This window comes from Triticum aestivum, chromosome 4D (genome assembly GCF_018294505.1).
Source record: "Triticum aestivum cultivar Chinese Spring chromosome 4D, IWGSC CS RefSeq v2.1, whole genome shotgun sequence".
Taxonomy (NCBI): domain Eukaryota; kingdom Viridiplantae; phylum Streptophyta; class Magnoliopsida; order Poales; family Poaceae; genus Triticum; species Triticum aestivum.
Window position 1 is genome coordinate 20157564 of NC_057805.1, and position 144179 is coordinate 20301742.

The 144179-nt window shown below is 43.1% G+C and overlaps 3 protein-coding genes, 1 non-coding gene and 2 pseudogenes across 4 annotated transcripts in view; 3 read left to right on the forward strand and 3 right to left on the reverse strand.

The window, feature by feature from the left end:
* The window catches only part of LOC123099464 (wall-associated receptor kinase 4), a 3979-nt gene extending 1301 nt beyond the window's left edge, over positions 1-2678 (reverse strand). The window contains exons 1-2 of the mRNA XM_044521616.1: positions 1592-2678; positions 398-562 (exon numbers count right to left, since the gene is read on the reverse strand). Coding sequence (XP_044377551.1) covers positions 398-562; positions 1592-2567 — 1141 coding nt within the window. The 5' untranslated portion in view covers positions 2568-2678. The remainder of the gene's footprint in view (positions 1-397; positions 563-1591) is intronic.
* A 17346-nt stretch (positions 2679-20024) lies between these two features.
* On the forward strand, positions 20025-30404 carry LOC123099465 (wall-associated receptor kinase 2). The gene is made up of 5 exons (XM_044521617.1): positions 20025-20899; positions 23823-23824; positions 27393-27536; positions 28563-28727; positions 29273-30404. Exons 1-5 carry the CDS (start codon positions 20070-20072, stop codon positions 30259-30261), a joined length of 2130 nt encoding a protein of 709 aa, XP_044377552.1. The 5' UTR covers positions 20025-20069; the 3' UTR covers positions 30262-30404.
* Positions 30405-54523: 24119 nt separating this feature from the next.
* LOC123096585 (wall-associated receptor kinase 3-like) lies at positions 54524-113831 on the reverse strand (annotated as a pseudogene).
* A 7917-nt stretch (positions 113832-121748) lies between these two features.
* TRNAC-GCA (transfer RNA cysteine (anticodon GCA)) lies at positions 121749-121819 on the reverse strand. Its single transcript has one exon. It is a non-coding gene; the product is annotated as a tRNA-Cys (tRNA).
* Positions 121820-128432: 6613 nt separating this feature from the next.
* Positions 128433-132856, forward strand: LOC123099466 (DNA-directed RNA polymerase subunit beta''-like; annotated as a pseudogene).
* A 1533-nt stretch (positions 132857-134389) lies between these two features.
* Positions 134390-135049, forward strand: LOC123099467 (ATP synthase subunit a, chloroplastic-like). Its single transcript, XM_044521618.1, has one exon. It carries the CDS (start codon positions 134390-134392, stop codon positions 135047-135049), a length of 660 nt encoding a protein of 219 aa, XP_044377553.1.
* The last annotated feature ends 9130 nt before the right edge of the window (positions 135050-144179 follow it).

A 144179-nucleotide genomic window follows, 5' to 3' on the forward strand; every position in this document is an offset into this window, starting at 1 on the left:
GAAATCTCAATCAAGACCGTCAAGGGGCTGAAACTCGACTGCCGAATCTGAATCCATAGAACAACTTCAAGGAAATTGAGCTCTTAAAAGACAAGGAAATCATGTAGGTCGTAAATTACAGCCAGGCCATTTATAGAAATTAAGCAGCATATATATACAACTGAATGATTGAAATCCTTTGAAGCAATCATATGGCCTGCATCCATCAAGAGATGTACAAGCAGTTGGCATGTCATACATGTGTTTCTTTGTTGATGAATTAGATTGGCAACATGAGGGTTTGTGTGGTGATAGATTCTACTGGAACAGATCTCACCCAGCGTGATGTGTACTAATGTTCGTTGCACTATGAGCTATGAACAAAAATACCCACAGTGGAGTGCAGTAGAGTACTTACAGACTGCCACCTTTGCTGCTAGAGGGAAATGATCTATGCAGGTTCCCCCTTTGGCGTGGCCTTTCAATCTAAATTTGCATGGACAGTCATAGCCTCCCAACCTGTTTCTGCAGACTCCGCCATTTGTGCAGCGATACAGATGAGGGAGCTTGCATTCATCAATGTCTGAAAAATTAACACTTGAGGATGTTAACGAATTGGTAATGACAGTTTCTCCAACACGTTTTCAACTACCATTTCATCTAGTTTAAAGCAAGCGTTGGAACACAGAATCAAAGCAAAGCATTTGAGTACCTTGAAAGGATGGATTAGTGCACATCTATGATTCTAACACTTTGAGAACCAGATCCACTAGATAATCACATGTTCCCAAGAAAAGGAGAATTGGTTGAGCCCAACTCTCACTTTATTTCTTTGTTGTTTCTTTTCTTGTTGTAAATAGTGTCTTGCAAAGCATTCCTCAATGTCTGAAGAATTAACACTTGGCGAAGTTAACTAGTTGGTAATGAATGTTTCTTGTGTAGTATATATAAAGATTGCTCTAACACGTTTTTAACTACCATTGCATCTACTTTAAAGCAAGGGTTCAAACACAGAATCAAAGCACAGCATTTGATTACCTTGATAGGATGGATTAGTGCACATGAATGAGAACCAGATCCACCAGATAATCTCATGTTCCCAATTCCAAGAGCAGGTATTGGTTGAGCCCAACTTTCAGTTTATTTCTTTGCGGTTTCTTTGCTGGTCGTAAATATTGTAGTTTGTTGATGTATTAATCCAAAAATACTGTAGAACAATTGTTCTTTGGTTTCAGGTTAGAAAGAACATCAAGGCAAGCACATCACACTTTTGCAAGATAAAAAGTGACAAAAGACATCTTACGAAATTAAGGTTCTTCCACTAAGTTAATCTTGCTTAATTATGTAATACATCTTACTTTTTGTATCGTTCAGATGCCGAGGCCGGGGGCAAAGCCCAACTCTTTATCTTTTAATAATATGGCTGCATGCATCGTTCAGATGCAGAGGCCGGGGGCACGCTTCCTTTTCCAAAAAAAAAAAATCTTACTTTTTGTAAATAAGAAGTCCAGACTACGATGTTGATAATAAATAGTACTCCAAATGATGGATGCATCCAAAGTGCCAAACCCTGGAGTAGTAAATTGATGGATGGATAAGCAGTTTTACGTACCTTTGCATCCATGCTCCGGATCTTGCAGGTAAGGATTACCATGGAAACCTTTGGAACAGTTGCAGATGTAGCCTGGTCCATTGAGCGAGTTGAAGCACTCGCTGTTGTTGCTGACGCACGCGTAGGACCCAGGCTTCTTGCGGGCTACGTCGCACGTCTCGTTCCTGATGGCCCAATCCATGACGAACGGCGCCTGGCCACCGTTGTTGTTAATGAACGCCGGCGAGGTCGCATAGGTCGTCGAGAAGGTGAAGTTGGACGAGTCCATGAGCACCGCGTAGCTGCAGCGGCTGACGTTGTGGATCTCGGTCGTGTTGAAGCCAGGTTCGAACTCCACGTAGTAGTACTGCAGCCCCTTGGGGATGGCGGTCTGGCAGCACCCTATCCCGGAGCAGGAGCCGTTGCTCAGGGTCGACCTCACATCGTCTCCCCGGCACATGGCCACACACCCACTCATGTACTTGTCGCCGCCATCGCCATAGTCGCCATCGTCGCCGTTGATGTACGCCAGGGTTTGGCAACCGATGACCGTGAACTTGTTGGTGGTGTCAGAGAACATGTAGGGTGTGCCCGCGAAGTCCAGCGACCACTCGTCGCGGACCATCTCCCGAGTGGTGGTGTTGTAGCAATAATAGGAGATATTATTCAGCATCCGGGCCTGACCTTGCTGCAGCGAGATGCCGACGACCTCCACGTTGCCAGCTGCAAATGGCCTGTGGCGCCCACCATTAATCCCTGTCTCGTTGCAGGTCAGGCCAAAGCCGTTCATGGCGCAGTGGCCGTCGTCGTCGCCTTCGTCGTCGTCGGGTGAATGGACGATCCCGAATGGGTAAGGGATGTCTACGCTGCCGCATTTTCTTTGGCACTTACTGCTAGGTTGTGGCGATGCTGCTCCAAGCAGTGGGAACCTTGCGGCAAGCACTGAGACGAGCCATAATAGTAGTACAGGTACAGCAGCTAATCTGTTGAACGGCATGGATGGTGTTGGGGACGGCGTGGTCTGGGTTGGGAACGGCGTGGGCTTGCTTTGCTTCGTTGGGGACGGCGTGGTCTGGGTTGCTTTATAATCATCCCAACCAAGAATCGACGCCAGAACGTTCATGATAACTACTCCCATATGCACTATGACACCATACATGATACCAAGACTTGGCATGGTATTCTACAGTTTTTCTTGCGTGGAAATGTGCTATTCTACAGAGTATAACTCAAATAAACAACTTGGATTGGCAAAAGAATCTAGTACAACTTGTCGAACTAAAAAATAGCAACTTGCTTTTGTTGCATAAGAAATAACCCAAGATGAGTCAGCATCTACTAGCTAGAAGCTGTATTGAATGGTTTATCTCATGTAAGTCAGCTGTCGCCCCGTATTATTGGCTTGGCATCTAGGAAGGACTGACTGCATGTGGCATATATATATACCTACTATTACGTACTCCCTCCGTTTCTAAATATAAGTCTTTATAGATTGACTGGTTTATCTTATGTAAGTCAGCTGTCACCCCGTATTATTGGCTCCATTATTGGCATCTAGGAAGGACTGACTGCATGTGGCATATATATATACCTACTATTATGTGGCATATATATATTTAGAAACGGAGGGAGTACGTAATAGTAGCGTACTCCCTCCGTTTCTAAATATATATATGCCACATAATAGTAGGTATATATATATGCCACATGCAGTCAGTCCTTTCTAGATTCCAATAATGGAGCCAATAATATGGGGTGACAGTTGACTTACATAAGTTAAACCAGTCAATACAGCTTCTAGCTAGTAGATGCTGACTCATCTTGGGTTATTTTTTATGCAACAGAAGCAAGTTGCTATTTTTTAGTTCGACAAGTTGTACTAGATTCTTTTGCCAATCCAAGTTGTTTATTTGAGTTATACTCTGTAGAATAGCACATTTCCACGCAAGAAAAACTGTAGAATACCATGCCAAGTCTTGGTATCATGTATGGTGTCATAGTGCATATGCCGACTTGTCTTCATTCAGCTTTTTTGGCGATTGGTATGCAAGTTTCTTTTATTTGCATTTATTAGAGATCCATATACGTACGCAAACCTTGATATTTCTTTTCGTAGAGACTTATTATGGCATCAACCATATCGTGCAATGAATTTCTCACACGTCTAGAGCCCATTCAACTGTCAAACGAACCGAATGAGTTTCGATGGAACTTGCATCTGAACGGCAGATTTTCTATCAAGTCCTCATATGAGGAGCTTTCCCATAGTGATGTTCCTATTGATACTAAAAATAATTGGAAGCTCAAACTACCACTTCGAGTGAAGTATTCCTTTGGTTACTATTTACAGATATGTGATCTTTACTAGAGATAACCTGGTGCGCCGCGATTTGCAAAATAAGCAAGCCAAAATGACAAACCTATTGAACACGTATTTTGAGTGTAAGCTTGCTCCTTGGGAGTAGACCATGGTTCAAGTAGCTTCAAAGCATTACCCCACGTAGTGCGTGTAATATGCTCGGTAATTGGTTGCGAGCTATCGACAAATAACTCTCACTAGTAGGAAAATGGGCTTTTATCCCGGTTTGTAAGGGCCTTTTGTCCCGGTTTTTGAACCAGGACTAAAGGGTCGTTACTAAAGCCCTAAAGGGTCCTTACACGAACCGGGACAGAAGGTCCTCCACGTGGCCGCTGCTGCCAGCCCAGGCAGGGGGCCTTTGGTCCCGGTTGGTGCCAACAACCGGGACTAATAGGCAGGGCCTTTGGTCCCGGTTGGTGTCACCAACCGGGACCAATAGGCAGGGCCTTTTGTCCCGGTTGGTGTCACCAACTGGGACCAATAGGCATCCACGCGTCAGCATTTCAGGGGCTCGGGTTTTTGTTTTTGTTTTGAAAGGGGGGGGGGGGTTGGGGGATTTTGGGGGGTTAATTTAGGTGTTTCATATATTGTGTTAGCTAGCTAATTAATAGAGAGAAGTGTCCTCTCTTATCTCCGTGCTTGGTCGACGCTACGTGCTATATACGTATGGAGAGGACTAGACACGCTAGCTAGTAAGCAAATGAAGGAAACAGAAGATCATCATGAACGTATGCATGCAGAGAGAAGTGATATCGACCACCTCTCCTTCTCCGAGAGATTGGTCGAACAACAAATTCTCGTATATCTATCTAACACTACCGGCTACATATATACAATAATTATCTCTTACAATATAATCTCCTAATTAAATTGTAAGAACACAGGGTCCACATAGTATTCTCCGTTTTCAGCGATCACGTGGTCAAGGAAGAATGCCGCCAATTCCTCTTGAATTCCTCGCATACGATCTGGTGCTAGGAGTTGATCACGCATCTGAAAGATCTAATTTGAAGAAGGGGGTCAATACATATATATATGAATAAATGAAACTCGACACAAATGATGGTAATAAAATAAAATTATGAATATTATTGCTTACGCACTTCATATTGTTCGTCAGAGTAGCCCCGCTCACAGGTCGTGTAGCGGATGGACTCGCAAACGTAGTATCCACAGTAATTATTCCCGGGTTCCTGCCACAACCACTTTACAAGAAATAGAGGTCAATCAAACTGATAAGTAAGCATGGTAAATGGTATTGATGAAACTAGCGCTTGAATCACTAGGAGATGCGCGGAACATGCTACTATAGTACTTACTTTTGGGTGTTTAAATTGCAGCTTCTTCGGCAGTCCCGGAGCTTTTGTGGTGAATTTTCTCCAAACCCTGCCAGACAAAGAAAACAATTACTTGATATCAGGAAATGAACAAAGTTGCTGTTATGGTGGATAATGATCGATTTAACTTACTTCTCGAGCATTTGAGTCATGTTCGCGTAGTCCTGGGGATCTTTTCGTCTCAAGTCTAAGACGGTTACTACTCCCTGCTCAAGCTTAATCTCTAGGAGAATATAGTGGAAGCTGCGCATGCATGCATAAGTCATCAATTACATTACCATAACCTGGACTAATAAGGGAAACCGAATATGCACAAGACAGTAACACTCACTTGAAGTTGTAAGGAAAGAGTATTATATCTTTGTTTTGATTTAATACCAACGATCGTAGCAAGTTGGCCTCGGCTTCTTTGGGATGTTTTTCAACCGTATATGCATCTATGAGATTTGTGTTAATGAACCCAATATCACCGATTTGTCTTTTCTTCAATTCGGCGATCTTCAATCTGCATAATATAGTGAGGATAATTATAAATACATGCAATGAAAGAGCTGACCTATATAGAGAGACTTAATGACAGAAGTAGTACTACTTACAGACAGTAGCAAGTGATCGTTGTTTTATCGAGGGCCTTTTGATTGTAAAACTGGAAGAAATCCTCAAATGGAACATTCAGCAGTTCAATTCCAACGAGGTCATGCTCCGGTTTAACTCTCAGCGTCAAAGTATTCATCCCATCAGACTCTCTGCAGGTTTTCATGTACCAATCATGTAATCTTCGCATCATCGTTGTTAGAGATCTTTCATCTTTGACGAGAGGCTTCCCGTAATGGTATTTGTGTTCGTCCACCTCCATGATTTCATAATGTACATCGTCGGGCAGGTAATCTCCAAGATTGCTATAACCGGCCACCATCCTCGGATCATTAGCGACGATGTCTTTTGACACCTTGAGCGGGGGGCACGATTGGTTCGCTTGTTCGCCGAGCTGGGCAATTTTTTTCCCAGCTCGTCGTTCTTTTAACCTTTGATCACTGACAGTACTTCCCGACCGCTCCGCTTCGGCATATGTCTTTGCAAGAATGCGCTCATAGTTGCCTCTCGGCGGAGACTTTGGTGGTTTTGTCAGGGCAGCCAGAGTGCGCTTTGCTTTCACCGGATCTACCTTCTCCTCCGGAGGTGGATGTTTCTTTGCTTTCACCCCTTCAAAGAAGTTTGTCACTTCGGCTCGCACGATCTCCCTGGTTTCCTCCTCGGTCCTCTCGTATGGTAACTTCTCTGGAGTCTTCAGAGAAGGACCGAATCTGTATTGCCTCCCGCCTCTGGCAGCTGTACTGCTAGACGCCGGCAGAGCAGACGGAGCGGCTGCGGCTGTCTTCTTTCCTTGCTTACGAGGCGGAGGAGAAGGACTACGACGCGCCGGAGCAGCCGGAGCGGCGGCGGGTCTCTTCCGCCCTTGCTGACGAGGCGGAGAAGGAGGAGGCTGGCTGCTCTGGCGCGCCGGCGCAGGCGGAGAAGGAGGCGGAGTGCCGCCACGCGCCGGAGAAGGAGGCTGAGTGCCCTGATCACTCGCCGGAGGAGGAGGCGGAGGAGGAGGCGGAGTGCCGCCACGCGCCGGAGAAGGAGGCTGAGTGCCCTGATCACTCGCCGGAGGAGGAGGCGGAGGAGGAGGCGGAGTGCCCTTACTCGCCGGAGCCGTCCAGTTCGGAAGGTTGATGAGCTCCTTCCGCCATAGGCATGGAGTCTTCAGAGCAGAACCCAGCCGAGTCTCCCCTTCACCGGTAGGGTGGTCAAGCTGGAGGTCCTCAAATCCCTCCGTTATTTCATCCACCATCACCCTAGCATATCCTTCTGGAATCGGCCGGCAGTGGTAGGTTGCGCCGGGTTCAGGAGGTAAAACAGAGCCAACAGCCGCCTTGACTTTGAAGTTCTGCCATTGCGCCATAAGGTGGCAATGTTGAGACTCCGTGATAGCATCCACGGGGTAGCTAGCAGGAGCCGTCAAGACATGCTCCGGCTGAAGCAGCTCGGTGGAAGCCACGCTGCTTCTCCGCTGAGATGGCGGTGTAGCTTCGGGGGTAGTTTCGGCATGTCGATTGCCGTCTCGTTCCTCTAGCGCTTGAACCCTTTCGTGCAGCTTCTGAATTTGGATCTGCTCCACTTTTTTCCTCCTCTCCTGGCTTTTGTAACCGCCCGCGTCCGGAAAACCAGCCTTCCACGGAACGGAGCCTGGCGTGCCTCGTGTCCGTCCAGGGTGCTCAGGATTCCCGAGGGCCATTGTGAGCTCGTCGTTCTCTCTGTCTGGAACGAACGTCCCTTCCTGCGCTGCATCGATATATTGCTGAATCTTCTTGACTGGTATTCTCAAAAGCTCGTTCGTCCAAACGCACCTCCCTGATACAGGGTCCAAGGTTCCGCCAGCCCCGAAGAACCAAGTCCGGCAACGGTCTGTCCAGTTCATTGTCTGTGGTTCGATCCCTTTTTCAAGCAGATCATTCTCAGCCTTGGCCCACTTAGGCCGGGCTTTGAGGTAGCCACCTGACCCCGTGCGATGGTGAAGCTTCTTCTTCGCAGCATTCTTCTTGTTTGTCGCTGACATCTTCTTACTCTTTTCCGATGTCTTGTGGGCCACAAATGCGGGCCAGTGATCTCTGATCTTCTCATACCGGCCGATGAATTCTGGTGTCTCTTCTTTGTCGACAAACGTTTTCAGCTCATTCTTCCACCTCCTGAATAGGTCTGCCATCTTCTTAAGAGCATGAGACTTGATTAATTGCTCTTTAACTGGCTTCTCCGGATCCTCCTCTGGCGGTAGGGTGAAATTTGCCTTCAGCTCAGTCCAAAGATCATCTTTCTGCATATCATTGACATAAGACACCTCAGGGTCTTCCTTCTTAGGCTTATACCATTGCTGGATGCTGATCGGGATCTTGTCCCTAACTAGAACCCCGCACTGAGCAGCAAATGCATCCTTTGTCCGGATGGGTTCAATCGGTTGGCCGTCGCGCGCGATTGCTGTGATCTCAAACCTTTCATCCGAGCGCAACTTTCTCTTCGGGCCTCGTCTCTTTACCGAAGTTGTGCTCGATCCGGAGGGCTAGAAAAAAGAAGAAAGACGAGTGTTAATTAATATGTGTACATACCAAAACAATGAATGCATCAATTAGCTAGTCAGCACAGGCTTAACTAATATATTTACCTGGCCGGACTCTGTTCGGTCACCGGAGCCGTCACCACGGGCTCCTTCTTGCACCAGCATTGGGTCACCGGAGCCATCATAATCATGTCTTTCCTCCTCCACTCTTCGATCACCGTAGCCTGCTTCTTCACCCTGTTCTTCCAGACCATCATTGTCGTTAAGATACGACAAGATATCACCTCCGGCTAAGATTATGTCCCCCAACACCTCTTCTGCTTGCTCGTCTCGTCCGTGCTCCATTGTTTCTGCAAATATTACAACATGGCAATTATTACACAAACATGACAGCAGGTGGATATATTAGTGCAAACGTAGACCTAGCTTATTCCGGGTTTGGGGTGGCCTCGGCAACGCTTCAAGGGTAGGGGCGCGGCGGGAGGGGGTAGGAGACCGACATCGTTTTTTTCTAGGGTTTGGGTGTCCTCGAGAGTTTTGGTCGAGCGAGAGGGCCGGGGGGGGTGCTCCCGTGGTATAAGTTATCACGGTCGAGAGGGGGTATAAATATCGACCGTCCATCATGTCGAAGTTATCTGGGAGGGAGTTATATATATCGACAACGACGACATACATACATGGGAAAATAATGTTATCGGGGAGGGGGTATATCGACCCCCCCCACGTGTTGAAGTTATCGGGAGGGGGTTATATCGACAACGACGACATACGTACATGGGAAAATAATATTATCGGGGAGGGGGTATATCGACCCCCCCTCGTGTTGAAGTTATCGGGAGAGGGGTATATCGACGACGACAGACCCGATAAAACATAAGAAAACGAAGAAGAAATAAAAAGAGGAGAAGAAGAAAAGGAATAGAGGAGAAGATCGAAGAAAAAAAGAAGAAAAAAAAGAGGAGAAGAAGAAAGGAATAGAGGAGAGAAGAAGAAAAAATAGAATTTTTTCTATTTTTTCTTCTTCTTCTCTTCCTTTCTTCTTCTCCTCTTCTTTTTCTTCTTTTTTCCTCTTCTTATTTATTTCTCCTCTTCTTCCTCTCCTCTTCTTCTCCTTTCTTCCTATTTCATCATTGTTCATATTTCATTGTTCATATTTCATCATGTTCATATTTCGAAAAAAGTAAAGGTTTTGCCTAATGCATTGTTCATATTTCATCATGTTCTATGAACAAAAAAACATCATATTTCATCCACATCCATGCATACATCATATATGTGATCATCTATGAAAAAAACATCATATTCTATAAAAAAATCATTACATATATATATGAACAAAAACAATTGTGATAACAAGCATATATATCATCATATATATTAAAAAATAAGCATATATATATGAAAAAAAACAAGAAAAATGCTAGGGAGGGCGCCGGCCGGACCAAGGTGAGGAGGACCGCGGGGTCGGCGGCGAGGATGGCGACGGGGCAGTGGGCGCGCGCTCGGGGTAGGGGGCGACGGCGGCGAAGGGCGGGGCAGGGCGACGGCGACGACGGGGACGGGCCGGGGCGGCGCGCGTCGGGGTAGGGGCGCGGCTGACGGCGAGGGCGCGGGCAACGGCGATGGCGACGATGGGCACGGGCGACGGCGACGGCGACGGCAGGGGCGGCGGGCGGCGTCGGGGCAGCCTGGCGGCGTCGGGGCGGCGGGCGGCGTCGGGGCAGCCTGGCGGCTTCGCCGTCGTCGGGGCAAACTGCAGATGAACTCTAAAAAATTTCCTAAGTGTTTGCTTATATAGCAAAGCCTTTAGTCCCGGTTCGTGGCACGAACCGGGACTAAAGGTGGGCATTAGTCCCGGTTGGTGCCACCAACCGGGACCAAAGGCCTCTTTTCAGCAGCCCAAAGGGCGGGAAGCGGCGGCCTTTGGTCCCGGTTGGTGGCACCAACCGGGACTAAAGGGGGGGCATTGGTCCCGGTTGGTGCTAGGAACCGGTACCAATGCACCCCTTTAGTCCCGGTTGGTGGCACCAACCGGGACCAAAGGCCTCTTGCTGCCCGCGTCGCGGCCAAAAGTTTAGTCCCACCTCGCTAGCCGAGGGGCGCCCGTACCAGTTTAAAAGCCCCGGCGCGGCTGCTGTCTCGAACTCCTCTAGAAGGCTTCTGGGCCTAACTTTGGCGCGCTGCCCGTTGAGCCCTCTAGCCCTTCTGGGCCTGTATTTGCAAACCCGAGGGTTGGAGGGCCCAGCGGGCAGCGCCCCAACAATTTTTTTGCTGTATTTAGTTTTTTGTTTTCTTTTTTGCTTTATTTATTTTGTTTTGTTTCTACTTACAACAAACACTTATTCATTTTATTTTATTTTGTTTCTAATTACTTATTTATTTTACTTTATGATAATTCTTTTTGCTATTAAAGTTTCTATCAAAAAAGTTCTTTATGAAAATTCTTTTTGCTGTATTTAGTTTTTTTGTTTTCTTTTTTGCTTTATTTATTTTGTTTTGTTTCTACTTACAACAAAAAACTTATTTATTTTATTTTATTTTGTTTCTAATTACTTATTTATTTTACTTTATGATAATTCTTTTTGCTATTAAAGTTTCTATCAAAAAAAGTTCTTTATGAAAATTCTTTTTGCTTTTAATGATTTTGAACAGAAAATACTTCGATAATTTTAGTTGCATCAATTTTATATGATTTTAGTTTCAATAATACTAGAGGTTTCTTATAATGTTTTGAACAGAAAATACTTTGTTAATTTTAGTTTCATAAATTTTATTAAAGTTTATTTTATTTTGTCGTAACACAAGAAGTCCGGAGTTGTAATAAGTTATTAAAAATAAAAAAGAGGCGCAATGCTCGTTGATTAGCTTCAAGCCTTTCGGAATAGTGTAGACTGCACTGCACATAGCTCCATGCAGTCTACCTTATTCCTCAAGGCTTGAAGCTAAGCAACGTGAAGGTGAGCATTGCGCCTCTTCTTCATCGTCTCTGCACTCAGGGCTTATAAACCGCTCCTAGTGCCTCTCAGCTAGCGAGGTGGGACTAAAAAACTGCTTAGTAAGAAACTCTAGTACCGGTTCGTGCCACGAACCGGTACTAAAGGTGCTCGTGGGGCCACAGCCTCATTAGTACCGGTTCGTGGCACCAACCGGGACCAAAGGGTGGAATTGGTCCCGGTTCGTGCCACCAACCGGGACCAATGGCCTTGCACAGCGGCGTGGTGGTGGGAGTTTAGTCCCACCTCGCTAGCTGAGAGAGAGCCGCACCTGTTTATAAGGTGCGGTGCGCCTGAGCTGTCGAGCTCCTCTCTAAAGCAGGCTTACGGGCCTAACCTCTCTGTACATGCCTGTGGGCCTACTGGGCCTTCTGCGGGCCTGAATCCTGGCCCATGGATGGGTTTCTAATCGTATTCAGGCCGTGGTGGCCCAGTAGGTGGCATAATTTTTAATTTTTGGCCTGTTATTTTTCATGCATTTACTAATTATTTTGAGCTATAAGACCCTAAAATTGAAAAGCATTTCAAATGAACTCTGAAAAGGTTGAAAGTTGGCATGGTATCATCATTTCATCCACATAGCATGTGCAAGAAAGTTGAGAGGGTTACGGCAAAAACTGGATGCACTTCGTGTACAAAACGGACAATGGTATCATACTCGTCTGTTACAAAGTTGGCATGGTATCATCATAATAGTTGCGGGAGAAAGTCTTCACTTTTTCTTCGCTTGTGTCATTTGCTTATTGCGCCGTAACCATGGATAATCTTCATCGTTTATCAGGATGCTTGGGTCAGCCTTGACTTTGAAGGGAGGAATTTCATGAAACTTTTCATAATCTTCAGACATGTCTGTCTTGCCCTCCACTCCCACAATGTCCCTTTTTCCTGAAAGAACTATGTGGCGCTTTGGCTCATCGTATGATGTATTCGCTTCCTTATCTTTTCTTTTTCTCGGTCTGGTAGACATGTCCTTCACATAGATAACCTGTGCCACATCATTGGCTAGGACGAACGGTTCGTCAGTGTACCCAAGATTGTTCAGATCCACTGTTGTCATTCCGTACTGTGGGTCTACCTGTACCCCGCCTCCTGACAGATTGACCCATTTGCACTTAAACAAAGGGACCTTAAAATCATGTCCGTAGTCAAGTTCCCATATGTCCATTATGTAACCATAATATGTGTCCTTTCCCCTCTCGGTTGCTGCATCAAAGCGGACACCGCTGTTTTGGTTGGTGCTCTTTTGATCTTGGGCGATCGTGTAAAATGTATTCCCATTTATCTCGTATCCTTTGTAAATCAATACAGTCGAAGATGGTCCCCTGGACAACGAGTACAACTCATCACAAACAGTGGTGTCACCTCTGAGACGTGTTTCCAACCAACTGCTGAAAGTCCTGATGTGTTCACATGTAATCCAGTCGTCACACTGCTCCGGGTGTTTGGAGCGCAGACTGTTCTTGTGTTCATCGACATACGGGGTCACCAAGGTAGAGTTCTGTAGAACTGTGTAGTGTGCTTGAGACCAAGAATATCCGTCCCTGCATATTATTGAGTCCCCTCCAAGCGTGCCTTTTCCAGTCAGTCTCCCCTCATACCGCGATTTAGGGAGACCTATCTTCTTAAGGCCAGGAATGAAGTCAACACAAAACCCAATGACATCCTCTGTTTGATGGCCCATGGAGATGCTTCCTTCTGGCCTAGCGCGGTTACGGACATATTTCTTTAGGACTCCCATGAACCTCTCAAAGGGGAACATATTGTGTAGAAATACGGGCCCCAGAATGACAATCTCGTCGACTAGATGAACTAGGACGTGCGTCATGATATTGAAGAAGGATGGTGGGAACACCAGCTCGAAACTGACAAGACATTGCGCCACATCACTCCTTAGCCTTGGTATGATTTCTGGATCGATCACCTTCTGAGAGATTGCATTGAGGAATGCACATAGCTTCACAATGGCTAATCGGACGTTTTCCGGTAGAAGCCCCCTCAATGCAACCGGAAGCAGTTGCGTCATAATCACGTGGCAGTCATGAGACTTTAGGTTCTGGAACTTTTTCTCTGGCATATTTATTATTCCCTTTATATTCGACGAGAAGCCAGTCGGGACCTTCATACTGAGCAGGCATTCAAAGAAGATTTCTTTCTCTTCTTTCGTAAGAGCGTAGCTGGCAGGACCTTCATACTGCTTCGGAGGCATGCCGTCTTTTTCGTGCAAACGTTGCAGGTCCTCCCGTGCCTCAGGTGTATCTTTTGTCTTCCCATACACGCCCAAGAAGCCTAGCAGGTTCACGCAAAGGTTCTTCGTCACGTGCATCACGTCGATTGAAGAGCGGACCTCTAGCTCTTTCCAGTAGGGTAGGTCCCAAAATATAGATTTCTTCTTCCACATGGGTGCGTGTCCCTCAGCGTCATTCGGAACAGCTAGTCCGCCGGGACCCTTTCCAAAGATTACGTGTAAATCATTGACCATAGCAAGTACGTGATCACCGGTACGCATGGCGGGCTTCTTCCGGTGATCTGCCTCGCCTTTGAAATGCTTGCCTTTCTTTCGACATTGATGGTTGGTCGGAAGAAATCGACGATGGCCCAGGTACACATTCTTCCTGCATTTGTCCAGGTATATACTTTCAGTGTCATCTAAACAGTGCGTGCATGCGTGGTATCCCTTGTTTGTCTGTCCTGAAAGGTTACTGAGAGCGGGCCAATCGTTGATGGTTACAAACAGCAACGCGTGCAGGTTAAATTCCTCCTGTTTGTGCTCATCCCACGTACGTACACCGTTTCCATTCCACAGCTGTAAAAGTTCTTCAACTAATGGCCTTAGGTACACATCAATGTCGTTGCCGGGTTGCTTAGGGCCTTGGATGAGAACTGGCATCATAATGAACTTCCGCTTCATGCACATCCAAGGAGGAAGGTTATACATACATAGAGTCACGGGCCAGGTGCTGTGATTGCTGCTCTGCTCCCCGAAAGGATTAATGCCATCCGCGCTTAAACCAAACCATACGTTCCTTGGGTCAGCTGCAAACTCAGCCCAGTACTTTCTCTCGATTTTTCTCCACTGCGACCCGTCAGCGGGTGCTCTCAACTTCCCGTCTTTCTTACGGTCCTCACTGTGCCATCGCATCAACTTGGCATGCTCTTCGTTTCTGAACAGACGTTTCAACCGTGGTATTATAGGAGCATACCACATCACCTTCGCAGGAACCCTCTTCCTGGGGGGCTCGCCGTCAACATCACCAGGGTCATCTCGTCTGATCTTATACCGCAATGCACCGCATACCGGGCATGCGTTCAGATCCTTGTACGCACCGCGGTAGAGGATGCAGTCATTAGGGCATGCATGTATCTTCTGCACCTCCAATCCTAGAGGGCATACGACCTTCTTTGCTGCGTATGTACTGTCGGGCAATTCGTTATCCTTTGGAAGCTTCTTCTTCAATATTTTCAATAGCTTCTCAAATCCTTTGTCAGGCACAGCATTCTCTGCCTTCCACTGCAGCAATTCCAGTACGGTACCGAGCTTTGTGTTGCCATCTTCGCAATTGGGGTACAACCCTTTTTTGTGATCCTCTAACATGCGATCGAACTTCAGCTTCTCCTTTTGACTTTCGCATTGCGTCCTTGCATCGACAATGACCCGGCGGAGATCATCATCATCGGGCACTGGTTCCTCTTGATCTTCAGCAGCTTCCCCCCTTGCAGCATCATTGGGCACATCGTCTGGTTCCTCTTGATCTTCAGCAGCTTCCCCCGTTGCAGCATCACCGTATTCAGGGGGCACATAGTTGTCATCGTCCTCTTCTTCTTCGCCGTCTTCCATCATAACCCCTATTTCTCCGTGCCTCGTCCAAACATTATAGTGTGGCATGAAACCCTTGTAAAGCAGGTGGGTGTGAAGGATTTTCCGGTCAGAGTAAGACTTCGTATTCCCACATATAGGGCATGGACAACACATAAAACCATTCTGCTTGTTTGCCTCAGCCACTTCGAGAAAATCATGCACGCCCTTAATGTACTCGGAGGTGTGTCTGTCACCGTACATCCATTGCCGGTTCATCTGCGTGCATTATATATAATTAAGTGTGTCAAAAACCATTACAGAACATCATGAATAGATAATTAAGTGACCAAATTAATAGAAGTTCATCATCACATTAAAACCAAAGTACATACATAGTTCTCATCTAACAACATATATATAGCTCTCCAGAGCATCTAATTAATTAAACCATACATTGAAACTATGTAAAACATTTCAATGCGAAAACAAATGCGATCATAATCGCAACCAAGGTAACAATTGATCCAACGGCATAATGATACCAAGCCTCGGTATGAATGGCATATTTTCTAATCTTTCTAATCTTCAAGCGCATTGCATCCATCTTGATCTTGTGATCATCGACGACATCCGCAACATGCAACTCCAATATCATCTTCTCCTCCTCAATTTTTTTATTTTTTCCTTCAAGTAATTGTTTTCTTCTTCAACTAAATTTAACCTCTCGACAATAGGGTCGGTTAGAATTTCCGGTTCAACCACCTCCTAGATAAATAAAATCTATGTCACGTTGGTCGGTATATTTGTCATAAACAATAAATGAACCAAATAGTTATAAAAAGATAATATATACCACATCCGAATCATAGACAGGACGAGGGCCGACGGGGGCGGATACCAAAACCATCGCACTATGTAATAAGAAGGAATAATAAAAGTAACAAAATTAGACAAGTATCTATCTAAAGTAAGAATTTTTTCCTTTCAGAAAGAAGATAAGAACAAGAGGCTCACCACGGTGGTGCTGGCGACGAGATCGGCGCGGGCGATCGACGGCGGTGAAGACGGGGACGGGACGTGACGGACCGCTAAACCTAGACAAATCTCGGGGAAAATGGAGCTCGGAGGTCGAGTTTCGAGAGGAGAAAGATTAACTAGTGTGGCTCAGACATTTCATCGAACACCTCATGTGCATAGGAGGTGAGCTAGAGCACCCAAATGCCCTCCCCTCGCCGGCCAGAAAAAACAGAGCACTGTGGAGTGCTCTGCTGTGGCGATGGGGTATATATAGGGAACTCATTGGTCCCGGTTCGTGGCACCAACCGGGACTAAAGGCCTTTGGTCCCGGTTGGTGCCACGAACCGGGACCAATGCCCCCTTTAGTCCCGGTTGGTGGCACCAACCGGGACCAAAGGCCTTGTGCTGCCCCGCGTCAAAAGTTTAGTCCCACCTCGCTAGTTGAGAGGGCTCGAGAGTGGTTTATAAGCGCTGCTGCGCCCACCCTCTCGAGCTCCTCTCAACTGCAGGCTTTCGGGCCTAACCGTTCTCTTTGCCTGTGGGGCCTACTGGGCCTTCTGCGGGCCTGAATCCTGGCCCATGGATGGGTTTCAAGTCGTATTCAGGCCGTGGTGGCCCAGTAGGTGGCATAATTTTTTTCTCTGTTTTTTGTTTTCTCTTTTGCTTTATTTGTTTTGTTTTGTTTCTACTTACAACAAAAAACTTATTTATTTTATTTCTAATTACTTATGTATTTTACTTTAATTATTTTATTTTTATTTATTTTACTGCTGCTATTTTTATTTAATTTATTAAGGTTTATTTATTTTAGTTACTATAGTTTATTTTATTTTATTAAGGTTTATTTATTTTTATTTTATTAAGGTTTATTTATTTATTTACTATAAAAAAATGAACATAGATGCGCCTATAGAGAAAATTCAACCTAAATTCATAAAAAAAATTCTATGAAATTCATAGAAATTTACTGTGAATTTAGGTCAAATTCTCTGTATAAGGGCATCTATTTTCACTTTGAGAGGAGCTCCACCAGGCAGAGAGGGACGGGTTTATAAACCGGTGTGAGCGCCCTTCGGTTGGCGAGGTGGGACTAAACACTGGCCGCAACTAGGACCAGCCCTTTAGTCCCGGTTTGTGGTATGAACCGGGACTAAAGGGTGGTGGGCCAGGAGTGTGGCCTATTGGTCCCGGTTTGTCCCACCAACCGGGACCAAAGGGTCCGGACGAACCGGGACCAATGCCCCCACGAGGCCTGGTAGGCCCCTGGCCGCACGAACCAGGACCAATGCTCACATTAGTCCCGGTTCGTGACTGAACCGGGACTAATTTGAATATTGCCCTGTGACCAAAGCCCAGTTTTGTACTAGTGTCTTTGCACATATTTTTGTGGGGACGACAATATTATGGTGTGCTCTATAGCTTATCAAGAATGATGCGGTTTTTGAGAAAACAAATGTGTTTCATATCCTGTTAGTATTATTCATGCATGTACATGATCACTCTGTAATTGGTCGATCCTGCAGAGGCCATGGAAAGAGACATTTTTAGATGGCATCTACCCACCTAGAGGATGAACCAATAAGGTTTTGTCCCATTTTGGATGGCCAGGTAAATTTTGGATTGGAACCATTGCATCTTAAGCCGAGCTTTCTTAACTTTGATGTAAAACAACGTTTTATTCTTGGTTTTGTTGGATGTGTGCATCGCATTATGCAGAGGCCAAATATTTTCTCGCTAGGGTTGTATCACCTCGACATATTGGTTGAATGAAAATGTTATTCATTGAATACACGTAAGCATGCCATCACACGCATGCGTAACATTGGAGTCATCCCTTGTTGTCCCCGTTCTTTATCACGAAAAGAATAATCCACCTCAATCAGCTGGCTGGTGTTCTCATTCATTGGTCATGTTCTTCTGCATCAACCTGCATTTCTTGGAGACACAATATAGCAAAAAAAAAATATTCAGTGCAACGTTCGGAGTACTATCGATGTACCATATATTCACATCCCATGAAGCTCCACTTCCCCACCCACCCCTTGCTGCGGTGGTGTTTACTTTTGCAGCCACCATTGCTAGAAGGGTGTGTCTAGGTCTCAGTCATCAAGTCTCAGTCAAGTGATATCGTATGAAAGAAGAAAAAGAAAAAACTGAAAAGATTTTTTTGTACGAATCTCCATGCAAGATCAAAGGAATATAGCATCAACTGAGACATAATGAAGTCTCAATCGACTGAGACTTAGCAAAACTGTTGGTAGAAACCGCCAGAATGTACCTTGAAATAAGAAAGTAAAACTAAAGGCAACCACACCATTTGAGCGTTTATTTATGTGTAGCCTCTAGTCAAACTCCTAACTGAAATAAATATGATATCTTATTTAGCAAACACACTCATTATTCTCAAAGAATATTTTTCTTGCCCCAAGTATGGATCTTGATACTGCTCACCGTGGTCACACTCTCGTCCTACGAGGAATGAATAGAGCTGCAGCCTACAACTTCATCAATGACAAGTTTAAGGCTAAACTCAACTGCAAGTAGACTCACTCTTATCCCGAACCAGGTTTGGAAAAGCAAAACCATGACCCCTAGGGTCACCTTTTTTGATTGGAACCTAATTAGGAGGGTTAGCTACATGATTAAGAGCTTGCAGGTACTCCAAACATATCGAGAAAGATAGTTGCAGGTGTGGTCAAATAGAATCAGATCTGCACCTGTTCTTCGAATGTAGTTTTTCTAGACCAATTTGGTTCACCTTTGGATCCAAATTTGATAGCTAAATTCTAGTCTATATCTTGCGAATGACACTCAAAAGGTCTTGACCACATAGCACTCAGAACTAAAGGTAGACACTTTTCACAATTCTATCAAATATATAGAAAGCAGAAATGATATTCTTGTCAATTAAAAAATAGAGTAGTATGGAGGTTATCCATGCCGCAAAAGCAATGCTTAATGAAGGTTTAGTGGAGGAGAAAGATGAAGGAAATAAGCCCCCTGATGATAACTACTCCAATTCTTCTCCAATTACAATCTTGCATACTCAACGTGCAGGTCTCTTAGCCTATGTTGATGCCGAATACAACCCTGTGGTGGCAACTGATGAAGCATCTCTTGGAGAGTTTCTGAGAAATGAGCAAAGTGTACATTCAAATTTCATACAAGCAACATCTGCGAATGTCCATTCAAGTTTTTTCTATTTGGCAGTCTAATTAATATGATTAATGGCAGTCTAATTGATTGAACTAATTAGTGCTTCATTTTCTGAAACTGTTCATTTTCACCCTCCAAAAGTTTATTTTTTTTTCAAAAAAGAGTGTATTTATTAACTCATAATAATATATTAGAATGGTATGACATCTGGTTGGACTTGCCAACATTAGTGCATGAGTGGTGATTCCTTTTTGAAGGCGTTTGAAGGCGTTGCCTTGGAGCCTTGCGTCCTTTGTCTGCTAATATATCATTGTGGTTGGTGGTTTGATTTGGAGATACTGTCGTGAGGCTTCTCTTATGTGTATGGCCTCAAGGTTTTCCCCCTCTATGTAAGACAATTTATTTGGCATTATCAATAACTAACACTAATATATATGGTTGTGCGTCACTCGATGCGCAGGCCGAGAGGGTGTTCTCTCCTCTTTAAAAAAAATTAAACTAATAATGAAGCATCAAGGGGATACAAAACTACTCCCTCTGTAAAGAAATATAAGAGTGTTTACATCACTAAGGCAGTGATCTAAACGCTCTCATAATTTCTTTACCGAGGGAGTAGTTATCATGAACGTTCTGGCGTCGATTCTTGGTTGGGATGATTATAAAGCAACCCAGACCACGCCGTCCCCAACGAAGCAAAGCAAGCCCACGCCGTTCCCAACCCAGACCACGCCGTCCCCAACACCATCCATGCCGTTCAACAGATTAGCTGCTGTACCTGTACTACTATTATGGCTCGTCTCAGTGCTTGCCGCAAGGTTCCCACTGCTTGGAGCAGCATCGCCACAACCTAGCAGTAAGTGCCAAAGAAAATGCGGCAGCGTAGACATCCCTTACCCATTCGGGATCGTCCATTCACCCGACGACGACGAAGGCGACGACGACGGCCACTGCGCCATGAACGGCTTTGGCCTGACCTGCAACGAGACAGGGACTAATGGTGGGCGCCACAGGCCATTTGCAGCTGGCAACGTGGAGGTCGTCGGCGTCTCGCTGCAGCAAGGTCAGGCCCGGATGCTGAATGATATCTCCGATTATTGCTACAACACCACCACTCGGGAGATGGTCCGCGACGAGTGGTCGCTGGACTTCGCGGGCACACCCTACATGTTCTCTGACACCACCAACAAGTTCACGGTCATCGGTTGCCAAACCCTGGCGTACATCAACGGCGACGATGGCGACTATGGCGATGGCGGCGACAAGTACATGAGTGGGTGTGTGGCCATGTGCCGGGGAGACGATGTGAGGACGACCCTGAGCAACGGCTCCTGCTCCGGGATAGGGTGCTGCCAGACCGCCATCCCCAAGGGGCTGCAGTACTACTACGTGGAGTTCGACTCTGGCTTCAACACGACCGAGATCCACAACGTCAGCCGCTGCAGCTACGCGGTGCTCATGGACTCGTCCAACTTCACCTTCTCGACGACCTATGCGACCTCGCCGGCGTTCATTAACAACAACGGTGGCCAGGCGCCGTTCGTCATGGATTGGGCCATCGGGAACGAGACGTGCGACGTGTTAGACTGATGATTACCAGTTTGAAAAAGGACCTTTAGTCGCGGTTCGTGACACGAACCGCGACTAAAGGCTCTTTCCGCGCGGGAACGAAAACGGCGCGAAAAAACCTTTAGTCGCGAGTCGTGACACCAACCGCGACTAAAGGTACCCCTTACCCCGCGGTTGGTGTCCCCAACCGGGACTAAAGGCTTGCCTTATATATTCTCCGCGGCCCTCGTCTTCTCCGCGCTAACCACCAAACGCATCCAGGACCTCGTCTTCTCCGCGCCGCCGCCCTCGTCTTCTCCGCGCCGCCCTCGTCTCCGATAGGTGCCCGCCGCCGCCTGCCGTCCTCCTCGCGTGCCTAGAAGAAGAGGGGACCGCCGCCGTCGTCTACTCGCCCGCCTTCTCGCCCGCCGCCGCCTGCCGTCCTCCTCGTCGCCGCGTACTGGATGCGCGCCTTGCCAGCCTCGCGCGCGTGCGGAAACGGCGCCGCCGTGCGTGCCCGTGCTGGTGGTCACCCGTCAGCGAGCGAGAGAGAGAGCAGAGAGAGAAATATACACAATGTTCAGTGAAACTTGAATTCTGTTAACTCAAATTCTGTTAACCCGTGCGGAAACTTGAATTCTGTTAACTCAAATTGAGCAAACTTGAGCTCTAAAATTTTGTCTTAACAAAATATACACAATGGTATTTTATTTGGGAATAATTGTATAAATTTGACCAAAAAAACATCAATTTTCTGTTCTGGTCATAAAAGAAAAGGAAAAAGAAAATGGCATAACTAATTAAATAATTATCCAAAAAATATGTTTAATACCTCAAAATGTTCAGTGAAACATTTGGCACATGTTTTCAACCTTATACATGCAGTTTGACATCTAAAGTATTTCTATTTTTGTTGTTTTCCAAAAATGGCTGAAATGAAAGCAAAACTTAATAGCTCTTAATCATTCAACCGTCGCTGCTCCTCCTCTATGTCCCCTTAATCTTATTTTTTAATTCAACAGTTTGACATGATGTTGGGTTCATTGACCCACATATCGTTAATGGACATGTGTTACAAAATCACCCCGAAGACGTGGAGAAAGACTTGTACAAGTTTCTTAGAAAGCATCAACTCAAAAGTCATATTCTATTTCCTTACCATTTTGGGTGAGTGTTTCTCTCTTGTGCCCATTCTCTTTTGTTTACTCCATGCATGGTATGTCTAATCGATGAATTATGCATGACTGTGCATGTAACGTGTCCGCAGGTTCCACTGGATTCTGCTAAATATTGAACTTCACACCTCCAGAGTTCTAATCATGGACTCTATGGATTCGGATTCAAAGCGTTGGGCCGACATGAGAAAAATGCTGCAAAAGTAATTATTTTCAATCATTTGAGCTCTATATCGATCGGTCTCTTTCGTTCATTTCCTAATATCAAGTAACTAATAACTCCCTTGTTCATTTAATTTTCTTTGCCCTGTAGGATTTGGAGACGGTTCTCAGAAGAAATTGTCGGTGAATTCAAACATGAGCTAGATTTTAGAAGGTTAGTTAATGTGGATAAGCAGCCACCGGGGACCAATCTATGTGGATACTATGTTTGTGAGAATATCCGGAGACACACCTCTGAGCGGAAGGCATCGGATAGCGTGCGGAAGGCGACGGATAACTTGCGGAGGAGGCTTAGTCCAGAAGCTCGCTTCCGACCAATTCAAGATGAATTAGCAGGATTTTTCATGAGGGAAGTCATCAATCCTAAAGGAGAACACTATACCGAGGACGAAGAAATTTATATGCATACCCAAGATTGAAACTTGTTCGAAGTTGTATATGGTCATCCATCCTAATTGTGTATGGAAACTTGTTCGAAGTTGTATATGGTCACCCGAGATTGAATATATATTATATATTCCTCTTGAATTCTTCTTGTTTGAAATTTCATATGCATGTATAGTAGCGTAGAATATGTGTACTGAAACTTCATCAAAATTAAAATAAAACATAAAATAAAATATAAAAGAAATAAAACACTACAAATTAAAAAGAAACCAGGTTTAGGGGGGCTAAAACCCTAAACCTGTGGAGGAGGCCTTTAGTCCCGGTTAGCCACGAGAACCGGGACTAAAGGTCCTCCGCCCCGACGGACTCCTGGCGCCCACGTGGACGGGCCTTTAGTCATGGTTCGTAAGAGGCGCGACTAAAGGGGGGGGCCTTTAGTCACGCATATTTAGTCCCGGTTGCACAGCTGGAATTAATGGCCTTTGCGAACCGGGACTAAAAGCCTATTTTCTACCGGTGAGCTAGTCTTGCGACAGGAGCGTCGCTAGTCTTGCGCCACGGGCGCCACCGCCTCTGCATGCGCCATGCATGCAGTAGAGACGGTATTATCCGCTGCTGACTCTCCACGAGATTAGGATCGATGGTTAGCTTGGCTAGCGTGTGCGTGTGTATTCTCTCTCCCTCTCTCTCCCTGATGTACTGCTATATATCTTTGTATTCCTGTGAGAGATGAATACAACTTGAATATTGAGCTCATACTTATAGTTTAACATGGTATCAGTTTTGTGATCCTCCTTTCTCGCTTCCGCCATGGCCGAGGAAACCTCCGACGCCGCGGCCGCCGCCGCCCTGGGCGCTCCTCAGGCTTCCTCCTCGCCTGCCCCTCCCCCACCGGCCACCTCCCCTCTGCAGGTCGCCCCCTCCCCTCTGCCGTTCCTTGCCGCCCCTACCCTCCCCCACTTCAAGACGGCGGCGCAGCTCCATGCCGAGCGCGTCGAAGGCGCCAACATCTTCCACCGCGTCCGCATCGTCCTCGCCATGCAGGGGAAGAACTACTCCATCTGGCGTGGGCTGATGGAAGAGGCCTTCGATCAGTTCGACGTGAACGCCCACGTCTCGCCCGACTTCTCCGATCATCAGCACGACCCGACGTGGACCATCATCAACAAAGCGGTAAAAACCTGGTTCTACAACACCATATGTCCTGAACTTCTCGGGTTTGTTCAGGACCGGAAAGCCACGGCCTTTGAGCTTTGGTCCAAGCTGGAAGCGCTCTTCCTCAACAACCAGCGCTCCCGGCAGTTCCATCTCCAGACGGAGCTCTACGCCGTGAAGCAGGGCGACTCCACCATCCCGGTCTTCTGCGCCCGGCTCAAGTGCGTCGCGGACGCCCTCCGCAACGTCAATAAGCCCGTCGACGACGATGAGCTGGTGATCCAGCTTCTTCGGGGCGTCAACCGAGATCGCCACGGGATGACGGCTGCCATCATCGAGAACTCGACAAACCCCGTGCCCTTCGAGCAGGCCGTCGGCATGTTTCTCCACGACGAGATGACGTCCGGCGGCGCCTTCCCGGCCGGTTCCCACACCGCTCTTGCGGCTCACGGCCGTCCCCCTGCTCCATCTCCGGGGGGCGTCTCCGGCAGCGTCACCAAGCAGCAGGGCGGTGGCAGCAAGCCCGGCACCCCCTCGCCGAACCAAGGCGCCAACAAGCGGCGGCACTACACCAACAACGGGGGGGTACCAGGGTGCGTCCTCCGGCCCCAATCCCTGGACTGGGCATGTGTACGCCTACCCGATGCCTCTCCCGCCGCCGCCCCGGGCACTCCCGGGCCTCCTCGGCTCTCGTCCTCAGGCGCACGCCGCGTTCGGCGGCCCTCCGCAGCCGCTCCAGCCAGCGTACGGGTACACCTACGGCGACCCTCATCTGCAGCCTGCACCCATGCCGGCGTTCCCTCCGCAGCAGCAGTACCTCCATCACCACCACCAGCAGCAGGCGTACCTTCCGGCCCCGCCACAGCAGCAGTTCCTGCCTCCGCCGCCCGCCACGGCCTCTGATTCACACGGCGTCGACCACGCCGCCTTGATGGGCGCTCTTCACAACCTGTCCCTACAGTCTCCGAGCGGCGGCTGGGTCGCGGACTCCGGCGCCTCCGCTCACATCACCTCGGATCCTGGTAAGCTTTCCTCCGTCGTCCCTGTATCAGGTTATCCCCCAGTTTATGTCGGTAATGGTAGTTCCCTGCACATTAGTCACGTTGGTTCTGCTGCTCTTCCAAACCCACATCGGCCTCTCTATCTCAATAACGTCCTTGTTGCACCTGATCTCATCAAAGATTTATTGTCTGTTCGTCGTTTAACTACTGATAACAACTGTTCCGTTGAATTTGATCCCCGTGGCCTCTCTGTGAAGGATTTTGCAACCAAGGCGGAGGTCCTCCGGTGCAACAGTAGCGGCGAACTGTACGACATTTTTCCACCGGCTGCCCCCACTGCCTACGTCGCCACCGTCTCACGCCTTACAGATCTTTGGCACCGGCGTTTGGGTCACCCCGGCGATGCCACTTTTCGCACCAATAAAAATTTAGATCATTGTAATAAAAGTGTTTCTGATGGGCGCTTGTGCCATGCTTGCCAGACTGGAAAACATGTTCGTTTACCTTTCAGTTCCTCTCTTAGTTCCACCACTGGTCCATTTGAATTACTCCATTGTGATCTTTGGACTGCCCCTTTATCTAGTGTCTCTGGCAACAAATATTATCTCTTAGTCATTGATGATTTCTCGTGCTACCGATGGACTTTTCCTCTCAAACAGAAATCCGATGTCCCTGCCGTGTTTCGTTACTTTCATGCCTAAGTCCGCACGCATTTCGGTCGTACCATCCGTACTCTCCAATGCGACAACGGACGTGAGTTTGACAGTACCCAAAACCGCGACTTTCTACTTCCCTTTGGCATGGTGATGCGCTTCTCCTGCCCTTACACGTCCCCCCAGAACGGGAAAGCCGAGCGTGCTATTCGTTCGACGAACGATGTGGTCCGCACGCTCTTACTTCAAGCATCCATGCCTCCTCGCTACTGGGCCGATGCTCTCACCACCGCCACCCTCCTTCTAAACCTTCGTCCCACCAAAAAGTTGTCCCTCACCACGCCTCACGAAACCCTTCATCACACACCACCCTCTTATTCTCACCTGCGTGTTTTTGGGTGCTTATGCTACCCCAACACCGAGGCCACCGCACCACACAAACTAGCCGCCCGCTCCGTCGCGTGTGTCTTCATCGGCTACCCTCTCGATCACAAGGGCTATCGCTGCCTCGACCGCTCCACCAACAAAGTGTACACATCCCGGCACATTGTCTTTGATGAGTTTGTTTTCCCCTTTTCTAGCACCCCGGCGGCCTCACCACCGATGGACTTTTCCCACCCAGCCTCGTACGACGGCCCAGCCCTCTCCTCCGCTCCTGTGATCACACCGCCTATCTTCTTCTTTACGTCGACGACATCATTCTTACGGCCTCATCAACCTCTTTTCTTCACTACATCATCTCTCTCCTTCGTGGCGAATTCTCTATGACTGACCTCGGTACACTCTCTCATTTCCTTGGCATTGCCGTGACTCACTCACCCACAGGGCTCCATCTTTCTCAACGGCAGTATGCCTTGGATATCATAGAGCGTGCTGGCATGGCCGATTGTCATCCCATCCGCACTCCCATCGACTCTGGCGCCAAACTCTCCATCACTGACAGTGATCTCCTCGATAACCCTACTATCTATCGTAGTCTAACCGGCGCCCTCCAATACATGACTATCACTCGTCCTGACCTGTCCTATGCCGTTCAGCAGGCATGTCTCTTCATGCATGCCCCACGTTCCTCCCACTATAATCTTGTCAAACGCATCATTCGTTATCTCAAAGGCACCCTGGACTACGGTCTCCACATTTATCCATCCTCACCGTCCACTCTCTTAGCATATTCCGATGCGGATTGGGCAGGCTGCCCCGACACACGACGCTCCACCTCTGGTTTTTGCGTTTTTCTCGGGGATAACTTGATATCTTGGTCGTCGAAGCGACAACTTACTGTTTCCAGGTCGAACGCTGAGGCGGAGTACCGGGCTGTTGCCCACGTCGTTGCCGAGACCGCTTGGCTCCGCCAGTTGTTGCAAGAGCTCCACCAGCCTATCGCCAAGTCTACGGTTGTGTATTGTGATAATGTCTCTGCTGTGTACATGTCAGCAAACCCAGTGCAGCATCGACGCACCAAACACATTGAGATTGACATTCACTTCGTCCGTAACAAGGTTTCACTCGGTGAGGTCCGAGTGCTTCATGTCCCTACATCATCTCAGTACGCGGATATCTTCACCAAGGGTCTTCCCACTGCTACATTCGTGCAGTTCCGGACCAGTCTCAACATTCGGCAAGCCCACGATGAGACTGCGGGGGGCTGTTAGATTGATGATTACCAGCTTGAGCTGGTCTTGCGACAGGAGCGTCGCGAGTCTTGCGCCACGGGCGCCACCGCCTCTGCATGCGCCATGCATGCAGTAGAGCCGGTATTATCCGCTGCTGACTCTCCACGAGATTAGGATCGATGGTTAGCTTGGCTAGCGTGTGCGTGTGTATTCTCTCTCCCTCTCTCTCCCTGATGTACTGCTATATATCTTTGTACTCCTGTGAGAGATGAATACAACTTGAATATTGAGCTCATACTTATAGTTTAACACGACGTAGCCCGCAAGAAGCCTGTGTCCTACGCGTGCGTCAGCAACAACAGCGAGTGCTTCAACTCGCTCAATGGACCAGGCTACATCTGCAACTGTTCCAAAGGTTTCCATGGTAATCCTTACCTGCAAGATCCGGAGCACGGATGCAAAGGTACGTAAAACTGCTTATCCATCCATCAATTTACTACTCCAGGGTTTGGCACTTTGGATGCATCCATCATTTGGAGTACTATTTATTATCAACATCGTAGTCTGGACTTCTTATTTACAAAAAGTAAGATTTTTTTTTGGAAAAGGAAGCGTGCCCCCGGCCTCTGCATCTGAACGATGCATGCAGCCATATTATTAAAAGACAAAGAGTTGGGCTTTGCCCCCGGCCTCTGCATCTGAACGATACAAAAAGTAAGATGTATTACATAATTAAGCAAGATTAACTTAGTGGAAGAACCTTAATTTCGTAAGATGTCTTTCGTCACTTTTTATCTTGCAAAAGTGTGATGTGCTTGCCTTGATGTTCTTTCTAACCTGAAACCAAAGAACAATTGTTCTACAGTATTTTTGGATTAATACATCAACAAACTACAATATTTACGACCAGCAAAGAAACCGCAAAGAAATAAACTGAAAGTTGGGCTCAACCAATACCTGCTCTTGGAATTGGGAACATGAGATTATCTGGTGGATCTGGTTCTCATTCATGTGCACTAATCCATCCTATCAAGGTAATCAAATGCTGTGCTTTGATTCTGTGTTTGAACCCTTGCTTTAAAGTAGATGCAATGGTAGTGAAAAACGTGTTAGAGCAATCTTTATATATACTACACAAGAAACATTCATTACCAACTAGTTAACTTCGCCAAGTGTTAATTCTTCAGACATTGAGGAATGCTTTGCAAGACACTATTTACAACAAGAAAAGAAACAGCAAAGAAATAAAGTGAGAGTTGGGCTCAACCAATTCTCCTTTTCTTGGGAACATGTGATTATCTAGTGGATCTGGTTCTCAAAGTGTTAGAATCATAGATGTGCACTAATCCATCCTTTCAAGGTACTCAAATGCTTTGCTTTGATTCTGTGTTCCAACGCTTGCTTTAAACTAGATGAAATGGTAGTTGAAAACGTGTTGGAGAAACTGTCATTACCAATTCGTTAACATCCTCAAGTGTTAATTTTTCAGACATTGATGAATGCAAGCTCCCTCATCTGTATCGCTGCACAAATGGCGGAGTCTGCAGAAACAGGTTGGGAGGCTATGACTGTCCATGCAAATTTAGATTGAAAGGCCACGCCAAAGGGGGAACCTGCATAGATCATTTCCCTCTAGCAGCAAAGGTGGCAGTCTGTAAGTACTCTACTGCACTCCACTGTGGGTATTTTTGTTCATAGCTCATAGTGCAACGAACATTAGTACACATCACGCTGGGTGAGATCTGTTCCAGTAGAATCTATCACCACACAAACCCTCATGTTGCCAATCTAATTCATCAACAAAGAAACACATGTATGACATGCCAACTGCTTGTACATCTCTTGATGGATGCAGGCCATATGATTGCTTCAAAGGATTTCAATCATTCAGTTGTATATATATGCTGCTTAATTTCTATAAATGGCCTGGCTGTAATTTACGACCTACATGATTTCCTTGTCTTTTAAGAGCTCAATTTCCTTGAAGTTGTTCTATGGATTCAGATTCGGCAGTCGAGTTTCAGCCCCTTGACGGTCTTGATTGAGATTTCTTTTCCTTCTTGTAATTCTAGTGGTAATTTGTTTTAGATTCCGAGTAGATGAGCAAAGGAAACTATTAAGTTCTTATACTAAATATTTCTGCTAGAATTGTAACTACGATTTTAATTATATAAAGTAATTTGTTTTATGTCTGTCTAGGTACAATAGGTGGCATTCTTCTCATGGTGATTATATCGTTTCTTGTTATTCTTCACAAAGAGAAAAAGAAGACGGAAGAATTCTTCAAAAAGAATGGTGGCCCTACATTAGAGAAGGCAATTGTCATTAAACTTTTCAAAAAGGACGAGCTCAAGCCTATTTTGAAGAAGAGCAACTTTATTGGAAAAGGTTGCTTTGGTGAAGTTTACAAGGGCATTCTTGACAATAAACTAGTTGCAGTAAAGAAGCCGATTAATGGTTCTGTGCTAGAGAGTGACCAATTTGCAAATGAAGTCATCATTCAATCTCAAGTCATCCACAAGAACATTGTTAGGCTCATTGGTTGTTGCCTTGAAGTCGATGCCCCCATGCTGGTCTACGAGTTTATCTCCCAAGGTAGCCTCCATGACATTCTTCACAACAGCAATAACAAGGTGGCTCTCAACTTGGATGCCCGTCTAAGTATTGCTGCACATTCAGCCGATGGTCTAGCTTATATGCACTCAAAAACAAATACTAGAATTCTACACGGTGATGTGAAAACAGCTAATATACTTTTGGATGATAACTTCATACCCAAGATTTCAGATTTCGGCATATCTAGGCTGATTGCATGTGACAAGGAACACACTGCATCAATCATTGGCGACAGGAATTATATGGATCCGGTGTATCTACAAGAAGGCTTACTCACTGAAAAAAGTGATGTCTACAGTTTTGGAGTTGTGATCCTGGAACTTATTAGCAGGGAGAGGGCAATGCATTCTGATAATAATAAGTTGGTAAAGAATTTTCTTGAAGCCCATAAGAAACAAAAGAAAGCAACCCAGTTTTTCGACAAGGAAATTGCAATAACAAATGATTTGGAGATCCTTGAAAATTTAGCAAGTATAGCTGTGGAATGCCTTAGCCTTGACGTGGATCAAAGGCCAACAATGATGGAGGTAGCTGAGAGGCTACTCATACTAAGCCGATCTTGTAAGTTGTAAGATGTTTGTCACTAAGTTATTTTTAAATAATGGGCAGCAGAGTTCTCCTACAATATTCGTAAACGTGTCTCTAGGGAGGCTGAATTTATGTACGCTCCATCTGTAACCGTGTTCTGAAGAAGTGCTTTTTTACCAAAGGCGAAGTATCGAGTAATTTTTTTGAGCTAATTTTTCTTATTATTAGAACTGGGTTTAGATTATTAGATTTTGCTTTTGAGTCATGCATGTAGTTGAATGGTAGAACTTGAGGCTGCGGGCAGTGTGTGCACATATACAAGTCAATAGTCTTAGTTAGTTGAGTCAGTCTTCGAAGGAAAGTGGATGCATGTGTGGGCGTCGTTAGGTGAGTAGCATGCACGTACTGCATGGATAACATTAGTTGTTACTTGTTAGAACGGCTTAGTTGTGGACCTGGTAATCAGCAGCGTCGTGCGTTTTTAGGAGCGAGGAGACCGGCCGAAACCTAGTGGCCAGATACACTAGTAGAAAAAGGGCCTAATGTTCAGCTCATTAGTTCCGGTTTGCAATTGAACCGGCACTAATGTGACCATTAGTGCCGGATCCAACGGCTAGGCGGGCGGCTGTCATTAGTCCCGGTTCTTGGCGAATCTTTAGTACCGGTACGTGTGAAAGTCTAAATATTCTGCCTTGGTCCATCGGTTATATAATGAACGGCACGTGTAGTGTGTAGAGTTTCAAAGCACTTTACAAGCTGTATGAAAAATCATGACTTCCTTTTCGCCCTCACTTTTCCGCCCCCACTTTCGCATTAGTTGTGTTCAAGCGAAACCTCACGTTGTTATTCCTTTTCTGGATTTTTCTTTTTTTGAATGGTTATCTGGGGAAGTGAATCTCCACCCGAATATATTCAATTGAATTTGCTTAGAAGCCTTGCAGATCCATACAAGATGGGTTCAAGCGAAACGTGTCGAAGAAAAGCACTCAGGGAGCAGCAGGCAGGTGCCGCGCCCAGGCACAGCCACCGGCCAACGTGTCGCAACTAATGACAGTAAGAGTATAGGTAGTAGATAACAAACCAGGGCAGCAGTACCTTACTGTGACTGGGCTGGGCTGCAAGGCTAAGATGGGGATGGGAACTTGGTGGTGGACCTGGAGAGGGGAGGAAACGGCAGAGAAGAGTGGCTGTGCTACAAGGCTAATAACTGGTATGGTTTGCCCCTTGCTGTGACACTTGCTCCTCGATAGCCTGCTCTTTCTTTTTATGGCTATTAAAATTTGGAAGATCGGAACATATGCACAACATACAAAATAGTACAACTAGTAACCAGAAATAGTTAGAAGGTTATAAAGATGCATTATTAAGGGACTACATTGATATAGGCAATACTTGTTAGTCATCTCTTTGTGTCTAGAATATAATGGATCTTGTTAACATGACTTGTCGTGAGGATTTCTAAGAAAAGACTATACACATAAGTAGACTGATCTTGTCTTCTCCAGTTGTTGACATACATACAGTTTAAAGGTACCTAATGTAGTTTGAGAGACGAGTTGACCATACAGATAAAAAAGTATATTAGCTAGAGCAGGCCAGCAAGGAGGAGCAAGGTTGAGCACCCAGCGGAACAGCCACAAGATATATTAGGGCTGGGATGAGAGGATGATTGGGTTGGGATGCTGCGGCCGTGCGCGCCGGCACAGTGAGGCTATTTTTCAGAGGGAAAAGCAGGGGACGTCGGTACCTTGCGTCGGCGCAGCGACCGGCCAGCTTAGTCGGAGGTGAAGCAGGATAGGCCAGCGGATTCGGAGGTGAGGAAGGTCGATGCGTCGGAGTGGCCAGGGACCCCGGTCGCCAGAGATCCCTCGGACGGCGGCGGGTGAAGACAGAGAAAAAGAACTTGTTGTGTGACAAAAAATAAGGTGGTACAAAAACCTTTACACACAAAAAAAGAAACTTAAGAAGCTGCTATAAAATTCATATGTTGTTTCTCAATTTTTTCCTGACATTTTAAAATGTTAGATTATGTCTTCTTGGTCTCGACTTAACAAGTAAAAAAATCCCTTCCTCACAGCATCCATGCCGTCAACAATCGCCGGCCACCCATGACTCCATGCTCGCCCCTAGGCTGCCTGTGCTCTTCAGCCGCCCACGCCACCCCGCTCGTCCTCCGCCCCGTGCTCGCCGGCAACCCGCTTCCTACTGTCGCCGGTTGCATCACAGCAGTGCCAGTTGTAGCAAACACAGAGTAGCTGTGGCGATCATGTGTTTTTTTTGTCGTATCTATGATGACGTCGCTATTGCAAGAGATCGCCACTTCCGCGTAGCTTATTGTGTTTGATAGGATGGAAGCAGAGTGTGCTTCTTTGTGTGTTTTCTTTTCATCTTTCTTTTGTATTCTACATATTAATTTGTCCATAAAATTTAAGTTTATTATTTTTCCTCACAAATAGTATATATATAATGGGAGTTCATGTGAAAAGATTGCATTTTTTGAAATTGTATTCTTTTTCTTTCAATTTTCCAAACTTGTGGCAAGGGGTTGAATCTCTTAAAACTCTGAGTGGATCTCAGTACAGGGTGTTGGAAATATGCCCTAGAGGCAATAATAAATGGTTATTATTATATTTCTTTGTTCATGGTAATTGTCTATTATTCATGCTATAATTGTATTGTCCGGAAATCGTAATACATGTGTGAATACATAGACCACAACCTGTCCCTAGTAAGCCTCTAGTTGACTAGCTCGTTGATCAACAGATAGTCATGGTTTCCTGACTATGGACATTGGATGTCATTGATAACGGGATCACATCATTAGGAGAATGATGTGATGGACAAGACCCAACTTAAGCATAGCATAAAAGATCGTGTAGTTTCGTTTGCTAGAGCTTTTCCAATGTCAAGTATCTTTTCCTTAGACCATGAGATCGTGCAACTCCCGGATACCGTAGGAGTGCTTTGGGTGTGCCAAACGTCACAACGTAACTGGGTGACTATAAAGGTGCATTACGGGTATCTCCGAAAGTGTCTGTTGGGTTGGCACGGATCGAGACTGGGATTTGTCACTCCGTGTGACGGAGAGGTATCTCTGGGCCCACTCGGTAATGCATCATCATAATGAGCTCAATGTGACTAAGGCGTTAGTCACGGGATCATGCATTGCGGTACGAGTAAAGAGACTTGCCGGTAACGAGATTGAACAAGGTATTGGGATACCGACGATCGAATCTCGGGCAAGTAACATACCGATTGACAAAGGGAATTGCATACGGATTGATTGAATCCTCGACACCGTGGTTCATCCGATGATATCATCGTGGAACATGTGGGAGCCAACATGGGTATCCAGATCCCGCTGTTGGTTATTGACCGGAGAGGCGTCTCGGTCATGTCTGCATGTCTCCCGAACCCGTAGGGTCTACACACTTAAGGTCCGGTGACGCTAGGGTTGTAGAGATATATGTATGCGGAAACCCGAAAGTTGTTCGGAGTCCCGGATGAGATCCCGGACGTCACGAGAGGTTCCGGAATGGTCCGGAGGTAAAGATTTATATATGGGAAGTCTTATTTTGGTCGCCGGAAAAGTTTCGCACTTTATCGGTATTGTACCGGGAGTGCCGAAAGGGGTCCGGGGGTCCACCAAGGGGGTCCACCAGCCCCGGGGGGCCACATGGGCTGTAAGGGGTGCGCCTTGGCCTATATGGGCCAAGGGCACCAGCCCCAAGAGGCCCATGCGCAAGAGATAAGAAAAAGGGAGAGTCCTAAAGGGGGAAGGCACCTCCGAGGTGCCTTGGGGGGGAAGGACTCCCCCCTGGCCGCACCCTTCCTTGGAGGAAGGGGCAAGGCTGCGCCCCCCCTCTCCCTTGGCCCTATATATAGTGGGGGGAAGGGAGGGCAGCAACATCTAAGCCTTGGGCGCCTCCCTCCTCCCCTGCAACACCTCTCTCTCTCTCGCAGAAGCTTGCGAAGCCCTGCCGGAGAGCCGCTACATCCACCACCACGCCGTCGTGCTGTTGGATCTCCATCAACCTCTCCTTCCCCCTTGCTGGATCAAGAAGGAGGAGACGTCGCTGCACCGTACGTGTGTTGAACGCGGAGGTGCCGTCCGTTCGGCACTCGGTCATCGGTGATTTGGATCACGGCGAGTACGACTCCGTCATCCACGTTCATTGGAACGCTTCCGCTCGCGATCTACAAGGGTATGTAGATCCACTCCTTTCCCCTCGTTGCTAGTAGACTCCATAGATGCATCTTGGTGAGCGTAGGAAAATTTTTAAATTATGCTACGATTCCCAACAGTGGCATCATGAGCCAGGTCTATGCGTAGTTACTATGCACGAGTAGAACACAAAGTAGTTGTGGGCGTTGAGTTTGCCAATTCTTCTTGCCGCTACTAGTCTTTTCTTGTTTCGGCGGCATTGTAGGATGAAGCGGCCCGGACCGACCTTACACGTACTCTTACGTGAGACAGGTTCCACCGACTGACATGCACTAGATGCATAAGGTGGCTAGCGGGTGTCTGTCTCTCCTACTTTAGTCGGAACGGATTCGATGAAAAGGGTCCTTATGAAGGGTAAATAGAAATTGGCAAATCACGTTGTGGTCATACGTAGGTAAGAAACGTTCTTGCTAGAAACCTACAAACCACGTAAAAACTTGCAACAACAATTAGAGGACGTCTAACTTGTTTTTGCAGCAAGTGCTATGTGATGTGATATGGCCAGAAGATGTGATGAATGATATATGTGATGTATGAGATTGATCATATTCTTGTAATAGGAATCACGACTTGCATGTCGATGAGTATGACAACCGGCAGGAGCCATAGGAGTTGTCTTTATTATTTTGTATGACCTGCGTGTCATTGAATAACGCCATGTAAATTACTTTACTTTGTTGCTAAACGAGTTAGCCATAGAAGTAGAAGTAATCGTTGGCGTGACGACTTCATGAAGACACAATGATGGAGATCATGATGATGGAGATCATGGTGTCATGCCGGTGACAAAGATGATCATGGTGCCCCGAAGATGGAGATCAAAGGAGCATAATGATATTGGCCATATCATGTCACTATTTGATTGCATGTGATGTTTATCATGTTTTTGCATCTTATTTGCTTAGAACGACGGTAGCAAGTAGGATGATCCCTTATAATAATTTCAAGAAAGTGTTCACCCTAACTGTGCACCGTTGCGAAGGTTCGTCGTTTCGAAGCACCACGTGATGATCGGGTGTGATAGATTCTTACGTTCGAATACAACGGGTGTTGACGAGCCTAGCATGTACAGACATGGCCTCGGAACACACGCAATACACTTAGGTTGACTTGACGAGCCTAGCATGTACAGACATGGCCTCGGAACACGGAGGACCGAAAGGTCGAGCATGAGTCGTATAGAAGATACGATCAACATGGAGATGTTCACCGATCTTGACTAGTCCGTCTCACGTGATGATCGGACACGGCCTAGTTAAACTCGGATCATGTTTCACTTAGATGACTAGAGGGATGTCTATCTGAGTGGGAGTTCATAATCAGATGAACTTCATTATCATGAACATAGTCAAAAAGGTATTTGCAAATTATGTCATAGCTTGCGCTTTAGTTCTACTGGTTAAGATATGTTCCTAGAGAAAATTTAGTTGAAAGTTGGTAGTAGCAATTATGCGGACTGGGTCCGTAAACTGAGGATTGTCCTCATTGCTGCACAGAAGGCTTATGTCCTTAATGCACCGCTCGGTGTGCTGAACCTCAGCGTCGTCTGTAGATGTTACGAAACATCTGACATACACGTTTTGATGACTACGTGATAGTTCAGTGCGGTTTAGAATTGTGGCACCAAAGACGTTTTTGAAACGTCGCAGAACATGTGAGATGTTCCGAAGACTGAAATTGGGATTTCAGACTAGTGCCCACGTCAAGAGGTATGAGACCTCTGACAAGTTTCTTAAGCCTGCAAACTAAGGGAGAAAAGCTCAATCGTTGAGCGTGTGCTCAGATTGTCTGAGTGCCACAATCGCTTGAATCGAGTGGGAGTTAATCTCCCAGATGAGATAGTGATAGTTCTCCATAGTCACTGCCACCAAGCTAGTAGAGCTTCGTGATGAACTATAACATATCAAGGATAGTTATGATGATCCTTGAGCTATTCGCGATGTTTGACACCGCGAGAGTAGAAATCAAGAAGGAGCATCAATTGTTGATGGTTAGTAAAACCACTAGTTTAAGAAGGGCAAGGGCAAAAGGGATACTTCATGAAACAGCAAGTCGTTTGCTGCTCTAGTGAAGAATCCCAAGGTTGAACCCAAACCCGAGACTAAGTGCTTCTGTAATGAGAGGAACGGTCACTGAAGCAGTACTACCCTAGATACTTGGTAGATGAGAAGGCAGGCAAGGTCGACAGAAGTATATTGGATATACGTTATATGAATGTGTACTTTACTAGTACTCCTAGCAGCACCAGGGTATTAGATACTGGTTCGGTTGCTAAGTGTTAGTAACTCGAAATAAAAGCTGCGGAATAAATGGAGACTAGCTAAAGGTGAGATGACGATATGTGTTGGAAGTGTTTCCAAGGTTGATGTGATCAAGCATCGCATGCTCCCTCTACCATCGAGATTTGGTGTTTGCGTTGAACATGATTGGATTATGTTTACCGCAAAACGGTTATTCATTTAAGGAGAATAATGGTTACTCTGTTTATTTGAATAATACCTTCAATGGTCTTGCACCTAAAATGAATCTCGATCGTAGTGATACACATGTTCATGCCAAAAGATATAAGATAGTAATGATAGTACCACATACTTGTGGCACTGCCACTTGAGTCATATTGGTGTAGAACGCATGAAGAAGCTCCATGTAGATGGATCTTTGGACTCACTCGTTTTTGAAAAGATTGAGACATGCGAACCATGTCTATTGGTATATATGCATGAAGAAACTCCATGCAGATGGATCGTTTGGACTCACTTGATTTTGAATCACTTGAGACATGCAAATCATACCACATGGGCAAGATGACTGAAAGGCCTCGTTTTCAGTAAGATGGAACAAGAGAGCAACTTATTGGAAGTAATACATTTTGATGTATGCAGTCCAATGAGTGCTGAGGCATGCAGTGGATATCGTTATGTTCTTACTTCACAGATGATTTGAGTAGATGCTGAGTGTATTTACTTGATGAAACACTAGTCTGAATTATTGAAAGGTTCAAGTAATTTCAGAGTGAAGTTGAAGATCGTCGTGACAAGAGGATAAAATGTCTGTGATATGATCATAGAGATGAGTATCTGAGATACGAGTTTGGCACACAATTGAGACATTGTGGAAAGTGTTTCACAATTAATACCGCCTGGAACACCATAGTGTGATGGTGTGTCCGAACATCATAACTGCACCCTATTGGATATGGTGCATACCATGATGTTTCTTATCAAATTACCACTATCGTTTATGGGTTAGGCATTAGAGACAACCGCATTCACTTTAAAAGGGGCACCACGCAATTCCGTTGAGACGACACCGTTTATAGAAACCTAAGTTGTCGTTTCTTAAAAGTTTGGGGCTGCGATGCTTATGTGAAAAAGTTTCAGGTGATAAGCTCGAACCCAAAGCGGATAAATGCATCTTCATAGAATACCCAAAAACAGTTGGGTATACCTCCTATTTCAGATCTGGAAGCAAAAGTAATTGCTTCTAGAAACGAGTCCTTTCTCGAGGAAAAGTTTCTCTCGAAAGAATTGAGTGGGAGGATGGTGGAGACTTGATAAGGTTATTGAACCGTCGCTTCAACTAGTGTGTAGCAGGGCACAGGAAGTTGTTCCTGTGGCACCTACACCAATTGAAGTGGAAGCTTATGATAGTGATCATGAAACTTCGGATCAAGTCACTACCAAACCTCGTAGGACGACGAGGATGCGCACTACTTCAGAGTAATGCGTGATCCTGTCTTGGAAGTCATGTTGCTAGACAACAATGAACCTACGAGCTATGGAGAAGCGATGGTGGGCCCATATTCCGACGAATGGCTCGAGGCCATGAAATCCGAGATAGAATCCATGTATCAGAACAAAGCATGGACTTTGGTGAACTTGCCCGATGATCGGCAAGCCATTGAGATAAATGGATCTTTAAGAAGAAGACGGACATGGACGGTAATGTTACCGTCTATGAAGCTCGACTTGTGGCAAAGAGTATTTTCACAAGTTCAAGGAGTTGACTACGATGAGTTTTTCTCATCCGTAGCGATGCTTAGGTCCGTCGGAATCATGTTAGCATTAGCTACATTTATGAAATCTGGCAGATGGATGTCAAAACAAGTTTCCTTACCAGTTTTCGTAAGGAAAGGTTGTATGTGATACAATCAGAAAGGTTTTGTCGATCCTAAGGATGCTAAAAGGTATGCTAGCTCCAGCGATCCTTCCATGGATTAGAGCAAGCATCTCGGAGTCAGAATATACGCTTTGATGGGGTGATCAAAGTTTTTGGGTTTATACAAAGTTTGTTAGAAACTTGTATTTACAATAAAGTGAGTGGGAGCGCTACAACATTTCTGATAAGTATATGTGAATGACATATTGTTGATCCGAAATGATGTAAAATTTCTGGAAAGCATAAAGGGTTGTTTGAAAGGAGTTTTTCAAAGGAAGACCTGGATAAAGCTACTTACATATTGGGCATCAAGATCCATAGAGATAGATCAAGACGCCTGATGATACTTTCAAAAGACAGCACACCTTGACATGATTTTGAAAGAGTTCAAAATAGATCAGCAAAGAAGGAGTTCTTGGCTGTGTTACAAGGTGTGAGTATTGAGTGAGACTCAAGACCTGACCACAGCAGAAGATAGAGAAAGGACGAAGGTCGTCCCCTATGCTTTAGACATAGGCTCTATAGTATGCTATGCTGTGTACCGCACATGTAGTGTGCCTTGCCATGAGTTGGTCAAGAGGGTACAATGGTGATCCGGGAAAGGATCTCATGACAGCGGTCGAACTTATCCTTAGCACCTAGTGGATTAAGGAATTTTCTCGATTATGGAGGTGGAAAGGAGTTCGTCGTAAAGGGTTACGTCGATGCGAACTTTGACACTAATCCGGATGACTCTGAGTAGTAAACCGGATTCGTATAGTAGAGCAATTATTTGAAATGGCTCCAAATAGCGCGTGGTAGCATCCACAAGATGACATAGATATTCGTAAAGCACACGGTTCTGAAAGGTTCAGACCCGTTGACTAATAACCTCTCTCACAAGCATAACATGACCAAACCAGAACACATTGAGTGATAATCACATAGTGATGTGAACTAGATTGTTGACTCTAGTAAACTCTTTAGATGTTGGTCACATGGTGATGTGACCAGTGAGTGTTAATCACATGGTGATGTGAACTAGATTATTGACTCTAGTGCAAGTGGGAGACTGTTGGAAATATGCCCTAGAGGCAATAATAAATGGTTATTATTATATTTCTTTGTTCATGGTAATTGTCTATTATTCATGCTATAATTGTATTGTCCGGAAATCGTAATACATGTGTGAATACATAGACCACAACCTGTCCCTAGTAAGCCTCTAGTTGACTAGCTCGTTGATCAACAGATAGTCATGGTTTCCTGACTATGGACATTGGATGTCATTGATAACGGGATCACATCATTAGGAGAATGATGTGATGGACAAGACCCAACTTAAGCATAGCATAAAAGATCGTGTAGTTTCGTTTGCTAGAGCTTTTCCAATGTCAAGTATCTTTTCCTTAGACCATGAGATCGTGCAACTCCCGGATACCGTAGGAGTGCTTTGGGTGTGCCAAACGTCACAACGTAACTGGGTGACTATAAAGGTGCATTACGGGTATCTCCGAAAGTGTCTGTTGGGTTGGCACGGATCGAGACTGGGATTTGTCACTCCGTGTGACGGAGAGGTATCTCTGGGCCCACTCGGTAATGCATCATCATAATGAGCTCAATGTGACTAAGGCGTTAGTCACGGGATCATGCATTGCGGTACGAGTAAAGAGACTTGCCGGTAACGAGATTGAACAAGGTATTGGGATACCGACGATCGAATCTCGGGCAAGTAACATACCGATTGACAAAGGGAATTGCATACGGATTGATTGAATCCTCGACACCGTGGTTCATCCGATGATATCATCGTGGAACATGTGGGAGCCAACATGGGTATCCAGATCCCGCTGTTGGTTATTGACCGGAGAGGCGTCTCGGTCATGTCTGCATGTCTCCCGAACCCGTAGGGTCTACACACTTAAGGTCCGGTGACGCTAGGGTTGTAGAGATATATGTATGCGGAAACCCGAAAGTTGTTCGGAGTCCCGGATGAGATCCCGGACGTCACGAGAGGTTCCGGAATGGTCCGGAGGTAAAGATTTATATATGGGAAGTCTTATTTTGGTCGCCGGAAAAGTTTCGCACTTTATCGGTATTGTACCGGGAGTGCCGAAAGGGGTCCGGGGGTCCACCAAGGGGGTCCACCAGCCCCGGGGGGCCACATGGGCTGTAAGGGGTGCGCCTTGGCCTATATGGGCCAAGGGCACCAGCCCCAAGAGGCCCATGCGCAAGAGATAAGAAAAAAGGGAGAGTCCTAAATGGGGAAGGCACCTCCGAGGTGCCTTGGGGGGGAAGGACTCCCCCTGGCCGCACCCTTCCTTGGAGGAAGGGGCAAGGCTGCGCCCCCCCCTCTCCCTTGGCCCTATATATAGTGGTGGGAAGGGAGGGCAGCAACATCTAAGCCTTGGGCGCCTCCCTCCTACCCTGCAACACCTCTCTCTCTCTCGCAGAAGCTTGCGAAGCCCTGCCGGAGAGCCGCTACATCCACCACCACGCCGTCGTGCTGTTGGATCTCCATCAACCTCTCCTTCCCCCTTGCTGAATCAAGAAGGAGGAGACGTCGCTGCACCGTACGTGTGTTGAACGCGGAGGTGCCGTCCGTTCGGCACTCGGTCATCGGTGATTTGGATCACGGCGAGTACAACTCCGTCATCCACGTTCATTGGAACGCTTCCGCTCGCAATCTACAAGGGTATGTAGATCCACTCCTTTCCCCTCGTTGCTAGTATACTCCATAGATGCATCTTGGTGAGCGTAGGAAATTTTTTAAAATTATGCTACGATTCCCAACACTGTTGGGGAACGTAGCAGAAATTCAAAATTTTCTACTCATCACCAAGAACAATCTATGGAGTCATCTAGCAACGAGAGAGAGGAGTGCATCTACATACCCTTGTAGATCGCGAGCGGAAGCGTTCAAGAGAACGGGGTTGATGGAGTCATACTCGTCGTGATCCAAATCACCGATGATCCTAGCGCCGAACGGACGGCACCTCCGCGTTCAACACACGTACGAAGCAGCGACGTCTCCTCCTTCTTGATCCAGCAAGGGGGGAGGAGAGGTTGATGGAGATCCAGCAGCACGACGGCGTGGTGGTGGAAGTAGCGGGATTCCAACAGGGCTTCGCCAAGCGCTGCGGGAGGAGGGAGATGTGTCACGGGAGGGAGAGGGAGGCGCCAGGGCTTAGGTTTTGCTGCCCTCCCTCCCCCCACTATATATAGGGCCAAGGGAGAGGGGGGGCGCAGCCTTGGCCCTTCCTCCAAGGAAGGGTGCGGCCAGGGAGGAGTCCATCCTCCCCAAGGCACCTCGGAGGTGCCTTCCCACTTTAGGACTCTCCCTTTATCTTATCTCTTGGCGCATGGGCCTCTTGGGGCTGGTTCCCTTGGCCCATATAGGCCAAGGCGCACCCCCCACAGCCCATGTGGCCCCCCCGGGGCTGGTGGACCCCTTGGTGGACCCCCAGACCCCTTTCGGCACTCCCGGTACAATACCGATAAAGTGCGACACTTTTTCGGCGACCAAAATAAGACTTCCCATATATAAATCTTTACCTCCGGAACTCCTCGTGACGTCCGGGATCTCATCCGGGACTCCGAACAACTTTCGGGTTACCGCATACTAATATCTCTACAACCCTAGCGTCATCGAACCTTAAGTGTGTAGACCCTACGGGTTCGGGAGACACGCAGACATGACCGAGACGACTCTCCGGTCAATAACCAACAGCGGGATCTGGATACCCATGTTGGCTCCCACATGCTCCTCGATGATCTCATCGGATGAACCACGATGTCGAGGATTCAATCAATCCTGTATACAATTCCCTTTGTCTATCGGTATGTTACTTGCCCGAGATTCGATCGTCGGTATCCCGATACCTTGTTCAATCTCGTTACCGGCAAGTCTCTTTACTCGTTCTGTAACACATCATCCCGTGATCAACTCCTTGGTCACATTGTGCACATTATGATGATGTCCTACCGAGTGGGCCCAGAGATACCTCTCCGTTTACACGGAGTGACAAATCCCAGTCTCGATTCGTGCCAACCCAACAGACACTTTCGGAGATACCTGTAGTGCACCTTTATAGCCACCCAGTTACGTTGTGACGTTTGGTACACCCAAAGCATTCCTACGGTATCTGGGAGTTGCACAATCTCATGGTCTAAGGAAATGATACTTGACATTAGAAAAGCTCTTAGCAAACGAACTACACGATCTTGTGCTAGGCTTAGGATTGGGTCTTGTCCATCACATCATTCTCCTAATGATGTGATCCCGTTATCAACGACATCCAATGTCCATGGTCAGGAAACCGTAACCATCTATTGATCAACGAGCTAGTCAACTAGAGGCTTACTAGGGACATGGTGTCGTCTATGTATCCACACATGTATCTGAGTTTCCTATCAATACAATTCTAGCATGGATAATAAACGATTATCATGAACAAGGAAATATAATAATAACCAATTTATTATTGCCTCTAGGGCATATTTCCAACAGTCTCCCACTTGCACTAGAGTCAATAATCCAGTTCACATCACCATGTGATTAACACTCACAGGTCACATCACCATGTGACCAACATCCAAAGAGTTTACTAGAGTCAACAATCTAGTTTACATCACTATGTGATTAACACTCAATGAGTTCTGGTTTGATCATGTTATGCTTGTGAGAGAGGTTATTAGTCAACAGGTCTGAACCTTTCAGATCCGTGTGTGCTTTACGAATATCTATGTCATCTTGTGGATGCTACCACGCGCTACTTGGAGCCATTTCAAATAACTGCTCTACTATACGAATCCGGTCTACTACTCAGAGTCATCCGGATTAGTGTCAAAGTTTGCATCGATGTAACCCTTTACGACGAACTCCTTTTCACCTCCATAATCGAGAAAATTCCTTAGTCCACTAGATACTAAGGATAAGTTCGACCGCTGTCATGTGATCCTTTCCCGGATCACTATTGTACCCTCTTGACCAACTCATGGCAAGGCACACTTCATGTGCGGTACACAGCATAGCATACTGTAGAGCCTACGTCTGAAGCATAGGGGACGACCTTCGTCCTTTCTCTCTCTTCTGCTGTGGTGAGGTCTTGAGTCTTACTCAATACTCACACCTTGTAACACAGCCAAGCACTCCTTCTTTGCTGATCTATTTTGAACTCTTTCAAAATCATGTCAAGGTGTGCGTTCTTTGAAAGTATCATCAGGCGTCTTGATCTATCTCTATAGATCTTGATGCCCAATATGTAAGCAGCTTTATCCAGGTCTTCCTTTGAAAAACTCCTTTCAAACAACCCTTTATGCTTTCCAGAAATTTTACATCATTTCGGATCAACAATATGTCATTCACATATACTTATCAGAAATGTTGTAGCGCTCCCACTCACTTTATTGTAAATACAAGTTTCTAACAAACTTTGTATAAACCCAAAAACTTTGATCACTCCATCAAAGCGTATATTCTGACTCCGAGATGCTTGCTCTAGTCCATGGAAGGATCGCTAGAGCTAGCATACCTTTTAGCATCCTTAGGATCGACAAAACCTTTCTGATTGTATCACATACAACCTTTCCTTACGAAAACTGGTAAGGAAACTTGTTTTGACATCCATCTGCCAGATTTCATAAATGCAGCTAATGCTAACATGATTCGGACGGACTTAAGCATCGCTACGGATGAGAAAATCTCATCGTAGTCAACTCCTTGAACTTGTGGAAATACTCCTTGCCACAAGTCGAGCTTCATAGACGGTAACATTACCGTCCACGTCCGTCTTCTTCTCAAAGATCCATTTATCTCGGATTTCATGGCTTCTAACCATTTGTCGGAATATGGGCCCACCATCGCTTCTCCATAGCCCGTAGGTTCAGTATTGTCCAACAACATGATATCTCAGACAGGATCACGTACCACTCTGAAGTAGCACGCATCCTCGTCGTCCTACGAGGTTTGGTGGTGACTTGATCCGAAGTTTCATGATCACTATCATAAGCTTCCACTTCAATTGGTATAGGTGCCACAGGAACAACTTCCTATGCCCTGCTACACACTAGTTGAAGTGACGGTTCAATAACCTTATCAAGTCTCCACCATCCTCCCACTCAATTCTTTCGAGAGAAACTTTTCCTCGAGAAAGGACTCATTTCTAGAGGCAATTACTTTTGCTTCCAGATCTGAAATAGGAGGTATACCCAACTGTTTTGGGTTTTCTATGAAGATGCATTTATCCGCTTTGGGTTCGAGCTTATCAGCCTGAAACTTTTCCACATAAGCTTCGTAGCCCCAAACTTTTAAGAAACGACAACTTAGGTTTCTCTAAACGGTGTCGTCTCAACGGAATTGCGTGGTGCCCTACTTAAAATGAATGCGGTTGTCTCTAATGCCTAACCCATAAACGATAGTGGTAATTCGATAAGAGACATCATGGCATGCACCATATCCAATAGGGTGCAGTTATGATGTTCGGACACACCATCACACTATGGTGTTCCAGGCGGTATTAATTGTGAAACACTTTCCACAATGTCTTAATTGTGTGCCAAACTCGTAACTCAGATACTCATCTCTATGATCATATCACAGACATTTTATCCTCTTGTCACGACGATCTTCAACTTCACTCTGAAATTACTTGAACCTTTCAATAATTCAGACTTGTGTTTCATCAAGTAAATACACTCAGCATCTACTCAAATCATCTGTGAAGTAAGAACATAACGATATCCACTGCATGCCTCAGCACTCATTGGACTGCATACATCAAAATGTATTACTTCCAACAAGTTGCTCTCTTGTTCCATCTTACTGAAAACGAGGCCTTTCAGTCATCTTGCCCATGTGGTATGATTTGCATGTCTCAAGTGATTCAAAATCAAGTGAGTCCAAACGATCCATCTGCATGGAGTTTCTTCATGCATATATACCAATAGACATGGTTCACATGTCTCAATCTTTTCAAAAACGAGTGAGTCCAAAGATCCATCAACATGGAGCTTCTTCATGCGTTTTATACCAATATGACTCAAGTGGCAGTGCCACAAGTATGTGGTGCTATCATTACTATCTTATATCTTTTGGCACGAACATGTGTATCACTGCGATCGAGATTCATTTTAGGTGCAAGACCATTGAAGGTATTATTCAAATAAACAGAGTAACCATTATTCTCCTTAAATGAATAACCGTATTGCGATAAACATAATCCAATCATGTTCAACGCAAACACCAAATCTCGATAGTAGAGGGAGCATGCGATGCTTGATCACATCAACCTTGGAAACACTTCCAACACATATCGTCATCTCACCTTTCGCTAGTCTCCGTTTATTCCGCAGCTTTTATTTCGAGTTACTAACACTTAGCAACCGAACCGGTATCTAATACCCTGGTGCTGCTAGGAGTACTAGTAAAGTACACATTCATATAATGTATATCCAATATACTTCTGTCGACCTTGCCTGCCTTCTCATCTACCAAGTATCTAGGGTAGTACTGCTTCAGTGACCGTTCCCCTTATTACAGAAGCACTTAGTCTCGGGTTTGGGTTCAACCTTGGGATTCTTCACTAGAGCAGCAAACGATTTGTTGTTTCATGAAGTATCCCTTTTGCCCTTGCCCTTCTAGAAACTAGTGGTTTTACTAACCATCAACAATTGATGCTCCTTCTTGATTTCTACTTTCGCGGTGTCAAACATCGCGAGTTGCTCAAGGATCATCATCTATCCTTGATATTTATAGTTCATCACGAAGCTCTAATAGCTTGGTGGCAGTGATTATGGAGAACCATCACTATCTCATCTGGAAGATTAACTCCCACTCGATTCAAGCGATTGTAGTACTCAGACAATCTGAGCACATGCTCAACGATTGAGCTTTTCTCCCTTAGTTTGCAGGCTTAAGAAACTTGTCAGAGTTCTCATACCTCTTGATGTGCGCACTAGTCTGAAATCCCAATTTCAGTCTTCGGAACATCTCATATGTTCTGCGACGTTTCAAAACCGTCTTTGGTGCCACAATTCTAAACCGTTAGCAATACGCACTGAACTATCACGTAGTCATCAAAAACGTGTATGTCAGATGTTTCATAACATCTACAGACGACGCTGAGGTTCAGCACACCGAGCGGTGCATTAAGGACATAAGCCTTCTGTGCAGCAATGAGGACAATCCTCAGTTTACGGACCCAGTCCGCATAATTGCTACTACCAACTTTCAACTAAATTTTCTCTAGGAACATATCTTAAACAGTAGAACTAAAGCGTATGACATAATTTGTAAAGACCTTTGACTATGTTCATGATAATGAAGTTCATCTGATTATTTAATGAACTCCCACTCAGATAGACATCCCTCTAGTCATCTAAGTAATACATGATCCGAGTCAAACTAGGCCGTGTCCGATCATCACGTGAGACGGACTAGTCATCATCGGTGAACATCTCCATGTTGATCGTATCTACTATACGACTCATGTTCGACCTTTCAGTCTCTTGTGTTCCGAGGCCATGTCTGTACATGCTAGGCTCGTCAAGTCAACCTAAGTGTTTCGCATGTGTTCCGAGGCCATGTCTGTACATGCTAGGCTCGTCAACACCCGTTGTATTCGAACGTTAGAATCTATCACACCCGATCATCACGTGGTGCTTCGAAACAACGAACCTTCGCAACGGTGCACAGTTAGGGGGAACACGTCTCTTGAAATTTTAGTGAGGAATCATCTTATTTATGCTACCATCGTTCTAAGCAAATAAGATGCATAACATGATAAACATCACATGCAATCAAATAGTGACATGATATGGCCAATATCATTTTTGCTCCTTTGATCTCCATCTTCGGGGCACCATGATCATCTTTTTCACCGGCATGACACCATGATCTCCATCATCATGATCTCCATCATTGTGTCTTCATGAAGTTGTCACGCCAACGATTACTTCCATTTCTATGGCTAACTCGTTTAGCAACAAAGTAAAGTAATTTACATGGCGTTATTCAATGACACGCAGCTCATACAAAATAATAAAGACAACTCCTATGGCTCCTGCCGGTTGTCATTCTCATCGACATGCAAGTCGTGATTCCTATTACAAGAATATGATCAATCTCATACATCACATATATCATTCATCACATCTTCTGGCCATATCACATCACATAGCACATGCTGCAAAAACAAGTTAGATGTCCTCTAATTGTTGTTGCAAGTTTTTTTTCGTGGCTTGTATAGGTTTCTAGCAAGAACGTTTCTTACCTACGTAAAACCACAACGTGATATGCCAATTTATATTTACCCTTCATAAGGACCCTTTTCATCGAATCCGTTCCGACTAAAGTGGGAGAAACAGACACCCGCTAGCCACCTTATGCAACTAGTGCATGTCAGTCGGTGGAACCTGTCTCACGTAAGCGTACGTGTAAGGTCGGTCCGGGCCGCTTCATCCCACAATGCCGCCGAAATAAGATAAGACTAGTAGCGGCAAGAAGAATTGGCAACATCGACGCCCACAACTACTTTGTGTTCTACTCGTGCATAGAAACTACGCATAGACCTAGCTCATGATGCCACTGTTGGGGAACGTAGCAAAAATTCAAGCCGTCCACTAAAAGTCCATATAAAATTACATTCATGCGCAAAATACACAGAAGAATGCATCCTTCCTTTTGCGTGTAACTACACTGACATACGGCAAGTCAATGGAGCCTATTTAAAATTTGCCGTTATCCTCTCCATTATCTCTGCCGGTTTCATGCCCTTGAACCCGGTCCTATTGCACGTGAAACTGACACTATGCCCGTACCCTTGAATATATTAGCCCTTGCCACTACACATTTAGGATCTTTGTTTCACTCCAGCGTCCCATACTTGACTAAGAAGAAAATAAATGATCCGACGGCATGTTACAGACCTGTCAATCTTTAGCTAGCTAGGTTTTCCATTTATACTGGGATTTTGCAGCTAGATCACACCATTTTGGTCACGTGCTCATGCACATATCGTTTGGACATGTACATCCCATTTTGTGCTATTTTTTGGTTTCACCTAACAGGCACCAAGCGCCATCCCTCTTATGTGAAGTAAACATGTAAAAGAGGTGTGGGCGGCGCTTTCTACGCCAAGGTCGTACACGCTCTATGATACTCCCTCAATTCCAAAATATAATGCGTCCGTGCTTTTCAAGGTCCAACTTTGATCATAAATTTAACCAACGAGACCGACTGCGGCGGGAGAAAAAATTATATAATTGAAAACTTCTTTTGAATACGAATTCACTCGTATAAGTTTTGCTCCCGCCGTAATCGGTCTCGTTAGTTAAATTTATTGTCAAAGTTGAAGCACGGGAATAGAGGAAGCACTATATTTTGGAACGGAGGGAGTATATGATATGGCACATACCAAGCAAAAACATGTTATAACATAGGGCACAAAAATTATTGATCTTCTATGAATACTAGTAAGATACACGCGCATTGCACACATGAGATTTGGCAACCAAACTATGAATAAGTACCACACTATAGCATATAAGCTTTGAGTCATATATGCATTGTAAATGTTCGTTTAATTCTTATAGTTCATCTCATTCAAAATCAATCACTTTTTATAAAAACAAATATCTATTTTAAGATTCATGGAATTGTGTGTTGTAAAGCATAAAGTAAAAACAAATAATGGCAATTCATCTAGAAAAGAAATTAGGCAATTATGATATGGAAGATTCTAGAACAAAGGAGAAGTGCTTCTATTTTGAGGTTTGTGCATTATGCTTAAGTTCAACCATGGAGTGTTCTGGATTGTACATGTGGCAGAATCTAGTGGAATGTTGATGATATCCTCGGATTTGCCATCTCTGCACCGTCGGATTGGCTTCATCCAACGACCATCTTTTAAAGTTATTCGCACACTATATAGGGGTATAGAAACAAAATAAGAGACATTGGTTATTGTTTATGAAATATGATTGAAACATTGAAATTGAAATTGAAATTGTTTCTGAAGCAATTTCCAAAATCGTATAATACTAGAAGGGTTGGGCGCGCTTTATTGCGCCGTTGATATTATTGTATTTCATAATTTATTTACTCCATCTATTTCAAATTATAAGTTGTACTAGTTTTTTGAAAAGTCAAACCTCTTTAAGTTTGACCACATTTATGTAGAAATATATTAATATCCATAATATCAAATCTGGTGTTTGGATTCATTATGAAATGAATTTTCATATTTTTTATCTAATATTGTGGATGTCGATATTTTTGGCTCTGAACTTGGTGAAAGTTAAAGAAATTTGACTTTTCAATAAACTAATACACCTTATATTTTGGAACAAGGCGAGTATTTGGTTTGGTTAGTGGGGAAGATAATGGAGTGTCATCTCTTTATTATTCATATAACGCGGTGTTTTATAGTAGGCTTTTCGCGGTGTAATTTTGTGTTGTTTGCTAATCAACTCATATTTATGAAGGAAAATTTTATGCGGTGGTGACTGCATGTACTATAATGGTTTTAAAATATTACATGTTGAGTCTTCTTTTGCTAGGTGATGAGAGGGTGCGCGGGGTTGATATGTTTTTATAGGACGGCTGCTTCGGATTGATTTGAAAAATTATTGACCCAGTCAAAATCATGAGCCAAATCTAATAGAATTTCTCAATGCAACGAGAGAGCTCCAAAATTAGAGAGCATAGTAAATTAAAAGAATTGAGTGAGAGATTGTTGATCCGGTCAAAATTGATGACCAAATTCTAAATTGGTGGCCTCAATTGAATGAGAGGTCTCCATTCCTATGGAGCTTAGTGATATAGTATATTTTGGTAATCTTTTTATCATTTAGCAATCCTTGTTTTCAATCATTTCGGTTGTATTATTCCCTGAGGACGGCAAAGAGTTGGTGGACTTCAGCTTCAGCCCGCTGGCCTGCCAATCGATGTCGTGGTGAAGCTCATTTTGACGGCACGATGCAGGTCGGGGAACGTCGGCCTCCTATACCAGAGCATGGACAACATCGGATCCTCCTATCTATACCTCTATACCTTATTATATATTATATTATATATATATATAAAGTATTAAAAGACATAGACTTTCATAGTTCTCTATATGTCGTTTCTTTATATCCGTTGATTTTATGTTATGCATAAAGATTGATGGTTCAGATCTAAATAAATTAAATTTTGGATATCTTCTTTGCTCCACAGCCCACGTACCAAAATAATATGGGCCTACATGATGTATTGGGCCTCGCACTGGGAGACACACTTTATGAGAAAATAACGTACGAGAGCGCAGGCACGGGCATATCCCCTTCTCCTGAACGTACGAGAGCACAGGCACAGGTACGGCCATCGCCATGAATCGCACCTCCACGCGGCCGCTGCCCAGCTCTTGGGCTTGGGTGGATGGAGCACGACACGGCGCCGGTCCGCCCGCGCTCATTCCCATGACGACGCTGACACGCACGACTGGGCGCGCGACGATGTGAAGCCCTCCCTACGGCGTACCGGCGCAGTACCCCTAGGCCGCAGATCCTCCTCCTTGCCGGCGTCTCCGCGAACGCGTCTCGGCCGCCGCCTCTGTGCAGCTTCTTGTGCGCTTAACACTACCCTCCCCTATGAGTGTGCGTGCCCTTCAACCCTGACGCAGACACAACTATCAATTAATTACAGCCTGATGCATTTACTAGCTACTTGCCGTTGCGACTATGCGGTGAACACCTTAGAGGAGAAGCGAGAAGCTTAAGAGGTGAGAAGTACCTACTTGCTGCATGCTTCACCATTGCAGGGCACAGAAAAGAGATAAGGAGAGATTAAATCAAGGGGTGTCAGAATATACGGTGCTGCATGTTGCCATTGTGCTACCGCGTCGCAATAACCAACCAGGGAAGAAAATAGAGGAGAGAGGTAACAAAAAGTTGGAAAGAGGAAAATTAGTAGTTGCTGTTGCATTTTGGGCAAGCTTCGTCATATTCATCATCCACGCTTCAAAGGTAACCTTTTTATGTAGTCCTAATAGATTGTTCGGGTGATTGGAAAATGCAGGGGTTTAAATTTGAATCAGGTCTTCTCAACTATTTTGGATTAAAAAAAAGATAACGCTAAAATCCCTGGTTTTTGCACTTCATTTGTTTATCTGAAGTTCCGAACTGGCTTGTGTACTTCGCTATCAAATTGGTGTTGAGCACGAGGCACTTTTCACTTTCTACAACTGAATGTGTTCCAATTGTTTGGAAGCTGGAATGGTATGTTGTCTAATCTCAATTTATTTTCACAATACTCAGTTTGATGCTTTTTGGAATATTAGAATAAAAAATAAATTCAAGGCCTGAAGTTTTATTTCAAGTAAATTCAAGGCCTCAATTAGCTGTAATATTCATTGAGTAAGAAGTGTTATTAATACTGTAGGAACTTGAGAAAATGAAGGGAACTGTGAATTAGATGAAGAGTCCTCATGTATATATGGGGAAGAGTGGGAGGATGCAAAAGTACAATAGAGTAGACAAAGGCACACCTTGCACTTACCGTTTCCTGAGTTCCAATGAACGATTCACTAAAATTAACGACTTTATTCATGGTGAGGTAATAACAAGTGTTAGAATGTAAGCCTTCTGCTTTATGTGAACTGCTTTTGTGCTTAATTTAATAAATCCTAATTGCAAATTATGTGAGGCACACAGTGATATGCATACACGGCCACAGATAGTTCTATGCGGTGTAATAGAAAGTACCGTTTTTGTAATTTGTGCAATAATTTTTAGAAACAATTATGTTTTAATTTTAGTGATTATATAACATATCCTATGTATGAACTAAGTTATATTCTCGCGCTCTCATTTTGTTCGCTGTGGCTCCTTATATTTATTCACCTCCAAATAGATATTAGCTTTCATAATTGAGTCTCCCACTAAGAAAGGAGAGCTTGATTCTCTCGTCTTGAGGATTTTCTCTTTTAGTAGAAAGTTGCAAGAGTATTTTTTTCTCCCGTTACAACGCACGGGCATATTTGCTAGTCCTATCTAAAGCCCAACAAGGACTAGCCCGAGCTGCTCCATCCCAAGGTGCTGCACCCGGACCACCGGGACGTGCTGCTTCTGCAGGGCGCCGGCCAGGGGTAGTCCCCGTCGTCGCCCTAGCCAGATTCAAGATGTACGTACACTTGCTCCGGGTACTGGGCATCTGGACCACCGCCACCATGGTGGCCAAGGCGACGTGGCCGCAGTGCAAGCAGGTGATGGCGACTGAGGTGATGTTCATGCTTCCATCGGCCACGCCCAAGACCTCGTCCATGGCGGCTGTGAGAGGTCGGTGCCGGTGATGATAGCGCCGGGTACCTGCAAGGCGACGAACAGGCTAGAGGTGACCCCATGTCGAAATTCGTTAGAATGCGTGAACCAGCCACGAACACATATTCTAGTGGTCCCCACATAGACCGGGTAATCTGGTCTTGGTCACCAAAAGGCATCACATCACATCACTTCTCTTCTTCCTCCGTCTCGTTGCTGGCCAGCCGGCCTCCAATGGCCATGGAGGCGTCCTGTGACCTCCGCCTCCCCAGCCTCTAAAATCAACCAGATTTCCTGCCCCCTCTTGTCCACTGTCTCCACCTGGTCTAGAAAATGCAGCGGCAACTTTGTCAAACATTGGCGCGAAGACCACTAGATATTTACATCGTTCATCATTTGACTCTAGTGGATCATATTGGCAGCACACGACAGGTTCATACGTATCTTTGCCACTTGCTTCCACATGCACATTACTATTGGACATATACCAGTGCTGAGAGTTATTATCAACTGGTTATTGTCATGCTACTCTTGGTTTGGTTGCCAGGTTAGCATGCAGTTGCATGTTCCATATAAACTTTCTTACCCTGGTATGCTTGATTCATCTGTACATGCTGCAGCCGCTATGATAATATTCCAACAATCGATATTTATGTCCCTTCACTGTCATCTCCCAGAAACTTTGGGCTCTTCTTGACGACATGGAAATAAATGACCAGATCCCAAACTAGATGCAGACTTTTCCACAGGCGTCAACAATAATTCGCTGGCACTGGCTGGTAAATTGGAGAGTGTCGATCAGCAGCAACACGGCAAATTGACGATAACCATTGAAATCATGCAGAATTTTCCATCGAGAATGTCACCATATCTTCATTTGCAAAGGTTGTCAGCATCCCGGTATATATGGCATTTGTTCAGCTGCTGCACTGAATTTCTGTGGCTTAAACATTTAGAAGCAATCCTTTTTTATGCCTTGAAACGACTGAACCGATAAAAAAGTGGTGTTGGAGCTCTCATACAAGCAGGCCAAAAAGAAAATCAACATTTCAGAGAGCATCAAATGCTACGAACTCAAACCCAAACAAGATTACAGAAGACACCATACACGACAAGAAACCACACATTGCCCCCTCGCTCTAGGAGTGGAACCCAGATCTTGCAATTCGACAACGAGGACCAAGAACTGTGTCTAAGGCGACACATGTGCATGATAAGAGACGTCCGAGTACACCCCATGCTCTGAATTCGAAGTCATTTACAGTGTTAATATATGAAATAACACGAACTACTTCTAAATTGGCCATCAGTCAGATCTTATTGGAGCCTCAACACTGAAAAGATGAAATTGATTGAAAACACTGAAAATATGTTTTTCTCCACCATAGCAACTCAAGTACCAGGATGTACCTTAAGTTATTCATTGCAAGCATATTCGTTGCAAATAATTGTAATGTAAGAGTGGTAATATAATTGTACACAATTGACATGAGCTACAAATAATTTTTGCAATTATACAGAAGCGAAACTACGTGACATAATCTCGTCTAAAGTGAACTATGTAACATAATATAAATCTACAGAAAACAAATGGGAATTCAAATGAATACTAGGAAGGACGCGATTGTAGTATTGCACATGTGTACTTAGCGTGGCCAAGTGACCAACGATGAAAGTTCTTGCTCTAGACTGTAGCAACTAGAGGTGCCTTTTGATTTTGAATTACCAGCATTGGCAACATTCGCTGGTGCATCAGAATTACCAACCTTTGGGCATAAAAAAGGCTCAATCTCTTCATCATTAGCTGGGAGAATTTTGCATTTTCTTAGCCTCTTAGTTCTCATGAATTGCAACCTCATATCTACTTCTTTCATAGTAGGTCTGTCTCTTCCTTTGAGTCTCAAGCATGCTTCCGCAAGTGAGCAAATATCATCAATCTCTTCCTGGTTTGCCTCGTTGACAACCTGATGATCCATTATTTCCATGATATCTCCCTCTTGCAATCCTTCCACGAAATAATGGGACAAGTTTTGTTTTGCACCTAGATCATTGATAAAAATTGGCTTTCTTCTTGTGAAAAGTTCCACAAGTATTACTCCAAAACTATACACATCACTCTTTTCAGTTAGCTGCCCGGTATGGTAATACTCTGGATCTAGGTAACCAAATGTTCCTTGGACAATAGTCACCACATGAGTCTCATCGAGGGAAAGAGACCTTGAAGCACCAAAGTCAGAAACCTTTGTAGCGAAGCTTCTATCCATTAGTATGTTAGACGATTTTACGTCTCTATGGAAAATTGGTATTGCAGCAGCCGAGTGCAGATAAGCAAGTGCCCCTGCTGCTTCTACTGCAATCCTAATGCGATGATCCCATGACAGCAAGCATTTGGCAGTAACATCAATGTGAAGAAGGTCATGCAATGTACCGTTAGATATAAACTCGTACACCAGGAAAGGCACCTCAGATTCGAGGCAACAACCAAATAGCTTTACCACATTGTGATGAATGATTTGAGATAAGATAGCAACCTCATTGATAAACTGGTCTATCTCAGTCTGCTCCACAATTTTGGATTTTTTAATAGCCACCACCCGTTGGTCAGATAGAATGCCTTTGTAAATTGTATACCGTGTCCTCCACGACCAAGAATACGAGTGGCATCAAAGTTGTTGGTTGACTTCTCTAGTTCCTCCAAGGAGAATATCTTTGCTTTGTTTGTGGCGCTTTCATCTGAGATCAACTGCTGCAAGAGTAGGCCTTGATTTTTCTTGAAGTGTGCTTGTCGGATTCTATTCTGGATGCCTTTCTTCCACTTGTTGGCGAATACAACTACACATACTGCAATAATTATGGATCCAAGGCCACATCCAGTTCCAGTTGCAATACCTACATTTAGTCATCGCTCTCTGAGTCACTCTGCATTTGGTTAATTATAATTTCAATGAGGAGATATTGGTAGCTATGACTTACCCAAAATAATATTGTGTTGCTTCGCTGATGTAACACATTTCCTTTTTATCAGATCAAACTCTTTTCTATGTGGGCAACTTGAGCATGTGTAGCTTCCGAAAGAATTTTGACAGGTCCCATTGCAGTAGTTTGGTAGTGAGCATTCATCAATATATGTAGAAAACTCTCATTAGTTATATATTGGTGGCTAATGTATTACTACCTGCTAAAAAAAAGGTCAGATTAAATTCGTATGATCTCAATGCATAAACTGAACCCCGTTTAGGTTTGCGTGATGTTTTCATAATTTTTCAATTGAAAAGCATATTTTTCATCACACAGCTCTTCTGAAAATATAGAAATGGTCCGTCAATTCCTAAAGCTGCAAACCTTACTCGTTGAACTTCTAAAACTGGATAAGTTTAGTCCACTATACTACTTCAGATGGTTTTTGACCGACGTGGACACAGTTTGACCAGAAATTGACACATAGCCCGGCTTTGACCACCATGTCACTTAAGTACCCCCCCTTCTCTCCCCTAACCATAGGGCGGCAACGACTACTGAGGCACATGCCTACGATGACGGCGGAGGTCTGGCCCAGTTGAGATTCAGGAGCGACCATGGCTGCTCCGTAGTTAAGCATGACAGCTGCAATGGGGCCACGACCTGTGGCTGCACTGACAACCTAGCAACGAGGAGCTCCTTGCTACCAGAGGTATTTTTTGCTCTTGGGTACTTGCAATCTGCCACTTAGGAGTAGGTGAATTTCTCACGTTCAGTTTGTCTCTCTCTCTCTTGTATGAATATAGGGAGGGGTGTGCCGGTCCGGATGCGTCCGCTCCCCCACCTCCCCCTTTCCCCGTCCGTGTGCGGGTTGTCGCAGCTCCGACGACGTTCAAGGCAGGGCGTGTGCTATGGTTCGTTGGTCGGGGGTGTCCCTGTGGCTCAAAGTTAATCTCTTTGGATGGTCTTGGGGGTGTCTTGTGAAGGAAATATGCCCTAGAGGCAATAGTAAAGTTATTATTTTATTTCCTTATATCATGATAAATGTTTATTATTCATGCTAGAATTGTATTAACCGAAAACTTAGTACATGTGCGAATACATAGACAAACAGAGTGTCCCTAGTATGCCTCTACTTGACTAGCTCGTTAATCAAAGATGGTTAAGTTTCCTAGCCATAGACATGTGTTGTCATTAGATCAACGGGATCATATCATTAGAGAATGATGTGATGGACAAGACCCATCCGTTAGCTTAGCACTACGATCGTTTAAGTTTATTGCTATTGCTTTCTTCATGACTTATACATGTTCCTCTGACTATGAGACTATGCAACTCCCGAATACCGGCGGAACACCTTGTGTGCTATCAAACGTCACAATGTAACTGGATGATTATAAAGATGCTCTATAGGTGTCTCCGAAGGTGTTTGTTGGGTTGGCATAGATCAAGATTAGGATTTGTCACTCCGTGTATCAGAGAGGTATCTCTGGGCCCTCTCGGTAATGCACATCACTATAAGCCTTGCAAGCATTGTGACTAATGAGTTAGTTGCGGGATGATGCATTACGGAACGAGTAAATATACTTCCCGGTAACGAGATTGAACTAGGTATGATGATACCGACGGCCGAATCTCGGGCAAGTAACATACCGATGACAAAGGGAACAACGTATGTTGTTATGCAGTTTGACCGATAAAGATCTTCATAGAATATGTAGGAGCCAATATGAGCATCCAGGTTCCGCTATTGGTTATTGACCGGAGATGTGTCTCGGTCATTTCTACATAGTTCTCGAACTCGTAGGGTCCGCACGCTTAACATTCGATGACGATTTGTATTATGAGTTATGTGATTTGATGACCGAAGGTTGTTCGGAGTCCCGGATGAGATCACGGATATGACGAGGAGTCTCAATATGGTCGAGAGGTAAAGATTCATATATTGGAAGGTTGCATTTGGACATCGGAATGGTTCCGAGTGATTCGGACATTTTTCCGGAGTACCGGGATGTTACCGGAAACCCCTGGGAGAAGTTATCGGCCATATGGGCCATAAGAGGGAAGCACAGCAGCCCACAAGGGGCTGGTGCGCCCCCTTGGGTAGGAGGCCGAATTGGACAAGGAGAAGGGGGCCGGGCCCCCTTTCCTTCTCTCTTTCCCTTCCCCCTTTCCTACTCCGTGTGAGAGGTGGAATCATACTAGGACTAAGGAGTCCTAGTAGGACTCCACACCTTGGCACGCCCCCTTAGGCCGGCTGCCTCTCCCTCTCCCTCCTGTATATACGGAGGCAAGGGGCACCCCAAAGGCACAACAAGCCTTCTCATAGCCGTGTGCGGTGCCCCCCTCCACAGTTACACACCTCGGTCATATCGTCATAGCGCTTAGGCAAAGCCCTATGCCGGTAACTGCATCATCATCGTCACCACGCCGTCGTGCTGACGGAACTCTCCCTCGACTTCAACTGGATCAAGAGTATGAGGGACGTCATCAAGCTGAACGTGTGCTGAACACGGAGGTGCCATACGGTCGGTGCTGGGATCAGTTGGATCGCGAAGACGTTCGACTACATCAACCGCGTTACTAAACGCTTCCGCTTTCGGTCTACGAGGGTACATGAACACACTCTCCCCTCTCGTTGCTATGCATCTCCTAGATAGATCTGGCATCCGAGCTAGGTCTATGCGTAGATGTTTTATGCACGATTAGAACACAATGAGTTGTGGGCGATAATAGTCATACTGCTTACCAGCATGTCATACTTTGATCCGACGGTATTGTTGGATGAAGCGGTCTGAAATACAACTATGTCTACGAGTGCCGCGAATGAACCTTTGGTTCTTCCCAGCTCAGAGGATTAGAGCACGTGGCTACGAACCACGGTGTCGGGGGTTCGAATCCCTCCTCGCCCACAGCCTTCCAAAGGGGGAAGGGCATGGCTCCTCGCAGTTCTCCCTTTAACACCAGCGCCTTGGCCCTATTTTCTTCTTCGTCTATTGGGGAAGAAGAAGAGGTGGAGTAGCAGGCGAATCTCATCCCTCCTGTGGACTCCCCCGTACTCAAAGTGTCTCTGAGAGATTGCGCTTCTCTACTAATCACATTCTGTTCAAGAATCACTGTTTTCATGATCGAATGACGAAATAGATATACGAACTGTATAGGATCATTCGCTGGGATGGGATAAGTGATTCTTTTATAGGATTCCCATGGGATCGTCGCCTCTCGACATCTTGTTTGGTAAGCGGAATTTTGACCCAGGCGCCCACGACTTTGACAGCCTTTCCTTCACACAAGGTTTTTAATCCATCTCCCCCGCTTAGGGCAGTAAGGGGAAGTAGCGATATTCCGATTCCTTCGTGGGGAATCAACAAAGGCAGCCGCTCTAGCAGCTTTAGTACTTAAGTTAACGCCCCAGCCCTTATCCCGCGATGAGAAGGTAGATGCGGTAAGCCAACTCCTATCCTTCTTGCGGAAAGGACATTCAATGCCATCTTCATTCCCTTCCTTGCTTCGAGGAGCAGGTCGAATAGTCAAAGAAGGGGATGGCTAATTCCAGGAATAGAGTAGCATTCTCAAGGCTTTTTATTTGGTGGGTAACATCGATGAAGCTAGCATGAAAGCTATAACCTTAGAAGAGGAGAACAAATCGAAGAAATGAAATTAAATCTCGAAGATCCACTGCGTAAGCCGTAGCGCGCGTACTCTTCTTTACTGAGCGAGAAAGACTCTATCCAGATCTATGGATCTCCCCCCAAACCGACATTACATGACCGTGTTCATGAGACTGGTTCTATCGCCGTGCTTCGCACACAGGTGGCTAGTGGGTGTCTGTTTCTCCAAATTTAGTTGAATCAAGTGTGGCTACGCCCGGTCCTTGTTGAAGGTTAAAACAACACACTTGATGAAAAATCATTGTGGTTTTGATGCGTAGGTAAGAACGGTTCTTGCTAAGCCCATAGCAGCCACGTAAAACTTGCAACAACAAAGTAGAGGAAGTCTAACTTGCTTTTGCAGGGCATGTTCTGATGTGATATGGTCAGGACGTGATGACATATAAATTGTTGTATGAGATGATCATGTTTTGTAAAAGTTATCGGCAACTGGCAGGAGCCTTATGGTTGTCGCTTTATTGTATGAAATGCAATCGCCATGTAATTGCTTTACTTTATCATTAAGCGGTAGCGATAGTCGTAGAAGCAATAGTTAGCGAGACGACAATGATGCTTCGATGGATATCAAGGTGTCAAGCCGGTGACGATGGTGATCATGACGGTGCTTTGGAGATGGAGATCAAAGGCACAAGATGATGATGGCCATATCATATCACTTGTATTGATTGCATGTGATGTTTATCTTTTGTGCATCTTATTTTGCTTAGTACGGCGGTAGCATTATAAGATGATCCCTTACTAAAATTTCAAGGTATAAGTGTTCTCCTTAAGTATGCACCGTTGCTACAGTTCTTCGTGCTGAGACACCAAGTGATGATCGGGTGTGATAAGCTCTACGTTCACATACAACGTGTGCAAGCCAGTTTTGCACACGCAGAATACTCGAGTTAAACTTGACGAGCCTAGCATATGCAGATATGGCCTCGGAACACTGAGATCGAATGATCGAGCGTGAATCATATAGTAGATATGATCAACATAGTGATGTTCACCATTGAAAACTACTTCATCTCATGTGATGATCGGACATGGTTTAGTTGATTTGAATCACGTGATCACTTAGATGATAGAGGGATGTCTATCTAAGTGGGAGTTCTTAAGTAATATGATTAATTGAACTTTAATTTATCATGAACTTAGTCTTGATAGTATTTGCAAATTATGTTGTAGATCAATAGCTCGCGATTTATCTCCTCGTTTATTTTTGATATGTTCCTAGAGAAAAGTTGAAAGATGACAGTAGCAATGATGCAGACTGGGTCCGTTATCTGAGGATTATCCTTGTTGCTGCACAGAAGAATTATGTCCTTGATGCACCACTAGGTGACAGACCTATTACAGGAGCTAATGCAGACATTATGAACTTCTGACAAGCTCGGTATGATGACTAGTTGATAGTTTAGTGCAGCATGCTTTACGGCTTAGAACCGGGACTTCAAAAATGTTTGGAACGCCATGGAGCATATAAGATGTTTGAGCTGAAATTGGTATTTCAGACTCATGCCCGTGTCGAGAGGTATGAAACCTCTGACAAGTACTTTGCCTACAAGATGGAGGAGAATAGCTCAACTAGTAAGCATGTGCTCAGAATGTCTGAGTACAACAATCGCTTGAATCAAGTGGGAGTTAATCTTCTAGATAAGATAGTGATTGACAGAGTTCTCTAGTCACTATCACCAAGTTGCTGGAACTTCATGATGAACTATAATATGCAAGGGATGATGAAAACGTTTACCGAGCTCTTCGCGATGTTGAAATCAGCGACAGGAAGAAATCAAGAAAGAGCATCAAGTGTTGATGGTTAACAAGACCACTAGTTTCAAGAAAAAAGGCAAAGAGAAAGAAATGGAACTTCAAGAAGAATAGCAAGCAAGTTTCTACTCCCGTGAAGAAGCCCAAAGCTGGACCTAAGCCTGAAACTGATGTTGGGGAACGTAGTAATTTCAAAAAAATTCCTACACACATGCAGATCATGGTGATGCATAGCAACGAGAGGGGAGAGTGTCATCCACATAGCCTCGTAGACCGTAAGTGGAAGCGTTATGACAACGCGGTTGATGTAGTCGTACGTCTTCACGATCGACCGATCCTAGTACCGAACGTACGGCACCTCCGCGATCTGCACACGTTCAGCTCGGTGACGTCCCACAAACTCACGATCCAGTAGAGCTTCGAGGGAGAGTTCCGTCAGCACGACGGTGTGATGACGGTGATGATGAAGTTACCGATGCAAGGCTTCGCCTAAGCACCGCTACGATATGACCGAGGTGGAATATGGTGGAGGGGGGCACCGCACACGGCTAAGGAGCAATCAACTTGTGTGTCCAAGGGGTGTCCCCCTCCTCCGTATATAAAGGAGGGGAGGAGGAGGTGGCCGGCCAAGGAGTGGCGCACCAAGAGGGGGAGTCCTACTCCCACCGGGAGTAGCATTCCCCCCCTTCCAAGTAGGAGTAGGAGAAGAGGGAAAGAGGAGGGAGAGAGAAAGGAAAGCGGGGCCGCCCCCCTCACCCAATTCGGATTGGGCTTGGGGGGCGCGCCCCCTCCTAGGCTGCCTCCTCCTCTTTTCCACTAAGGCCCATTAAGGCCCATATAGCTCCCGGGGGGTTCCGGTAACCTCCCCGTACTCCGGTAATTGCCCGATATCATTCAGAACCATTCCGATATCCAAATATAGGCTTCCAATATATCGATCTGTATGTCTCGACTATTTCAAGACTCCTCATCATGTCCGTGATCATATCCGGGACTCCGAACTACCTTCGGTACATCAAAACACATAAACTTATAATACCAATCGTCACCGAACGTTAAGTGTGCGGACCCTACAGGTTCAAGAACTATGTAGACATGATCGAGACCCATCTCCGGTCAATAACCAATAGCGGAACCTCGATGCTCATATCGGTTCCCACATATTCTATGAAGATCTTTATCAGTCAAACCGCATAGCACTATACGTTGTTCCCTTTGTCATCAGTATGTTACTTGCCCGAGATTCGATGTGCATTACCGAGAGGGCCCAGAGATACCTCTTCGATACACGGAGTGACAAATCCTAATCTCGATCTATGCCAACCCAACAAACACCATCGGAGACGCCTGTAGAGCACCTTTATAATCACCCAGTTACATTGTGACGTTTGGTAGCACACAAAGTGTTCCTCCGGTATTCGGGAGTTGCATAATCTCATAGTCATAGGAACATGTATAAGTCATGAAGAAAGCAATAGCAACAAACTATACGATCATAGTGCTAAGCTAACGGATGGGTCTTGTCCATCACATCATTATCCTACTGGTGTGATCTCGTTCATCAAATGACAACACATGTCTATTGTTAGGAAACATAACCATCTTTGATAAACAAGCTAGTCAAGTAGAGGCATACTAGGGACACTCCGTTTGTCTATGTATTCACACATGTATCAAATTTCCGGTTAATATAATTCTAGCATGAATAATAAACATTTATCATGATATAAGGAAATAAATAATAACATTATTATTTCCTCTAGGGCAAATTTCCTTCAACTGAGTGCTTCTACTGCAGAGGGAATGGTCACTAGAAGCGGAACTACCCCAAATATTTGGCAGATAAGAAGGATGGCAAAGTGAACAAAGGTATATTTGATATACATGTTATTGATGTGTACTTTACTAGTGTTCATAGTAACCCCAGGGTATTTGATACCGATTTTTAGTTGCTATGATTAGTAACTCAAAACAGGAGTTGCAAAATGAACAGAGACTAGTTAAGGGCAAGGTAACGATGTGTGTTGGAAGTGGTTCCAAGGTTGATAAGATCACCATCGCATACTCCCTCTACCTTCGGGATTAGTGTTGAACCTAAATAAATGTTATTTGGTGTTTGCGTTGAGCATGAATATGATTGGATCATGTTCATTGCAATACGGTTATTCTTTTAAGTCAGAGAATAATTGTTATTCTGTTTACATGAATAAAACCTTCTTAGGTCATGCACGGAAGTGGTTTATTGAATCTCGATCATAGTGATACACATATTCATAATATTGATGCCAAAAGATGCAAAGTTGATAATGATAGTGCAACTTATTTGTGGCACTGCCGTTTAGGTCATATTGGTGTAAAGCGCATGAAGAAAGTATATGTAGATGGACTTTTGGAATCACTTGATACTTGCGAACCATGCCTCATGGGCAAGATGACTAAGACTCCGTTCTTCGGAACAATGGAGCGAGCCAATGACTTATTGGAAATAATACATACCCATGTATGCGGTCCGATGAGTGTTGAGGCTCGCGGCGGGCATCCTTATTTTCTAACCATCACAGATGATTTGAGCAGATATCGGTATATCTACTTAATGAAACACAAGTCTGAAACATTTGAAAAGTTCAAAGAATTTTAGAGTGAAGTGGAGAATCATCGTAACAAGAAAATAAACTTTCTACGATCTGATCGCGGAGGCAAATATTTGAGTTATGAGTTTGGCGTTCATTTAAAACAATGTGGAATAGTTTCACAACTCACGCCATGCTACCTCTTGAGCATGCGTTGGTTTTCCCTTGAAGAGGAAAGGGTGATGCAGCAAAGTAGCATAAGTATTTCCCTCAGTTTTTGAGAACCAATGCATCAATCCAGTAGGAGACACACACAAGTCACCTAGTACCTGCACAAACAATCAAGAACCTTGCAACCAACACGATAAAGGGGTTGTCAATCCCTTCACGGCCAATCACAAAAGTGAGATCTGATAAAGATAGTAAGATAATATTTTTGGTATTTTTGTTGTATAGATTGGAAAGTAAAGATTGTAGAATAAAATAAAAGGAAACTAAGATTGTAGATTAGAAACTTATATGATGGAAAATAGACCCGAGGGCCATAGGTTTCACTAGTGGCTTCTCTCAAGATAGCATCTATTATGGTGGGTCAACAAATTACTGTCGAGCAATTGATAGAAAAGCGCATAATTATGAGAATATCTAGGCATGATCATGAACATAGGCATCACGTCCGTGTCAAGTCGACCAAAACGATTCTGCATCTACTACTATTACTCCACACATCGACCGCTATCCAGCATGCATCTGGAGTATTAAGTTCATAAGAACAGAGTAACGCATTAGGCAAGATTACATGATGTAGAGGGATAAACTCAAGAAATATGATATAAACCCCATCTTTTTATCCTCGATGGCAACAATACAATACGTGCCTTGCTGCCCCTACTGTCACCGGGAAAGGACAACGCAAGATTGAACCCAAAGCCATGCACTCCTCCCATTGCAAGAAAGATCAATCTAGTAGGCCAAACTAAACCGATAATTCGAAGAGACTTGCAAAGATATCAAATCATACATATAAGAATTTAGAGAAGAACCAAATATTATTCATAGATAAACTTGATCAGAAATCCACAATTCATCGGATCTCGACAAACACACCGCAAAAGAATATTACATCGAATATATCTCCAAGAACATCGAGGAGAACTTGGTATTGAGAATCAAAGAGAGAGAAGAAGCCATCTATCTAATAACTATGGACCTGAAGGTCTGAGGTAAACTACTCATGCTTCATCGGAGAGGCTATGGTGTTGATGTAGAAGACCTCCGTGATCGATTCCCCCTCCGGCGGAGTGCCGGAAAAGGCCCCAAGAAGGGATTTCACGTGTGCAGAGAGTTGCGGTGGTGGAATATTGGTTTCGTCTCTCTGTATGATGGTTTTAGGGTATAAGGGTATATATAGGCGGAAGAAATAGGTCGGTGGAGTGCCGTGGGGCCCACAAGGGTCGGGGGGCATGCCTACCCCCCTGGGCGCGCCCTCCTGCCTCATGGCCGCCTTACAGCGCTCAAGAATTCAACTCCAAGTCTTCTGGATTCCTTCTGGTCCAAGAAAGATCCTCACAGAAGTTTCATTCCATTTGGACTCTGTTTGATTTCCTTATCTCCAAAACACTGAAATAGGCAAAAAAACAGAAACTGGCACTGCGCCTCCGGTTAATAGGTTAGTCCCAAAAATAATATCAATAGCATATTAGAGCCCATTAAACATCCAAAACATATAATATAATAGCATGGAACAATAAAAAATTATAGATACGTTTGAGACGTATCAAGCATCCCCAAGCTTAATTCCTGCTCCTCCTCGAGTAGGTAAATGATCAAAACAGAATTTTTGATGTGGAATGCTACCCAACATAATTTTCAATGTAATTCTTCTTATTGTGGCATGAATGTTCAGATCCGTAAGATAAAAGTTTAATATTGACATAAAAACAATAATACTTCAAGCATACTAACAAAGCAATTATGTCTTCTCAAAATAACATGGCCAAAAAAGTTCATCCCTACAAAATCATATAGTTTGGTTATGCTTCATCTCCGTCACACAAAAATGTTCAAATCATGCACAACCCCGATGACAAGCCAAGCAATTGTTTCATACTTTAGTATTCTCAGACTTTTTCAACTTTCACGCAATACATGAGCGTGAGCCATGGACATAGCACTATAGGTCGAATAGAATATGATGGTGGGGGTTGTGTGGAGAAGACAAAAAAAGATAAGGTCTCACATCAACGTGGCTAATCAACATGCTATGGAGATGCCCATTATTTGATGTAAATGTGAGGAGTAGGGATTGCCATGCAACGGATGCACTAGAACTATAAATGTATGAAAGCTCAACAAAAGAAACTAGTGGGTGTGCATCCAACTTGCTTGCTCACGAAGACCTACGGCATTTGAGGAAGCCCATTGTTGGAATATACAGGCCAAGTTCTATAACGAAAATTCCCACTAGTATATGAAAGTGACAAAATAAGAAACTCTCTATCATGAAGATCATGGTGCTACTTTGAAGCACACGTGTGGTAAAAGGATAGTAGCATTGTCCCTTCTCTCTTTTTTTATATATTTTTTTATTTGGCCTCTCTCTTTTTTTTCCTCACATGGGACAATGCTCTAATAATGATAATCATCACACTTTTATTTATTTACAACTCAAGAATTACAACTCGATACTAGAACAAGATATGACTCTATGTGAATGCCTCCGGTGGTGTACCTGTTGGGTATCGTAGCAGAAATTAAATTTTTTCTACGCATCACCAAGATCAATCTATGGAGTCATCTAGCAACGAGAGAGAGGAGTGCATCTACATACCCTTGTAGATCGCGAGCGGAAGCGTTCAAGTGAACGGGGTTGATGGAGTCGTACTCGTCGTGATCCAAATCACCGATGATCCTAGCGCCGTACGGACGGCACCTCTGCGTTCAACACATGTACGGTTGGGAGAGACGTCTCCTCCTTCTTGATCCAGCAAGGGGGAGGGAGAGGTTGATGGAGATCCAGCAGCACGACGGCGTGGTGGTGGAATCAGCGGGGATCTCGGCAGGGCTTCGCCAAGCTCAGCGAGAGGGAGAGGTATTACGGGAGGGAGAGGGAGGCGCCAGGGCTTGGGTGCTGCTGCCCTCCCTCCCCCTCTTTATATAGGGCCCCTGGGGGGGCGCCGGCCCTAGGATATCTAATCTCCAAGGGGGGGGGGCGGCCAAGGGGGTGGCTTGCCCCCCAAGCCAAGTGGGGCGCCCCCCACCCCTAGGGTTTCCAACCCTAGGCGCAGGGGAGGCCCAAGGGGGGCGCACCAGCCCACCAGGGGCTGGTTCCCTTCCCCACTTGAGCCCATGGGGCCCTCCGGGATAGGTGGCCCCACTCGGTGGACCCCCGGGACCCTTCCGGTGGCCCCGGTACAATACCGGTGACCCCCGAAACTTTCCCGGTGGCCGAAACTGGACTTCCTATATATAATTCTTCACCTCCGGACCATTCCGGAACTCCTCGTGATGTCCGGGATCTCATCCGGGACTCGGAACAACTTTCGGATTTCCGCATACTAATATCTCTACAACCCTAGCGTCACCGAACCTTAAGTGTGTAGACCCTACGGATTCGGGAGACATGCAGACATGACAAAGACGACTCTCCGGTCAATAACCAACAGCGGGATCTGGATACCCGTGTTGGCTCCCACATGTTCCACGATGATATCATCGGATGAACCACGATGTCGAGGGTTAGATCAATCCCGTATACAATTCCCTTTGTCAATCGGTACGTTACTTGCCCGAGATTCGATCGTCGGTATCCCAATACCTTGTTCAATCTCGTTACCGGCAAGTCACTTTACTCGTACCGTAATGCATGATCCCGTGACCAAACACTTGGTCACATTGAGCTCATTATGATGATGCATTACCGAGTGGGCCCAGAGATACCTCTCCGTCATACGGAGTGACAAATCCCAGTCTCGATTCGTGCCAACCCAACAGACACTTTCGGAGATACCCGTAGTGCACCTTTATAGCCACCCAGTTACGTTGTGACGTTTGGCACACCCGAAGCACTCCTATGGTATCCGGGAGTTGCACAATCTCATGGTCTAAGGAAATGATACTTGACATTTGGAAAAGCTCTAGCAAACGAACTACACGATCTTGTGCTATGCTTAGGATTGGGTCTTGTCCATCACATCATTCTCCTATTGATGTGATCCCGTTATCAATGACATCCAATGTCCATAGTCAGGAAACCATGACTATCTGTTGATCAATGAGCTAGCCAACTAGAGGCTCACTAGGGACATGTTGTGGTCTATGTATTCACACATGTATTATGATTTCCGGATAACACAATTATAGCATGAACAATAGAAATTATCATGAACAAGGAAATATAATAATAACCATTTTATTATTGCCTCTAGGGCATATTTCCAACAGTCTCCCACTTGCACTATAGTCAATAATCTAGTTACATTGTGATGAATCGAACACCCATAGAGTTCTGGTGTTGATCATGTTTTGCTCTAGGGAGAGGTTTAGTCAACGGATCTACTACATTCAGGTCCGTATGTACTTTACAAATATCTATGTCTCCATTTTGAACATTTTCACGAATGGAGTTGAAGCGACACTTGATATGCCTGGTCTTCCTGTGAAACCTGGGCTCCTTGGCAAGGGCAATAGCTCCAGTGTTGTCACAGAAGAGAGTCATCGGGCCCGACGCATTGGGAATAACTCCTAGGTCGGTAATGAACTCCTTCATCCAGATTGCTTCTTGTGCTGCCTCTGAGGCCGCCATGTATTCCGCTTCACATGTAGATCCTGCCACAATGCTTTGCTTGCAACTGCACCAGCTTACTGCCCCACCATTCAAAATATACACGTATCCGGTTTGTGACTTAGAGTCATCCAGATCTGTGTCGAAGCTAGCATCGACTAACCCTTTACGACGAGCTCTTCGTCACCTCCATAAACGAGAAACATATCCGTAGTCCTCTTCAGGTACTTCAGGATATTCTTTACCGCTGTCTAGTGTTCCATGCCGGGATTACTTTGGTATCTTCCTACCAAACTCACGGCAAGGTTTACATCAGGTCTGGTACACAGCATGGCATACATAATAGACCCTATGGCCGAGGCATAGGGGACGACACTCATCTTTTCTCTATCTTCTGCCGTGGTCGGGCATTGAGCCGTGCTCAATTGCACACCTTGCAATACAGGCAAGAACCCCTTCTTGGACTGATCCATATTGAACTTCTTCAATATCTTGTCAAGGTACGTACTTTGTGAAAGACCAATGAGGCGTCTTGATCTATCTCTATAGCTCTTGATGCCTAATATATAAGCAGCTTCTCCAAGGTCCTTCATTGAAAAACACTTGTTCAAGTAGGCCTTTATGCTTCCCAAGAATTCTATATCATTTCCCATCAACAGTATGTCATCCACATATAATATGAGAAATGCTACAGAGCTCCCACTCACTTTCTTGTAAACACAGGCTTCTCCATAAGTCTGTGTAAACCCAAACGCTTTGATCATCTCATCAAATCGAATGTTCCAACTCCGAGATGCTTGCACCAGCCCATAGATGGAGCGCTGGAGCTTGCATACCTTGTTAGCATTCTTAGGATCGACAAAACCTCCCGGCTGCATCATATACAATTCTTCCTTAAGAAAGCCGTTAAGGAATGCCGTTTTGACGTCCATTTGCCATATCTCATAATCATAGAATGCAGCAATTGCTAACATGATTCGGACGGACTTCAGCTTCGCTACGGGTGAGAAAGTCTCATCGTAGTCAACCCCTTGAACTTGTCGATAACCCTTAGCGACAAGTCGAGCCTTATAGATGGTCACATTACCATCCGCGTCTGTCTTCTTCTTAAAGATCCATTTATTTTCTATGGCTTGCCGATCATCGGGCAAGTCAGTCAAAGTCCATACTTCGTTTTCATACATGGATCCTATCTCAGATTTCATGGCTTCTAGCCATTTGTCGGAATCTAGGCCCGCCATTGCTTCTTCATAGTTCGAAGGTTCACCGTTGTCCAACAACATGATTTCCAAGACAGGGTTGCTGTACCACTCTGGCACGGAACGTGTCCTTGTGGACCTACGAAGTTCAGTAGGAGCTTGATCCGAAATACCTTGATCATCATCATCATTAACTTCCTCTCTAGTCGGTGCATGCACCACAGGAACATTTTCCTGAGCTGCGCTACTTTCCGCTTCAAGAGGCAGTACTTCATCAAGCTCTACCTTCCTCCCACTTACTTCTTTCGAGAGAAACTCTTTCTCTAGAAAGGATCCATTCTTAGCAACAAAGATCTTGCCTTCAGATCTGAGGTAGAAGGTATACCCAATGGTTTCCTTAGGGTATCCTATGAAGACGCATTTCTCCGACTTGGGTTCGAGCTTTTCAGGTTGAAGTTTCTTGACATAAGCATCGCAGCCCCAAACTTTTAGAAACGACAGCTTAGGTTTCTTTCCAAACCATAATTCATACGGTGTCGTCTCAGCGGATTTCGACGGAGCCCTATTTAAAGTGAATGCGGCAGTCTCTAAAGCATAGCCCCAAAATGAGAGCGGTATATCGGTAAGAGACATCATAGATCGCACCATATCCAATAGAGTGCGATTACGACGTTCGGACACACCATTTCGCTGAGGTGTTCCAGGCGGCGTGAGTTGTGAAACTATTCCACATTTTCTTAAGTGTGTGCCAAATTCGTGACTCAAATATTCCCCTCCACGATCTGATCGTAAGAACTTTATTTTCCTGCCACGTTGATTCTCAACCTCACTCTGAAATTCCTTGAACTTTTCAAAGGTCTCAGACTTGTGTTTCATTAGGTAGACATACCCATATCTACTCAAGTCATCAGTGAGAGTGAGAACATAATGATAGCCACCGCGAGCCTCAACACTCATTGGACCGCACACATCAGTATGTATGATTTCCAATAAGTTGGTTGCTCGCTCCATTGTTCCGGAGAACGGAGTCTTGGTCATCTTACCCATGAGGCATGGTTCGCACGTGTCAAATGATTCGTAATCAAGAGACTCCAAAAGTCCATCTGCATGGAGCTTCTTCATGCGTTTGACACCAATGTGACCAAGACAGCAGTGCCACAAGTATGTGGGACTATCATTATCAACCTTACATCTTTTGGTATTCACACTATGAATATGTGTAACACTACGTTCGAGATTCATTAAGAATAAACCATTAACCAGCGGGGCATGACCATAAAACATATGTCTCATATAAATAGAACAACCATTATTCTCGGATTTAAATGAGTAGCCATCTCGAATTAAATGAGATCCTGATACAATGTTCATGCTCAAAGCTGGCACTAAATAACAATTATTGAGGTTTAAAACTAATCCCGTAGGTAAATGTAGAGGTAGCGTGCCGACGGCGATCACATCGACCTTGGAACCATTCCCGACGCGCATCGTCACCTCGTCCTTTGCCAGTCTCCGTTTATTCCGCAGCTCCTGCTTTGAGTTACAAATATGAGCAACCGCACCGGTATCAAATACCCAGGAGCTACTACGAGTACTGGTAAGGTACACATCAATAACATGTATATCACATATACCTTTCGTGTTGTCGGCTTCTTGTCCGCCAAGTACTTGGGGCAGTTCCGCTTCCAGTGACCACTTCCCTTGCAATAAAAGCACTCAGTCTCAGGCTTGGGTCCATTCTTTGGCTTCTTCCCGGCAACTGGCTTACCGGGCGCGGAAACTCCCTTGCCGTCCTTCTTGAAGTTCTTCTTACCCTTGCCTTTCTTGAACTTAGTGGTTTTATTCACCATCAACACTTGATGTTCCTTTTTGATCTCTACCTCCGCTGATTTCAGCATTGAATATACCTCAGGAATGGTCTTTTCCATCCCCTGCATATTGAAGTTCATCACAAAGCTCTTGTAGCTCGGTGGAAGCGACTGAAGGATTCTGTCAATGACCGCGTCATCCGGGAGATTAACTCCCATCTGAGTCAAGCGGTTGTGTAACCCAGACATTTTGAGTATGTGCTCACTGACAGAACTATTTTCCTCCATCTTACAACTGAAGAACTTGTCAGAGACTTCATATCTCTTGACCCGGGCATGAGCTTGGAAAACCATTTTCAGCTCTTCGAACATCTCATATGCTCCGTGTTGCTCAAAACGCTTTTGGAGCCCCGGTTCTAAGCTGTAAAGCATGCCACACTGAACGAGGGAGTAATCATCAACACGCTGCTGCCAAGCGTTCATAACGTCTTGGTTCTCTGGGATGGGTGCGTCACCTAGCGGTGCTTCTAGGACATAATCTTTCTTGGCAGCTATGAGGATGATCCTCGGGTTTCGGACCCAGTCCGTATAGTTGCTGCCATCATCTTTCAGCTTGGTTTTCTCTAGGAACGCGTTGAAGTTGAGGGCAACATTAGCGTGGGCCATTTGATCTACAAGACATATTGTAAAGATTTTAGACTAAGTTCATGATAATTAAGTTCATCTAATCAAATTATTCAATGAACTCCCACTCAGATAGACATCCCTCTAGTCATCTAAGTGAAACATGATCCGAGTCAACTAGGCCGTGTCCGATCATCACGTGAGACGGACTAGTCAACATGGGTGAACATCTTCATGTTGATCGTATCTTCTATACGACTCATGCTCGACCTTTCGGTCTTCGGTGTTCTGAGGCCATGTCTGTACATGCTAGGCTCGTCAAGTCAACCTAAGTGTATTGCGTGTGTAAATCTGGCTTACACCCGTTGTATTAGAACGTTAGAATCTATCACACCCGATCATCACGTGGTGCTTCGAAACAACGAACCTTCGCAACGGTGCACAGTTAGGGGGAACACTTTCTTGAAATTATTGCGAGGGATCATCTTATTTAAGCTACTGTCGTTCTAAGCAAATAAGATGTAAAACATGATAAACATCACATGCAATCAAATAGTGACATGATATGGCCAATATCATATTGCTCCTTTTGATCTCCATCTTCGGGGCGCCATGATCATTGTCGTCACCGGCATGACACCATGATCTCCATCATCGTGTCTTCATGAAGTTGTCTCGTCATTTATTACTTCTACTACTATGGCTAACGGTTTAACAATAAAGTAAAGTAATTACATGACGTTATATGTTGATACGCAGGTCATAAATGAATTAAGACAACTCCTATGGCTCCTGCCGGTTGTCATACTCATCGACATGCAAGTCGTGATTCCTATTACAAGAACATGATCAATCTCATACATCACATATATCATTCATCACATCCTTTTGGCCATATCACATCACACGGCATATGCTGCAAAAACAAGTTAGATGTCCTCTAATTGTTGTTGCAAATTTTTACGTGGCTGCTATAGGTTTCTTAGCAAGAACGTTTCTTACCTACGCCAAAACCACAAAGTGATATGCCAATTTCTATTTACCCTTCATAAGGACCCTTTTCATCAAATCCGATCCGACTAAAGTGGGAGAGACAGACACCCGCTAGCCACCTTATGCAACTAGTGCATGTCAGTTGGTGGAACCTGTCTCACGTTAGCGTACGTGTAAGGTCGGTCCGGGACGCTTCATCCCACGATGCCGCCGAATCAAGATAAGACTAGTAACGGCAAGTAAATTGACAATATCGACGCCCACAACTGCTTTGTGTTATACTCGTGCATAGAAACTACGCATAGACCTAGCTCATGATGCCACTGTTGGGTATCGTAGCAGAAATTAAAAATTTTCTACGCATCACCAAGATCAATCTATGGAGTCATCTAGCAACGAGAGAGAGGAGTGCATCTACATACCCTTGTAGATCGCGAGCGGAAGCGTTCAAGTGAACGGGGTTGATGGAGTCGTACTCGTCGTGATCCAAATCACCGATGATCCTAGTGCCGTACGGACGGCACCTCCGCGTTCAACACACGTACGGTTGGGAGAGACGTCTCCTCCTTCTTGATCCAGCAAGGGGGAGGGAGAGGTTGATGGAGATCCAGCAGCACGACGGCGTGGTGGTGGAAGCAGCGGGGATCTCGGCAGGGCTTCGCCAAGCTCAGCGAGAGGGAGAGGTGTTACGGGAGGGAGAGGGAGGCGCCAGGGCTTGGGTGCTGCTGCCCTCCCTCCCCCCTCTTTATATAGGGCCCCTGGGGAGGGCGCCGGCCCTAGGAGATCTAATCTCCAAGGGGGGGCGGCGGCCAAGGGGGTGGCTTGCCCCCCAAGCCAAGTGGGGCGCCCCCCCATCCCTAGGGTTTCCAACCCTAGGCGCAGGGGAGGCCCAAGGGGGGCGCACCAGCCCACCAGGGGCTGGTTCCCTTCCCCACTTGAGCCCATGGGGCCCTCCGGGATAGGTGGCCCCACCCGGTGGACCCCCGGGACCCTTCCGGTGGCCCCGGTACAATACCGGTGACCCCCGAAACTTTCCCGGTGGCCGAAACTAGACTTCCTATATATAATTCTTCACCTCCGGACCATTCCGGAACTCCTCGTGATGTCCGGGATCTCATCCGAGACTCCGAACAACTTTCGGATTTCCGCGTACTAATATCTCTACAACCCTAGCATCACCGAACCTTAAGTGTGTAGACCCTACAGGTTCGGGAGACATGCAGACATGACAGAGACGACTCTCCGGTCAATAACCAACAGCGGGATCTGGATACCCATGTTGGCTCCCACATGTTCCACGATGATCTCATCGGATGAACCACGATGTTGAGGATTCAATCAATCCCGTATACAATTCCCTTTGTCAATCGGTGCGTTACTTGCCCGAGATTCGATCGTCGGTATCCCAATACCTTGTTCAATCTCGTTACCGGCAAGTCACTTTACTCGTACCGTAATGCATGATCCCGTCACCAAACACTTGGTCACATTGAGCTCATTATGATGATGCATTACCGAGTGGGCCCAGAGATACCTCTCCGTCATACGGAGTGACAAATCCCAGTCTCGATTCGTGCCAACCCAACAGACACTTTCGGAGATACCCGTAGTGCACCTTTATAGCCACCCAGTTACGTTGTGACGTTTGGCACACCCAAAGCACTCCTATGGTATCTGGGAGTTGCACAATCTCATGGTCTAAGGAAATGATACTTGACATTTGGAAAAGCTCTAGCAAACGAACTAGACGATCTTGTGCTATGCTTAGGATTGTGTCTTGTCCATCACATCATTCTCCTAATGATGTGATCCCGTTATCAATGACATCCAATGTCCATAGTCAGGAAACCATGACTATCTGTTGATCAACGAGCTAGTCAACTAGAGGCTCACTAGGGACATGTTGTGGTCTATGTATTCACACATGTATTACGATTTCCGGATAACACAATTATAGCATGAACAATAGACAATTATCATGAACAAGGAAATATAATAATAACCATTTTATTATTGCCTCTAGGGCATATTTCCAACAGTACCGGGATGTGAAATGAATCAAGAGTGACATGTATGAAAGAATTATGAATGGTGGCTTTGCCACAAATACGATGTCAACTACATGATCATGCATAGCAATATGACAATGATGAAGTGTGACATAATAAACGAAACGGTGAAAAGTTGCATGGGAATATACCTCGGAATGGCTCTGAAAATGCCATGATAGGTAGGTATGGTGGCTGTTTTTAGGAAGATAAAAGGAGGCTTATGTGTGATAGAGCGTATCGTATCACGGCGTTTGGATGCACCGGCGAAGTTTGCACCAACTCTCAAGGTGAGAAAGGGCAATGCACGGTACCGAAGAGGCTAGCAATGATGGAAAGGTGAGAGTGTGTATAACCCATGGACTCAACATTAGTCATAAAGAACTCACATACTTATTGCAAAAATCTACAAGTCATCAAAAACCAAGCACTACGCGCACTCCTAGGGGGATAGATTGGTAGGAAAAGACCATCGCTCGTCCCCGACTGCCACTCATAAGGAAGACAATCAAATAAACATCTCATGCTTCAAATTTTTTACACAACGGTTACCATACGTGCATGCTATGGGACATGCAAACCACAACACAAGTATCACACAATTTTTTGAAATACTGTGTTCCCCACTAGTGGCACCCGAGCCAGGTCTATGCGTAGATGTTATATGCACGAGTAGAACACAATAATTTGTGGGCGATAATAGTCATACTGCTTACCACCAACGTCTTACTTTGATTCGGCGGTATTGTTGGATGAAGCGGCCCGGACCGACATTACATGACCGCGTTCATGAGACTGGTTCTACCGACATGCTTCGCACACAGGTGGCTAGCGGGTGTCACTTTCTCCAACTTTAATTGAATCGAGTTTGACTACGGCCGGTCCTTGTTGAAGGTTAAAATAGCACACTTGACGAAAAATTGTTGTGCTTTTGATGCGTAGGGAAGAACGGTTCTGACTAGAAGCCCGTAGCAGCCACGTAAAACTTGTAACAACAAAGTAGAGGACGTCTAACTTGTTTTTGCAGGGCATGTTGTGATGTGATATGGTCAAGACGTGATGAGAGATAAATTGTTGTATGAGATGATCATGTTTTGTAACCGTTATCGGCAACTGACAGGAGCCTTATGGTTGTTGCTTTATTGTATGAAATGCAATCGCCATGTAATTGCTGTACTTTATCACTAAGCGGTAGCGATAGTCGTAGACGCAATAGTTGGCGAGATGGCACCGATGCTACGATGGAGATCAAGGTGTCTGATACGTCCATTTTGCATCATGTTTTTATATCGATATTTATTGCATTATGGGATGTTATTACATATTATGTTATAATACTTATGCCTTTTCTCTCTTATTTTACAAGGTTTACATGCAGAGGGAGAATGCCGGCAGTTGGAATTCTGGGCTGGTAAAGGAGCAAATATTAGAGACCTATTCTGCACAACTCTAGAAGTCCTGAAACTCCACGGAAGTTATTTTTGGAATATATTAAAAATATTGGGCGAAGAAAGCACCAGAGGGGGGCCACACCCTGTCCACGAGGGTGGGGGGCGCGCCTTACCCCCTGGGCGCGCCCCCTGCCTCGTGGGCCCCCTGACTGGCCTCCGGTGCCCATCTTTGGCTATATGAAGTGTTTTTCACTTGAAAACATAAAGAGGAAAGCTTTCGGGATGAAGCGCTGCCGTCTCGAGGCGGAGCTTGAGCAGAACCAATATAGGGCTCCGGGGGAGCTGTTCTGCCGGGGAAACATCCCTCCGGGAGGGGGAAATCGTCACCATCGTCATCACTAATCGATCCTCTCAGTGGGAGGGGGTCAATATCCACAACATCTTCACCAGCACCATCTCCTCTCAAACCCTAGTTCATCTCTTGTATCCAATCTTTGTCTCATAGCCTCAGATTGGTACATGTGGGTTGCTAGTAGTGTTGATTACTCCTTGTAGTTGATGCTAGTTGGTTTATTAGGTGGAAGATCATATGTTCAGATCCATTATGCATATTAATACCCCTCTGATTATGAACATGAGCATGATTTGTGACTAGTTACGTTTGTTCCTGAGGACATGGGAGAAGTCTTGCTATAAGTAGTCATGTGAATTTGGTATTCGTTCGATATTTTGATGAGATGTATGTTGTCTTTCCTCTAGTGGTGTTATGTGAACGCCGACTACATGACACTTCACCATTGTTTGGGCCTAGAGGAAGGCATTGGGAAGTAATAAGTAGATAATGGGTTGCTAGAGTGACAGAAGCTTAAACCCTAGTTTATGCGTCGCTTCGTAAGGGGCTGATTTGGATCCACATGTTTCATGCTATGGTTAGGTTTACCTTAATACTTCTTTTGTAGGTGCGGATGCTTGCAATAGGGGTTAATCATAAGTGGGATGCTTGTCCAAGGAAGGGCAGCACCCAAGCACCGGTCCACCCACATATCAAATTATCAAAGTAAAGAACGCGAATCATATGAGCGTGATGTAAACTAGCTTGACGATAATTCCCATGTGTCCTCGGGAGCGTTTTCCTTCATATAAGAGTTTGTCCAGGCTTTTCCTTTGCTAGAAAAAGGATTGGGCCACCTTGCTGCACTTTATTTACACTTGTTACTTGTTACCCGTTACAACTTATCCCATCACAAAACTATCTGTTACCGATAATTTCAGTGCTTGCAGGGAATACCTTACTGAAAACCGCTTGTCATTTCCTTCTACTCTTCGTTGGGTTCCACACTCTTACTTATCGAAAGGACTACGATAGATACCCTATACTTGTGGGCATCAAGACTCTTTTCTGGCGCCGTTGCCGGGGAGTGAAGCGCCTTTGGTAAGTGGAATTTGGTAAGGAAAAATTTATATAGTGTCCTGAAATTTACTGTCACTTGTTACTATGGAAAGTAATCCTTTGAGGGGCTTGTTCGGGGTATCTTCACCCCGACCAGTAGAGCAAAGAGTCGCTCCTCAACCTACTGAACCTACTGAATTTTTTTACTTTCAAATTCCTTCGGGTATGATAGATAAACTGCTAGCTAATCCTTTTACAGGAGATGGGACATTACATCCCGATTTGCACCTAATCTATGTGGATGAAGTTTGTGGATTATTTAAGCTTGCAGGTATGCCCGAGGATGTTATCAAGAAGAAGGTCTTCCCTTTATCTTTGAAGGGAAAGGCATTGACATGGTTTAGGCTATGTGATGATATGGGATCATGGAACTACAACCGATTGAAATTGGAATTTTATCAGGAGTTTTATCCTATGCATCTTGTTCATCGTGATCGTAATTATATATATAATTTTTGGCCTCGCGAAAGAGAAAGCATCACTCAAGCTTGGGGGAGGCTTAAGTCAATGTTATATTCATGCCCCAATCATGAGCTCTCAAGAGAAATTATTGTTCAAAATTTTTATGCTCGGCTTTCCCTCAATAATCGCTCCATGCTCGATACTGTACTGGTTCTTTTATGATGAAGACTATTGAATTCAAATAGGATTTATTGGAAAGAATTAAACGCAACTCTGAAGATTGGGATCTCTACGAAGGTCAGGAGTCAGGTATAACACCTAAGTTTGATTGTGTTAAATCTTTTGTGGATATCGATGTTTTTCGTGAATTTAGCACTAAATATGGACTTGACTCTGAGATAGTAGCTTCTTTCTGTGAATCCTTTGCTACTCATGTTGATCTCCCTAAGGAGAAGTGGTTTAAATATCATCCTCCCACTGAAGTAAAAGTAGTTGAGCCTATTAAAGTAGAAGAAAAGACTATTACTTATAATGTTGATCCTATTGTTCCTACCGCTTATATTGAGAAACCAACTTTTCCTGTTAGAATAAAGGATCATGCTAAAGCTTCAACTGTGGTCAACAAAAGTTGAACCTAGTATTGCTATGGTTAAAGATCTCTTGGTTGATAATATTGATGTGCATGTTATTTATTTCTGTGATGAAGCTGCTAGAATTGCTAAACCCGATGCTAGAGATAAACATAGACCTGTTGTTGGCATGCCTGTTGTTTCTGTTAAAATAGGAGATCACTGTTATGATGGCTTATGTGATATGGGTGCCAGTGTCAGTGCAATACCTTACACCCAATATAAAGAAATTATGCATGATATTGCACCTGCTGAGATAGAAGATATTGATGTTACTATTAAGCTTGCCAATAGAGATACTGTCTCACCGGTTGGAATTGTTAGAGATGTAGAAGCCTTATGTGGGAAAATTAAATATCCTACTGATTTTCTTGTTCTTGCTTCCCCACAAGATAAATTTTGTCCCATTAAATTTGGTAGACCCTTGTTGAATATTGTTAATGCTATTGTTACTGTTGGATTAGGGGATATGTCTCCTGATTTTAATTTTGCTAAATTCCGTAGACAACCCAATGATAAAGAATTGCCTAGTAAAGATGAAATTATTTGTCTTGCTTCTATTGCCATGCCTCCTAATGATTGTTTAGAACAATATTTTCTAGACCATGAAAATGATATGTTTATGAATGAAAGAAGGGAAATAGATGAAATATTCTTTAAACAGGGAGCCATTTTGAAACACAACTTGCCTGTTGAAATCCTAGGGGATCCTCCTCCACCCAAGGGTGATCCCGTGTTTGAACTTAAACCATTACCAGATACTCTTAAATATGCTTATCTTGATGAAAAGAAGATATATCCTGTTATTATTAGTGCTAATTAACCTTTCAGAGCAGGAAGAGGAGAAATTATTGAAAACTCTGAAGAAGCACTGTGCTGCTATTGGATATACTCTTGATGATCTTAAGGGCATTAGTCCCACTCTATGCCAACACAAAATTAAATTGGAGAAAGACGCTAAACCGGTTGTTGATCACCAACGACGGTTAAATCCTCAGATGAAAAAGTGGTATGAAATGAAATACTAAAGCTCCTGGAGGCAGGCATAATTTATCCTGTTGCTGATAGTCAGTGGGTAAGTCTTGTCCATTGTGTCCCTAAGTAGCGAGGTATTACCGTTGTTCCTAACGATAAAGATGAATTGATCCCACAAAGAATTGTTACTGGTTATAGGATGGTAATTGATTTCTGCAAATTAAATAAGGCCACTAAAAAGCACCATTACCCCATACCTTTTATTGATCAAATGCTAGAAATATTATCCAAACATACACATTTTTGCTTTGTAGATGGTTATTCTGGTTTCTCTCAAATACCTGTGTCAAAAGAGGACCAAGAAAAGACCAGTTTTACTTGCCCTTTCGGTACCTTTGCTTATAGACGTATGCCTTTTGGTTTATGCAATGCACCTGCTACCTTTCAAAGATGCATGATGGCTATATTCTCTGATTTTTGTGAAAAGATTGTTGAGGTTTTCATGGATGATTTCTCCGTATACGGAACTTCTTTTGATGATTGCTTGAGCAACCTTGATCGAGTTTTGCAGAGATGTGAAGAAACTAGTCTTGTCTTGAATTGGGAGAAGTGCCACTTTATGGTTAATGAAGGTATTGTCTCGGGGCATAAAGTCTCTGAAAGTGGTATTGAAGTTGATAAAGCTAAAGTTGATGCTATATATTGAAAAGATGTCGTGTCCCAAGGACATCAAAGGTATAAGAAGTTTCCTTGGTCATGTCGGTTTTTATAGGAGGTTCATTAAAGAGTTCTCAAAAATTTCTAGGCCTCTGACTAATATCTTACAAAAAGATGTTCCTTTTGTCTTGGATGATGATTGTGTAGAAGCATTTTAAATCCTTAAGAAAGCTTTGATTTCTGCACCTATTGTTCAGCCACCTGATTGGAATTTACCATTTGAAATTATGTGTGATGCTAGTGATTATGCTATAGGTGCTGTTCTAGGACAAAGAGTTGATAATAAATTAAATGTTATTCAATATGCTAGTAAAATTCTAGACAGTGTCCAGAGAAATTATGCTACTATTGAAAAAGAATTTTTAGCAGTCGTATTTGCTTGTGATAAGTTTAGACCTTATATTGTTGATTCTAAAGTAACTGTTCACACCGATCATGCTGCTATTAAATATCTCATGGAAAAGAAAGATGCTAAACCTAGACTTATTAGATGGGTTCTCTTGCTACAAGAATTTGATTTGCATTTTATTGATAGAAAGGGAGCTGAGAACCCCATTGCAGACAACTTGTCTAGGTTAGAGAATGTTCTTGATGACCCACTACCTATAAATGATAGTTTTCCTGATGAACAATTAGCTTTCATAAATGCTTCTGGTACTGCTCCATGGTATGCTGATTATGCTAATTACATTGTTGCTAAATTTATACCACCTAGCTTTACATATCAGCAAAAGAAAAAGTTTTTCTATGATTTAAGAAATTACTTCTGGGATGACCCACACCTTTATAAAGGAGTGGATGGTGTTATTAGACATTGTGTACCTGAGCATGAACATGAACAGATCCTACGCAAGTGTCACTCCGAGGCTTATGGAGGACACCACGCTGGAGATAGAACTGCACGCAAGGTATTACAATCCGGTTTTCATTGGCCTACTCTCTTCAAAGATGCCCGTATGTTTGTCTTGTCTTGTGATGAATGTCAAAGAATTGGTAATATTAGTAGACGTCAAGAAATGCCTATGAATTATTCACTTGTTATTGAACCATTTGATGTTTGTGGCTTTGATTATATGGACCGTTTCCTTCCTCTAACGGGTATAAAAATATTTTAGTTGTTGTTGATTACGTTACTAAGTGGGTAGAAGCTATTCCAACTAGTACTGCTGATCATAACACTTCTATTAAGATGCTTAAAGAAGTTATTTTTCCGAGGTTTGGAGTCCCTACATATTTAATGACTGATGGTGGTTCACATTTTATTTATGGTGCTTTTCGTAAAATGCTTGCTAAGTATGACGTTAATCATAGAATTGCATCTCCATACCACCCGCAGTCTAGTGGTCAAGTAGAATTGAGTAATAGAGCGATTAAACTAATTTTGCACAAGACTGTTAATAGATCTAGAAAGAATTGGTCCAAGAAACTTGATGATGCATTATGGGCCTATAGAACTGCATAAGATGGTTTATCGAAAAGCATGTCACTTACCTCTCGAACTAGAACATAAGGCATACTGGGCCATTAAAGAGCTCAATTATGATTTCAAACTTGCCGGTGAAAAGAGATTAGACATTAACTCACTTGATGAATGGAGAACCCAAGCCTATGAGAATGCCAAGCTGTTTAAAGAAAAAGTTAAAAGATGGCATGACAAAAGGATACAAAAGCGTGAGTTTAATATAGGTGATTATGTGTTGCTATACAACTCTCCTTTAAAATTTTTTGAAGGAAAACTTCTCTCTAAATGGGAAGGTCCTTACGTTATCGAGGAGGTCTATCATTCCGGTGCCATAAAAATCAACAACTTCGAAAGCAAAAATCCGAAGGTGGTGAACGGTCAAAGAATCAAGCATTATATCTCAGGTAATCCCATAAATGTTGAAACTAATGTTATTGAAACCGGAACTCCGGAGGAGTGCATAAGGGACACTTTCCAGAATGTTTCAGACTCCGAAAAGGAATAGGTATGTGGTACGGTAAGTAAACCGACTCCAAAACAGTTCTAATAGCAATTTTTCTCCGTTTTGGAATATTTAAGAAAATAGGAAAATAAGAAGTAGTCCGAGAAGGACACAGGGCATCCACGAGGGTGGAGGGCGCGCCCCCTGCCTCGTGGGCACCCTGTGCACTCTCCGGACTCCGTTTTCTTGCACGATACTTCTTTTGGTCGGTAAAAATTCATTATATAATCTCCTGGAGGTTTTGACCACCGTATCGTGGAAAAAGCCTCTGTTCTTGTTTCGAGCTATTTTCTGCCAGAGTTGTCAAGGCCAGGTATCATGTCGTCACCCTCCTCCAACAATGAGGGCAACGATGCGTGGCTAATGAAGATAGATCTGAAGAGAGAAGAACCCCGGGAGATCAACAAGGATGATAGGATCAAGAGGGCAATGGAGGATCAAGCTCCGGCAGCAGAAGAAGAAGACATCCTTCAACCCCATCACAATATTCTCACCCCAACTGACATTGAAGCTTTCAAGATGATTGAGTTAGCTCGCAAACAAAACAAGTATCTCACATGTGAAAATATTTTGTTGAAGGAGCATATCACCGCACTCAAGGGCATTATCCGCAAATTGGAGGATCTCCTACGCTCGATGTGCGATTATCCATCATCACCACCATCTTCTTCACCAGCAAAGGAGAATTGAGTACATGGGTATGGGCACTCCCCTTGGCAACTGCCAAGCTTGGGGGAGGTGCCCCGGTATCGTATCACCATCACACTTCCATCTTTATCATTTTTCTTAGTTCAATCTTTTGGCATTATCTTGATCTAGTAGAACAAAGTTTTAGTATGATTTAGTTTTGAGTTTTGCTTTAGGATCCTTCTATGTAATCGAGTCCGTGAGCTATATACACTAGTGCAGAACTGGGCTTTAGTCCCGGTTCGTAATGGCCTTTAGTGTCGGTTCCGTAACCGGCACTAAAGGGTGGGGACTAAAGGTCCCCTCCCTTTAGTACCGGTTCGGCACGAACCGGCGCTAAAGTGCCACCACGTGGCACGAGCCAGGCCCGGGTCCAGGTAGACCATTAGTACCGGTTGGTAACACCAATCGGTACTAAATGTTTGGGGGGGGGGTTTGGTTTTATTTTTTATTTTTCCTTTCATTTTGTGTTTTCAATTTAATTTAGTGAATGTTTTACATTATAATGAGTTGTTAAATCATTAGGTGAAAGTACCGCAGATTAGTTTCGACTGGATGCATGTGGATCCTAGCTAAGTGATCAAGTATATGCCATATCTATATTACTTGAGGTGATCAAGTAATATGGATATGGCATATACATGATCACTTAGCTAGAATCCATCGAGTTGAAACTGATCTGCGGTTTCTTTTATAAATGATATAATAACTCATCATCATCATTATCATCATCATCATCATATTAACATAAAAACTCTTGCATCATATCATCACCAACAACAGTATACTAGCTAGCTAAAAATCATCATAGTCGTCATTACCACTATTTAATCATCATAGTCATTACCGCTGTCTAATCACCACCAGCACTAGCTTAAAGAAGAAACATTTACTTGTACCAGAAGCAAAGATATCATCGAGTTCAACATGGTCATGATATTATATGCGTTCATAACACCACAAAAGAAATCACTCTTTGAGATTAAGTTCAGGACGAAGGACACGGACATGAGAGGACAAGTACTAAGAGCATGAACTAGCTAATCACTCATGCTGCTCTCTCTCAAGTAAAATAGCATAGAACATGTATAGCTCCCCTGATTCATCATATTGGAGCATGCAGATGAACCTGTCTCCTAATCGTGGGCTGCGCTTTTGATTGCTGCCCCCTAGTACTTCTCTGCGATCGTTAACAATTTTGCTCCAATCTTCCACTGTTAAGCATTCATCGCTTTTAGAAATCCTTAATGCACTCATGTGCAATGTAGGAAGTCTTGGCCGTAAGCTAACCATTGACATGCGACCTTTAGTCTCGATCCATTGAGGCACAACTGTCATCGGGAGTCCCTGTTGAAGAACATCATATAGTAATTAATATACTTAGCAATGAAAGTTTAGCTTGAAAAATAATGTATGCAAAAGATGCACTGAGGACAATAGTAAAACTCTTACTATCCTTCCTAAATAGATGTGATCGTAGTTTAATACGATCACTATTGGTCGCACGTTTTGAGTACTAAGATTTTCAAATTCAGGAAAATAATTTCTCTTGACAGCATCAAGATCCTCAAGCCATGAAACATAATGACTTATCTCCTCGCAGTTTAGTTCAGCCCCGGGACAGTGGACGGTCCTGTCTACCAAGCGCCGAACATGTTTGCTTGAATGGAAATAAGCTGTCAATAGAAATTAGTTGTCAACTATTTTTGAATAAACAATATCGAAGACATAAATATGGTTGAGAAACTCACATAATGGTAGAACTGGAGGCGTCTGCACATTGACCCAGATGTCTCTATTACCTTCAATATCATCTTCCGGAGGAATATCAAAGGTGATAACCATATGAGGCTCAAATGCATAAGCCTTGCATAGTGCTTGCCAAGTTCTGCATTCAAAATAGGTGTATGTGTCTGCATTGTATAATTTGACGTTGAAAGTATAACCATGCTTGGTCTTCAGGTAAACTCTCTTTACCTCCATAGTTTCCATAGCACTGAAACCTATCTTATCCAAGACAAATATTCTTGCATGGCAGGGGATGCGCTAGTAGAATAGTGAAAATTTAAAATTATAAGTTGAAGCAAATGAAGCATAAGTCATGCTTAATTACGAAAAAAGACATGTCGTTGTGACTTACTGTATTCACTTCGAAGGTCTCATCCAACTTGATGCTGAAACGCCTATCATCAACAAGGAAATTTCTGTCGCACAGGCCGCGCTGGTCTTCACAGTATTCGCCCATAATGAAATCTTTTTCTTCTTCAGATGACATTTCCTATGTTCATATAGGTGAAACATTAAACACTTACTAGTTCTATTAATTGAACTAATTGAACTAGTTCTATTAATTCAACTAATTCAACTAAGCATTTACTAAAAATAAACTAGTTCTATTAATTTTCTTACTAAAATAAAGTAGCTAGTTCCATATAGTAATATTTTAATTAGATCATCAAATCTCAGATACCTAAATTTTCTTACTAAAAATAAACTAGTTCTATTAATTTTCTTACTAAAAATAAACTAGTTATATATATTAATTCAACTAGTTCAAATCTAATTCGATCTAACATTCTAACATTCTAACATTCTTATCTAGGTAATTCATCTAATTCGATCATCTAATTAATAATTTGACATGCATTAATCTAAAAAATAGAAAACAGAAAATAAGTAAAAAAATGTGTGTGTAGGAGCGGGGGTGGCGGCGTACGGGGCAACGGCGACGACGGGGACAGCGACGACGGGCGGCGGGGGCGGCGAGGGCGAGACAGCGCGCGATGGGCGACGGCGCGGCGGCGGCGGCGACGTCGCGAAGCAGTTGGAGAAGAAGTGGGTAGATGAAACTGAATTTTTCGTAAGTGCTATATATATAGGAGGGGCCTTTAGTACCGGTTGGAGCCACCAACCGGTACTAAAGGCCAATTTTGGCCAGGCCAAGCGGCGGGAAGCGGCCCCCTTTAGTACCGATTGGAGCCACGACCCGGTACTAAAGGGTTGCACGCTGCCAGGCGAGGGACGCAGATGTTTAGTCCCACCTCGCTAGCCGAGGGGAGCTCGAACCAGCTTATAAGCGCCGTTGCCGCTGCTGTCTCGAGCTCCTCTCTAAAGCAGGCCTTCTGGGCCTATCTCTGCTGCGATGCCCTGTTGGGCCTATTGGGCTAGCGGGCCTGCATCCTGGCCCAACTAGAATTTGGGTTTGTAGTCGTATGCAGGCCGCTGTGGCCAAGTAGGTGGGCTTTTTTCATTTAGTTTTTTTCATTTTTTTTCCTTTTCTGCTTTATTTATTTTGTTTTATTTATTTTTAGTTGTTTTTTGCTGTATTTAGAGTTTCTTTGTGAATATTTTTGCTTTAGGTACAAAAAATTACAAACTTTCTGATAGTGCCGGTAGTTTTCAAATTTGAATAGTTTAAATTTTGAATTATTTGAAATTTGTGTGAATCACTAGTTTGTGAATAACTTAACTTTAAAGATATATTTTTCAGTGATTCTTTTTCTTATGTTTAATATTAGTGTGTTTTATCATTATATTCAATTTGGTAATACTTAGGTTATTTAAAAAATGAAATGCCTTTGTAACAAATGAGTTTTCGTCCGAAACCCTGATACTTCGAAAGAGATTGTCCATTTTGTACACGAAGTGCATCCAGTTTTTGCCGTAACCTTCTCTACTTTTTTGCACATGCTATGTGGGTGAAATTATGATACCATGCCAACTTTCAACCTTTTCGGAGTTCATTTGAAGTGTTTTTCAATTTCAGGGTCATTTAGCTCAAAACAAATTAGTAAATGCAATAAAATAGCAAATTATGTCACAAAGGGTTGAAAGTTGATGACGTGGGTTTGAATTGTGCATGCTGAACGCAAAAAAGTCCGGAGTTGTAATAAGTTATTAAAATTTTGAAGTGCCGGTGTAACAGATCAGTTTTCGTCCGAAAGCCTGATACTTCGAAAGAGATTGTCCAGTTTGTACACGAAGTGCATCCAGTTTTTGCCGTAACCCTCTCTACTTTTTTGCACACGCTATGCGGGTGAAATGATGATACCATGCCAAGTTTCAATCTTTTCAGAGTTCATTTGTAGTGCTTTTCAATTTCAGGGCCATTTAGCTCAAAACAAATCAGTAAATGCATTAAAAATAGCAAATTATGTCAGAAAGGGTTGAAGGTTGATGATGTGGCATTGAATTATGCATGCTGAACGCAAAAAAGTCCATAGTTGTAATAAGTTATTAAAATTTTGAAGTGCCGGTGTTAGAGATGAGTTTTCATCCGAAACCCTGATACTTTGAAAGAGATTGTCCCGTTTGTACATGAAGTGCATCCAGTTTTTTCCGTAACCCTCTCTACTTTTTTGCACATGCTATGTGGGTGAAATGATGATACCATGCCAAGTTTCAACCTTTTCTGAGTTCATTTGTAGTGCTTTTCAATTTCAGGGTCATTTAGCTAAAAAACAAATCTGTAAAAGCATGAAAAATAGCAAATGAAGGCACAAAGGGTTGAAACTTGATGACGTGGCATTGAATGGTACACAATGACCGCAAAAAAAGTCTGGAGGTGTAATGAGTTTTAAAAAATAAGTGCCTTTGTAACAGATGAGGTTTCGTCCGCAACCCTGATACTTCGAAAGAGAGTGTGCAGTTTGTACACGAAGTGCATCCAGTTTTGGTCGTAACCCTCTGTACTTTTTTGCACATGCTATGTGGGTGAAATTATGATACCATGCCAAGTTTCAACATTTTCAGGGTTCATTTGTAGTGCTTTTCCATTTCAGGGTCATTTAGCTCGAAACAAATCAGTAAATGCATGAAAAATAGAAAATGAAGGCACAAAATGTCCGGAGTTAATATAAGTTATTAAAAGGCGTAATGCTCACCTGCATGTTGCTTATCTTCAGGCCTTGAGGAAGTAGTGTAGACTGCACGGAGCAAACTACAGCAGTTTGCTCCGTGCAGTTTGCTCCGTGCAGTCTACACTACTTCCTCAAGGCCTGAAGCTAAACAACGTGCAGGTGAGCATTGCGCTTCTCCTTCATCGTCTATGCACTCAGGACTTATAAACCACTGGGAGTGCCTCTTGCTTGGCGATGTGGGACTAAAAAACAGCTGGAAAAGGAATCAACTAAAAAACCCTAGTACCGGTTCATGCCACGAATCGGTACTGAAGGTGCTGGTGGGGCCACAACCTCTTTAGTATCGGTTCGTGGCACCAACCGGTACTAATGGTTAGACACGAACCGGTACTAATGAGCTCCGCCCGCCTAGCTGTTGGAACCGACACTAATGGTAACATTTGTGCCGGTTTTGTTACAAACCGGGAGTAATGTGCTTCACATTTGACCCCTTTTCCACTAGTGATATAATAAAGATTAGTTTTGAGTCAAGGGCTTCATTATTTTTCTATGATCTAGAGGTAATAAAAAGAAAAAGTAAAAAGAAATAAAAAGGATCATATTGATCTTATGGAGAGTGATGACTTCACATATAAAGAGTATGATGAATAAACGTTGTTGAGAGTTGACAAACATAGTTTTGGTCATCATTGCAATTAATAGGAAGTAATAAAGAAAGAGAGGTCTTCACATATAGATACACTATCTTGGACATCTTCTATGATTGTGAACACTCATTAAAATATGATATGCTAAAGAGTTGATGTTGGACAAGGAAGACAATGTAATGGGTTATGCTTTCTTATATCCGAAATAAAGTATATTGTCATGGATCATCCAACATGTTGAGCTTGCCTATCCCTCTCATGCTATCCAAATTCTTTGCACCAAGTAGAGATACTACTTGTGCTTCCAAATATCCTTAAACACAGTTTTGCCATGAGAGTCCACCATATATCTACCTATGGATTGAGTAAGATCCTTCAAGCAAGTTGTCATTATTGCAAATCGCTCTTAAAATATGTATGATCTATTAGTTTGGAGAAAATAAGCTTTATACGATCTTGTGATATGGAAGAAATAAAAGCGACGGACCGCATAATAAAGGTCCCTATCACAAGTGGCATTATAAAGTGACATTCTTTCACATTAAGATTTTGTGCATCCAACCATAAAAGCACATGACAACCTCTGCTTCCCTTTGCGAAGGGCCTATCTTTTATTTTTCTTATACCTCGTACAAGAGTCATGGTGATCTTTACCTTTCCTTTTTGCATTTTATCATTTGGCAAGCACGATGTGTTGGAAGGATCCTGATATATATATATATATATATATATATATATATCCAATTGGATGTGGGTTTTCATAAAGCATTATTGTTGACATTACCCTTGAGCTAAAAGGCTGGGAGGCGAAACTATAAGCCCCTATCTTTCTCTGTGTCCGATTTAAACTTCATACCCATAAGTATTGCGTGAGTATTAGCAATTGTGAAATACTAAATGATAGTTGAAATATGTGGACTTGCTGAAAAGCTCTTATATTGACTCTTTCCGATGTTATGATAAATTGCAATTGCTTCAATGACTGAGATCATGGTTTGTTAGTTCTCAATGAAGTTTCTGATTCGTACTTTACATTGTGAATAGATTGTTACTTCAACATAAGAAATCATATGACAATATTCATATATGTTGTTGTTCTAAGAATAATCATGATTCCCTCATGTCCGTATTTTGTTTTATCGACACCTCTATCTTTAAACATGTGGACATATTTTTCGATATCGGCTTCCGCTTGAGGACAAGCGAGGTCTAAGCTTGGGGGAGTTGATACGTCCATTTTGCATCATGCTTTTATATCGATATTTATTGCATTATGGGCTGTTATTACATATTATGTTACAATACTTATGCCTTTTCTCTCTTATTTTACAAGGTTTACATGAAGAGGGAGAATGTCGGCAGCTGGAATTCTAGGCTGGTAAAGGAGCAAATATTATAGACCTATTCTGCACAACTCCAAAAGTCCTGAAACTCCACGGAAGTTATTTTTGGAATATATTAAAAATATTGGGCAAAGAAAACACCAGAGGGGGGCCACACCCTGTCCACGAGGATGGGGGGCGCGCCCTACCCCCCTGGGCGCGCCCCCTGCCTCGTGGGCCCCCTGACTAGCCTCCGGTGCCCATCTTTGGCTATATGAAGTGTTTTTCCCTAGAAAAAATAAAGAGGAAGCTTTCGGGATGAAGCACTGCCATCTCGAGGCGGAGCTTGAGCAGAACCAATATAGGGCTCCGGCGGAGCTGTTCTGCTGGGGAAACATCCCTCCGGGAGGGGGAAATCGTCACCATCTTCATCACCATCGATCCTCTCAGCGGGAGGGGGTCAATCTCCATCGACATCTTCACCTGCACCATCTCCTCTCAAACACTACTTCATCTGTTGTATCCAATCTTTGTCTCATAGCCTCAGATTGGTACCTGTGGGTTGCTAGTAGTGTTGATTACTCCTTGTAGTTGATGCTAGTTGGTTTATTAGGTGGGAGATCATATGTTCAGATCCATTATGCATATTAATACCCCTCTGATTATGAACATGGGCATGATTTGTGAGTAGTTACGTTTGTTCCTGAGGACATGGGAGAAGTCTTTCTATAAGTAGTCATGTGAATTTGGTATTTGTTCGATATTTTGATGAGATGTAGGCTGTCTTTCCTCTAGTGGTGTTATGTGAACGTCGACTACATGACACTTCACCATTGTTTGGGCATAGAGGAAGGCATTGGGAAGTAATAAGTAGATGATGGATTGCTAGAGTGACAGATGCTTAAACCCTAGTTTATGCGTTGCTTCGTAAGGGGCTGATTTGGATCCATATGTTTTATGCTATGGTTAGGTTTACCTTAATACTTCTTTTGTAGTTGCGAATGCTTGCAATAGGGGTTAATAATAAGTGGGACGATGCTTGTCCAAGGAAGGGTAGCACCCAAGCACCGGTCCACCCACATATCAAATTATGAAAGTAACGAACGCGAATCATATGAGCATGATGAAAACTAGCTTGACGATAATTCCCATGTGTCCTCGGGAGCGTTTTCCTTCATATAAGAGTTTGTCCAGGCTTGTTCTTTGCTTCAAAAAGGATTGGCCACCTGGCTGCACTTTATTTACAGTTGTTACTTGTTACCCGTTACAACTAATCCTATCACAAAACTATCTCTTACCGATAATTTCAGTGCTTGCAGAGAATACCTTACTAAAATCCGCTTGTCATTTCCTTCTGCTCCTCGTTGGGTTCGACACTCTTACTTATCGAAAGGACTACGATAGATCCCCTATACTTTTGGTTCATCAGTGTCAAGCCGGTGACGATGGAGATCATGATGGTGCTTTGGAGATGGAGATCAAAGGCACAAGATGATGATGGCCATATCATGTCACTTATTTTGATTGCATGTGATGTTTATCCTTTATGCTTCTTATGTTGCTTAGTACGACGGTAGCATTATAAGATGATCCCTCACTAAATTTCAAGGTATAAGTGTTCTCCCTGAGTATGCACCGTTACTACAGTTCGTCATACCGAGACACCACATGATGATCGGGTGTGATAAGCTCTACGTTCACATACAACGGGTGCAAGCCAGTTTTGCACACGCAGAATACTCAGGTTAAACTTGACGAGCCTAGCATATGCAGATATGGCCTCAGAACACTGAGATCGAAAGATCGAACGTGAATCGTATTGTAGATATCATCAACATAGTGATGTTCACCATTGAAAACTACTTCATCTCACGCGATGATCGGACATGGTTTAGTTGATATGGATCCCGTGATCATTTAGATGACTCGAGGGATGTCTATCTAAGTGGGAGTTCTTAAGTAATATGATTGAATGAACTTTAATTTATCATGAATAGTACCTGGTAGTTTTTGCATGTCTATGTTGTTGTAGATCAATGGCCCGTGCTACCGTTCCTTTGAATTTTAATGCGTTCCTAGAGAAACTTTAGTTGAAAGATGATGGTAGCAACTACACGGACTGGGTCCATAACTTGAGGATTATCCTCATTGCTGCACAGAAGAATTACATCCTGGAAGCACCGCTAGGTGCAAGACCCGTTGCAGGAGCAACTCCAGACGTTATGAACGTCTCGCAAAGCAAAGCTGATGACTACTCGATAGTTCAGTGTGCCATGCTTTACGCCTTAGAATCGGGATTTGAACGACGTTTTAAACGTCATGGAGCATATGAGATGTTCCAGGAGTTGAAATTATTATTTCAAGCAAACTCCCGAAGTGAGAGATATGAAGTCCCCAATAAGTTCTATAACTGCAAGATGGAGGAGAATAGTTCTGCCAGTGAACATATACTCAGAATGTCTGGGTACCACAACCATTTGACTCAACTGGGAGTTAATATTCTTGATGATAGTGTCATTGACAGAGTTCTTCAATCACTGCCACCAAGCTACAAAAGCTTTGTGATGAACTATAATATGCAAGGGATGGATAAGACAATTCCCGAGCTCTTCGCGATGCTAAAGGCTGCGGAGGTAGAAATCAAGAAAGAGCATCAAGTTTTGATGGTTAACAAGACCACTAGTTTCAAGAAAAAGGGCAAAGAGAAGAAGGGGAACTTCAAGAAGAACGGCAAGCAAGTTGCTGCTCAAGTGAAGAAACCCAAGTCTGGACCTAAGCCTGAGACTGAGTGCTTCTACTGCAAAGGGACTGGCCACTCGAAGCGGAACTGCCCCAAGTATTTGGCGGATAAGAAGGATGGCAAAGTGAAAGGTATATTTGATATACATGTTATTGATGTGTACCTTACTAATGCTCGTAGTAGTGCCTGGTTATTTGATACTTGTTCTGTTGCTCATATTTGCAACTCGAAACAGGGGCTACGGATTAAACGAAGATTGGATAAGTACGAGGTGACGATGCGCGTGGTAAATGGTTCCAAAGTCGATCTGATCGCCGTCGGCACGCTACCTCTACATCTATCTTCGGGATTAGTTTTAGACCGGAATAATTGTTATTTGGTGCCAGCGTTAAGCATGAACATTATATCTGGATCTTGTTTGATGCGAGACGGTTATTCATTTAAATCTGAGAATAATTGTTGTTCTATTTATATGAGTAATATATTTTATGGTGATGCATCCTTGATGAGTGGTCTATTTTTGTTGAATCTCGATAGTAGTGATACACATATTCATAATATTGAAGCCAAAAGATGCAAAGTTAATAATGATAGTGCAACTTATTTGTGGCACTGTGCTACCTCTTGAGCTTGTGTTGGTTTTTCCCTTGAAGAGGAAGGGTGATGCAACATAGTAGCGTAAGTATTTCCCTCAGTTTTGAGAACCAAGGTATCAATCCAGTAGGGGACCATACGCAAGTCGCCTCGTACCTACACAAACAAATAAGAACCTTGCAACCAACGCGATAAAGGGGCTGCCAGTCCCTTCACGGCCACTTGCAAGAGTGAGATCTGATAGAGATAATATAAATATTTTGGGTATTTTTATGATATAGATTGGAAAATGAAGATTGCAAAATAAAATAGATTGGAAACTTATATGATGGAAAATAGACTCGGGGGCCATAGGTTTCACTAGTGGCTTCTCTCAAAATAGCATAATTTACGGTGGGTGAACGAATTACTGTCGAGCAATTGATAGAAAAGCGAATAATTATGAGAATATCTAGGCATGATCATGTATATAGGCATCCCGTCCGCGACAAGTAGACCGACTCCTGCCTGCATCTACTACTATTACTCCACACATCGACCGCTATCCAGCATGCACCTAGAGTATTAAGTTCATAAGAACAGAGTAACGCATTAAGCAAGATGACATGATGTAGAGGGATAAACTCAAGCAATATGATTTAAACCCCATCTTTTTATCCTCGATGGCAAAAATACAATACGTGCTTTGCTGCCCCTACTGTCACTGGGAAAGGACACCACAAGATTGAACCCAAAGCTAAGCACTTCTCCCGTTGCAAAAAAGATCAATCTAGTAGGCCAAACCAAACTGATAATTCAAAGAGACTTGCAAAGATATTAAATCATACATATAAGAATTCAGAGGAGAATCAAATATTGTTCATAGATAAACTTGATCATAAACCCACAATTCATCGGATCTCGACAAACACACCGCAAAAGAAGATTACATCGAATAGATCTCCAAGAGAATCGAGGAGAACTTTGTATTGAGATCCAAAGAGAGAGAAGAAGCCATCTAGCTAATAACTATGGACCCGAAGGTCTGAGGTAAACTACTCACACATCATCGGAGAGGCTATGGTGTTGATGTAGGGGCCCTCCGTGATCGATGCCCCCTCTGGCGTAGCGCCGGAAAAGGCCCGAAGATGGGATCTCACGGGTACAGAGAGTTGCGGCGGTGGAAATAGGGTTTTGTGGTGCTCCTCGATGTTTTCACGAGATATGAGTATATATAGGCGAAAGAAGTCGGTCAGGAGAGCCCCAAGGGGCCAATGAGGGTGGGGGGCGCGCCTCCCTACCTCATGGCTTCCTCGTTTGTTTCTTGACGTCCACTCCAAGTCCTCTGGATCACGTTTGTTCCAAAAATCACAATCCCGAAGTTTTCATTTCGTTTGGATTCCATTTGATATTCCTTTTCTGCGAAACACTGAAATAGGCAAAAAAACAGCAATTTTGGCTGGGCCTCCGGTTAGTAGGTTAGTCCCAAAAATAATATAAAAGTGTATAATAAAGCCCATTAAACATCCAAAACAGATAATATAATAGCATGGAACAATCAAAAATTATAAATACGTTGGAGACGTATCAGCATCCCCAAGCTTAATTCCTGCTCGTCCTTGAGTAGGTAAATGATAAAAACAGAGTTTTTGATGTGGAATGCTACCTAGCATATTTTCCAATGTAATTCTCTTTATTGTGGCATGAATATTCAGACCCGACAGATTCAAGACAAAAGTTTAATATTGACATAAAAATAGTAATACTTGAAGCATGCTAACCAAGCAATTACGTCTTATCAAAATAACATAGCCAAAGAAAGCTTATCCCTACAAAATCATATAGTTAGGCCATGCTTCATTTTCGTCACACAAAATGTTCTCATCATGCATAACCCCGATGACAAGCCGAGCAATTGGTTCATACTTTTTAATGCGCTTCAGCCTTTTCAACCCTCACGCAGTACATGAGCGCAAGCCATGGATATAGCATTATGTATGGAATAGAGTATGATGATAGGGGTTATGTGAGAAGACAAAAAAGTAGAAAGTCTTACAATGATGCGGCTAATTAACGGGCTATGGGGATGCCCATCAATTGATTTCAATGTAAGGAGTAGGGACTGTCATGCAACGGATGCACTAGAGCTATAAATATATGAAAGCTCAACAAAAGAAACTAAGTGGGTGTGCATCCAACTTGCTTGCTCACGAAGACCTAGAGCATTTTGAGGAAGCCCATCATTGGAATATACAAGCAAGTTATATAATGAAAAATTCCCACTAGTATATGAAAGTGACAAAATAAGAGACTCTCTATCATGAAGATCATGGTGCTACTTTGAAGTACAAGTGTGGAAAAAGGATAGTAACATTGTACCTTCTATCTTTTTCTCTCATATTTTTTTCTCTTTTTTCCCCTTTTTTTTGGGCCTTCTCTCTTTTTTATGGCCTTTCTTTTCTATTTTTTTCCTTTTTTAGTTTTCATCCGGAGTCTCATCCCGACTTGTGGGGGAATCATGGTCTCCATCATCCTTTCCTCACGTGGGACAATGCTCTAATAATGAAAATCATCACACTTTTATTTACTCACAACTCATGAATTAGAACTCGATACTTAGAACAAAATATGACTCTATATGAATGCCTCCGGCGGTGTACCGGGATGTGCAATGAATCAAGAGCGACATGTATGAAAGAATTACGAATGGTGGCTTTGCCACAAATACAATGTCAACTACATGATCATGCAAGCAATATGACAATGATGGAGCGTGTCATAATAAACGGGACGGTGGAAAGTTGCATGACAATATATCTCGGAATGGCTATGGAAATGCCATAATAGGTAGGTATGGTGGCTGTTTGGAGGAAGATATAAGGAGGTTTATGTGTGATAGAGCGTATCATATCACGGGGTTTGGATGCACCGGCGAAGTTTGCACCAACTCTCAAGGTGAGAAAGGGCAATGCACGGTACCGTAGAGGCTAGCAAATTGCGGAAGCGTAAGAGTGCGTATAATCCATGGACTCACATTAGTCATAAAGAACTCATATACTTATTGCAAAAGTTTATTAGCCCTCGAAGCAAAGTACTACTACGCATGCCCCTAGAGGGATAGATTGGTAGGAAAAGACCATCGCTCGTCCCCAACCGCCACTCATAAGTAAAAGAACACCTTATGCTTCAAATTTGTCACACAACGTTTACCATACGTGCATGCTACGGAACTCGCAAACCTCAACACAAGTATTTCTAAATTTCAAAATTACTCAACTAGCAGAACTCTAATATTACCACCTTTATATCTCAAAACAATTATCAAGTATCAAACTTCTCATGATATTCAATGAACTTAATATGGAAGTTTTTATTATACCCATCTTGGATACATATCATATTAGGACAAATATCATAATTAAAGCAAATTACCATGTTGTTTAAGACTCTCAAAATAATATAAGTGAAGCATGAGAGATCAATAATTTCTATAAAATAAAACCACCACCGTGCTCTAAAAAGATATAAGTGAAGCACTAGAGCAAATTTTAACGAGCTCAAAAGATATAAGTGAAGCACATAGAGTATTCTAATAAATTCCGATTCATGAGTGTCTCTCAAGAAAGTGTATTCAGCAAGGATGATTGTGGTAAACTAAAAAGCAAAGACTCAAATCATACAAGATGCTCCAAGCAAAACACATATCATGTGGTGAATAAAAATATAGCCTCAAGTAAAGTTACCGATGGACGAAGATGAAAGAGGGGATGCCTTCCGGGGCATCCCCAAGCTTAGGCTTTTGGTTGTCCTTGAATTTTACATTGGGGTGCCTTGGGCATCCCCAAGCTCAGGCTCTTGCCATTCCTTATTCCATAATCCATCAAATCTTACCCAAAAACTTGAAAACTTCACAACACAAAACTCAAACAGAAGATCTCATGAGCTCCTTTAGTATAAGAAAACAAACCACCACTTTAAGTTACTGTATTGAACTCATTCTTTATTTATATTGTTGTTAAACTTTCTGTATTCCAACTTCTCTATGGTTCATAACTTCCGATACTACTCATAGGTTCATCAAAATAAGCAAACAACACATGAAAAACAGAATCTGTCAAAAAGAGAAAAGTCTGTAGTAATCTGTAACTTTCGAATACTTCTGTAACTCTAAAAATTCTGAAATAAATTGGTGGACGTGAGGAATTTGTCTAGTAATCAGGTGCAAAAATAATCAACTAAAAAGCACTCTCTGGTTACAAGTGGCAGCTATGCTCGTGAGCGCAAAAGTTTCTGTTTTTACAGCATGATCATATAAACTTTACCCATGTCTTCCCAACGGTTCTACTTGGCACAAACACTAATTAAAACATAAAAACACATCTAATCAGAGACTAATAAATTATTTATTACTAAACAGGGGCAAAAAGCAAGAAACAAAAATAAAATTGGGGTGCCTCCCAACAAGAGCTATCGTTTAACGCCCCTAGCTAGGCATAAAAACAAGGATAGATCTAAGTATTATCATCTTTGGTATGCAATTCATCAATAGAACACTTATAACCCTTAGGAGTTTCCTTCTTTTTGATAATGATCAAACTCCTAGGCAAGGAATAAAGAAATTCATTTGTAGCAAAAGGTTCCTTAATGATAGCGAAAAAGTTGGGGTGAACACTTATGGATTTGAGATCCACATTTTCCTTACTAGAAGTTTCACCCTTATTTTTAGGAACATACATTAATTTGGCAACTTTGGTATTAGGAAGATTTGGAGTATTTTTTATGGAAGAAAAGGCAGACCCTAAGTTGGTAATAATATTCTCCAGTTTATCAATTCTTGTGGAATCTTGATCTATTTTTTCGTTAACTATGGGTTCCTTTGCTTTAAAAAAATTCAGAATTATTCCTACCTTGGATCCTTATTGGTAATTTGGTTGTGGATCTTTTTATCCAAATTCTCAGTTGACTCTATAGTGGAAGCTTTATTTTCAATAATTTCGAGCCTTTGCATCACATGTTCCAAAGTTAAAGTAGTTCCATTAACCAAAGAGGTGGTGGGCCAAACAAATCTATCATGGCATTATGAGAATCAAAAGTATGGCTACCCAAGAAATTTCCCTGCGGTAATGGTGTCAAGAATATATCTATTCCAAGGAGTGATGCCAACATAAAAACTGCGAAGAAGAACGGAAGTGGATTGCTTCCTAGTGGATTTGTTTTGAGCATTGCAAATTCTATACCAAGCATCTTTTAAGTTTTCTCCTTCCCTTTGTTTAAAATTAAGAACTTCATGATCGGGAGTACTAACAATGATAGAAGGACTAGCCATAGCGGCTAAGTAAACGATCTAACACACAGGCACACAAGAAGCAAGCGAAAGAGGCAGGAGGGAGGCGAATAAAACGACAAAGGTGAAGTGGGGGTGAGGAAAACGAGAGGCAAATGGCGAATAATGTAATGCGAGGGATAAGAGTTTTGATGGGTACTTGGTATTGACTTGATGTAGATCTCCTCGGCAACGGTGCCAGAAATCCTTCTTGCTACCTCTTGAGCTTGTGTTGGTTTTTCCCTTGAAGAGGAAAGGGTGATGCAACACAGTAGCGTAAGTATTTCCCTCAATTTTGAGAACCAAGGTATCAATCCAGTACGGGACCACACGCAAGTCGCCTCGTACCTACACAAACAAATAAGAACCTTGCAACCAACGTGATAAAGGGGTTGTCAATCCCTTCACGGCCACTTGCAAGAGTGAGATCTGATAGAGATAACATAAATATTTTTGGTATTTTTATGATATAGATTGGAAAATAAAGATTGCAAAATAAAATAGATTGGAAACTTATATGATGGAAAATAGACTCGGGGGCCATAGGTTTCACTAGTGGCTTCTCTCAAGATAGCATAATTTACGGTGGGTGAACGAATTACTGTCGAGCGATTGATAGAAAAGCGAATAATTATGAGAATATCTAGGCATGATCATGTATATAGGCATCACGTTCGTGACAAGTAGACCGACTCCTGCCTGCATCTACTACTATTACTCCACACATCGACCGCTATCAAGCATGCATCTAGAGTATTAAGTTCATAAGAACAGAGTAATGCATTAAGAAAGACACATGATGTAGAGGGATAAACTCAAGCAATATGATATAAACCCCATCTTTTTATCCTCGATGGCAACAATACAATACGTGCCTTGCTGCCCCTACTGTCACTGGGAAAGGACACCGCAAGATTGAACCCAAAGCTAAGCACTTCTCCCATTGCAAGAAAGATCAATCTAGTAGGCCAAACCAAACTGATAATTCGAAGAGACTTGCAAATATATTAAATCACACATATAAGAATTCAGAGGAGAATCAAGTATTGTTCATAGATAAACTTGATCATAAACCCACAATTCATCGGATCTCGACAAACACACCGCAAAAGAAGATTACATCGAATAGATCTCCGAGAGAATCGAGGAGAACTTTGTATTGAGATCCAAAGAGAGAGAATAAGCCATCTAGCTAATAACTATGGACTCGAAGGTCTGAGGTAAACTACTCACACATTATCGGAGAGGCTATGGTGTTGATGTAGAAGCCCTCCGTGATCGATGCCCCTCCGGCGAAGCGCCGGAAAAGGCCCCAAGATGGGATCTCACGGGTACAGAGAGTTGCGGCGGCGGAAATAGGGTTTCGTGCTGCTCCTCGATGTTTTCAGGGTATATGAGTCTATATAGGCGAAAGAAGTCGGTCAGGAGAGCCACGAGGGGCCCACGAGGGTGGGGGGCACGCCCAGGGGGGTAGGCGCGCCTCCCTACCTCGTGGCTTCCTCGTTTATTTCTTGACATCCACTCCAAGTCCTCTGGATCACGTTTGTTCCAAAAATCACTCTCCCAAAGGTTTCATTCCGTTTGGATTCTGTTTGATATTCCTTTTCTGCGAAACACTGAAATAGGCAAAAAAAACCAGCAATTTGGGCCCAAAAATAATATAAAAGTGTATAATAAAGCCCATTAAACATCCAAAACATATAATATAATAGCATGGAACAATCAAAAATTATAGATACATTGGAGACGTATCACACTGCCATTTAGGTCATATTGGTGTAAAGGGCATGAAGAAACTCCATGCTGATGGGCTTTTGGAATCACTTGATTATGAATCACTTGGTGCTTGCGAACCATGCCTCATGGGCAAGATGACTAAGACTCGGTTCTCCGGAACAATGGGGCGAGCAACAGACATATTGGAAATAATACATACTGATGTATGCGGTCCAATGAGTGTTGAGGCTCGCGGCGTGTATCATTATTTTCTGACCTTCACAGATGATTTGAGAAGATATGGGTATATCTACTTGACGAAACATAAGTCTAAAATCTTTTAAATGTTCAAAGAATTTCAGAGTGAACTTGAAAATCATCGTAACAAGAAAATAAAATTTCTACAATCTGATCATGGAGGAGAATATTTGAATTGTGAGTTTGGTCTTCATTTGAAACAATGCGGAATAGTTTCACAATTCACGCCACCTGGAACACCACAACGTAATGGTGTGTCCGAACGTATTAACCTTACTTTATTGGATATGGTGCAATCTATGATGTCTCTTGCTGATTTACCGCTATTATTTTGGGGTTATGCTTTAGAGACGACTGCATTCACGTTAAATAGGGCACCATCTAAATCCGTTGAGATGATACCATATGAACTGTGGTTTGGCAAGAAACCTAAGTTGTCGTTTCTTAAAGTTTGGGGCTGCGATGCTTATGTGAAAAAGCTTCAACCTGATAAGCTCGAACCCAAATAGGAGAAATGTGTCGTCATAGGATACCCAAAGGATACTGTTGGGTACACCTTCTATCACAGATCCGAAGACGAGATATTCATTGCTAAGAAGTGAGTGGGAGGAAAGTAGAACTTGATGAGGTAATTGTACCTTCTCCCGAATTGGAAAGTAGTTTATCACAGAAATGAGTTCCAGTGATTCCTACACCAATTAGTGAGGAAGCTAATGATAATGATCATGAAACTTTAGATCAAGTTACTATCGAACCTCGTAGGTCAACCAGAGTACGTTCCGCACCAGATTGGTATGATAATCCTGTTCTGGAAGTCATGTTACTAGACCATGACGAACCTACGAACTATAAGGAAGCAATGATGAGCCCAGATTTCGTGAAATGGCTTGAGGCCATGAAATCTGAGATGGGATCCATGTATGAGAACAAAGTGTGGACTTTGCTTGACTTGCCCGATGATCGGCAAGCCATAGAGAATATATAGATCTTCAAGAAGAAGACTGACGCTTATGGTAATGTTATTGTCTACAAAGCTCGACTTGTTGCGAAACGATGAGACCTTCTCACCCGTAGCGATGCTCAAGTCTGTCCGAATCATGTTAGCAATTGCTGCATTTTATGATTATGAAATTTGGCAAATGGATATCAAAACCGCATTCCTTAATTGATATCTTAAAGAAGAGTTGTATATGATGCAACCAAAATGTTTTGTCGATCCTAAAGGTGCTAACAAAGTGTGCAAGCTCTAGCGATCCATTTATGGACTGGTGCAAGCCTCTCGGAGTTGGAATATACGCTTTGATAGTGTGATCAAAGCATATGGTTTTATACAGACTTTTAGAGAAGCCTGTATTTACAAGAAAGTGAGTGGGAGATCTATAGCATTTCTGATATTATATGTGGATGGCATATTGTTGATCGGAAATGATATAGAATTTTTGGATAGCATAAAGGGATACTTGAATAATAACTTTTCAATGAAAGACCTCGGTGAAGCTGCTTATATATTAGGCATCAAGATCTATAGAGATAGATCAAGATGCTTAATTGGACATTCACAAAGCACATACCTTGATAAAGTTTTGAAGAAGTTCAAAATGGATCAGTCAAAGAAAGGGTTCTTGCCTGTGTTACAAGGTGTGAAGTTGAGTCAGACTCAATGCCTGACCACTGCAGAAGATAGAGAGAAAACGAAAGTCATTCCCTATGCCTCAGCTATAGGTTCTATCATGTATGCAATGTTGTGTACCAGACCTGATGTGTGCCTTGCTATTTGTTTATCAAGGAGGTACCAAAGTAATCCAGGAGTGGATCACTGGACAACGGTCAAGAACATCCTGAAATACCTGAAAAGGACTAAGGATATGTTTCTCGTTTATGGAGGTGACAAAGAGCTCGTCGTAAATGGTTACGTCGATGCAAGCTTTGACACTGATCCGGGTGACTCTAAGTCACAAACCGGATACGTATTTATATTGAATGGTGGAGCTGTTAGTTGGTGTAGTTCCAAGCAGAGCATCATGGCGGGATCTACGTGTGAAGCGGAGTACATAGATGCTTCGGAAGCAGCAAATGAAGGAGTCTGGATGAAGGAGTTCATATCCGATCTAGGTGTAATACCTAGTGCATCAGGTCCAATGAAATATTTTGTGACAATACTGGAGCAATTGCCTTGGCGAAGGAATCCAGATTTCACAAGAGAACCAAACACGTCAAGAGACGCTTCAATGCCATCCGCGATCAAGTCAAGGAGGGGGACATAGAGATTTGCAAAATACATACGGATCTGAATGTTGTAGACCCGTTGACTAAGCCTCTTCCATGAGCAAAACATGATCAGCACCAAGACTCCATGGGTGTTAGAATCATTACTATGTAATCTAGATTATTGACTCTAGTGCAAGTGGGAGACTGAAGGAAATATGCCCTAGAGGCAATAATAAAGTTGTTATTTGTATTTCCTTATATCATGATAAATGTTTATTATTCGTGCTATAATTGTATTAACCGGAAACTTAGTACATGTGTGAATACATATACAAACAGAGTGTCCCTATTATGCCTCTACTTGACTAGCTCGTTAATCAAAGATGGTTAAGTTTCCTAGCCATAGACATGTGTTGTCATTTGATGAACGGGATCACATCATTAGAGAATGATGTGATGGACAAGACCCATCCGTTAGCTTAGGACTATGATCGTTTTGTTTTACTGCTATTGCTTTCTTCATGACTTATACATGTTCCTCTGACTATGAGATTATGCAACTCATGAATACCGGAGGAACACTTTGTGTGCTATCAAACGTCACAACGTAACTGGGTGATTATAAAGATGCTCTACAGGTGTCTTTGAAGGTGTTTGTCGAGTTGGCATAGACCAAGATTAGGATTTGTCACTCCGTGTATCGGAGAGGTATCTCTAGGCCCTCTCGGTAATGCACGTCACTATAAGCCTTGCAAGCAATGTGACTAATGAGTTAGTTGCGGGATGATGCATTACGGAACGACTAAAGAGACTTGCCGATAATGAGATTGAACTAGGTATGATGATACTAACGATTGAATCTCGGGCAAGTAACATACCGATGACAAAGGAAACAACGTATGTTGTTATGCGGTTTGAACGATAAAGATCTTCGTAGAATATGTAGGAGCCAATATGAGCATCCAGGTTCCACTATTGGTTATTGACCGGAGATGTGTCTCGGTCATGTCTACATAGTTCTCGAACCCGTAGGGTACGCATGCTTAACGTTCGATAACGATTTGTATTATGAGTTATGTGATTTGATGACCGAAGTTTGTTCAGAGTCCTAGATGAGATCACGGACATGACGAGGAGTCTCAAAATAGTCGAGAGGTAAAGATTCATATATTGGAAGGTTATATTCAGACACCGGAATGGTTTCGGGAAGTTTCGAATAAGTTTCGGAGAACCGGGGGTTACGGGACCCCCCCCCCCGGGAAGTTAATGGGCCATACATGGGCCTTAGTGGAGGAGAGAGGCCAGCCTAGGAGGAGGCGCGCAGCCCCCTTGCCAGTCTGAATTGGACAAGGGGTGGGGGCGGCGCCCCCCTCCTTTCCCTCTCCTACTCCTTCTCTCTTTCCCTCTTTGCTTCTCCGGAAAAGGAAAAAGGAGAGGGAATCCTACTAGGACTACGGAGTCCTATTAGGACTCCCCACACCTGGCGCGCCCCCTTGGGCCGGCCACCTCCTCCCTTCCTCCTTTATACACGTGGGAGGGTGGCACTCCAAAGGCACACATGTTGATTTCTTAGCCGTGTGCGGTGCCCCCCTTCACAGTTTACCACCTCGGTCATATCGTCGTAGTGCTTAGGCGAAGCTCTGCACCGGTAACTTCATCATCACCGTCGCCACGCCGTCGTGCTGACGGAACTATCCCTCGTCCTCAACTGGATCAAGAGCTCGAGGGATGTCATCATGCTGAACGTGTGCTGAACACCGAGGTGCCGGATGTTCGGTACTTGGATCGGTTGGATCGTGAAGACGTTCGACTACATCAACCGCGTTACAAAACGCTTCCGCTTTTGGTCTACGAGTGTACGTGGACACACTCTCCCCTCTCGTTGCTATGCATCTCCTAGATAGATCTTGCGTGATCGTAGGAATTTTTTTGAAATACTGCATTCCCCAACAATCGTGACCCGGGCTTGTAACATATAGATCTAAGTTTTGTTTGTGTCATAGAGTTTTGTAGTTATATCAACGTGGAGTCATCGTTCGTGGTCGTGCATGATGCGTGTATGATTAGTGCATGATTAGAAACGGGGGCGTCACATGTGGCGATGCCATCTGACACTGTTTTTCATCCTAGGAGGCGCTACCGTGGTCCTCCTATCTACCCCCTTCCTATCTCCAAAATGAAACGTGAAATCCCGCTAAGATTGGGCGGTGACGGTGCACCGTTCATTGTGTCCTCCTGGAAGCGCTGCTTAGGGATGATTTGGCAGCAGGGAGGCTAGTCATAGTGGGTGTAACTTAGCAAGTAACATAACACACCCAATGGATGTTTTCTTATGTGGGAATTAGTTAATGAGGATATAGGTTTGTTGGTAACATAATATGTTACTGTAAATTAACGCAAGCCAAGGCAAAATGAGTTTACATCCTAATAAATGCAACCATCTATGATACTACTTATACAATGGTTTGCACTATGAAGATAGTAACATAGATTAGTGCCATCCCTTAAAAAACATAGACTAGTGTCATATGCATGGCACTACTCTAAGTTATTCTCCACTATGACTAGCCTGGCGGCATTGAGTCTGGGAGATTTGGGTCGCTCCAGATTTCAAGTGGCAGTTGTATTTTCATGTTTTACGTGGTTGGTAGTGTCTCCAATTCCCTCATGGGTGGTGCTCCTCGGTGGCGGCATGTGTATCTCAGTTCCGGCGGTGCGCCCCCTTTGACCCGTTGTCAGGTGATAGTGGTCCCCTTCCTAAAACTAGTAGTGCGCCGATGTTCGGGAACACACGTCTCTTCTCTTCAACAGACGACATGCCATGCATGTTCCTGAATAGCCCATGGTCTCTTCTTGATGGGGAAGCTCCTAGTGACTTTCAAGGTGCGCTCTACTGTCCTTGGTCTACAGCGGTGGTGCAGTGTGACCTCATTGCTAGGTGGTCATGCTCTTTGGTTACTACATGTATCGATAATGGCACCTCTCCACTTCTTGATGAATATCTCTCATGTATGATGGTACGGCGCCTTTCGAATCAAGGCAAGAGGGAAGGCCCCCTCTGTGGTGATAGAGAAGGAAGTTGTTTGGTTCTCGCCAACCATGTGTGTCAACCAAGTCCAAGACTCCCATTCTGTTTGTAGACATGGCCTCATCGTGCTTCTGTTGTTCATGGTCTTTGGTTCTTGAGTGCTTTGGTCTTCGGCTAGTGCAAGCAGTATTTTCCTTGCATTTTTATTTTGGGCTTGCATCTTGTGTTAAATTGTAAGTTGTCCCGGGTGCTCCCTTGTATCGTTCGGCTGATGTATGTGTGTTTCTTGTAATTCCTAGCCAGTTGATGGATTTATTAATTCAAAGCCAGGCTCGTTTTGAGTGTTTTGTCTAAAATAAACTTTTAGAGGGTGAAAGGAAAATTTGAAGGAAGATTCAAAAGAGGATTGCACTGAGAGTGGTTACTGTCATGATTATTTTATCATGTCAGATGAAGATGAAGATTGTGTTGAGATTAACAAGATCTACAAGGAGTATAAAACAAATATGAAGGATGAACAACTAAAGCACATTGATGATGTTATGCTTGATCGTGGGCCTATAGTATGGTCATCAAATAAGGTGGGGGAGGAAAATGATGGAAATGGTATGGCGTATGAAGCTCTGAATTTTCTGATTCGTTCGTTGAGATTGGCATTGGTGGTGAAGTGAAGACATTTAAGTCAAGATACATAGTGTTCAAGGACAAGGGGGTGTACCAGAGTTTACTGTTGGTTTGATATTTAATTGCAAGGATGACCCACATGAGCGGCTTGAGCTGGATGAAATTGTCATCTGCTTGCCTAGCCAAAGGATTCGTTGTTCGAATATTGGCCAATTCACTCCTGCTGCCAAATTCACCATCAATGTTGCCACTCTAGAGTTAATGTGCCGTAGTGAAGGGGAGAGGGGGAGAGGGGGAGATACAAGCTCTTTTGGGTCACTCAACTAACGTGGTAGTCAGAACCTGGTGAACTGTCCAGTTTTAGTCAAAAGTCAAAATTGTGTCCATGTCGGCAGGAAACCACCTAAAGCGGCACAATGGACTCAACTTATCAACTTTTTTAGGGTTGAGGAGCTTAGGTTTGCTGGTTTTAGTGTTGATGCTATACTTTCTAGAGAGTTTAGGGATGAAAAATATAATTTTCTCATTTTCTAAATATTTGTAAGTGTGAGAGCAACATTAGTGCGCAATAAAGAGTGATGAGGAAGATCAGACCTCTGCAGCCATCCTTGAGGTAGGGATTTCCTTGAAAGCCGGACGAACACTTACAACGATATCCCATAAATATTGCCCCATGGGTGACGTTTAGGCAATAGCTCTGGGAACTACGACATGCATACATAGTATCCTTTTGCTTAGCTGTTTCACATGTTAAATTGGCAATCGCCCACTTTATAACAATGTGATCGTATTCCATAGAGAAGTCAAATTGATCTTCCATAGGTTCCTCCAATTCCTCTCCATTATTGTCAGTCTTGACTAATGTTGCCTCTTTTTCATTACTTCCATTCACAATGTTGCCAGCAGTTAGAGTCCCATCTTCCACGGAGACACCAGTCACCTGATATTGTGTACCTTCTGAGACAGAAACTGTGAGAGTACCAGATGTACAATTAAGATGAAATACTTCATGTGCAAAACATCCTTCTTCGATCCCAAAGGGGAAGGGAACAATAATGGGTCCACATGATGTGGTACAGTTTTCTTTGGACTTCGGGTTATAGTCTGCGCCAAGGTAGATAGACACAAAAAGTAAGAACACGAGGCTGAAGGCTAAATGGAAGGGAATTTTAAATCATTTTGTAGAAAACATAGGGCCGGAAGCACCTTGGATGCATCCATCTAAAATGTAAGGGTTGCCTTGTCCATAAGAAGAGCAGTGACATAGGTACCCACCAGATGAGGAATTCTGGCAACTACTACCGTTGCTACAAGCATAGCTTGTGTAGTTCATCTGTGCACTTGCACAGCTTGGTTGGTCGATGATGGTAATACTAATTATCGCAGAAGGAGCATCATCAATTGAGTTCCAACTTGAGAAAATATTGGTTGTATTATCACTTACATAACTCTCATCATCTGACACTAGAGCCATGATGCCAGGGTGCAACCAATCTGATTGTGTTGCAGTAGTATTAGTGCTGACAAGTTTTGCACGAAAAGCCTGGCAGGTCCGTTGGTAATGGGATGATGCAGCATCCCTTTCCATTACAAGGTCCTTCAGTCGGTGCTTTCTCGCTGACGCATCTACTCATACAAGAACCAACCATGTCGCCCGTACCATACTCAAAAAGGGTGATGTCAAAATCACAACCAGCTACGTACAAAGCACTATCACTAGTAATACTAATACCTTTAGCAGGGGCCTCCCATGACATGTGGTAGGTATTTGTACCTGGCCTCGTTGTGTGGTTGAAGATTATAGGGCTGAAAGCAATGCCGTAGTTGGAGTTCTTGCCAGTGACCTGGATAGAGCTGCTGCCTAGAAAGAGCTTGGGATGCTTGGTGGAGTGGTTGCAGGTGAGATCGAAGCCTTGACGGAAGCAGCCGGGCCCTATACCGAAGGGATATGGGATGTCAACATCCCCACACCTTGGGATGCAGTGAGCCAAGGAATCATTAGAAGGGATCTGCAGGATCCCTCCGACGGCTCTGTAAAACAAAGAAGAAATAGATTGGATCGGCGCACCCAACATGGTGGCCTTGAGATGTATTTATATGGGTGCAACTAGGGCACAGATTACAGGTGGTTACAGGAGATAAGTACAATATTAACAGACTCCTATATCCTAACAATATACTATTTAACATCCCCTTTCAATTTGAACTTCCTTCGCGAAGATTCACATTGTGTCTATTTGAGACAAAAGGCGCCTCAGCTAGTGGTTTGGTGAAGATGTCAGCAACCTGTTCCTTGGAAGAGATGAACCTAACATCCAATGCTTTGGCTGCAACTCTTTCGCGAACAAAATGGAAATCAACCTCTATATGCTTGGTTCTGGCATGAAACACTGGATTTGCAGACAAACAAGTGGCACCTAGGTTATCACACCACAATATTGGAGGTCGTGACATAAAGACTCCAGGTTCTCCAAGAACTGACTGTATCCAGATTATCTCAGTTGTGCCATTGACAATGGCCTTGTACTTAGACTCGGTGCTGGATCGTGAGACTGTGGCCTGCTTTCTGGAGCTCCAAGAGACAAGGTTGGGACCAAGAAAAACCGCAAACCCTCCTGTAGACCTGCGATCGTCACTGCATCTAGCCCGGTCCGCGTCGGAGAAGCAACTCAACACCATTGAAGGTGAATTGCGGATAGACTGACTCATACCACGAGCGTACTTCAAATACCTCAAGATCCTTTTAGCTGCCGAAAAATGTGCAGTCGTTGGTGCGTGAAGAAACTGACAAACACGATTCACAGAAAAGGAAATATCCGGCCTGGTCAACGTCAAATACTGAAGTGCTCGAACCAGACTACGGTATTTAGTACTATCATCTTGAGAGAGAGATGCCCCACTATCTTTGCTGATCTTCTCACTTGAGGGCATGGGATTAGTGGAGACCTTACAATTTTCCATGTTAGCACGGTGAAGAATGTCACCAATGTACTTCTGTTGAGAGAGCACAATCCCCTGTGGCGACGACTTCACCTCAACTCCAAGGAAAAAATGCAAGGGACCAAGATCCTTGAGAACAAACGTGGCATGAAGATCAACAAGTAACTTGGTCGTTGCAGTAGGCGATGAGCTGGCCACAATGATGTCATCCACATAGACAAGCATGAACATGGTGACACTGCCACGATAAAAAATGAATAGAGAAGTGTCTGCTTTAGAGGCCACAAAACCAAGTTGAAGCAGGCGAGAACTTAACTGAGAATACCAGGCTCTGGGAGCCTGTTTAAGTCCATATGTAGCTTTCCTCAGCTTGGACAAATACCAAGGAGCAGTAGGATCCACAAATCCAGGAGGTTGTCGCATATACACATGTTCCTGAAGAACTCCATGAAGAAAGGCATTATGAACATCCAACTGGGGCAGACACCAACCTTGAGAGACAGCAATGTAAAGAACTAGGCAAACAGTAACTGGTTTAACAACCGGACTGAACGTGTCATCATAATCGAGACCATAGCGTTTCTTGAACCCTTTGGCAACAAGATGAGCCTTGTGACGATCCACAGTGCCATCAGCCTTGTACTTTACTTTAAAAACCCATTTGCAGTCGATCACATTGACATGAGGTGGTGGTGGAACTAAGGTCAATGTACCATTGTGACGAAGAGCATCGAGCTGAAACTGCATAGCGGCACGCCAAGCTGGAGATGCCATGGCCTCACGATGATCACGGGGTTCCCTGGGGACCAGAAACACACGGCGGGATGGATCATAGTTGACAGTACCATCCGTACGGTGTGCAACTTTGCAAGTGTGATCACTTGTGCAGTCACCATTGCATGAGCAGGAGATGCAGTAGACCCAGGCACAGAGGATCCAGGAGCGGCAGCCAAGGAGGGAATCATATCCTCCTGGGATCCCGTGTGGCCAGCAGGCGCAGGAGGAGAATCCAGCGGCGATCCCGAGGAGGGACCAGGGGACGCAGGCGCGCCTGTCGCGGAACAGGGCCGGCCCACTGGCTGGCGATCGGGCACGTGGACAGCAGCGTGTGGCGAGTCAGGGCGGAGGGAACCAGGCCAGTGGCGGGCCCCACCACTGAGAAGGATGGGGCGGGCGGAGGGGCGACCGGGCCGTCGAAGGCCGCCACGTGGGCCAGCTGATGAGGCGCCTCCCCGCGGTCACCTGGCGCGTCGCTGTCGCTTTCGGGAGAGGCTACGCGATCTGAGGCCGGATCAGCTCCGGATCCTATGCCCGGATCTTCCTGGGACGCGGGAGCGCCTCGCACACCTGGGATCTTCCGCATCGGAGGAGATCCTGCATCTAGGTTAGAAGACAAAGCAGATATAAGATATTTCATGTGGTCATGCGGGAATGAAAGGATGGTTTGTTCTGCAACGTGAGGTGGTATGGGAGAGGCAGACGGGTTGGCAAAAGGAAAAACTTTTTCATCAAACGTGACATCTCGAGAGATATAAACACGAGTTGTGCGTAGATGAAGACATTTATACCCTTTATGATGGATGCTGTAGCCAACAAACACACACTGTTGGGACCGAAAGGCGAGTTTGTGTGTGTCGTAGGGACGCATGTTGGGCCAGCAAGCGCAACCAAACATACGAAGCGACGTGTAGTCTGGTTTGGTGTTGAATAATTTTTCCATAGGACTAAGGTTGCCAATGACACGACTAGGGAGTCGATTGATAAGATAACATGCTGAGAGATAGGCCTCATCCCGAAAACGTAGCGGCATAGATGCATGTGATAGTAAAGAGAGCCCCAACAATATGAAGGTGTTTCCTTTCAGCTGAACCATTTTGCTGGTGTGTGTGTGGGCAAGAAACATGATGCATAATGCCAAGTTGACGAAAAAACATGTTTCTAAGCTTCTCGTACTCCCCACCCCAATCGGATTGAACACATAAAATCTTGCGAGATAGAAGGCGTTCAACATGAGCAAGGAAGTCACGAAAAACATCAAACACATCACATTTTCTTTTGAGAAGATAGATCCACACAAACTTACTATAATCATCGATAAAAGAGACATAGTACTGGAACCCACCAGATGATGTTTTGGCAGGTACCCACACATCCGAAAAAATAAGTTCTAAAGGGAAGGAAGAAACACTTGAGGATCTAGGAAAAGGAAGCTGGTGTGCTTTGCCTTGTTGACACGCGTTACACACATGGGTCATAGACCGACTAGAGGAAACTAGTTTATTGGATGATAAAACGTGCTGAACGACTTGAGTGGATGGGTGGCCAAGCCTTGCGTGCCAATCTTCAGCTGACAACCTAACAGAAGACAAAGCATGATCAGATGATGGCCGAATGGGGTAAAGCCAGTTTTCACATCTGCCTTGAAGAAGAACCCTCTTGGTGGTCAAATCCTTCATAAGAAAATGAGTAGGGTAATACTTTAGATAAGCATGATTATCAACGGCAAGACGATTGACAGAGAGAAGGTTCTTGTCAACATTAGGAACATGCAAGATATTGCGAAGTTTGAGATTAGAAGAGGGGGTAGGAAGAATTGCATGACCACGATGAGCTATGTGCAAACCTGATCCGTCAGCTGTGTGGATGCTGTGTCTTCCTAGGTACTTCTCCCGGACCGTGAGGCAATCCAGATCGCCGGTGATGTGGTCCCTGGCCCCGATGTCAGTGAACCAAGCAGGGTCACCTAGGATGGAAGGAGGAGAAGCAGTAGCAAGCCCGGCCATCTTGGACTCTTGAGGTTGGAACGCATGGTTGTAGCGCTGGCCGCACTCCCAGGCATAGTACCCAGGGCCGCGGCAGAGCTGACGCTAGACGCGGTTGTCGCCCCGGTCACCGTAGTCACCGCGATCACCGTCACGGTTGCCACCAAAATCACCTTGTTGGCGCGTGCCGCCGCCACCGCAGTTCCCGCGATCGCCACCGCGAGAATTGTTGTTGTAGCTGCCGCGATCTTCGGAGTTGCCGCGGCCCTTGCCGCGGCAGTTTCCCTTGCCCCGATTGGTGTTGTTGTTGGTGTTGCCGTTGGGGTCCCGGGCGACGTAGTTGACGGAGGAGCCGCCATGCTGGAGATGAAGACGAGCAGCGTTGTACTCGTGGCGCCGTTCGAAGGAAATCGCGTGGGAGTAGAACTCACCAAGCATCATGTCCTCGGGACGGGTGGTGTATTCTGTGATGAGGGGCTCGTAGTCGCTGTCGAGACCGGTGATGACGGCGGTGATGATGTCCTCTTCATGCATGGGGCGGCCAATAGCGGCGAGCTGGTCGGCGTTGGCACGGATCTTGGCGAAGCAGTCCGCCATGGAAAGGGTTCCCTTCCTGAAGACGGCCATGTCTAGTTTGATCTGGACGATGCTGGCGCGGCAGTGGGTGGTGTACATCTCCTCGACATGAGCCCAGATGGAACGAGAGGTTTCCAGCCGATGCACCTGCTGAAATACCTCATCAGAGAGAGAGGCAAGGAGATAGCTGAGGACGATCTGATCCTGGCGGAACCAGGTGGCATACTCCGGATTGGGAGCGCAAACCCCCTTGTCCTCGGGGTCCAGAAGCTAGGGAGGAGCCGGGAGAGTGCCATCGACGTAGCCCGTGGCACCGGCTATGCGCAGAGGGGAAGGACTTGAGCCTTCCAAAGGAGGAAATTGGAGGTGGTGAGTTTGGCGGTGATCAGGATGGCGGAGGGAGGTGGAACGGCAGAAGCCGGTGGCCCATTGAAAGCGGCGGGCAGGAAGAGCATGGTTAGGGCAGAGGAAGTGGAAGCGGAAGCCGTAGGGGAGCCCATTGTGCGATCCAAGAATAAATAGATTGGATCGACGCACCCAACATGGTGGCCTTGGGATGTATTTATATGGGTGCAACTAGGGCACAGATTACAGGTGGTTGCAGGAGATAAGTACAATATAAACAGACTCCTATATCCTAACAATATACATTTTAACAGGCTCCAGATAATGTGGCCGACGTTTGCGGTGCAGCTGCCGAGAACATCAGCACAAAAGACATGTCGATGAGTATCTTCACTATTAGAAAAAAGGCCATTTGTCCTAGTTCGTAAGGCCCATCTGTCCCGGTTGTGGAACCGGGACTAAAGGGTCGTTACTAATGCCCTAGGCCTTTAGTCCCGGTTCTTATACGAACCGGGACAGATGGGCCTCCACGTGACCACTGCGGCGAGCCCAGGCAGGAGGGCCTTGGTTCCCGGTTGGTAGCACCAACCGGGACCAATAAGCGTCCACGCGTCAGCATTTCAAGGGCTGGGGTTTTGTTTTTTTAAAGGAGGTGGTTTAGGGGTTTTGGGGGTTAATTTAGGTTGTTAGTTAGCTAATAGAGAGATGTGTCCCCTCTTATCTCCGTGCTACTGCTACTGCTATGCCTAAACATGACTTAGATTGAAGTGAAGGCAACATGTGGTGCATGTCGAAAGTAATACTAATCCTAACTTGATCAAGTTTGGATTGTACTACTTTTGACATGCACCACATGCATGTTGCCTTCACTTGAATCCAATCCATCTTCATTTCACCCACTGATATATAATAACTCTTCATGCTCGCATCATGCATCATCATAATAATAGTCCTACTAATCATCATCATACAACTTCTACTCGTTATTAATTACAAGTCATACGATCATCATCCTCATAGTCATCCAACCAACCCTACTTAATTGTTCTTAGCACATGGTCATCAGTATTAGGTAGGACCTAAATACCCTCTTTAAGGTAAAATAGCATAAAACAATATAGACCATGACTCTCCATTATGGAGAATGGAGATCATCATGTCTCCAATTCTTGCGTTTCGCTTCCTTTTGCTTCCAAGAACCTCCTTACGACTGTCCATACATTTTTCCATTCTTTGATTAGCATGTCTCCACTTCTTTTAGAAATCCGGTATGGATAGTTGAGATTCGTAGGATGGCCTGGTTGTATGTTCAAAACATGAAGGCTACCATTCTGATACATCAATGAGGCACACAATCCATCGGGATTCTCTGTTGAAAAACATAGTAATAACTTCATAGTTAGCAATGATGTACTAGTTTTAGAAGTAGGCAAAAGATGCACGGATGTCGTAATAGTAAAAAATCTTACCAGGGTATCTCCATGGTAGTTACCGTAGTTCAACACGTGCACTAGTGACACGTATTGACCATAATGTTGAGGAGTTTGATTGCAGATATTTTAATTCTCAAGATCAGTACAAAATGCGATCAGATGATTTTTCTCCTGATAAGTTAATTCGGAGCCATCGATGTAGTTGGTTTTGTCTACCATCTTCCGCACATTCTTTGACGAATGAAAATAAGCTGTCAACTATTTTGAAATAAAAAATATAAATTAGTTAATAACTATGTTTGAGAAACTCACATAGCGGTACAACTGGAAGCGTATCAACAAGGACCCAAATGTCCATATTGTCTTGGTCGATGTCAGGATCACCAAGATCCATGGTGATAAGCATACCCTCATAAAAACGATACATCATGCAAAGTGCTTCCCAATTTTTGCAACCAAAATGGGTTACGCTCTCAGAATTATACAGATTTACTTCAAAATCCATACCATGATGAGTCCTTAGGTGAATTTTCTTTGTTTCATAATTTTCATGGTCTTCAAAATCCATCCTCTCCAAGACATAGCGTCTTGCATGGCATGGGATAAGCTACTCGAATTGTAAAAGATGAAAATTACATGTTGAAATAGTTGAAGTCATGCTTAATTACGAAAAAACACTTGTCGTCGTTGCGTACCGTTTCAACATCGAAGGTCTCCTCAAGCTTAATGCTGAAGCGCCAATCTTCGTCCAGGCGAGGCCTGTCGCACAGACCTCGATCGTCGTGGCACCAGCTGCACTCCCCCGGGAGACTTTCGTCTTGCGATGACGACATTACCTACGTTCATAATTCAAAGATTAAACTTGTACAATTAAATATATGTACTACAAAAACTAAAATAGATCATTGTTATTCATCACGGGTTGACTATCGGTCTGTCGAGTCTTTCCTTGAAAACTCTTAGCTCACGTGGTGTATACATTCGACCATTGGTGATGGTCGCTCCTCCTTTCATCCCCGAGTGCATTACACCGAAATGTCTAGCACACGGGAATGAAGGAGAAGCGACCCCACGACAACAGTCGGGATTCTTCGTCCTCTCATATATATATGGTGGAACTCTCCCTCACTGATTCCTCTCTGACATTTGCAACCGTCGGTGATGGTAGCTCCTCCTTTCGTTCCCGAGTGCATTACACTAAATTGTCTAGCACATGGGAACAAAGGAGAAGCTACCCCCACGACAACAGTCGGGATTCTTCGTCCTCTCATATATGGTGGAGACTCGACAGACTTAAAGTCAACCCAAAATATCGTTTAATTATCTTTCTAAAAAAGGATTTGGCTGGTCTCACCTCGAGGTCGGAGGGGGTCGGTGACGGGGATGACAGCGGGGATGATGGAGGGGGGTCCTAGATTTCTGCGAAAACAATAACCCTATAAGCTATCAACTAATCATATGCATACGCCTTGCATAGTGCTCTCCAATTTTAGCATTCAAAGTAGGAGTAGTTTTCCAATTTGAGCATTCAATAAGCAAAATCAAATCGCAAAATAAAGTAGTATACAAATTAGGATACATTGAATTATAAGCAAAACTACATCATCTCTTGAGTTCGTACATCGTCAAATATTATCACTAATACACCTCGAATACTATCATACATATAGCATCGCTACTACAGCTAGAACCGTAGCGCCCGACGGGTATCTGCGCGGGTGGTGGACACCCAAAGAGAAGGACCTGCCAGGTATTGTCGAACCTGCCCTCCAACGCAACCATGTAGCGACGGACGTGCTCGTCCTCCTCGCTGACACGGTGACGTACCACCTCCGCGGTGTCCGGAAGCCTCGGCACCGTCACTGGCACACGCGATCGCCACCAAACAAGGATCGGGTCAACGACAGGCTCGCTCCTCACCAACCTACGCCCCCGGAATGTAGCACCTCCCAATACCAGCCCGGCGGAGCCCAATTCCGGACATGGCCCCTCTGATTAAGCCGGCCTCCTCCGCCGAGTCGACGACGAGGATGCGGGATAGGCATCGTCGACGTTGATGCGGGAATAATTGCTTGAACTAAAAAAATAAACTAGTTCTATTAATTTTCATGCTAAAAAACTACTTCTATAGTAAAATAAAGTAGTATTATTAAATCAACTAGTTCAACTACTAATTAAGCACTCACTAAAAATAAACTACTTCTATAGTAAAATAAAGTAGTTTTATTAGATCAAGTAGTTCAAAGCACTTACTACAAATAAAATAAAGTAGTACTTACTAAAAATAAACTAGTTTAACTAGTTCTATTATTTATCGACCCCCCCCCCCTCATGTCGAAGTTATCAGTCAGGGTGTACGTATATCGACAACGACATAACCGATAAAAAATAAGAAGAGGAAGAAGAAAAAAAAAAGAGGAGAATAAGAAAGGAATAGAGGAGAAGATCGAAGAAAAAAAAGAAGAAAAAAAAGAGGAGAAGAAGAAAGGAATAGAGGAGAAGAAGAAAAAATAGAATAGACTGCTAAATTGTTTTGTTATTCCTTTTTTCCTTTTCTTTTTTGTCCAGTATTGAACAAAAAAGAAATTATGGAAGATGTTTTCTTCCCCCATTAAGTCCGAGCCATAGAGTAAGAGTGAGATGAGTCTTCCAAATTCATCATAGACTTTCCCTATGGCTTGATAGAAGTAAGCAGCAAAGAGTCGTAACTTAAAGAAAAAAACGGACAGGGTCGACAGATTTACCTGATGTAAAGAAGATCCTAAAAGTCTCTGATTAGTCGACTCTCTCCATTTAACACTTTCCTCTCTCTCCTTTTTGCACTGACTCAATTCTAGTTTATTAGATTCTTGTTTAAAAGAATGAAAAAAGTTCAACAGAACTAAGAACACATAAAAAATAGCATAGAGGATCATGGCCATTACCAAAAGTTCCTCCGAAGGATCCTATATCCTATTGGGTATCTCTTCCCCGCCTTTTCCCGCTAGGATCAGAAATCTTATATTTTCCATATCCATATACCGTTGAATCCTTGGGGTTCCAGAATCCGCCAATTTTACTAGTCTTCGGAAACGGAAAACCCTGAACCAAGAAGAGTTGGATATGTTATGTAGGGTATATTTTTTTATTAATTTTATTTTGAGCTCTCAAGATATCGATATATACATATACAATCTCTACATAATGTCTCTCTCTCTATCACTATATATATTATATATATATAATATGTACATTATGCAGTAGACCCATAATGGGAAATCCAAGTGGCTAATTTTTGAATTAAATAAAAAGCCCTTTTAACTCAGTGGTAGAGTAATGCCATGGTAAGGCATAATTCATCGGTTGAAATCTGATAAAGGGCTTTTTAAATTAGTGGTAGAGTAATCTCGTGCTAAGACGTAAGTCGTTGGTTCAAATCTGATAGAGTACTTTTGTACTAAATTGATTCACTTTTTTTCTTTGTTTTTGAAACTTTCTCTATATTTTTAGAGAATTTTATGACTTAGTGCGGGATGGATGCATTTTTGGTCTGAACACTAAATGAAGCACGGAGAATTAATCTATAATGATCAACTAAAAAAATCCTAGATGAAAACATAACAGAAAAGTTGGAAAAACTCTTTGCTTTGGATCTATTTATACTTTTCGAGTATATTGACAATTCCAAAAAACTGCTCATACTATGATTATAGTATAATCACGAGCGGTTGTATATGGCCCTATCGTCTAGTGGTTCAGGACATCTCTCTTTCAAGGAGGCAGCGGGGATTCGACTTCCCCTAGGGGTAGGGAGTATTATGAAAGGAGGTTAATCATAGATTAGCAGAAACCCTAGAATAAATTCTTCCTGGGTCGATGCCCGAGTGGTTAATGGGGACGGACTGTAAATTCGTTGACAATGTCTACGCTGGTTCAAATCCAGCTCAGCCCAAACCAAAAATCTTGGGCTTCGTGAGTATGAACTAAATCCTTTTGTTTTTCTTCCATAAAATAAAATGTCTGATCTATAGAAATAAAAGATAAAGAAAAAAGGGATTTTTTTTCTAATCCATATCTCTCTCATTCCTTTCTTACAAACAAAAGAGTTTTTCTTATTGAAGGCAGGATTATTATCCATTTTTAGTGATAAGAAATCATGACTCACTAGTTATGTCACTCTCACTATACCCACGTATAATATAATATGTGGGTATGTAGTATATGATTCGTCTATTTCTTAGAGTATGAAAGACGAATCGAATCTTCTTATGGTTCTATTTAAGAATGGGTATGCCATACACCCCGCGGGGATTGTAGTTCAATTGGTCAGAGCACCGCCCTGTCAAGGCGGAAGCTGCGGGTTCAAGCCCCGTCAGTCCCGAACTAGGGTTCAATGAATGGAGAAATTGATATTTCCTTTTTCCATGAAAAAAGGGGCAGGGAGCAAGATCAAATACACACAGGGCACCCTTACTTCACTTTTTTATTTTGCATCTCTCATTAAAGAGGGAGGGAAGGCATATAGGAATTTTTTTCACTACTCCCGATCGATAAAGATAAAGAAAGACACACATACGATATGTGGATTAGTAGAATTTAGGATATTATATTACTCTATCTTTCTTTATGATGACACCATCCTCATCTTAACTATTCCACTCTTATGGAATAGAGTACCGGTATTTTACTGGAATCCATACATAAATCATATTCCCTTTTTATTTCAGACCTCTTTTCGCCATCTCACTTCTACTGCTTATTTGGATGTCTATGTGACCCATAGAAAGTTGGTCATATAATACATACATAATTGTATGTATAACTATAAGAAAAAGGAAGGGAAATTGTATAAGATTAAGAAAGTTAAGATTAAGAAAGCTCGTGGGTTAGAGATATAGAAAAGAAAAAGTAGAAAAGGATTAGAAAAGAGGGAATTCCTAATCCAATCAAAAACCCCATTTTGGACTTAGTGTGGATAGAGGATCTTCCTATGTTATACTATATAACTCTCATCCGTGAAATATAACTCTCATCCATGAATTGATTTGATAGATCCGATATTCATAATATTGAATTGATTCAGTATTATCAGAATGCAAGCCCTACCCTTGAATTTACAAGATACCCCTTTTTCCTCTCCATGGGATTACATCCCGAGTTATTGTGAAAATAAAAAATGAAGAGGTTATGGAAGTCAATATTCTCGCATTTATTGCTACTGCACTGTTCATTCTAGTTCCTACTTCTTTTTACTTATTATTTATGTAAAAATAGTCAGCCAAAATAATTAATTGGAATTAATCATTGAAGAAATTAAAAAGGGATTAAATAAAAAAACCAAGTCTTAAATGAAAGGATCTGGTTGGAATCTTAAAGTGTGGTGGAAAGAACTACATATAGTTTTTTCTACCACACTTTAGATTCTTTCTATTATATTATCTTTGAATCTACATAGAATAGATTAGTAGATTGAAATAGTTAAGTAGTCTAATTCAATTTCTTTTTTCATTGCATCCACTTAATTTCAATCAGGTCAAAATAAAAAATCTAAGACAATTCTTGACCAAAGAATCCATGGAAGGAAAGAAAAAATATATTAAGAATAGACTATAGTAAAAAGTAAAAGGAAATGGAAAATGTGTGATATGCCTTGAATAGTTCTGTGCAAGAAAGTCTAATTTTCTTATGTATAGAACTATTTTTAACCATTCGTCATTTCTAGTAGAAATTCTGAATTGGTATAATGGCTCTTTCTTACATTACAACTTACAATACAAGAGTTTCTTACAAGAGTGAAACAAAACTAAAGAAAAAGATTAAAGAATAACGTTAGACAAAATGATTAATGCAAAATGATCCATTAAAGAAAAGAATTGATACAACAATTTTATTACTTAATCAATTAGTAGTATCCTTAGAGTCCACTCCTTCCCCATACTACTAGTGAAAGAGAAAATGCAAAGACTACCATTAAAGCAGCCCAAGCGAGACTTACTATATCCATCTAAATTATGTCTCCTATTTCTATGAAGGGATTATTCTACTATTGATCAATAATCATAGTGGAATCAAGGGTACAGAGTCAAAAAGGGATTCTGCCCTAAGGCCATGGATCAATCAGTTCAAGGAATTTACTCCTAACAAATTCTTATAGGAATTCTGGTAGAATTAGAGAGCATTAAAAATACGATACTATAGCCCTTTTTTCCTTAAAAAAGAAAGAGTACGGGAATGATGTCCTGAATAGAAGAAGCGGGAATAGGAAGATTTTTTATTCCTTTTGTTACTCTTTTTTTAAGCAAAGGACGCCCGAATATACCATAAAATTATCGATAGACAAATATTTATTGGATCTGAACCCTCCAGCCTTGCTTTGTATCATTCTATGAAAGAATGAAGAGATTTTATCCATGACACAACTCCTAAATTGATTTTTGATCGACCGATTTAATCTGATTGTCGTTAGAATTAAGTAGTCCTTACTTTAGTGTATGTAGGTAACATAAGATGTATGATAAAAAATGTATAATAATTAGTAAGTCTTCATATACTTTCGTGGAGTCCCTTCTTGAATCTTAGATTGAAAAAAGAATGCCCCTTAGGAACCTTTCTTTGGATACCAAGATTTCTGACATCTTATCCTCGTATTTTAAAATTATCAAATCGAATCTCAATTAACAACCAATTCAAGTTCATATAATAAAAGAATAAGGAAACACTACCTCACCCCTATTGATAACCATTTTGGCCACTACTGTCAAAACAAACCCTAACCCTACTTTGAGGATAGAACTATGGTATGGTTTCTCTAAACCCAGTATTGGCAGGCCCAGTTACTCTCTTGGCCGAATTTATGCGAAGTAAAAATTTATCGAATTCGATCAGCACTACAAAAAAACCTAAGTATTTGATTGATCAGGCGGCACCCAGATTTGAACTAGGGATAAAGGATTTGCAGTCCCCTGCCTTACCGCTTGGCCATGCCGCCAAAAAATCCGATAAAAAATCTAGAAAACAGCAAGTATTCATCCACATTTTCTTACGAAAAGCCCCTTTTATTTTGAATATAATTCTACTTACTTTTTTCCAATCTTTTTCAAAAAATCTATTCCTGCTTTTTTTGATCCAGTTTCTATTATTCTCCTCGATAGATTCTATCTTAAAACATACATTGTTAACACAATAAAACTTCCCATTTCTTTCTATTGAGATGAAAAAGAAGAAAAAGTGGATTTCTATTCATAGGCTGCAAAATTCAGAATAAATTGGAACCGTTAACTAGAATTCTCTTCTTTTTATTGCAGTAGTGAACTACTCTTAAATCGGTATTATCTCCCCCCTTCAATGGCATAATAAAATATTATGGCTTTATGCTTAATTCGTGTATAGGTAAGCTTTAGGTCCGAACAACATTATTATCCAAAGATCCCCTTTATGTACATATCTCTATGGGGAATCATGCTTTAATTTTTCAAAGTATTAAATTAAATATCTTGAATAAAAAAAGGAAATTTGCTCTGATATAGAGTATAACCTGACTATCTTGGCCTACCCAAGTGAAATTACGATAAAAGAAAAGCATGGATATGGGGAGAGGTGGATAACTAGATTGGCATGTACTTAAAAAAGGGACTTACTTTATTTTAGAATTCCACAATGAAATACTGAATTTTCTAGCAATTATACTACTCCGATCCAAAATAAAAAAGAACCCTCAAATTATTTTGAGAAATTAAAGTAAGCACGCTATTCTAAATCGAAGTAAAGCCAAACTTTCTAGTATATTATATTACGGCTTTATTACATTCATAGAAAGGAGATAAAATGAGAAATCTTTGCCATCCAATCTGATTAAAATATCATAACATAAAGTATAAGTGGCAGAATTTTTTTTGTAGGAATGTTTTATCAATTCATTTTCATTTCATTTGTACCCTTGGCAAACTCGAACTTTCGTCCAAATGGTCTCTATTCATATGCATGAAATACATATATGAAATACGTATGTGGAGTTCCCTAGAATTTTATGGGATTCAGTAAACAGAATATAGATTCCATGATTGCTAGATCGATCCATAGGGATTGATGAAGAGTGAGCTGATAATGGATTTTTTCTTTGATAAACAGGAAACTTAAGATTAAGATGCTCCGGAATGGAAACGAGGGAATGTCCACAATACCTGGATTTAGTCAGATCCAATTCGAGAGATTTTGTAGGTTCATTAATCAAGCCTTGGCAGAAGAACTTGACAAGTTTCCAACAATTAAAGATCCAGATCACAAAATTGCATTTCAATTATTTGCGAAAGGATATCAATTGCTAGAACCCTCGATAAAAGAAAGAGATGCTGTGTATGAATCACTCACCTAGTCTTCCAAATTATATGTATCTACGAGATTAATTTTTGGTTTCGATGTGCAAAAGCAAACCATTTATATCGGAAACATTCCTATAATGAATTCCTTAGGAACCTTTATTATAAATGAAATATACCGGATTGTGATCAATCAAATATTGCTAAGTCCTGGTATTTACTACCGCTCGGAATTAGATCATAAGGGAATTTCTATCTACACTGGCACTATAATATCAGATTGGGGGGCGGGGAGATCAGAATTAGCAATTGATAAAAAAGAAAGGATATGGGCTCGCGTGAGTAGAAAACAAAAGATATCTATTCTAGTTCTATCATCAGCTATGGGTTCGAATCTAAGAGAAATTCTAGATAATGTTTCCTACCCTGAAATTTTCTTGTCTTTCCCGAATGCTAAGGAGAATAAGAGGATTGAGTCAAAAGAAAAAAGCTATTTTGGAGTTTTATCAACAATTTGCTTGTGTAGGTGGGGACCTGGTATTTTTCGAGTCCTTATGCGAGGAATTACAAAAGAATTTTTTTCAACAAAAATGTGAATTAGGAAGGATTGGTCGATGAAATATGAATCGGAGACTTAATCTTGATATACCTCAGAACAATATATTCTTGTTACCACGAGATGTATTGGCCGCTACAGATCATTTTATTGGAATGAAATTTGGAACGGGTATACTTGACGATGACGATATGAATCACTTCAAAAATAAACGTATTCGTTCGATTGCGGATCTGTTACAAGATAAATTTGGATTGGCTCTTGGTCGTTTACAACATGCAGTTCAAAAAACTATTTGTAGAGTATTCATACGTCAATCGAAACTGACCCCAAACTTTGGTAACTCCAACTTCAACTTCAATTTTATTAATAACTACTTATGAGACCTTTTTTGGTACATACCCGTTATCTCATGTTTTTGATTAAACGAATCCATTTTCACAAACTGTTCATGGGCGAAAAGTGATTTGTTTAGGTCCTGGAGGGTTGAAGAGGAGAACCGCAAGTTTTCGGAGCCGAGATATTCATCCGAGTCACTATGGGCGTATTTTTCCAATTGACACGTCTGAAGGAATCAATGTTGGACTTGCTGGATCCTTAGCAATTCATGCGAGAATTGATCACTTGAGGGGATCCATAGAGAGTCTGTTTTATGAAATATCTGCTGAGAAAGCAAAAGAAAAAAAGAGACAGGTGGTTTATCTATCACCAAATAGAGATGAATATTATATGATAGCAGCAGGAAATTCTTTGTCCTTGAATCAAGGTATTCAGGAAGAACAGGTTGTTCCGGCTAGATACCGTCAAGAATTCTTGACTATTGCATGGGAACAGATTCATGTTAGAAGTATTTTTCCTTTTCAATATTTTTCTATTGGGGGTTCTCTCATTCCTTTTATTGAGCACAATGATGCGAATCGGGCTTTAATGAGTTCTAATATGCAGCGCCAAGTAGTTCCGCTTTCTCGGTCCGAGAAATGCATTGTTGGAACTGGATTGGAACGCCAAATAGCTCTAGATTCGAGGGTTTCCATTATAGCTGAACGCGAGGGAAAGATCATTTCTACTGATAGTCATAAGATACTTTTATCAAGTAGTGGGAAGACTATAAGTATTCCTTTAGTTAACCACCGTCGCTCTAACAAAAATACTTGTATGCACCAAAAACCCCGGGTTCCACAGGGTAAATCCATTCAAAAAGGACAAATTTTAGCAGAAGGAGCTGCTACAGTTGGGGTCGAACTTGATTTAGGAAAAAACCTATTAGTAGCTTATATGCCATGGGAAGGTTACAATTTTGAAGACGCGGTACTAATTAGTGAACGTTTGGTATATGAAGATATTTATACCTCTTTTCACATCCGGAAATATGAAATTCAGATGGATACGACAAGCCAGGGCTCCGCTGAAAAAATCACTAAAGAAATACCACATCTAGAAGAACATTTACTCCACAATTTGGACAAAAATGGAGTTGTTAGGTTGGGATCCTGGGTAGAAACTGGTGATATTTTAGTAGGTAAATTAACGCCTCAGATAGCGAGCGAATCATCTTATATCGCGGAAGCTGGATTATTACGGGCCATATTTGGCCTTGAGGTTTCCACTTCAAAAGAAATTCTCTGAAATTACCTATAGGTGGAAGAGGGCGCGTTATCGATGTGAAATGGATCCAAAGGGACCCGCTCGACATAATGGTTCGTGTATATATTTTACAGAAACCTGAAATCAAAGTTGGGGATAAAGTAGCCGGAAGACATGGGAATAAAGGGATCATTTCCAAAATTTTGCCTAGGCAAGATATGCCCTATTTGCAAGATGGAACACCCATTGATATGGTCTTCAATCCCTTAGGAGTACCCTCTCAAATGAATGTGGGACAAATATTTGAAAGCTCGCTCGAATTAGCGGGGGATCTGCTAAAGAAACATTATAGAATAGCACCCTTTGATGAGAGATATGAGCAAGAGGCTTCAAGAAAACTTGTGTTTTCAGAATTATATGAAGCCAGTAAAGAAACAAAAAGTCCATGGGTTTTTGAACCCGAGTACCCGGGAAAAAGTAGAATATTTGATGGAAGAACAGGCGACCCCTTTGAGCAACATGTTCTAATAGGGAAGTCCTGTATCTTAAAATTAATTCATCAAGTTGATGAGAAAATTCATGGGTGTTCTACTGGGCCCTACTCACTTGTTACACAACAACCGGTTAGAGGAAGAGCCAAGCAAGGGGGACAATGAGTAGGAGAAATGGCATTTTGGGCTTTAGAAGGATTTGGTGTTGCTCATATTTTACAAGAGATACTTACTTATAAATCTGACCATCTTATAGCTCGCCAAGAAATACTTAATGCTACGATCTGGGGAAAAAGAATACCTAATCATGAGGATCCTCCATAATCTTTTCGAGTGCTCGTTCGAGAACTACGATCTTTGGCTCTAGAACTGAATCATTTCCTTGTATTTGAAAAGAACTTCCAGGTTAATAGGGAGGAAGTTTGATCGGAATAAATATAAATTCTTTTCTTATTTCTATTTTATTGACCAATATAAACATCAACAACTTCAAATTGGACTTGTTTCCCCTCCAAAAATAAAGGCTTGGGCTAACAAAAACCTACCTAATGGAAAAGTCGTTGGCGAAGTCACAAGGCCCTCTACTTTTCATTATAAAACCGATAAACCAGAAAAAGATGGATTGTTTTGTGAAAGAATCTTTGGACCCATAAAAAGCGGGATTTGCGCTTGTGGCAATTCTCGAGCAAGCGGAGCTGAAAACGAAGACGAAAGATTTTTCCAAAAATGCGGGTTAGAATTTGTGGATTCTCGGATACGAATATATCAAATGGGATACATCAAACTCGCATGTCCCGTGACTCATGTGTGGTATTTGAATGGTCTTCCTAGGTATACCACGAATCTTTTAGATAAACCTCTTAAGAAGTTGGAGGGCCTAGTATACGGCGATTTCTCTTTTGCTAGGCCCAACACTAAAAAACCCAAATTGCATCCTGTAACCACAGCATTTCTCCCTTTTTTCTACCCCAGGCTTTGCAACATTTCGAAATCGGGAAATTGCGACAGGAGCAGGTGCTATTAGAGAACAATTAGCAGATTTGGATTTGTGAATTATTATAGAGAATTCTTTGGTCGAATGGAAGGAATTAGAAGACGAGGGGTATAGTGGAGATAAGTGGGAAGATAGAAAAAGACGAATAAGAAAAGTTCTTTTGATTAGACGCGTGCAATTGGCGAAACATTTTATTCAAACAAATGTAGAACCAGAATGGATGGTTTTGTGCTTATTACCGGTTCTTCCTCCCGAATTGAGACCTATTGTTTATAGGTCTGGAGATAAAGTAGTGACTTCAGACATTAATGAACTTTATAAGAGATTTATCCGTCGGAACAACAATCTTGCCTATCTATTAAAAAGAAGTGAATTAGCGCAGCAGATTTAGTAATGTGCCAGAAAAATTGGTACAAGAAGCCGTGGATACACTTCTTGATAGTGGGTCCCGTGGGCAACCACCAAGGGATGGTCACAATAAAGTATACAAATCACTTTCAGATGTAATTGAAGGTAAAGAGGGAAGGTTTCGCGAGACTCTGCTTGGGAAACGGGTCGATTACTCGGGGCATTCTATCATTGTTGTGGGTCCTTCGCTTTCATTACATCAATGTGGATTCCCTCTAGAGATAGCAATAAAGCCTTTTCAACTATTTGTAATTCGTGATTTAATCACGAAATGCGCCACTTCTAATGTAAGGATTGCTAAAAGGAAAATTTGGGAAAAAGAAGTTATGCGGGGACATCCTGTACTGTTAAATAGAGCACCTACCCTGCATAGATTAGGCATACAGGCCTTTCAACCCACTTTAGTAGAGGGGCGTACTATTTCTTTACACCCATTAGTGTGTAAGGGTTTCAATGCGGACTTTGATGGAGATCAAATGGTTGTTCATCTACCTTTATCCTTGGAAGCTCAGGCAGAAGCCCGTTTACTTATGTTTTGTCATATGAATCTCTTATCTCCCGCTATTGGGGATCCTATTTGTGCACCAACCCAAGACATGCTTATCAGGCTTTATGTATTAACGATTTGAAAGCGTCGAGGTATTTGTGCAAATAGATATAATAGTTGCAGAAACTACCCAAATCTAAAAGTAAATTACAATAATAATAATAATAATTCTAAATATAGGAAAGATAAAGAACCCCATTTTTCTAGTTCTTATGATGCACTGGGAGCTTGTAGACAAAAACTAATCAGTTTAGATAGTCCCTTGTGGCTACGATGGAACCTGGATCAACGCATCATTAGGTCAAGAGAAGTTCCGATTGAAGTTCAATATGAATCTTTGGGGACATATCATGAGATTTATGCCCACTATCTAATAACGGGAAATAGAAAAAAAGAAATTCGTTCGATATACATTCGAACCACTCTTGGTCATAATTCTTTTTATAGAGAAATAGAGGAAGCCATACAAGGGTTTAGTCAGGCCTATTCATACACTACCTAAACAAGAAAGTTAGATTCGGCGATGTCCCTCCCCTTTGGGGGGGCATTCCGATTTCCCTAGTATCATCATTATTTGCCACGCGAATCCAGATTGAGATTGAGGCAATTAAGTTAATTAAATTTTCGAATCACTGACTCAGGCCCATTGTCGAATCCTACTCAGCAATTGTGGAATCCTACTCAGCCGAAAAGGGGGTACTTATGTATGGCGGAACAGGCCAATCTAGTCTTTCATAATAAAGAGATAGATGGAACTGGTATGAAACGACTTATTAGCAGATTAATAGATCATTTTGGAATGGGATATACATCCCATATACTGGATCAACTAAAGACTCTGGGCTTCCATCAAGCCACTACTACATCGATTTCGTTAGGAATCGAGGATCTTTTAACAATACCCTCTAAGGGATGGTTAGTCCTAGACGCGGAACAACAGAGTTTTCTTTTGGAGAAACACTATTATTATGGGGCTGTACACGCGGTAGAAAAATTACGCCAATCTGTTGAGATATGGTATGCGACAAGTGAATATTTGAAACAAGACATGAATTCAAATTTTTGGATAACGGATCCTTCTAATCCAGTCTATCTAATGTCTTTTTGAGGAGCCAGAGGAAATGCATCTCAAGTACACCAATTAGTAGGTATGAGAGGATTAATGTCAGACCCTCAAGGACAAATGATTGATTTACCTATTCAAAGCAATTTACGCGAGGGACTTTCTTTGACAGAATATATAATTTCCTGCTATGGAGCCTGCAAAGGGGTTGTAGATATTGCTGTGCGAACAGCAGATGCTGGATATCTTACACGTAGACTTGTTGAAGTAGTTCAACATATTATTGTGCGTAGAAGAGATTGTGGTACTAACCGAGGTTTTTCTGTAAGTCCTCAAAATGGGATGACGGAAAAACTTTTGTCCAAACACTGATTGGTCGTGTATTAGCAGACGATATATATATCGGTTCATGATGCATTGCCGCTCGAGATCAATATATTGGAATTGGATTAGTCAATCGATTCATAACTGCCTTTCGAGCACAACCATTTCGAGCACAACCAATATATATTAGAACCCCCTTTACTTGCCGAAGCACTTCTTGGATCTGTCAGTTATGCTATGGCCGGAGTCCTACTCATAATGATCTGGTCGAATTGGGAGAAGCCATAGGTATTATTGCAAGTCAATCAATTGGGGAGCCAGGGACTCAACTAACATTAAGAACTTTTCATACTGGCGGAGTATTCACAAGGGGTATTGTCGACCTTGTACGATCCCCTTCGAATGGAAAAATAAAATTCAGTGAGAATTTGGTTCACCCCACACGTACCTGTCATGGGCAGCCTGCTTTTCTATGTTATATAGACTTGCATGTAACTATTCAGAGTCAAGATATTCTAAATAGTGTGAATATTCCCTCAAAAATCTTGATTCTAGTGCAAAATGATCAATATGTAAAATCCAAACAAGTAATTACAGAGATTCGTGCCGAAACGTCCACTTTACATTTTCAAGAAAGGGTACAAAAGCATATTTATTCTGAATCAGACGGCGAAATGCACTGGAGTACTGATGTTTACCATGCGCCTGAATATCAATATGGTAATCTTCGCCGATTACCAAAAACAAGCCATTTACGGATATTGTCAGTAAGTATGTGCAGATCCAGTATAACGTCTTTTTCACTCCACAAGGATCAAGATCAAATGAATATTTATGGTAAAAAAGAAAGGCAAATTCTTGATTATTCAACGTCGGATCGAATCATGTCCAATGGCCATTGGAATTTTATCTATCCTTCTATTTTTCAAGATAATTCAGATTTGTTGGCGAAAAAGCGAAGAAATAGGTTCGTCATTCCATTACAATATCAAGAACAAGAGAAAGAACTAATATCCTGTTTTGGGATTTCGATTGAAATCCCCCTTATGGGTGTTTTACGTAGAAATACTATTTTTTTTCTTATTTTGACGATCCCCGATACAGAAAAGATAAAAAGGGTTCAGGAATTGTTAAATTTAGATATAGGACCCTAGAAGAAGAATATAGGACTCGAGCGGAAGACTCAGAAGAGGAATATGAGACCCTAGAAGACGAATACAGGACCCGAGAGGACGAATATGAATATGCAACCCTAGAAGAATCTAAATATGGAATCCTAGAAGACGAATACGAATATGAAACCCTAGAAGACGAATATGGGAGCCCAGAAAACGAATATGGGAACCCAGAGAACGAATATAGGACTTTAGATAAAGACTCAGAAGAGGAATATGGGAGCCCAGAGAGCAAATATAGGACCCAAGAGGACGAACATGGAACTCTAGAGGAAGACTCAGAAGACGAATATGGCATCCCCAGGGAAAGCATAGAGGAAAAATATGGTACTTTAGAGGAAGACTCAGAAGAAGATTCAGAGGACGAATACAAGAGCCCAGAGGAAGATTCCAGCTTAAAAAAAGTGGGTTTGATTGAGCATCAAGGAACAAAAGAATTTAGTCTAAAATACCAAAAAGAAGTAGATCGTTTTTTTTTCATTCTTCAAGAACTTCATGTCTTGCCAAGATCTTCATCCCTAAAGATACTTGACAATAGTATTATTGGAGTGGATACACAACTCACAAAAAATACAAGAAGTCGACTAGGCGGACTGGTCCGAGTGAAGAGAAAAAAAGCCATACGGAACGCAAAATATTTTCCGGAGATATTCATTTTCCTGAAGAGGTGGATAAGATATTAGGTGGCTGTTTGATACCGCCAGAAAGACAAAAAAAGATTCTAAGGAATCAAAAAAGGAAAAATTGGGTCTATGTTCAACGGAAAAAAATTCTCAAGAGCAAGGAAGAGTATTTTGTTTTTGTTCGCCCTACAGTCGCATATGAAATGGACGAATGAAGAAATTTAGCAACACTTTTCCCGCAGGATCTCTTGCAAGAAGAAAATAATCTCCAAATTTGACTTGTCAATTTTATTTCTCATGAAAATAGCAAGTTAACTCAAAGAATTTATCACACAAATAGTCAATTTGTTAGAACTTGGTTAGTAGTGAATTGGGAACAAGAAGAAAAAGAAAAGGCTGGTGCTTCCCTTGTTGAGGTAAGAGCAAATGATCTTATTCGGGATTTCCTAAGAATTGAGTTAGTCAAGTCCACTATTTCGTACACACGAAAAAGGTATGGTAGGACAAGTGCACTACCGATTCCGCATAATAGGTTAGATCGCGCCAATATCAATTCTTTTTATTCCAAGGCGAAGATTGAATCACTTAGCCAACATCCAGAAGCTATTGGCACTTTGTTGAATCGAAATAAAGAATACCACTCTTTGATGATTTTGTCGGCATCCAACTGTTCTTGAATTGGTTTATTCAAGAATTGAAAACATCCCAATGTGATAAAAGAATGGAATCCTAGAATTCCTATTCAACAAAACATCCCAATGCTATTGTAGCTAGTATATCGCATTTTTCTTCATCTAACTATTTACTAACGCATAATAAAATCCTGTTAAAAAAATATTTGTTCATTGACATTTTAAAACAAACCTTCCAAGTACTTCAAGAACTTAAATACTCTTTAATAGATGAAAATAAAAGGATTTCTAATTTCGATAGTAACATAACGTTGGATCCATTCCTTTTGAATTGTCACTTTGTCCATCATGATTCATGGGAAGAGACATTGGCAATAATTCACCTTGGACAATTTCTTTGTGAAAATGTATGTCTATTTAAATCGCACATAAAAAATCTGGTCAAATTTTCATTGTAAATATGAATTCCTTTGTTATAAGAGCAGCTAAACCTTATTTGGCCACTACAGGAGCAACTATTAATGGTTATTATGGAGAAATCCTTTACAAGGGAGATAGGTTAGTTACGTTTATATATGAAAAATCGAGATCTAGTGACATAATGCAAGATCTTCCAAAAGTGGAACAAATCTTTGAAGCGCGTTCAATTGATTCATTATCCCCGAATCTCGAAAGGAAAATTGAGGATTGGAATGAGCGTATACCAAGAATTCTTGGGGTCCCTTGGGGATTCTTGATTGGAGCTGAGCTAACCATAGCCCAAAGTCGTATCTCTTTGGTTAATAAAATCCAAAAGGTTTATCGATCCCAAGGGGTTCAGATCCATAATAGACATATAGAGATTATTATACGCCAAGTAACATCAAAAGTGCGGGTTTCCGAAGATGGAATGTCTAATGTTTTTTCGCCTGGGGAATTAATCGGACTATTGCGAGCGGAACGAGCAGGACGAGGTTTGGATGAATCGATCTATTATCGGGCAATCTTATTGGGAATAACAAGGGCTTCCCTGAATACCCAAAGTTTCATATCTGAAGCAAGTTTTCAAGAAACTGCTCGAGTATTAGCATAAGCTGCACTACGAGTTCGCATTGATTGGTTGAAAGGCTTGAAAGAAAACATAGTTCTGGGGGGGATTATACCTGTTGGTACCGGATTCCAAGAATTTGTGCATCGTTCCCCACAAGACAAGAACCTTTATTTCAAAATAAAAAAAAATCTACTCGCGTCGGAAATGAGAGATTTTTTGTTTTCTCCATACATAATTAGTTTCTTCAGATTCTCACGTAACAAACAATTTTTATGAGACATAAGAACCCCCATTTTACATTTAACCCTATATCATTTAAGGATACATAAAAAATATTTTTTACTTTACTAGACTTTTGAAGTTAGAACACTAACAGGTCAAATTTTTGATTTTTAAGATTTTTATTTTAATATGTAAAATCGCTTTGTCGAAATCCCTATAATGAGTAGCATTTGCGGCTGCCGAATAAACCAACTTTAAGATGGGATAAGATGCTCGATAGGGCATGAGGTTCAGTATCATAACAGTTTCCTCATAGTAACGCCATCGAATCTCGTCAAGAACTCTTTGTGCTTTGAAAACAGACATAGGGATACGTTTTTGTGCTTTGAAAACTCTCTCGTACTTAAGTAGACGATCGGTTGGAACTTTCCTTGCGAGTTTCATTAAGGTGGTTATGTTTATACCATGTATCAATGGCCAACTCTTATCTTAGTACAAGGTTCTCTCGGAACAATTATAATTTATTTCAAGCTATTTCGGATCTTTCTTAATCTTCAAAAAGAACTAAATTCCGTAATGGAATGGTAGGATTAAAAAAAAGCAAGTGTGGAAAAAATGACAAGAAGATATTGGAACATTAATTTGAAAGAGATGATCGAAGCAGGAGTTCATTTTGGTCATGGTATTAAGAAATGGATTCCTAAAGTTGCCCCTTACATTTCGGCAAAGCGTAAAGGTACTCATATTATAAATCTCGCTAGAATGGCTCTTTTTTATCAAAAGCTTGTGATTTAGTTTTTGATGCAGCAAGTCAGGGAAAAAGTTTCTTAATTGTTGGTACCAAAAAAAGAGCAACAGATTTAGTAGCATCAACTGCAATAAGGGCTCGTTGTGATTATGTTAATAAAAAGTGGTTCAGTGGTATGTTAACGAATTGGTCGATTACGAAAACTAGACTTTCTCAATTTAGAGACTTAAGAGCAGAAGAAAAAATGGGAAAATTCCACCATCTCCCAAAAAGAGATGTGGCAATCTTGAAGAGAAAATTATCTACCTTGCAAAGGTATCTCGGCGGGATCAAATATATGACGAGATTGCCAGACATTCTGATCATCCTTGATCAGCAAAAAGAGTATATAGCTCTTCGGGAATGTGCCATTTTCGGGATTCCTACTATTTCTTTAGTCGATACAAATTGTGACCCGGATCTCGCGAATATATCGATTCCAGCCAACGATGACACTATGACTTCAATTCGATTGATTCTTAAAAAATTAGTATTTTCAATTTGTGAGGGCCGTTCTCTCTATCTAAGAAATCATTGATTAAGAATATATAGTGAATTCTTGGGCAACTGCGTAAATTTATGGAATCACTTACTTTACTATATCTTTTTTTGCATAGAATTTTTTTTTGCATAGAAAAAAGAAGGGGAATATTGATATATATTAGAGGGTATTGATATATATTATGATCTGATGTGCTTTCTTGGTATCCCAAATATAAGATTAATACTCAAGTTGCTGAGTTGAGAAAGTGATTGTTGAATCAAAAGAATTCCTTTTTTTAAGTTCAGTTTTTATCAGAGGACAATATGAATATTATACCTTGTTCCCTTAAAACACTCAAGGGGTTATACGATATATCGGGTGTAGAATTAGGCCAAGACTTCTATTGGCAAATAGGAGGTTTCCAAATTCATGCCCAAGTACTCATCACTTCTTGGATCGTAATTACTATCATGCTAGGTTCAGTTGTCATAGTTGTTCAGAATCCACAAACCATCCCGACCGACGGTCAGAATTTTTTTGAATATGTCCTTGAAATTATTCGAGACTTGAGAAAAACTCAGATTGGAGAAGAATATGGTCCCTGGGTTCCCTTTATTGGAACTATCTTCCTTTTTATTTTTGTTTCGGATTGGTCGGGTGCTCTTTTACCTTGGAAAATTATAGAGTTACCCCATGGGGAATTAGCAGCGCCCAAAAATGATATAAATACTAATGTTGCTTTAGCTTTACTCACGTCAGTGGCATATTTTTATGTTGGTCTTAGCAAAAAAGGATTGAGCTATTTCGAGAAATATATTAAACTAACTCCAATCCTTTTACCAATTAACATCCTAGAAGATTTCACAAAACCATTATCGCTTAGCTTTCGACTTTTCGGGAATATATTGGCGGGTGAATTAGTCGTTGTTGTTCTTGTTTCTTTAGTCCCCTTAGTATTCAAGCTCTTATTTTTGCAACATTAGTCGCAGCCTATATAGGTGAATCCATGGAGGGTCATCATTGAATTGACTCTTTTTGGTAATAGTATTTTTTTGCAGCTTAGCTCAATTCATGTTCCAGATAATCTACTTGGTTGCAAAAAATAGTTAGAAATGCGTATGAATATATAGCCTAGAGTTGTAGGAGAGAGAATAGAATAGACTATATTATGGAATTTTCAAAGTATATATGCATTAAGGAGGATGGAGTCAGGCTAGATCTATACTATAATATCCTTAATGTCTATAAGTGGAGTCCTCTTTTATGCGGGTTTCCACTTTAAGCAATGATTTTAGAATCCGATTCAATAGAAAATGAGAAAATATGCAAACAAAATAGAAGAAACAAATGTTATTTATATAGGATATTATATTATATATTCCTAGGTTAGATTCATTATCTAATCCGATATATGCACTACAGGAATCAGCTATTTTGCCGTCTGCCACGGCGGACGGCAAAGGCACGAACGGCGGACGGCAAAGGCCTTTGCCGTCAGCCGCGGACGGCAAAAGGCTCCGGCAAAGTAGGCTACAGTAAAGAGCTACTTTGCCGTCTGCTTCCGGGCGGCTGACGGCAAAGGCCCCTTTGCCGTCTGCCGCGGACGGCAAAGAGAGCGAACGGCAATAATTGCGCTGTCAGTCCGTTAAGTGGCTAACGGCAGGCCTTTGCCGTCCGCGGCAGACGGCAAACTTTCTAGTGTCTTTGCCGTCCGCCGTATGATGTCATCTACACGTCACAACACGGCAGGCCTTTGCCGTCTGCCGCGGACGGCAAAATTGTTTACTCTTTGCCGTCTGCCACTGTAGGCAAACTGACCAAATGGGTCAGCTCCCAGGAAGCACAGCTGCATGCCACGTGGCTTCTTTGTCTTCCGCAGCAGACGGCAAAGAGCCCGTTGCCGTCGGTGGCAGACGGCAAAGAGCCTGCATATTGGCTCTTTTTTCTGTTTTTTATTAAATCCAACAATTTTCACAGCAAATATATATGACATATATAGATATATTTCACAGGCATTCATATCACATATATCCAGCACATAAGTTCCATACATTCATACATAAGCAAGTTCAATCCATTCATACATAAGCAAGTTCCATCCATATATACATATTACATAAGCAAGTTCCATCCATCAATTCATACATAAACAAGTTCCATCCATACATAAACAAGCACTCCATAGCAAGCTAGCTTCCATGAAGTGAATGAAATCTGCAAAATGGCAAAATAAGAAAGTTAGAAATAGGTGACTAGAATAAGAAGACTAGAACAAGAAGAGTAGAACAAGAAGAAGACTAGAACAAGAAGAGTAGAACAAGAAGAAGACTAGAACAAGAAGAGTAGAACAAGAAGAAGACTAGAACAAGAAGAGTATGTCATTTATGAGCTAACTTACGTGAAATGGATCATATATGAGCTAACTAAGTTGAAATGGGTCGTTTATGAGCTAGCTAAGGTGAAATGGATCATTTATGAGCTAACTTAGTTGAAATGGGTCGTTTATGAGCTAACTAAGGTCAAATAGATCGTTTTTGAGGTAACTAAGGTGAAATGGATCGTTTTTTAGCTAACTTAGGTGAAATGGATCATTTATGAGCTAACTTAGTTGAAATGGATCGTTTTTGAGCTAACTTAGGTGAAATGGATCATTTATGAGCTAATTTAGTTGAAATGGATCTTTTTGAGCTAACTTAGGTGAAATGGATCATTTAAGAGCTAACTTGGTGAAATGGATCGTTTTTGAGCTAACTTGGTGAAATGGATCGTTTATGAGCTAAATTAGTTGAAATGGATCGTTTATGAGATAACCTAGGTAAGATGGGTCATTTTGGAGTTAACCTAGGTGAAATGGGTCATTTTAAAGCTAACGTAGGTAAAATGGATCATTTAGGAGCTAATCTAGGTAAAATGGGTCATTTTTTAGCTAACTTGGATGAACTGGATCATTTATAAGCTAACCAAGGTAAAATGGGTCATTTTAGAGCTAACTTAGGTAAAATGGATCATTTAGGAGCTAATCTAGGTAAAATGGGTCATTTTTTAGCTAACTTGGATGAACTGGATCATTTATAAGCTAACCAAGGTAAAAATGGGTCATTTTAGAGCTAACTTAGGTAAAATGGATCGTTTATGAGCTAACTAAGCTAATTATGCAATTTTTGACATAAGTAAGCTAAGTACAGATCGTTTTAGAGCTAACTTAGGTAAAATGGATGGTTTTGGAGGTCAGTAAGCTTATTAAGTCATTTTGGAGGAGAAGAAGCTAAGTCTAGGTCATTATGGTAAGCATGGGAGGAAATAAAGCTAAGTCTAGGTCTTTATGCATGTGTTAAGCAAAACACTAGATAAACTTACCATGATCCAGGAGGTGTAGGAGCGGGCTGGCTCGTGTCGGTACCTGGAGAAGGATCGTGCGATGCTTGTCTAGAGTTACGCTGCACCAAAGATCATTTCCAATGTCTTGTTAGCATGATGACACTCAAATGTTAAGACTAGCAAGTAATGTCCATTCAAATTAAACTTACCGTGGTCCCAGGAGCAATCACTGGCATCGGCGGAGCGGTCTGACCGGTCTTCTTGCACACAGACTGCACATTTGGTTTTGACGACTCAGTCATACTAGTTAGTAATGAGACAAACACTACATGAATGTTTTGGCTAATCTGCAGAAGAAACTTACCACAAGGAGCTCGTACATGGCCCTTGCCTGCATGTCATTCCGTGCCCTCTCCTCCTCCAACATCTTTGTCGTCCTCTCCTCCAACTCCCGCTGCCTCTCCGCCGCCTCTGCCAGAAGTTTCTCCGTTCTATCTCTCTCACTCTGTATAGCAGCCTGCAACACCACTCACATGACCATTTGTAATCATTGATGGAAGCGCACACAATGTAATGGAGAAAGATAGCTGAGTACGTATCACTAACCTTGATGGCGAGTGGCACTGGCCGTTCACGAGGCCTTATCTCAGGAGCGGAGCTCGACTGGCGCGCCTTGATCTCCGGGAGAGTGCTAGGACAACGGATAAGTCCATCTCCAATGGCTATGGAGCAATGGGACCTCCCGCCACCAGATATCATCACCAGCTCTGGATCAATGGGACCCTGGCTCGGGTTAAAGTCCTCCCCTTTCCTCGCCTTCCCCTCATCTCTATATCTCACGAGCTTGTTGTGGGAGGAGATGTTGGTGAAGTTGTTTGCATCATCAAGATCAGACTGAGAGAAAGCCTTGACTTTCTTGAAAGAGGCAGTGTGGGCCATGGCATACAGGTCGTACACCTCTGGCACCTTATCCACCTTATTGTGGCGTGCCTGAAAGAGAGAAACAATGTAAATTAGTAATTAAAGGGCTCAAGCTAGCATGATGAATGAATTGCATGAATCATGAAGCAAACCACATACCCAGTTCCGCCCGAACTGATATAAGTTGGAGCTGCCTTGATGGTGTGGCACACCTTACATTTGGGCACGTTTGTCCTTGGCCTCGTTGTGGAGGGCTAGCCATTCTTTTGAGCACCACTCATTGACCAACACCTCCCAACAATCCATCCAATCCGCACACCATCTTGGAGGTGCCTAAGTTAGCAAATAGAAACTTGAGCGCTACGGCTAAGAATTACTAAATGAAGGAACTTAAGTAGAAGGCCTTAAGAATTACCTTCATGTACTGCTCCTTACGCAGGAACTTATCGCGGCACGCCGGCTTGGTCTTCTTGATACCACGCAAGGCGTAGTAGTCTCGAACAGCCTGCACCCGAGCCTCGTGCCGTAAGTTCTGTAGTAGGCGCTTGCAGACGTTCTCGATAACATGTGCCGCGTCCTCCTCGTATCCCTCCTCACACCTGTAGAATGTCTGCAATCAAATGAGACAATATTGATTAGTACAATTAATAACTAGCTAGTTGAAGATTTTTAAATGTGTAAAGGAGAAATTACGCAGAACTTTCTGATCACCATGTCTGCCCTCGTGTCGCACAAGACACCGTCAATAATCTCATCCGGCGGGGCCGGGGCAGCCAAGTAGTGCTCCCAGCTCAATCCAAGCTCTGGAAGCCGACCCTCACCAGGCAACGTGACAAACCCCGGGAAGTTTTTCCGGCAAAGAACTCCAAGGACGGAGTTGGGCCGGCGGACACTATGATGGTGGTCCCAACCCCTGCAGCATGACAAGGCCAACACATTAGTTATTTGAAGAAACGTGAATGCAGAAGGTACAAAAATATTAAATGCACTTACGTACCTCTCCCCATCAGGGAAAATCAACCACCTCTGCTCGCGGGTCGCCGGCACTGACGGGAGCCGTGTAGCACCACGCTGGTAGACGGTGCCCCCCTCCTCCTTAAAATCAGTCGGCTCCCCGCCATCATCAGCATGGCCACTCGGCTCCTCGGGCTGATCCGGCCAGGTACCCCATCCGGACGTGTGCTCCTCTGGGGTCTCGTGGGCCGAACTCTCGTGGGCCGAAGGCCAGTCGACCCGAGGCTCGTGGGCCCAAGACCCGTGGACCGGAGGCTCGTGGACCGGAGTCCGTGTAGCCTCCTCCTCGGACGAGTCCACCCTAGCAGTCACGTGCTCAGGTGAAACAGCTGGGGGTGGCGGCGAGGAAGGCGCCGTAGCAGTCACCCTACCTCCTCTCCCGCGACCACGTGCCCCACCTCCTCTCTTCCTACCTCGTCCCCTGCTGGGCACCGCGGTCGACGAAGAAGGGCCCGGCGGTGTCGCCATACTGTCCAGCAACGCTCGACGGAGAGGTGCGTCTGGAACGGAAGACCTCAGACCACGCGCCGACGAAGAAGGGGCCTTGGCGCGCTCCCGACCAGCGCCCACCATCTTTCAACACCTGCCATGACAAACAGTAAACGAAATTAGTACAACATAAAAAAAGACCGACATGAATAATAATATGTGTATCACTTAAGTGTATCATCATCAAGTACAACATAAAAAAATTTAATACCTGACACTACTAATAATTTCGATCAGTATCATCAATAAATGCATAATCATCATCATCATCACTATAATCAATGACGGGCTCATAGGGTTCAGTGGCATCAACATGTGGAAGGCCACCTTGACGTAATCGGTCAAGCAATGACAGGTCATCCGCAGCAGTAACCTCTTCTTGTTCCGGCTCTTCTTGTTCCTCCTCAGGGGTGATGTCGGATTCACTGTCGCTGTCTACTTCAATGTTTTGTGGTGAAGTATAGCGGTTCTTGAAACGCTTTTTGGAAAGACGTGTCTCTTGGAAGAATTCTCCTTCATATGTGTCTGGGTTAATGTGAGGTTCATAATCCTCTTCCTTTGGGGGAGATAGTCTAGCACGTGGCGGCACTTCATAAACGACATCCCAACCTTTCAGATTTGGATTAGTTTGGCAGGCCCACGGTAGATAGAATACTTGGGTCGCCTGTTGAGCCGTAATATAGACATCAGGAACATCTAAATGGGTGCTTTGCTTGATTTCAACTAGCCCTATATGTTCATGAGTCCTTCTAGTCTCCTTCGGCTGAAACCAATAACATTTGAAGACTACGACATTCGGTGGGTTTTCACCATAGAATAGAAGTTCATAAATTGCTTCAACTCTCCCATAATACTCGGTACCTCCTTCGCCGATAGCAGATACACAACAATTTGTAGACTTTCGGTCGGCCATAGATAGCTCTTTGCCATAGGTACGAAAGCGATACCCGTTGATGTCGTATTTGTCAAATGAACGGACCTTACAGTCAAAACCATTAGCGACTTGTCTCAATTCGGCGTCCATAGACTCTGAATTAGCCTACAAGTTTAATATGAAAGGATTGTTGCATTACGCACAAATTAGCGAATGAAATGAAATTGTCTAATAGAAATTACCGTTTGTTTGAACCAAGAGATGAAACCGGGATAGCCGCCTCCTTGCTTTGCGAGAAGCTCATACTCTTCGACGGAATCCTTTTGGATCACCGCTCCATACGAGAATAAGGCGACGTATCAACTGTATGAAATATCCAGGAATAAGAGCAGTTCAAAGGAAATAGAAGTTGCGAAACAATGTACTGAGAACTTACTCGATGTACGGCCGCACTTCTATCAGGTTGTTGAAGATATACAACGAAATGGTCCGCCATTGTTCGTTATCCAAAGATACTGGATTTGAAACACTGGCGAGTGCGAGATTCCCTTTGAATAGGCTGAGGTTGGATCCACCCTTTTTAGGGTCGTCAGCATTGTACCGAGGCTTCGGATTATGCAAATGACGATTTTTGGCTTCGTAGTGTGCTGTCACGAAGTTTGCCGCCTCCTCAGTGATGAATGCCTCAGCCATCGATGGTTCAATTCTACGTTTATTTTTACATTTTTGTCGAAGCGTCTTCTGCATCCTCTCAGTTGGGTAGCACCAACAATTTTGCACGGGCCCCCCAATCTTGCCTCGGTCGGGAGATGCAAAATCAAATGTTGCATTGGATTAAAGAAGCCCGGTGGAAAGATCTTCTCTAACTTGTAGATCAACTCCGGCGCCAACTCTTCCATTTCTTCTAGCACGCTAGGCGATAGTTCTTTCGCACAAAGAACACGGAAGAAATAGCTGAGTTCTGCCAGTACTAGCCATTCATCCTCAGGGATGAAGCCATGCAACATCACCGGCATTACCCGCTCAATCCATATGTGCCAATCATGACTCTTGAGACCAAATATCTTCAATTTATAAGACTGGCTCCCCTCTTTAGATTCGCTGCATACCCATCGGGGAACATCAACTGCATTTTCACCGACAAGATAATTTCCCTCATAGCTAGCCTTCCAAGATTGAACCATGCCTTTGGCTTCGTCCAGTTCTGCTTTCCTTTCGGTTCTTTCATGTTTTGTAACGGCCTATCACATAGCGCCTCCAGATCGACTCTAGCCTTAGTATTATCCTTTGACTTCCCATCTATGCCGAACAATGTACCAAAAAGTGCCTCGGCGATATTCTTCTCAGTGTGCATCACGTCGATGTTGTGTGGGCAAAGGAGGTCTTTGAAGTAAGGCAGATCCCATAAGCATGTTTTGTGAGTCCAGGCGTGCTTAGAATTATACCCCTTGAAGTACCCTGGACGCTCTGGATCTGGCTCGAGAGCGTTTAACTGATCCAGGGTCTGTTGGCCTGTCAATGCAGGTGGTGCAGAGTTTTTGACAACTCTACCTCTGATGAAGTTCTTCTTGTCTTTCCTGAACTTATGGCGAGGATTCAGGAACTGTCTATGCATGTCGAAGCAAGAAAACTTGCGACCGGCCTGAAGCCAACGAAACTCAAGAGCTCCCTTGCATGTGGGGCACGGGAACCTTCCATGCACACACCAGCCAACGAATAGCGCATACGCCGGCAAGTCATGCGTCGAGTACATGTACCAGACACGCATTATGAAGTTCCGTTTGCTATAGGCGTCGTATGTCTTGAACCCATTATCCCAGGCTTCTTGCAATTCGTCCTTAAGCGGCTGCATGTACACATTCATATTTTTCCCCGGATAGTTGGGCCCTGGAATTATCAACGTCAGGAAAATGTTCTTTCTTTGCATAATCTGTCCGGGGGGGAGATTGAGTGGGAAGACAAATACGGGCCAACAACTGTATTGGGCTGCCGTCATACCAAACACACTGAACCCATCCGTGCTGATGCCGACTCGAGGATGCCTCGGATCTGCCGCTTTTTCAGCATGTAATTCATCAAACTTTTTCCACGCAACACCATCCGATGTGTGTACAATCATCAGATTCCCATCTGCATCTAGTTCGGTTCTTTTGCCCGTTTTGTGCCATGTCATCTGTCTGGCCGTCTCTTTGACCATGAAAAGACGTTGAAGTCTTGGTATGATTGGCATATACCGAAGAACACTAACGGGGATTTTGGTCCGTGTCTTCTCACCCATACCGTTGTCTACCACAACATACCTGGAAGACTTGCAAATGGGACAATAGTTCAAGTCCGCATAGTCAAGCCTAAACAAGACACATCCTTTCTCACAGGCATGTATCTTATCATAGGGCATCTTCAGTGCACGGAGGATTTTGTCCGACTGGTACAGGTTTGCAGGCATTACATGGCCTTTGGGTAGAAAGCGTCCAAATACTGTCATCATTGCATTGTAGCATTCTCTGCCCAAGTTGAACTGAGCCTTCAGAGCCATTACTTGTGAGATGGCATCCAACTAACAAAGCTCAGTGTGCTCACGGAGCGGACGTTTTGAAGACTCCAACATTTCATTGAGGGCCTTTGCAGATTCCTCCATCTCCTCATCCGAATCCCGAGCATCATCAAAGTCTTGCACCATGTTTTCCATCCCGGTACCATGCTCGTCGGTGCGACGACGATCCACCTCAGCTCGGTCACGTTGGGCAGACTCACCATGAAATGTGCACACCGTATAATCGGGCGTAAAACCACTCTTCTGCAGGTGTTTGCCCATTTCAGCCTCTGTCCTCATTTCCCAATTGCCGCACCGTAAACAGGGGCACCAGGTTTTCCTCTGGCCATTTGCAAATGCGGCTCGCACAAACCCCTTGGTTTTTGTGAACCATTCAGTGCTCCATTTGTTCTGACCAGTGTGACCGGTGTACATCCACGCACGATCACTCATCTTGACTTTCAGAGCTACTAGACACACAACAAATATATATATATATATATAAAAAATTCACCATGTATATATTCATCAATTGATCTACTTTGTCAATTTTATTACGTCCATGCAACCTACACTCTAATAGGTAATGATAGGTCCTAATCCCACCCGAGTATGTTTAGATTGGGTTCATTTTCCCATGCTATGCTCCGGATCCTACGCAAAATTTCGGCAGCACCTCCCCGCTGTTCTCCTGATACACGTCTCTGCAATAAACAGAGAGGATGTGTACCCGGAGAACAACAGGGGAGGCACTGACGAAACTTATGCGTCAGATCCGGAGCAAAGCATATGGGAAAACGAACCCAATCTAAACATACTCGGGCTGTCCATGGATAGCGTTGGACAATTCGAAAGAATCAAGGTTATAAATATGCAAATGCATGCATATTTATAACTATGACGCTTTCGAACAGGAGACACATATTGGTTACGCATACTGATGATTCAAGACACATATATAGCT

Bases quoted from the DNA above. Each gene is read 5' to 3' on its own strand.
- LOC123099467 (XM_044521618.1), top strand. From the start codon at position 134,390: ATGAATATTATACCTTGTTCCCTTAAAACACTCAAGGGGTTATACGAT.
- LOC123099465 (XM_044521617.1), top strand. From the start codon at position 20,070: ATGCCGTTCAACAGATTAGCTGCTGTACCTGTACTACTATTATGGCTC. The intron at 27,537-28,562 runs GTACGTAAAACT...TTAATTTTTCAG, and splicing joins TCCGGAGCACGGATGCAAAG to ACATTGATGAATGCAAGCTC. The intron at 28,728-29,272 runs GTAAGTACTCTA...ATGTCTGTCTAG, and splicing joins AGCAGCAAAGGTGGCAGTCT to GTACAATAGGTGGCATTCTT.